The 144,179-nt window shown below is 39.6% G+C and overlaps 2 protein-coding genes across 2 annotated transcripts; one reads left to right on the top strand and one right to left on the bottom strand.

Moving 5' to 3' along the window:
- Nucleotides 1-40,965: 40,965 nt before the first annotated feature.
- Nucleotides 40,966-41,358, bottom strand: LOC131958325 (uncharacterized). The gene has a single exon (XM_059323291.1). It carries the CDS (start codon nucleotides 41,356-41,358, stop codon nucleotides 40,966-40,968), a length of 393 nt encoding a protein of 130 aa, XP_059179274.1.
- Nucleotides 41,359-68,023: 26,665 nt separating this feature from the next.
- Nucleotides 68,024-139,534, top strand: LOC131958324 (formin-J). Its single transcript, XM_059323290.1, has 15 exons — nucleotides 68,024-68,035; nucleotides 70,438-70,597; nucleotides 89,346-89,379; nucleotides 105,529-105,667; nucleotides 124,280-124,960; nucleotides 132,529-132,693; nucleotides 132,943-133,028; nucleotides 133,326-133,426; nucleotides 133,616-133,686; nucleotides 133,924-134,031; nucleotides 134,292-134,362; nucleotides 134,689-134,809; nucleotides 135,045-135,209; nucleotides 135,385-135,463; nucleotides 135,597-139,534. The coding sequence occupies exons 1-15, from the start codon at nucleotides 68,024-68,026 to the stop codon at nucleotides 139,334-139,336; spliced, it is 5,733 nt and encodes a 1,910-aa protein (XP_059179273.1). The 3' UTR covers nucleotides 139,337-139,534.
- The last annotated feature ends 4,645 nt before the right edge of the window (nucleotides 139,535-144,179 follow it).

Raw genomic sequence — 144,179 nt, 5'->3', positions numbered from 1 at the left:
CCAACTGACCATGGGAAAGTTGGAGACAGTTTGTTATGTATGCAAATCTCGGGCACGCCTTGCTTCTCATTCTCTTCTACATCACTGCCTTGTAATTGAATACACCTAGAATTATATGATTAACATATAGGATCAACCACAGACACTATTAGTATTTGATTTCATTCATATCTGGACACTTCTTTTATGTTTATATTTGTTTCTACTGCAAACTGTGTTTTTTTTTTAAATAGTAGAATAGCATAGCAATTTCATCTAAACTAGAATATATCTTTTTTATTGAGGAAAAGTATAGCTATTTCATCAATATCTTTTACATTGAGGAACAGAGTTTCTTCCAGGCATCTCTTCGGGGAGGGGGGGGGGGGGGCGAAGAAAGTCTACCGCCCCCCCCCCCCCCGAACGAAATGAAATTTATATAGAAAATATATACTTTTGGTCCGCCCCCCCCCCCCCCCCCCCCCGAAAATTTCAAGTGCCCACTCGGAGAAAAAAAAGGCTGGAAGAAACTCTGTTGAGGAATAGAGGAATAGCATAGCTATTTAATCCTAAATAAATGGATTGTAGTTTGGATGAAAATACGATGCTGTTCTTTCAACCTGTAGCTTTACGATAGTAGCTCCACCCCACCCCTCCCCGCCAACTTAACATTGCCGTACTAACTGTTCCAGGCCTAAGCCTAGCCAGGTAACACGATAAGTAGGGCGCCCATCTGGTAGACTGTAAACAACGAGACTGGACGAAACTTGGACGAAAATTTCGCTCAATAACGCTGGTCAGCTGATAAATGGTCAGTGTACTTGTCGCCAGTTGTACGGTCAGTGTATTTGGTCGTTACCGCCCCCAATTCGACCGATGACGCAAGCTGGTCGGGTCAAAAAATGGCCCAGGTGGTCATACCCCAGCCCGTTCCTACTCCTGCCCGCACCGTTTTGTCAACGTGTTTCTGCTATTGTGTAGATCACGTGACCTCAATCTATTATTGGTGCGACAATATGACTCCGGCTAAAATACGAGTCTACAAAGCTATTTTTAAAGTGGAGTCAAAGAGAGCCCGTTACAATAAGAAATAAAAAGCTTAAAGAATTTAAAAAAATTAAAAAAACTAAAATAAAGGATATATCAATAACAAGTTTGTGTTTGTATATAACAAATCACCCACACCAAACCATCCCCGACAAAAAAAAACAACAACCAAACTCAACACAACAGTCGAACGGTACTGATCTATCTTCAGTCACATTTTTTTTACCTTGTTCGTGTATCGAGACAGCACTAAACATTTGTTTTTCTGGCGTCCTGAAACACCACTGCATGTTTTAATGCTAACATGAATACATTCTAACACTTTAGCGCGTGAGTAAGCAGTCCCAACCAGGTCCCCGACCTGTCACAATTAGGTCTATGACCTTATGCTTATTCTTAAATGTTCTACATCCGGTAATATGATTTTTTTTTACAATTTGGGGTTAACCTTTTTTTGTATTGTCTACTTTATTGAATGTCGAAGGCTCTGAATATATCAGAATCTACCAGTTTAACTTGGACCGTCCAAGCCGAACATAGCTGTTGGCTGAATTTGAACCACCCCCCCCCCCACCACCAATCACAGGCAGGTGTGAAGCCGGTACACCGATACCATCACACAACTCACCTGAACCTCACCTCAAAGAACTTATCAGACTGAATAAATAAAACCTTTCGCTGCTCCGGTCGGGAAAACCCGATTGAAAAAAAAACAAATCTTTGCTGGCCATCCGTGGACGGGGGGAAAGGTCACGGCCTTGAACGATATCAGATGACCAGGTCACACGTTGACCTGGTCAGTGTAACACGCACATGTTGAACTTAGGCAGTGGTCGGGGGGGGGGGGGGGGCAGGCAGTGGTCAGGGAGGGCAGAAGATAAAATGGTGTTAAGTTTTTTTTTCCCGCGGGGATCAGAACACATCGATAGATCGATAGAATCAAGACGAGGTTAGTCGAGTTGGGTGCAAAAGTTGGATTATTGATATATGCACCGGGTTGGTAGGTGAAAGTTGGGTGTAGGGTTGGATTATTGATATATGCACCGGGTTGGTAAGTGAAAGTTGGGTGCATGGTTGGATTATTGATACATGCACCGGTTGGTAGTTGATAGTTGGGTGCAGGGTTGGATTATTGATATATGCACCGGTTGGTAGGTGAAAGTTGGGTGCAGGGTTGGATTATTGATATATGCACCGGGTTGGTAGGTGAAAGTTGGGTGTATGGTTGGATTATTGATATATGCACCGGGTTGGTAGGTGAAAGTTGGGTGTAGGGTTGGATTATTGATATATGCACCGGGTTGGTAGGTGAAAGTTGGGTGTATGGTTGGATTATTGATATATGCACCGGGTTGGTAGGTGAAAGTTGGGTGCGTGGTTGGATTATTGATATATGCACCGGGTTGGTAGTTGATAGTTGGGTGCAAAAGTTGGATTATTGATATATGCACCGGGTTGGTAGGTGAAAGTTGGGTGTAAAAGTTGGATTATTGATATATGCACCGGGTTGGTAGGTGAAAGTTGGGTGAAGGGTTGGATTATTGATATATGCACCGGGTTGGTAGGTGAAAGTTGGTTGCAGGGTTGGATTATTGATATATGCACCGGTTGGTAGGTGAAAGTTGGGTGCGTGGTTGGATTATTGATATATGCACCGGGTTGGTAAGTGAAAGTTGGGTGCAAAAGTTGGATTATTGATATATGCACCGGGCTGGTAGGTGAAAGTTGGGTGCAGGGTTGGATTATTGATATATGCACCGGGCTGCTAGGTATAAGTTGGGTACAAAAGTTGGGGTGATCACATTGGTGAGACATGCACAGGGTTGGTGACCTCAAGAACAGGGTTGGCGATATCACCTACATCTGAGGGCCACTCACTCTGTACAGTGACAAAAAATATTCCAAGGCCTAACTCTGTACAGTCACAATACATACAATATTTCAAGACCGATCACTCTGTACATAAAATATTTCAAGACCGATCACTCTGTAGGTAAGTTCACACACCAACATTACTTTATTTACACCGATCAAACAGACTAGTTAAGTATACAAGTTTCTATTTACATACTGTCTGCTATTTTATTATCTTAATTCCCGCAGTTACTGTAATCTTTTAAATCAACACCATTTTTTCTCTTTATTATTCAACAACTTTAAAACATAAGCAAAAATTGTAAAAAAAAAATTAAATAATTTCTTTAAATCACTGCTGTTGATTTAATTATAGGCAGACGACGAGTTTTCCGTTTAATTCTATTAACAAGTTTTTGAGCAGATTTGTTCATTTTTTAATTTCTCGTATATACGAAGTATAGAGAAAGTATTGTAATATCGTGCAATTAATCACTTGAAATTTCAACAATTTTCACCGTATTACACCTCAGTCCGTCATCACATCCGAAGTATAGAGGACTTATTTTAATCGGGCAAAAATTATCGATCTAGATTTATCAAAATTAAGAGGTTTTATGCGTAATCCATTCTGAAAAACTGGGCTTTGCAATCCTGTCCGTATGTCTGTGTGTCTGTCTGTGTGTCTGTCTGTCTGTGTGTGTGTAAACACGATTACTTGAGTACCGTTACAGCTAGGTTGATGAAATTTCATATATAAGTATTTTATCAAAATCGTAGATCCTTATCAACTTTTGAGCGATTTCCGATAACCGGAAGTGGTACTTTTCCTACTTTGAATTTTTCAAAAGCCTATAACTTGAGTACTATTTCAGATAGATAAATGAAATTTCACATGTGAGTAAAAGATCTAATTTTCTACCTTCTGTTAAATTTTGAGTAATTTCCGTTGACCGGAAGTAGTAATTTACGCTACTTCCGATTTCTCAAAAAACTAATGTAAATTTTCAAAGTACTAATAATATTGTGCACTATTATGCACTTTTTTATTTGGCGTTCACTTGGTGTGCAATTCTTTTGTCTACGAGATTTTATTCTATTTTTAAAACTTTAAGTATTGAAAATGGATTAAAAATCATGTCTATAGCCCGAGTTCCCATCCCCTGTTGTTTTATATAAGAATATTCGAGAAAGTTTTGGGGAGATCACTCCCGGTTTATTATTTTTTTTTATGCAAAACAATGTAAGTTATAATTGCTGCTATACTTGAAAACGTCAGGGAGAAATACTTGTCAACTGCAAGACGTGCCATGAATGTTTGTTTAAAACTTGACATTTTCCGACAGCGCCAAGTTTAGAAAAAAAAACTGACCGCAAAACTCAAAAGAAGTTGGAAATTCAATGAAGATTTTTGACATTTGGAAAAATGTCATTTTAAACTTCAAAAAGCCATGACTTCATTGCGTATCTGACATTTAACATGCAGGTTTGGCTGCACAGTTAAAATACTTTTTTTTAGTATTGTTTTGTTTCTTTGCTTTGATTCAAACTATTTGCTTACTCACTACCTTAAGAATTCATCCATCTTTTAAGTATCCCACCCCCTCTAAAGCGAATAAGCATTCGTATGTGTATGTGAGGTAAGACAATGATTACTCGGTAACACTTAACACTTAATGACAATAAACACAAAAACTTGATTACTTTAAAGCTTCAAGACTCCTTCTTTATGCATGCAACTCCTACTAATTACCCAAAAATAACACCAACATCTTGAGTATCAGCTATCTCGTCGACGAATTATTGGATTTTCCCCAGTTCTAAAAATAGTTGAAATGTTTCCATTTATTTAGTTCTCCGCCGCTTATTTCAAAAGCTCAACGAGTCATCTGTGTGTTGAAACAGGCCTTGAGCCGGATTACCGATATCCTTCCCCTAAACGTCGTCCCTCTAAAGAACAAAAGGGGTGCTGGGTCCCTGGGCTGTTTGACCGAGGGGGCGCTGAGGAAAACTTTGCACATTATGGTGTGAAGGGGGGATGAGTGTGAGGCGCGGGGATCGGTACGGCCCACGGAGGGATTGGTGGGGATTTACCGACGGAACGTTGAGGGAATTACGCGAGTCTCTGAACTCCCCGGCCCGTGTGTGTTTTTGGATCCCGGGGTTTGAAGGTTCTGGCTGGCCGGACGGGGAGACACAGCGACGACCAAGGCTATGGGGCAGGGGCGACGATTTGTGGGGATACCCCCATCTCAGTCTGACCGTCTCCTGGAGACTGGGATGAGAAATAAGTGAACAAAAGCAACCCCTCCATTCCGCTCCGCTCTGGGGAGACGCCCCTGTGTGTACCCCACTATCTATTTGAGTCAACTTGCTATAACCGCCCTTTAGTCATGTGAACCGTACCTTGTAAGAACTGCCCCTTGTGAGAACCGCCCTTTGTAAGAACCACCCCTTGTAAGAACCGCCCCTTATGAGAACCGCCCCTTGTGAAAACCGCCCTTTGTAAGAAACGCCTCTTTTCAGATCCGCCCTTTGCAAGAACCGCCCCTTGTAAGAACCGCCCCTTGTAAGAATCGCCCCTTGTGAGAACCGCCCTTTGTAAGAACCGCCCCTTGTGAGAACCGTCCCTTGTAAGGGTTACCCCTTGTGAGAACTGCCCCTTGTAAGTACTGCCCCTTGTAAACCGTCAGTCGTATTCCTGAGCTATACCCTCCACAGCTAGAGACACGCATCAGTAGTATTCATCAGCCGTACTCCCTAGCTAGACACACATTAGTCGAATTCTCTCAGCTATACTCCCAAGCTAGAGATACAATAGTCAAATGATCTCAACCATAATCCCCAGCGCCCCATTTCGAGCCCCCCCCCCCCCCCAACACCCAACTAGAACCCTTACGTATGCATGTTCTCTCATCCGTATTACCAGCGCCCCCTGCCGAGCGCCGTACGTAAGTTACGTTACATCAGCCGTACCCCTCCCCGCGCCAGCAATTAAATATTTACGTCCCATCAGCCACTTGAAATTCGCCTTGTTATTCGTGTATTACTCGTGTAGTATTCGTGAAGTATTCGTCCTATTATTGCCGTATTACGCCAACGCTCCAAGGCCAGAGTTCTGCCTGGTTAAGTTATAAGCATAACAGCCATCCATTTTAAGATCATTGGTTGTTTCAGCGTTCCTCCCCCCCCCCCTTAATTCGCATAACCAACACAGCGACCTACATGTGTATAAAGTTATATCTAAGGCAAGCAGCAAAACATGTTCATGCATGTTGGACAGACACGTTAGACCGACGTGTTGTATTGAGTTACCAGATCGAGTGTTTAGTGAGGCATCCGCTCTTGTGTTAGGCGAAACGTAAACTGCTGGGCAAAGTCATGATGTATTCTTGATAAGTTTTTTTTGGGGGGTGGGGGGAAGCATTTGTCACTGGAAATTGATTGGACACAGAATTTAAGACATATTTTAAGACATACAGTGTTCAAGACACATAATACAAAAAGAGATTATAAGTCACACATACTTAAGACACATGATATAGATTACTGTCTAAAATACAGATTACAAGCCACATATAATACAAGTCAGGCTACAAGACAGATACACTAAAATATACACAGGCTATAAAACATTGTCTAAAAAACATAATACTAGACACAATCTCTTTTCTTTTCAACATATAATAGATCCAGATTAAAGAATATATTGTAGACTATACACAGCAATAGACAGACTATAGAATAAAAATTTAACTCGCCCGTTTCTATCTATGACGACAAAAGCATTAGAGACAGAAGAAGCAAGTTATAATTTCTAGGCATCATTGGAGAATGATACAAATCAATTCATACTCGTATAACTAATACATATTTTAAACTTTTAAATTTTTTATCCTTAAATTATTATTATCCTTAAATTATTATAAATTATAAATAGATTTATATGCCATAAATAAACTGAAGTAAGAATGTTTTCAACTGTTTATGGCCCAAAATAAACCAGTTGCTCAATTCACTGTGGAGAAAAATCATTTAACGACTTGGGTCGAACAAATACTACGTGCAAGAAAACGACTTTATTTTCTAATTAGGCATATTTGTCGTTTGCATACAACAACAAGAAAAATCTGGCACGTCACGTCGAGGCGATAACGAGACTGCGCACAAGGCAGGGCAAATGTTTCTCGAGACCGAAACTCGCCGTGAAATGACCGGAAAGAATTTTAAACATTTGTTGATCGAGACTATTTTTACAAACACAGTGTTTGGTCGCTGAAAACGCTGCTTGAAATAGAGACGGCTAATATTTGATTCTTTTGGGAATATTTTGAGAGTTTTTTGCGTTTAAATGAATTTTCTAAATTTGTAATTAGTAACACAGGCTGGGTCAGGGCAGGCATATTTACTGCGACCCGTCCTCCCCCCTACCCCTAATCTTTTTTTTTTTAAATAATTCAAAAAATAAATAAAAATGTAAACAAAACAAACTAGAGCAGGGGAATTAATTACATGAAAAGTTTCCGGATTTAATCTGACCTAGTTACAAAAAACCCACCCCCCCTCCCTCTTTTAAAGGTTAAAATCCAGACAGTCATTTGCATAATGTATGCGCATGTACAAATAAGCATAGGATTAAGCTGAGTAAATGATACTTAATCTCGGATTAGGTTTGTTCTTTCTTGGTTTAAAATAAATTCTACTCAGAACACGACCGTCTAGATCCCCAGTCTCAGCGAGAGGGTTCAATTGTAAAATGTTGGACCTTGGTAAAAAAATTTTTTTAGTAAGGGCTAGGGTATAAGAAATTCAATAAGACAGTTAAACAAGCGTTTCATTTGGATGCAAGTGAAGATAAAATACGCGCGACAGACGATGGAATAACAAATTTAAACAGCGGAAAAATTATTTTTGTGAATCACTATCTTTTCCCGTTCGTGCCCAAGACACATGAGGCAGATGAAGTAGAGTTAATTTTTTTCAATGACCTCAGCGTACAAGGGGATAATGTGGAGAGCACTTTGCCCTGCCGCCTTTGTTTCCATAAGGTTAGGTACTCATCAGAGCTGGGTGGACTCAAGGACATTCTACTGATTTGAACTCGGATTCAAACTCGAGACTTTCGGGTTAGCAGTCTAGCTCTCTAATGCTAGGCCAATTTTTGTGAATAGGAACTGTTAAAATACTTTCTCCAAACACAATTTAACTTTCTAGTTAGGTCTTGATTTTGACTAAGGGTTGAAGGTAGTTGACAACAATAGAAAGGAAAATCAAGAGAACTAAACGTTTAAAAAAAGGCGGCAGTGACATCACAATAACACGGGATGACCTCACCAGAACACTGCGTGACGTCACCAGAACACACCCGCCATTTTTGTTTACACACGTCCCCTTTGTCTACCGAGTACTGGATCAGACTTTGTTTCCCGGGATTAAAATGGTGTCGTCTTACACTAGGCGAGCTCGCTGCTTGGGAAACAAAAAAAACACACTAAGTTCTCAAATATCGTGTTGAGAATCACGAATGGACTTGCTTGTTATGTAGGTGTAGTCAAGTCTCACGTGAGGTGGTGGTGGTGTTAGCACACAATGCTGTTGTAGCAGTCATACCGTTGTCTTACTGGGGTTAGTCTGCTTTCAAGAGATTTTTTTAGGCAACTCGATCCTGGGGTAGCGTTTCTAATCGTCGATAGTGGTAACCCAGTGGTGACCCTGTGGTAACTTGATGGTAACCCATCTTTCTTGAGTCATCACAAAGTCACGTATCCAGGGTTTTTCTTTGTGTACCTCTTTTTTTCCGCGACCTCGGTAATTCCATGCCTTGATATGCCGACACTGAGGTTAAAAAGTCATCTACAGTTTATTTTCATCTATCGTGATTAGTTTAGATGACCAGATTTGTTTATATTTTCAGACTTGAGTCTACAAACTTTTACATTTTTGTTAGACCTCCACTTCTAAAACATTTGATAGTCAACCCCCTCCATTCCGAAAGTATCTGGAATATTTTAGATTTCCGGTCCCAAAATGTTTTGCGAGATATTTGGGTTTCAAAACTAAAAATAAACATTGGTTATTTACTTCAAGTAATTAAGGATATTTAGAAAGTACTAGTACAACAAAACGTCATCCATGATCCTATCACTTGATTATAATAAACAATAAACCTTCGGCCCCTTAACTACTGCTACACCCAGCAGATTCACATAGTAAACCAATAAACCAGCAAACACAAAACTTACTTTACAGCCACTAAACATGGGAACCCGCCATCTAGAGTTATCCACTCTTTGTTTATGATTGGGGTTGAGCACAGATCACGCGGAAAAAAATTGTCACGTGTCCTTGTTATTAATAGAATGACTCTAGTTGCATCAGAACGGAAGATGAACATTTTTACATTAGTTGTCATTGTTTATAGTGTTTACTTTAAACCTATTTCATTTGAATCTGTAAAGTTCTAATTTTTTTATAATAAAGGGGGAAAAATCAGTTACCGTTATGGAGGTTAGATGCATTTATATGTATGGTCCACAAGTTATTGAAGATCTTAAGGGTAACATATATCGCACCAAAGGCATAGGGTTTAAGTTAAGGCGACGGCTGGTTTTAATATAGACGCGGGGGAACCACGAGTAGGAAATTTCATTAAAAGTTTCAGTTGTTTCCCTTTGTTCTATCTTACTCTATGTTCAAGTACACGAGAGCTTAATCCATTAGCGAGCTGTTCTGTGAGGGTTGTGGGGTTTGGAGGTACGGGTGATGGGGAGAGACAGTGATCAGTTAGGTGAGGGAGGAGGTGTCTCAAACATTTGTTTCATAGGGGATTGGGGGAGTGAGGGTGGACAGGAGAAGAGAGGAACTACCTCGATGAAACCTGTTCAAAAACTAAAATAACTCCAATTGAAACAAAACCATCACCATTATTGTCTCCCCTACATTGTAAAGTAATTTCAACATTTTAATTTATCGCTGGTAAAAATAAGATAACGCAATTAATACAATTTTGACGAAATAGTCACAGAAGCCTTTGAAAGCCATATTTTATAAAGCAATGGGCTTTAGTGGCTTTCGTTTCCATCAAATCCTAACTTAAACTAGCAGTAGATATACAAAATAAAATGGAATAATTTATTGAGGTTTGTTAAACAATCTTTTTAAATAGTCAGTCAAACAGACTACGATATCAGCTGCTGTAAGCCAACCTTTGATAAGTCAAACCGTGCACACTGTTTTAATGGCAAGCTAATGATTCAATTAATCCCCTTTGCTGTCACAAGCAACAGGATTTATCACCCATTGGCTCAATGCCGTATCTTCTAGCTAGTCCACTGTAAACAGTGCATAAGCCAGTTTCTATTTATCGGTTACTAACTACTTATCGACAACTCGTCTTTAAGACAAAGTCAAAGTTGAGAGTGATTTCCCCTGGGGTCACGCACGCTATTATTTATTACATTTTTTTAGAACTTGTTTCATAATAAAACAATTTTTGTGTTTTGGAATGTAAATCAACATAAAATTAAGCATGCACATAACATTGAACATTAAAGCAGTACTGAACAATCACATAACACTAAACATCAACATAACATTGAACATCAACATAACATTGAACACCCACATAACATGAAACATCCAAACAGGACTGAACAATCACATATCACTGAACATCAACATAACACTAAAATTAACATAACACTGAACATCAACATAACATTGAAATCCACATAACAGTGAACAATTATATAGCACTGAACATCAACATTACATTAACCATCCACATAACACTGAACATCCACATAACACTGAACATCCACATAACATCGAACATCAACATAACATTGAGCATCCAAATAATATTGAGCACCACGAGAAACATTGTTGAACACAGCTTAGAGATATCCGTGGTGTTCGATTTTAAATTTGGATTTAGGTTTAGCTAAAGGTTAGGACTGATGCTAGGATTTGAACAATGGAAAAAAACTGGCGTCCTCTTAAATTTAGCAACATCAAATGTGTGAATCTATTGGTACTTCTAACGGAAGAGTATTCAAATTTCCTGCATAAATGATTGTTAACAATACTTTAACTATATATATAACAAGATCAGCCTTAAAAAAAAGTATAGTTCCCGTGTGGAAATACCTAACTTGAAGGACAAAACCTTTACAACATCCCTCTTGTACCATGCAACAAACCTATTTTATAATACAACTCCTTGTTGACGTAACCTGGGTTAAAAAAATAAAAATAGATAATTACTAAGCCAATTCATTTGACAAAAATTATCAAAGCCTACTTGTGGGACGCGATGCGAGTCATACGTTACGCCTATTGGGATAATACGGCTCGAAATGAATTCAATATGCACCCTATTGCAGCGTTCATAGGGCGCTGAATAGAATTCAAAGCGAACCCTGATGTATGACTATTATATCCTTGGCAACATTCAATACATTGGGATTTGGTTCGGTTCTTTCTGAAGTGGGCGTTTCCTTCCTACAAGCGCCAGTTCCCATAGAACCAGACATGTTTGTGGTACGGCTATCCGAAATGTATTGAGACGAAGCAACTCGTGAGAGGTTCTAGAGAAGGAAGTTTTAGAGTTGTCGGTCTTGTTCTACAGTATAAGGCACTTAACTTTGAAACTAATAGCTGATGTTATGCTTTCGTTACTTTAATCCTAGATCGCACTTTACCCCTACTTGGCCGCCAGGATCAATGATGTGATTAGCCAATTAGCGTTTTGCTTTTAATAAAATGTCTTTATTTAATTAACCTTTCCGATTATTTTATTATTGCTGTATTTTGCTATTTATAAAGTGAACCGTAGCTATGTAGACATCGGCCCTCGAACATGGATAAAATGAAATGCATCTTGAAAATTTATTTCAGGATAGGGGCGTTTTTTAGTTATATCCTCAACCTCTTAGTCAGACAGCCCCCCCCCCCCCCACCTCTCCCACCCTTCCTGCTTCAATGTAAAAATTATATATTTTTTAATGAAAAGTTATTTTTGACGTCTCTATAACGTCATAGCCAAATGTGTGCCAGAACAATGTGGACTAAATGCACTAAAACAAATCAACAACACGAGAACGCGGTTGTTTTACTCTCATGGTCCCAGCCAGCTTAAACATGGAGGGGGTGGGGTGGGACAGGGATCACGATTTACGAGTTGTCGACCTTGGTTCCAGATCTGGCAGACGATCTCCCGATTGGTGCGATCGTGTCGATCGAGGTCAGAGGTCATCGATCACTTCACGAGGTCAGAGGTCATCGATCACTTCACGAGGTCAGAGCGTCATCGAATCCTGAAAGTGATCGTCTGCAACCACGGCAGCCATATTTTAACTGTCGGGTCGAGTTGAACGTCTGCTCCGTGTGCTGTCGGGTTGTGTGCTAAATATAACGTGTGAGCTAAATATAACGTGTGTGCTAAATATAACGTGTGTGCTAAATATAACGTGTGAGCTAAATATAACGTGTGTGCTAAATATAACGTGTGTGCTAAATATAACGTGTGTGCTAAATATAACGTGTGTGCTAAATAAAAAGTGTGTGCTAAATATAACGTGTGTGCTAAATATAACGTGTGTGCTAAATATAACGTGTGTGCTAAATAAAAAGTGTGTGCTAAATATAACGTGTGTGCTAAATAAAAAGTGTGTGCTAAATATAACGTGTGTGCTAAATATAACGTGTGTGCTAAATATAACGCCAAGGCGCAATTATCTAATTTGACCATGTAGCCATTTAATCTGCGTGCTAAGATTAATTAGTTTGCAAAATTATTATTTTTTTAGACTATGCAGTCTAAATTGTATGTGTCAGGTCAACTATGTGTACAGGAGGCTATGCGTACATGAATACGCCTCGCGTTTTAGAATCGCTTGTTTGTGTTTTAGCTGCTCCCTCGTCACTTCATAAACTAATCAGTGACCAACTTGACCAAATTGACCAACTTGACCAACCTGACCAACTTGACCAACTTGACCAACTTGACCAACTTGACCAACTTGACCAACTTGACCAACTTGACCAACTTGACCAACTTGACCAACTTGACCAACTTGACCAACTTGACCAACTTGACCAACTTGACCAACTTGACCAACTTGACCAACTTGACCAACTTGACCAACTTGACCAACTTGACCAACTTGACCAACTTGACCAAAGAACAATAGACAATGTAAACATAGATTTTCTCAAACTTCTCCGTTTGAGAACCACCACTGAACAATGTAAACTTCTTCATCCTTTTGCACTTGCGTTTGATTTTTTAAGGGCTAGTAGTTAAGTGTGGCCGAACCGACGGCAAAGCCTGTTACATGTTAAAGTAAAATAACGTTCGAGGGGGGGGGGGGGGGGAGGGGCAATAAATTTAGAGAGGCACATGCACAGAGAGGCACAGCATGTGCAGCAAAACCTAGTCAAGGTCACAAGTCACCAGAGGCGTGGCCAGGGTGAGACCCACGGGAGGTGACCGTAGCTCCTAACTTCAGTACTATATTAAATGTCTGGTTTATGGTGGGGAAGGTGGAAGTTGTGAAATAGGTGGTTCGGGCAAGAAGGGAGGGTGGTCTGGTAGTGGAGGGACAGTGTGCATCACATACCATCCATGAAAATAGTAACCCATCTCTTCAACAAATTAAGTTTAATATTCCACGAACATATGTGTTCCGGGACGCCTATACTCCAGAACATTTGTGTCGTGGGACGCCTCTGTTCCAGAACATTTTATCGTGACGCCTCTGGTACAAGAACATGTGTGTCCAATGTCGCCTCTGCTCTAGAACATTTGTTTCATGTGACGCCCCTGTTCCATAGGACAATGATGACCTACATCATCTCCAGACTCGTGGCCTTTGACCTCTCTTAAGTTGTATCATGTCAAGATGACCCTACAGCAGTGCCGTTCGTCACGTCCTTATTTCGCTGAATCACTTCACGCTAATTACCGACCAGACACACTTTTATACCGTGTTCTAAAATAACAAAGTACGACAAAAACTTGTTATCAATAATAAATAACGGAACATGATTTTATAGCAGCAGTATTGTTAGCATGCAGACGATATCTTGGCGCCATTTTATAACGTCTACGTCATTAAACTTGAGTGAAGGCGCCATCTTGAAGGCCGATGAGAGAATCAGGGGGTGATAACTCGCACTTTCTGTAGGAAGATTAGCACATCCAGTCCCTTGATGTCTGTGGGACAGTCGCCAGACAGGCGAATCGAGCCCTATATGACGGGTGGTTATGATAGGGAAAGTTTTGGGCTGCACTCTGGTTGTAAGTTTGTTCCACTTGAACCCCTCGATCAGTGCAAAAACATGTATTGTAATGCATGAAGTACTGCAACACATGCCGACATCGTTTTTTTTAACATGGTGCCCCAAATCAAGGGGCAGCGTGACCCAGACGGGGAGGTACTAACAGAGGAGACAAAATTTTACAACATTTGTGATGTATATTGTTGTGAACTGGGTGGCTGTAATAACACAGAATTGCCGAAGATTTTATTTTTGTACGTCGATGATCGAATACTTAACTGAAATACTGGAGCGCTATTTTAGTCTTATCCAAGCCTATCCTATCCCTCCCCCCCCCCCCCCCCCTCACTCCCATCTTTCATGTTTTGGATGACTAGAACATTTTTACTAAACAAAACCAATGTGTTTTAATTTTTTTTCAATGCATTTAACAGTTTTTTATACAAGTTTTGAAATGTTTGTTTTATTTTCTGTTTTTTTAGTAATTCTAAGTTTTTAAAATTAAAAAAAAAAGTAGGTCGAGATTTAAGTTTTTCAAAAACAATTAGCACTCCATTTTTTCGGCCAAATCGGCACCACACATCAGTAAAACTGTTTTGCTTTAAAACCTAATCCGTAGTTCGGTAGTTTGGGATCTTAACTCAAAGAGACATTTATCTGCCCCTTTTAACATCCCCGTCGAATGTTATACGTGAAAACATCGCTGACGTCCCCTTTTGTTACTGGATTTAGTCATCATTAAATTAAATTAAATGAATAATTAAAAATTATTTCAGATAAAAAATAAGATATTCTCACAGAGACAAATATAACTGGCAAATCGGTGCATTAGAAGTGGGTCAAATTTGAATGACAGAATTTGCCTTTAACAGACAGACAGGCAGTATACCTGAGCAAAACTTAATTTAAAAACTTGATCAAAATGTTTTTGCTGACGCTAACAAAAAACAAGGCCAAGGCCAGAAATGTCACGTGGTTTAATAAAAAAAAAGCCCACAACAAACGAGTGCTAGTTACAGATCTGACCTGCACTCAACTCATGAAAATAACTGTCAGCTCGAGCTGCCTACACTTTGTGGATGTCTTACTTGGAGTCAGTTGAAAGATCACAAAGCCTCACGCCAAGCGAACCCATGGTGCCGCCTGCTATCCAACCCTTTGCTGTCAGGGCTAAGTTCAGATCACAGCGAAAGTTCGAGAAGACGAACGGCTAGTTCACATAGGCCTATAGTGAGATTACAGATTTTTATGAGTTTTTTTTTACACCAGAGACCAGGGGGTTGGGGGGGGGGGGGGGGAAGGTGGAGCTGTCAATTCTTACGCAACGGAAAAAAAATTATTTATGTGCTTCTCTTTCCAAACCTACCCCCCTCCCCCCACATGGTTAGTTTTCGTTCAGCTCAAATTAAAGGGGGAATTTACTATTAATAATATCAAAATCTATAATATCTCATGGTTTTATGAATGCAATTTAACTACATTACAATTCAGCAAATCTGAATATATATATATATATATATATATATATATATATATATATATATATATATATATATATATATATATATATATACATATATATATATATATATATATATATATATATATATATATCTTATGCGATGTACTTTGTCAAGAAACTTTGAAAGAAACTAAAAACTCAATTACAGACCGGATTTGTCGCTCTTAAGTTTGCAATAGAGTGACTCATTCTCCTTACGTTACAACGTCACAGTGTTGCCAAGTACAGACAGGTTGAGAGAAAAAAAATCTCTTAGACAAATCACCCCCCGCAAAGGTGTAAAAAGTGTGAAAAGTGAATGGAGAAAAAATGTGATTACATGCTTTTGTTGCTGGGGTCTGAGATTAAGTTTATTTTAATGCCCGGAAGTGGTACGATAAAAAAGCAAAACAACACTAGGCTTATGTGCCGTAGGGTGCGTTTGTGAACTTGTTTGTAAATTGCTTTTCCATGACACCGTACAAACGGAAACAATAGCAACCGTCAGTGATACTGTTAACCCCTTTCTCCCCGGCTCAAAGTACGGAGATAGTATAGTTAAAGTTTATTGCACCCAAATAGATTAACCCTGTTTAATGGGCGCTTTGTCTTACTTGAAACACGCCAAGTAGAAATCGTATTGGGAAAATAATGGTCTTATCTTGGCGTGAAGCCACTGTTAGTTACCTAAACACCGTCTTACACCCTCCACACCCACCCACAGAAAAGTTATTTTTTGTGTGTTTTTCCTTCCATAACCCAAATAACTGACGTCCACTTTGAAGATTGTTTTTCAAATATCTTACTCGCATAGGCCATTACCAGGGTTGCTCTTCTCCGCGGAGTATGGGTGGGTGTTTGGCCTAGTGGACATCTAATACTGGGTGACCACAAATTGACCACAAATATGTTTGTAAGTTCAATTCGACCATAACAATTTGCTATAAGATTAAATTGACGACATGTATGTGGTGTAAGGGAGCCGGACGTTTTCGACACTTGTCCGAATTCGAAATATGCCCCAAAGCCATTCGGACATTTGTCGAATTCGGGCAAGTGTCCATTCGGGAAAAAGGCATTCGGGCAAGTGTCTTTCGGGAATTAGTCGTAGACCCGTGCTGTTAGATCAAATCGACCACATAGTTGTGGTGTAAGATACAACGCAATGGATGCACGAGCTATTTTATTTCTTTATTTCAACCAACATCTAACATTACAAATTACGGTCCTGTGACAAAGCTGAAACTTTGAAGGTACACTGGTCGTGGCTCATGACTCAGCTATAACTTGATACTTCCGACAGTCGTGCTGATATGATTCTGCGAATATTATCAACTCCAAGAGTCACGCTCCCATGACGCAGTTAAAACAAACGACACGTGTCTCGACGCAGCTAAAAGACCTGCACTTCCAAGAGTCGTGTTGCCATGACGCAGCTAAATTTCTGAAACAAACTCAAAGAGTCACGTTTCTACAAAGCACCAAAACCCTCAAAGCCCCTGAAAGTCACGCTGTCGTGACGCATCTCCAGCATACATTCCGTGATGTTTGGTCCCCTCACGTCAACGCCACAAAATCCCCGCCCCTTATCAGAGACCTCGCTAAACCCTCGCCTTTGATCAGCGACTAACTCTCGGATTAACAGAGCCTAGATCCTCCCGTTCTGTGAGGTAAAATTAAGCAATCAGGACAGCGTAGGGACATCCACGGGATTAACATAAGTATGGATTTATAGGTCGCCTTATCGATCTAATGTTTGGCCTTTGTTAGACGGGGACATTCCAGGCTCCACGCCCACACAACTAATCCCGTGCAAAGAGCCGTATCTCACCAGGCGAAGAGCTGTATCTCACCAACGGAGAGATATCTCGCTGCTGAATGCCCAAAAGTCTCGACGATTAGGACAAATGGTCTTTGATCGCCATCGTGTTGTAATATTGCTGTGTATGTTTAAAAAAAAAATAAACTTCACGAAAAGTAGAAATAACTTTAGCCCGTGGGAGACTTGATACATCTGTGATCTGTCAATTAAAAAAAAAATCTTTGGATACAAATGTAGTTGTGAAGAAGAAAGAACCTGTGTTGATGTATTTCTACAATGTTAGTAATAAGACACAGATCCACTAGTACATAGGACGCCGACCTATCAGGACATAGGACACCTACCTTCTAGTACATAAGACACAGATCCACTAGTACATAGGACGCCGACCTATCAGGACATAGGACACCTACCTTCTAGTACATAAGACACAGATCCACTAGGACACAGGACGCCGACCTATCAGGACATAGGACACAGATCTACCACGACATAGGACACAGATCCACTGGTACATAGGCTGTGGGCAAGAGCCTTTCCGGGAGATAAATCCTGAGTCAGTCTCATGTTCCTTAGATTTCGGGATTTCAGATGACAGCTTGTCTTTCGATGCTTGTGCATCTTAACCGTGTGCCCTACCCATCGCCAATTTTCTTCAGATGATGTCATCTTCATCAGATCCTTGGATCGCCCGATCACATACTTCTAGCGTTAATGTTCCTGTTTGGCCAAATTATTACTTACCTGCTGCCCGCGGCTTGTCTCATCAGCCTCACCAGGTTGTTACTGGGTGTGAATTTATATCTCTGACACGAGTTTTATTGCAGTTTTTACAGTGTAGAGTGAGAGATGTCCAACATTTAAAGGTTTCTTGCCTCAAGACTAGACAGCCTGATGTTGCAATATTCGTGTAACAACGGCAACAACAATAACAACAACAGAAACAGCAAGATATAACAAATATCAACAAGGCAAACACGAAATAGTTATGTATTAATAATATTAAACAGCGATACAAAAGCATTACTTTGGTCATTTAAACAAAGCAATCCTTAATTGCCGGATAATTTTATTGTTTTAAATATTCAAATATAAAAAGAATTGTAAAGTTGGTTATCACAAAAAAAAAACACCCAAAAATAGAGCTTCATACAGATAGAAGGCAGAGTATTGTAAGATAACAGACAGCTTGATACAGATAGGAAGCGGAATATTATAGGATAACAGACAGCAAAAATACAGCCTAATACATTTAAAGAGCGGAAAATTATAGGATAAGAGAGACAGAAAAAAGTCCACATCAAAACACGACAACCAGCCCCATCAAAACACGACAACCAGCCACATCAAAACACGACAACCAGCCACATCAAAACACGACAACCAGCCACATAAGAGCGCGACAACCAGCCCCATCAAAACACGACAACCAGCTCCATCAAAACACGACAACCAGCCCCATACCAAACACGACAACCAGCCCCATACCAAACACGACAACCAGCCCCATCAAAACACGACAACCAGCCACATCAAAACACGACAACCAGCCCCATACCAAACACGACAACCAGCCCCATACCAAACACGACAACCAGCCCCATCAAAACACGACAACCAGCCACATCAAAACACGACAACCAGCCACATCAAAACACGACAACCAGCCACATAAGAGCGCGACAACCAGCCCCATCAAAACACGACAACCAGCTCCATCAAAACACGACAACCAGCCCCATACCAAACACGACAACCAGCCCCATACCAAACACGACAACCAGCCCCATCAAAACACGACAACCAGCCACATCAAAACACGACAACCAGCCCCATACCAAACACGACAACCAGCCCCATACCAAACACGACAACCAGCCCCATCAAAACACGACAACCAGCCACATCAAAACACGACAACCAGCCACATCAAAACACGACAACCAGCCACATCAAAACACGACAACCAGCCCCATCAAAACACGACAACCAGCCCCATCAAAACACGACAACCAGCCCCATCAAAACACGACAACCAGCTCCATCAAAACACGACAACCAGCCCCATACCAAACACGACAACCAGCCCCATACCAAACACGACAACCAGCCCCATCGAAACACGACAACCAGCCCCATCAAAACACGACAACCAGCCCCATCAAAACACGACAACCAGCCCCATCAAAACACGACAACCAGCCCCATCAAAACACGACAACCAGCCCCATCAAAACACGACAACCAGCCCCATCAAAACACGACAACCAGCCCCATCAAAACACGACAACCAGCTCCATCAAAACACGACAACCAGCCACATACCAAACACGAAAACCAGCCCCATCAAAACACGACAACCAGCCACATCAAAACACGACAACCAGCCCAATCAAAACACGACAACCAGCCCCATCAAAACACGACAACCATCCCCATCAAAACACGACAACCAGCCCCATCAAAACACGACAACCAGCCCCATCAAAACACGACAACCAGCTCCATCAAAACACGACAACCAGCCCCATCAAAACACGACAACCAGCTCCATCAAAACACGACAACCAGCCCCATCAAAACACGACAACCAGCCCCATCAAAACACGACAACCAGCTCCATCAAAACACGACAACCAGCCCCATCAAAACACGACAACCAGCCCCATCAAAACACGACAACCAGCACCATCAAAACACATCAAAACACGACAACCAGCCCCATCAAAACACATCAAAACACGACAACCAGCCACATCAAAACACGACAACCAGCCCCATCAAAACACGACAACCAGCCACATCAAAACACGACAACCAGCCACATCAAAACACGACAACCAGCCCCATACCAAACACGACAACCAGCCCCATCAAAACACGACAACCAGCCCCATCAAAACACATCAAAACACGACAACCAGCCACATCAAAACACGACAACCAGCCCCATCAAAAATCGACAACCAGCCCCATCAAAACACGACAACCAGCCACATCAAAACACGACAACCAGCCACATCAAAACACGACAACCAGCCCCATCAAAACACATCAAAACACGACAACCAGCCCCATACCAAACACGACAACCAGCCCCATCAAAACACGACAACCAGCCCCATCAAAACACATCAAAACACGACAACCAGCCACATCAAAACACGACAACCAGCCCCATCAAAACACGACAACCAGCCCCATCAAAACACGACAACCAGCCCCATACCAAACACGACAACCAGCCCCATCAAAACACGACAACCAGCTCCATCAAAACACGACAACCAGCCACATCAAAACACGACAACCAGCCCCATCAAAACACATCAAAACACGACAACCAGCCCCATCAAAACACGACAACCAGCCCCATCAAAACACGACAACCAGCCACATCAAAACACGACAACCAGCCACATCAAAACACGACAACCAGCCCCATACCAAACACGACAACCAGCCCCATCAAAACACGACAACCAGCTCCATCAAAACACGACAACCAGCCCCATCAAAACACGACAACCAGCCCCATCAAAACACGACAACCAGCCCCATCAAAACACGACAACCAGCCACATACCAAACACGAAAACCAGCCCCATCAAAACACGACAACCAGCCACATCAAAACACGACAACCAGCCCCATTAAAACACGACAACCAGCCCCATACCAAACACGACAACCAGCCACATCAAAACACGACAACCAGCCCCATCAAAACACGACAACCAGCCCCATCAAAACACGACAACCAGCCCCATCAAAACACGACAACCAGCCCCATCAAAACACGACAACCAGCCCCATCAAAACACGACAACCAGCCCCATCAAAACACGACAACCAGCCCCATCAAAACACGACAACCAGCCCCATCAAAACACGACAACCAGCTCCATCAAAACACGACAACCAGCCCCATCAAAACACGACAACCAGCCCCATCAAAACACGACAACCAGCCCCATCAAAACACGACAACCAGCTCCATCAAAACACGACAACCAGCCACATCAAGACACGACAACCAGCCACATACCAAACACGACAACCAGCACCATCAAAACACGACAACCAGCCACATCAAAACACGACAACCAGCCACATAAGAGCGCGACAACCAGCCCCATCAAAACACATCAAAACACGACAACCAGCCACATCAAAACACATCAAAACACGACAACCAGCTCCATCAAAACACGACAACCAGCCCCATCAAAACACGACAACCAGCCCCATACCAAACACGACAACCAGCACCATCAAAACACGACAACCAGCCACATCAAAACACGACAACCAGCCCCATACAAAACACGATAACCAGCCACATCAAAACACGACAACCAGCTCCATCAAAACACGACAACCAGCCACATCAAAACACGACAACCAGCCACATCAAAACACGACAGCAGTCACATCAGAACACGACAACCAGCCCCATCAAAACACGACAACCAGCCACATCAAAACACGACAACCAGCTCCATCAAAGCACGACAACCAGCCACATCAAAACACGACAGCAGTCACATCAGAACACGACAACCAGCCACATACCAAACACGACAACCAGCCCCATCAAAACACGACAACCAGCCCCATACCAAACACGACAACCAGCCCCATACCAAACACGACAACCAGCCCCATCAAAACACGACAACCAGCCACATCAAAACACGACAGCCAGTCACATGAAAGATCGAATAGGGCGAATGATCACAGCACAAGTGGTTGTACGATGAAAGGACCAAAAGATCGAAATCTCACATCCTGTAGTCGATGTTTTTTTAAGGTTCTATTTTCAAAGTCAAGGTCTTTTTCCTAAACGCAGCAACTATTAGCTGTGTGATTTTGTACTTCAAAGACTTCCAAGGCCAAGTAGGATTTTTTAAGTCGGTTGTGTCTTTTATGCCAGGAAACTGCTTCTGTTCAGCGTCCGGCATATTCTGTGCTTGGTCTTGCCTTGTCCGGCATGTCCCGTGTCTACTTCGTCCGGCATGTTCCGTGTCTACTTTATCCGGAATATTCCGCGACTGATATGTACGGCATATTTCGTGACTGCTATGTCCGGTATATTTCGTGTCTACTTTATCTGGCATATTCCGTGTCTGCTATATCCGGCATATTCCGTTTCTGCTATGTCCGGCATTTTCCGTGTATGTCCGGCATATTCCGTGTATGTCCGGCATATTCCGTGTCTGCTATGTCCGGCATGTTCCGTGTCTGCTTTGACCGGCATATTCCGTGTCTGCTATGTCCGGCATGTTCCGTGTCTGCTATGTCCGGCATATTCCGTGTCTGCTATGTCCGGCATGTTCCGTGTCTGCTATGTCCGGCATGTTCCGTGTCTGCTATGTCCGGCATGTTCCGTGTCTGCTATGTCCGGCATGTTCCGTGTCTGCTATGTCCGGCATGTTCCGTGACTGCTTTGTCCGGCATGTTCCGTGTCTGCTATGTCCGGCATGTTCCGTGTCTGCTATGTCCGGCATATTCCGTGTCTGCTATGTCCGGCATGTTCCGTGACTGCTTTGACCGGCATATTCCGTGTCTGCTATGTCCGGCATATTCCGTGTCTGCTATGTCCGGCATGTTCCGTGTCTGCTATGTCCGGCATATTCCGTGTCTGCTATGTCCGGCATGTTCCGTGTTTGCTATGTCCGGCATATTCCGTGTATGTCCGGCATATTCCGTGTATGTCCGGCATGTTCCGTGTCTGCTATGTCCGGCATGTTCCGTGTCTGCTATGTCCGGCATGTTCCGTGTCTGCTATGTCCGGCATGTTCCGTGTCTGCTATGTCCGGCATGTTCCGTGTCTGCTATGTCCGGCATGTTCCGTGTCTGCTATGTCCGGCATGTTCCGTGTCTGCTATGTCCGGCATGTTCCGTGTCTGCTATGTCCGGCATGTTCCGTGTCTGCTATGTCCGGCATGTTCCGTGTCTGCTATGTCCGGCATGTTCCGTGTTTGCTATGTCCGGCATATTCCGTGTCTGCTATGTCCGGCATGTTCCGTGTCTGCTATGTCCGGCATGTTCCGTGTCTGCTATGTCCGGCATATTCCGTGTCTGCTATGTCCGGCATGTTCCGTGACTGCTTTGTCCGGCATGTTCCGTGACTGCTTTGTCCGGCATATTCCGTGTCTGCTATGTCCGGCATGTTCCGTGACTGCTTTGTCCGGCATATTCCGTGTCTGCTATGTCCGGCATGTTCCGTGTCTGCTATGTCCGGCATATTCCGTGTCTGCTATGTCCGGCATGTTCCGTGTCTGCTATGTCCGGCATGTTCCGTGACTGCTTTGACCGGCATGTTCCGTGTCTGCTATGTCCGGCATATTCCGTGTCTGCTATGTCCGGCATGTTCCGTGTCTGCTATGTCCGGCATATTCCGTGTCTGCTATGTCCGGCATATTCCGTGTCTGCTATGTCCGGCATGTTCCGTGTCTGCTATGTCCGGCATATTCCGTGTCTGCTATGTCCGGCATGTTCCGTGTCTGCTTTGACCGGCATATTCCGTGTTTGCTATGTCCGGCATGTTCCGTGACTGCTTTGTCCGGCATGTTCCGTGTCTGCTATGTCCGGCATGTTCCGTGTCTGCTATGTCCGGCATGTTCCGTGTCTGCTATGTCCGGCATGTTCCGTGACTGCTTTGACCGGCATATTCCGTGTCTGCTATGTCCGGCATATTCCGTGTCTGCTATGTCCGGCATGTTCCGTGTCTGCTATGTCCGGCATATTCCGTGTCTGCTATGTCCGGCATGTTCCGTGTTTGCTATGTCCGGCATATTCCGTGTCTGCTATGTCCGGCATGTTCCGTGTTTGCTATGTCCGGCATATTCCGTGTCTGCTATGTCCGGCATGTTCCGTGACTGCTTTGTCCGGCATGTTCCGTGTCTGCTATGTCCGGCATGTTCCGTGACTGCTTTGTCCGGCATGTTCCGTGTTTGCTATGTCCGGCATGTTCCGTGTCTGCTATGTCCGGCATATTCCGTGTCTGCTATGTCCGGCATATTCCGTGTCTGCTATATCCGGCATGTTCCGTGTCTGCTATGTCCGGCATATTCCGTGTCTGCTATGTCCGGCATATTCCGTGTCTGCTATGTCCGGCATATTCCGTGTCTGCTATATCCGGCATGTTCCGTGTCTGCTATGTCCGGCATATTCCGTGTCTGCTTTGACCGGCATATTCCGTGTCTGCTATGTCCGGCATATTCCGTGTCTGCTTTGACCGGCATATTCCGTGTCTGCTATATCCGGCATATTCCGTGTCTGCTATATCCGGCATGTTCCGTGTCTGCTTTGACCGGCATATTCCGTGTCTGCTATGTCCGGCATATTCCGTGTCTGCTTTGACCGGCATATTCCGTGTCTGCTATATCCGGCATGTTCCGTGTCTGCTATGTCCGGCATATTCCGTGTCTGCTATATCCGGCATATTCCGTGTCTGTCCGGCATGTTCCGTGTCTGCTATGTCCGGCATACCCGTGTGTCTGATCTGACTTTGATTGAAAATAAAAGTGCCTTAAAATGTCTTTAAGACGGTCTGTTCCTGTGGTTGGTTGATCAAGTGTAAAACGACTTGCTGCTCACTTAGAGAAAACAACACGTCATACCGTAGGCTATAACCCCCTCCCCCTCCCCAACCATAACAGACCGAAAGACAACAGAAGTACTGGTGGCGTCGGTACAACAGCAGACAACAGCAATACTGATGGCGTGGGTACAATAAAAGACAACAGCAATACTGATGGCGTCGGTACAACAAAAGACTACAGCAGAAATTTAACACCCAGAAGCTTGTAGTTGTATCGGTGGATGTAAGTGTTAGGAACAATCACCCCCAGCAGACTACAAAGCCCCGACTGCAGACGACAGGAGCCAGAGGTATTGACGGTGTTCGCGAGTTTTACGACCGCGATCAGAAATATCTGGTAATCTGAGAGTGGGCGCCCAGATAGCTCTGGGTGATCTGAGAGTGGGCGCCCAGATAGCTCTGGGTGATTTTGTTTGCTGCTGGCCTGTCAAGTGTAAACTTACGCCATTGGAAAGTCTCCAGCCAGGCTCCCGAACGTTCTTACCACTTTAAGCGTGTTAGTGCACGCATGATAGAACTTGATTCCATCACCCCCTCCCCCCTTTCTCCTGATTAAATGCGCCCGTCATTGACTGTTTTAAAAGTCGGCGAGGCGTGTAAAAGGTCTCGTGATTACCCCCCCCCCCCCCAGACTTGACATAAACACTGGGCGAAGTTTCCAGAAAGTGAGGTCATCAAAAGAAGAGTTCAATGGCTGTGTTAGTCAAATATCCATCATCTTTGTGGGTAGGTTCGAATCCCTGCGGCGCCTGATCGTTTCTGCGGATTAGCTGCAGGGGATTAAATTATAATCCGTCTAATTACAGATTAGGGTTATGTTTGTTTTTCATTATATTTCAGGGTTAACTATGTCTTAAAAATTCCTTGAAATTTGATAATTTTCGCTTGTCACCTTTGTTTGTAAGATTTCTCTACCACGCCAACCCTAATAGTGGAACGATTAGCTCTTCTCATGAACTTTGATTGTCGTTGTCATGAGCGAAGTAAAGTGGCGTAGCTTTGGGGGGGGGGGGGGGGGGGGGGGGGCGAAGGGGCGGCATACCTATCCCTTGACTCATTGAGAGTAAGAAAGTAGGGAACATTTTAAAGTTTGTTCCCGGCGCCCACATATAAAAGTACATACCAGTACATACCGGCACAGACGGAAGCAAACGATTCTTGGACAACTGTACTCTTGAAAGATTTGTAAAGGGAAAACCCAACCGTAAAGGATTCATCTACCTCCCCAACTAATCAGCGACTGCATGTTAAAGTAGTTGCTATAATCTTTAAAAAATTGTTTTTGTAAACATAATATACGAGCTAAACGTTGTAACTCTCTTTAAGATCTGTATACAATAGATTTTAAACCGTTTGTAATAGATTTCCAACAGTGTTTCTTTCTGACATTTATCTCCGGGGGGGGGGGGGGGGGGGGGAGGAGGGGGGGGGGGGGTTAAACCTTTTGGGGTGGGGAGGGGACACTGGTGAAAATATATATTTTTTATATAAATTCTATTTCGTTCAATCATGGCGCAAAATAAAACTCCTGTTCAGAAAACATTTGCGTAACAAAATCAAAGATGTTTTACAACAACCCCGTCATTTATTTTCTTACATAATTTGATTTTGAATTTTACATTTCTGTCATCTTAGTTTGTATATTTAATGTGTATTTTCATCTAATCTGTGTGTTGTTCCTCCCCCCCCCCCCCACTAAACAGCGCTGGGCCACGAGAGGGTGGACGTCAAGAAACAGGTGGTCGAGGTCCTCTCGGCCCTCTGTGTCTACTCACGTGAGGGCTACCAACGTGTCCTTGACATCCTTGACCATCACAAGGTAAGCACTTCCTGTTGTTTGTTAAAACTTCGGTACATTCGGGTCGCCCAGGCTATTCTCTGGTCGGCCTCTCCTCACTAGGTATTGTCCGAACATATTTTGTGTTGTTGACGTTATGCGTCAATGACAGCCTTTGAACTTTGTCGGCTTTCTGTTTTGATCCTAAGTTTTGTTATGTAATGAGCGTAATAAATGGGGGCAGTAAAGGTGGTTGAACACAACATAACTATTGTTGCCATGAGTTGAGGGCAGCAAGTCAGATGAACTTACCATTTCACGGTAATTTAATGTTAGTATTTAAAAAAACACGATGAAAAACGTAGACTTTGGAGCATTATATTAAATACTACTAATCTTAAGTTTAAAATAATTACAATCTACATACTTTATAATAAATATTTTTAGATGAATTATAAAAATTACTATGCGTATACAGCCTACACACATTACATTACATTTAATTAATCCTAAGTTAATTTGCACTCTCTAAATATTTAATACAAAAAAGTATTATCAAATATCATGCAAATATATATTTGTGACTTTTTTTTTCCTGTGACTTTTTTTCCTGTGACTTTTTTTCCTGTGACTTTTTTCTGTGTTTTTTTTCCTGTGTTTTTTTTCCTGTGACTTTTTTTCCTACAATCGTTTTTTTGGGGCATGTATAATTTTACCCGCAATTTTCGCTTGAATGGCAGCTGTATTTCAAGGCTTCATGGAACTTTTGGCTTTACCCGTCCTACTTTCGCTTTAAAAATAGTTTGTGGATTTTTCTTTTGAAGCTGGTTTCCCCCCCCCCCCCCCCAAAACGCGTGAAAAATCACTGTAAATGATGTTATACTTTCAGAGTATATCTTTTAGGGTTGACATTGTTTCATTCCATGAAAGGGCACTTGTTCATAACATAAGGGCCAGAGAAATAATTCCCTATTTTCTTGAAAAAAAAATGGAGCAAAGCAGATTGTGTAACGCTAAAGTCACTGTTACTAGGTTGTTGTATTTAAACATCCGTGTCACCAACGTCAGCTACTGGTTGCTGTTTAAAACATGTAGATGGATTCGACCTCTATACACGTAATTTAATTATGTGAACGTTTGACGTGTATGCGTTGTGTATTGAGGTCGAACGCTGGGGATTCCCCACGTTCAGATCACACGCCAAACCACGTGACTAAGAATGATTTTTTTTTTGCCGTTAGAGTTTCGGTGAAGAAAATACCCACACTAAAATACAATCTTCGGAGTTAGGGTTAAGTATTTAATATAGATTAGGCGAAGGTTAAAGGTTGGCTTTTAGACCTAGGCTTGTGTTTGGTATCGTTACAGAGATGTCCTTTTAATTTCAATATTCTCTTCATAGTTTTTCTGTATAACTGAAAGATGAATGGCTAGCTTTGTGCTCGGATGGTTAAACGCATAATTACGGTGATAATTCTTTTAGGCCTCGCCACACACTGACTGACCACAGAGATGACCAACGTCCATCCATCACACGGGGAATTTCAGCGCGACAAATAATGTGGTCAGTTAACGGAGCCCATTAACTGTTTGACGTCTGCTAATAAAAGTGTCTGGACAGCGCGCCAATTACAGGAGCGACACGACGTCTTGACATGCGCAGTGACAGCAGCGAGACGAGCGGTCATCCGGCTGGGATTTATGACCGTCGGCCGGTCAGCTGTCTGTGTCAATGACCTCGGTCACGTGATTTGACACAAGACCGCAAGAAATGTGGCCAAATATTTGAAGCCATTCGTTGTTTAACTTTGGGAATCAATAATAACAGGCAATCTAATGTTGGTTGAATGATGCCGTGAATTGACTCTATTCAACAGTACTTTACTTTTTTGGGTATATATCATTTTTTATGGTTTGTACGATATTTGCTCGACGGTTGGTTGGTTGGTTGGTATTTTAGTTGATAGTTAATGACTTACTTGATGGTTAATAGTTTGGTTGATGTTTTGCTTGGTTATTTAGTTGATAGTTGGTTATTTGGTTATCGATTTACTTGAAAGACAGAAATGTGTTCGATCACTAAAGGTTAAGTTGTAAACTCAAACAAAATGAAGCTCGCTGGTTTTGAAGGCATCTCATTATACGCTGGTTATGAAAGCATAATACGCTGGTTATGAAGGCATCTCATTATACTCTGGTTATGAAGGCATCTCATAATACGCTGGTTATGAAGGCATCTCATTATACGCTGGTTATGAAGGCATCTCATTATACGCTGGTTATATAGGCATGATACGCTGGTTATGAAGGCATCTCATTATACTCTGGTTATGAAGGCATCTCATAATACGCTGGTTGTGTAGGCATCTCATTATACACTGGTTATGAAGGCATCTCATTATACGCTGGTTATGAAGGCATCTCATTATACGCTGGTTATGAAAGCAACTCATTATACGCTGGTTATGAAGGCATGATACGCTGGTTATGAAGGCATCTCATTATACGCTGGTTATGAAGGCATCTCATTATACGCTGGTTATGAAGGCATCTCATTATACGCTGGTTAAGTAGACATCTCATTATACACTGGTTATGAAGGCATCTCATTATACGCTGGTTATGAAGGCATCTCATTATACGCTGGTTATGAAGGCAACTCATTATACGCTGGTTATGAAGGCATCTCATTATACGCTGGTTATGAAAGCATGATACGCTGGTTATGAGGCATCTCATTATACGATGGTTATGATGACATCTCATTATACGCTGGTTATGAAGGCATCTCATGATACGCTGGTTATGTAGGCATCTCATTATACGCTGGTTATGAAAGCAACTCATTATACGCTGGTTATGAAGGCATGATACGCTGGCTATGAAGGCATCTCATTATACGCTGGTTATGAAGGCATTATACGCTGGTTATGAAGGCATGATACGCTGGCTATGAAGGCATCTCATTATACGCTTGTTATGAAGGCATCTCATTATACGCTGGTTATGAAGGCAACTCATTATACGCTGGTTATGAAGGCATCTCATTATACGCTGGTTATGAAAGCAACTCATTATACGCTGGTTATGAAAGCATGATACGCTGGTTATGAAGGCATCTCATTATACTCTGGTTATAAAGGCATCTCATAATACGCTGGTTGTGTAGGCATCTCATTATACACTGGTTATGAAGGCATCTCATTATACGCTGGTTATGAAGGCATCTCATTATACGCTGGTTATGAAGGCAACTCATTATACGCTGGTTATGAAGGCATCTCATTATACGCTGGTTATGAAAGCAACTCATTATACGCTGGTTATGAAGGCATGATACGCTGGTTATGAAGGCATCTCATTATACGCTGGTTATGAAGGCATCTCATTATACGCTGGTTAAGTAGACATCTCATTATACACTGGTTATGAAGGCATCTCATTATACGCTGGTTATGAAGGCATCTCATTATACGCTGGTTATGAAGGCAACTCATTATACGCTGGTTATGAAGGCATCTCATTATACGCTGGTTATGAAAGCATGATACGCTGGTTATGAGGCATCTCATTATACGATGGTTATGATGACATCTCATTATACGCTGGTTATGAAGGCATCTCATGATACGCTGGTTATGAAGGCATCTCATTATACGCTGGTTATGAAAGCAACTCATTATACGCTGGTTATGAAGGCATGATACGCTGGCTATGAAGGCATCTCATTATACGCTGGTTATGAAGGCATTATACGCTGGTTATGAAGGCATGATACGCTGGCTATGAAGGCATCTCATTATACGCTGGTTATGAAGGCATCTCATTATACGCTGGTTATGTAGGCATCTCATTATACGCTGGTTATGAAGGCATGATACGCTGGCTATGAAGGCATCTCATTATACGCTGGTTATGAAGGCATCTTACTATACGCTGGTTATGTAGACATGATACGCTGGTTATGAATGCATCTTATTATACGCTGGTTATGAAGGCATCTCATTATACGCTGGTTATGAAAGCAACTCATTATACGCTGGTTATGAAAGCATGATACGCTGGTTATGAGGCATCTCATTATACGATGTTTATGATGACATCTCATTATACGATGGTTATGATGACATCTCATTATACGCTGGTTATGAAGGCATCTCATTATACGCTGGTTATGAAGGCATCTCATTATACGCTGGTTATGAAAGCAACTCATTATACGCTGGTTATGAAGGCATGATACGCTGGCTATGAAGGCATCTCATTATACGCTGGTTATGAAGGCATTATACGCTGGTTATGAAGGCATGATACGCTGGCTATGAAGGCATCTCATTATACGCTGGTTATGAAGGCATCTCATTATACGCTGGTTATGTAGGCATCTCATTATACGCTGGTTATGAAGGCATGATACGCTGGCTATGAAGGCATCTCATTATACGCTGGTTATGAAGGCATCTTACTATACGCTGGTTATGTAGACATGATACGCTGGTTATGAAGGCATCTTATTATACGCTGGTTATGAAGGGATCTCATTATACGCTGGTTATGTAGGCATGATACGCTGGTTATGTAGGCATGATACGCTGGTTATGTAGGCATCTCATTATACGCTGGTTATGTAGGCAGCTCATTATACGCTGGTTATGTAGGCATGATACGCTGGTTATGTAGGCATGATACGCTCGTTATGTAGGCATGATACGCTGGTTATGTAGGCATCTCATTATACGCTGGTTATGAAGGCTTTTCATTATACGCTGGTTATGTAGGCATGATACGCTGGTTATGTAGGCATGATACGCTGGTTATGAAGGGATCTCATTATACGCTGGTTATGTAGGCATGATACGCTGGTTATGTAGGCATGATACGCTGGTTATGTAGGCACGATACGCTGGTTATGTAGGCATCTCATTATACGCTGGTTATGAAGGCTTTTCATTATACGCTGGTTATGTAGGCATGATACGCTGGTTATGTAGGCATGATACGCTGGTTATGTAGGCATGATACGCTGGTTATGTAGGCATCTCATTATACGCTGGTTATGAAGGCATCTCATTAACCTGACCCCAATCAGCCCTGCACCAAAATTAACCCTCCCACCACGAACAAAAAAAAAAATATTCTCACACACGTCTCCCGTCAGTGTCACGATCTCCTGAGCGTCATCCATCATCCATCCAACACACTTGTCCACAGCAACATGACGGCCGACTTTGTCAGCCTGTCATACCTCGCCCAACCCCACACACCGGCTACTCGCTACCACGGTCACTGCTACCGTGTAGCCATGTGATGTATGGCTATTGGTAATGATACAAATGATCCGTTTTTTTTTGTTTATATGTGGCGGACAAAGAATTAATGAATAATGTTACACGGACTTAGTTGTAAAACTCGGGTTTGATGGGGGCTGTGTTGACGGTTAAAGATCATTTGTGGGTCTGATCTACTTTATGACTGTTTCAGGTGTGAGTTTAATGGCAACGGTTAAAGACCGGTCTCTCTTATAACCATGTGGTTTATGTATTTGGGTCGTAAAAACGACCTTGAGAAGTACCTGGAATATTTATTTTTAGATTAATGTTCCTTACTTGACACGAGATAGTTATAATTTTTGATGTCTTAGTTGAAATACGTGTGGAACACGGCTTAATTTGAGTAAAGCTAAATCGAATTTACCCACCTACCCACCTTCACCCACAAAAAAAAAACCTTATGTTAAAGCTTTAACTCATTAATCTAAAAAAATTCAATGATCTCAATGCACTATACTTTTTATTGAAATGAAAGTTTAGCCGTAAAGAATTATTGCAAAGTTCGCTTATTTTAGTTTTTAATAAAGTAAAACTTAAATATTCGAACGTATTCAATCAATTTATGAGGACGTGATGAAAATCAAGTATGATAAATATCGAATCAGACAAATATCGATTTCGGCGTACACAAAAAAAAATTAAACGCATCTGAACTCATCTGTTTGTGAACGAATATTTTTTTCAATGGGATACCAACTTATGAAAGGTAAAACGCAATTTTTTATGTATAGATGGATTAACAAATTGCCTGGAGTCAAACATTGATCAATGGTCCTTGGCGATTGTTCTGTGCACTATCTGAATGACATCAAGTTATGTCAAGATGGCAGATGATGATGACATATGACATGACACGTACCTGGGCTAGGATGGTCGTTTGGACCAGGTGTGAACTCAACAGCTTTATTTCATCCAGTGCTGAACTGTGATGTTCTTGTTCCCTGTGATCTCTCGAGAATTTCGGACACGTGTTCTTTCTACTTTTTGCCTACAGCCTCATCGTTTTTACAAGCTTTCATTTAGTTCGCAGAGTCTATTATTTGTTTGTGGGTTTGTGATAAATCTTGTAACTCAATTTTGACCCATTTCTAATGCAGCGATTTCATTCAAACTTTCCAGATACGTTTCACTTTGATAACAATACAAGTCTATCGATTTTTTAATTTAATTAGATGTTTAAAAAAAATCATAAAAAATTAATTAAACGATTTCAAAACTAAGGGGAGATAACAAAATTAAATAATTCGATAGGTTACTATATTCAATAATAAAATGGGAGATAACTAGACGCGATCACCCTAACAGTATGGTGAGCTGTGGGTCACGAGAATGTTTACAATCGTAAACATAAGTAAACTAGTTTTATTTTCCTATTTTCAATGCATTTTAAAATCTTGTTATAAAGGTTTTTTTTTTAATATTTGTTTTATACAGCAAGTGTTTTTCCGAGAATATTGTATGGGTGTCCGATGGGTCAGGTGATTAAGAGCAGGCGGGGGGGGGGGGGGGGGTGCAGGGTGTCGGAAAGATAATTCCTGTGATCTAAAGTGTTTACTTTATGGTTTTTTTTGTTGCTTAGAGCATTATCATCGTATATATGTGTGTGTTTATGTGAAAGAGAAAACAAAATGATTTGAGAGTGTGCGTGAGTGCGTCCGTGTAAAGTGTGAGTGTTTGTGCGTGTGTATGACAGAATGAAATAGGTGTAATTACACTACTTGTTACACAGGTGTTTGGTAATTAATTATTTAAACACTTAAATCGTGTTACCTATACTACACCAATTACGACTTGAAAGAAGTCACCACCTGCATCGTCAGAGATCAAAGACCACACGCCACACCTCGCACGCCGATTGGTTCCTGGTTGTCATGGAGATGCGAGCAAAACGTCGTTTTCGATTAGCCCTCAGCCACGAAACAAACAATTAAACTCTCACCTAACAATCTTGATCGAACGACCTCAATTAAATCAATTAAACGAGATATTTAAAATGACGTCACTACCGCTGCTCTATGCGCACTCCCCGCCTCCTGCATGCCACGTGACGCCACGCCATTATGTGACGTCATTCGTCAGTTTGGCAATCACCTGTATATAGAAAGTTGATCAGCTAGCGTCAATACAAAATATAATTCCTATTCCTTATGGATAAAAAATTATTTTAGATTAATAAGATACCTGGCAATATAGAATTTACCCTTACGACAACACTTTCACCTATATAAAATAATCACTTATCAATACAAAAAATAATTCCTAGTTCTTATCGATAACAAGTTAATTAAAAAGTCTAGTGACAATTTTAGCGCAATTTCCTTATGTTATCTAAAAATAGCTCTGTCGTAGCGTAAATCAAGAGCAGGGTTGGTAAAACCATTGGTTAGTTATTAAAACGTTTTTTATTTAAAAAAAATTTCAGTATTTTACATGTTTTATTTACAATAGAGTTACATGACTAAAAACCATTGCGCGCCTAGCTACTGAACGTGATGACGAAGCCATAGAACGTGATGGTGCCGCTATTGAACGTGATGACGCGTGTGGTGTGGTTGGAAAAAATGCCTACTAATTCGGTCCAAATTTTAATTAATTCAAAAATTTTTTTGTGACCGAACGAAATGATATTTTTGAAAACTTTCTTCGGCAATATTGTTCTAAATTATATCCGGAATCGATTGGTACATGTTTCAAGTCGCTAAGTGGTCTGGTTGCTGAGATATGGGCCAAAAACTGCATTTTTTCGAGGTTTTTTGGCTTTTCCGGGAAATCCATGAAAGAAACCCGGAATTTTTATGGCCTATGCTCATCCTCGTAACTTGCTTAACATAATCGCTTTTGGAACTAGTCATCGATATTGCTTCGTTGAGGAGGAGATACGACTTAAAGCTGCGGACACACATTCATACATTCATACATCCATCCATCCATCCATTCATCCATCCAGAAATGACGGGTTAATAAACGCAATTCTCCAGAATGGAAATTGCGCTAAAAAAATTGTTTTAGATTAATAAGATACCTGGAAATCTTTAAAATCGTTCCACATCCGAAATAGACTTTACCCTTAGGAAAACACCTTCACCTATATAAAATAATCACTTATCAATACAAAATGCGTGTTTACCAATACATAGGTATTTACCACTACGATATAGGTATTTACCATTAACAAAATTGGTTGTTACCTAAACGAAATAGATAATTACCACTACGAAGTAGGTATTTACCGATACGGAATAAGCAGTAAACAAGTTGTACTTTAACCCAATAGTCGCGCAATTTGACAGATTTTGCCCAGGTGTGTTGGATACTTTAACCATTTACCGACATTCAATAGCTAAACTTTAGCTGATCGTAGATCCGATTCAATGAAAACCTCAACGTTTTGTTCAAAGTCAACAACTACTTGACTTGTGTGGCCTTTGACTGTAGCAGATATATGTTTTTTGTATGACTTGAATCAATTGATCCTGTTGGAACAAGTCGATAGGTGATCGATTATTATTTAAACAGTTTATTTTTGGGTTGTTTGTTTTTTATGCTGCGATTTACAGACTAAAAATAGTGTTATGTCTTCTAAATTTAGATGTTTAGTATAGGGTGGGGGGTTGAAGCATAAGTAATGCGTACACTAATGAAGGTGGAGTATATTGTGACTATTATGTGTAGGGTTGGGAAAGGTATGTCAAGGTCGATGTTTTATGGTTTAGTGTACTGGTTGTTAGTTGCAACAAAATGTCTTGTGAGCAGAGGCGTAGCGACCCTTCCCGGCGCCCGGGGACAAACTTCCAATTTGGCGCCTCGCCCCACCCATATATTTTTTTTATATTTATAATGCAAAACTGCAGCTAAAATGAGCTTTTAATTTTAAAAAAAAACCATTTTGGCGCCCCCTAGGGTCGGCACCCTGGGACATGTGTACCCCCCCCCCCCCCGCCCCCTCCTCGCTACGCCTCTGCTTGTGAGTGTTGCGGCGACGGTTGTAATGGGTTGCTGTTTGAGCGTTTGGTGGTAGTGACGTTATGCGATTGGGACGTCTAAGTTTGGGACGTTTGGTGCATGGGACTTATGGTGTTTGTGACGTCTAATTTCGGGACGTATGCTACTTGGGCTATCCAAGGCTTATGATGTCTGTGTTTGGTATGCTTGCTGTTTGAAAACGTAATCGAGTACGTGGACCAAAATAATCCTTGGAATTTTTCACTGAGGATGTATAGTTTAAAATTGTATACAAATGCACAAAAGGGTGATAGAAGTAAAAAAAATCAACAATATTGATGTCAGAACTCGGATTTCTTACCATGTGTTTTGGTTATAAAACTTTGATACGTGTACCGAGGGCAGCTGAGGTCAAGCAACTAGCCATTAAAACATTCACCTGATGAGATACCTCCCTGCCCTCCCCCGCACTGCCCAGCGGGTCGACTGTAATGGATTGTTTCAACCCACACCATGGCCAGAGGGGGTCCAAAGTCACGTGATGCCCATATGTTGATGTTAACCCCATTCGCTGGTTAATTACCTGAGAAAAAACTCGAAAACGGCGGAAGTCGTTGCCACGGGCGTCATGACCTTGGGAGAAGTCAACCGTTTCCGGTGGTTGAAATCAAAGCCCCTGATTGGTTGAAAATGTAATTTAAAAAATAAGGTTAAAATACTTAAGGTGTCGTTAATTGCTAGTTAGTTAAAATGTATAACAAAGTAGCAGAAATGTCAAAATTGCTTGCATCTTTTTTGCTCGAGGATACGAAATGAAATAAATAAACCGGGAGTGATCTCCCCTAAACTTTCTCGAGTAATGTTATATAACACTACAGGGGATGGCAACTCGGGATATAGATATGATTTTTAATCATTTTTTTAAATTACTTAAACTTTTTATAATGCATATAATAGTGCGGAATATTATTATTACTTTATAAGTTCACATGCGTCTTTTGAGAAATCGGAAATAGCGTAAATTACTACTTCAAGTCAACGTAAATTACTCAAAATTTAAAAGAAGGCAGAAAATTAGATCTTTTACTTATATTTGAAATTTCGTTTATCTATCTGAAATAGTACTCAAGTTATAGGCTTTTGAAAAACTAAAAGTAGAATAAGTCCCACTTACGTTGATCGGAAATCGCTGAAAAGTTGACACAGAACTACACATTTAATATAATACTTATATATGAAACTTCATCTACCTAGCTGTAACGATACTTAAGTTATCGTGTTTACAGACATACACACAGACATACGGACAGAATTGTAAAACACAGTTTTTTTCCGACTCGAAGAAACATAAAACGTCGAAATTTTGATAAATCTGGATTTAAATTTTTTGCCCGATTAAAATAAGTCCCCTTTACTCCGTATATGATCAAGTACTGAGGTGTATAACGATGAAAACTGTCAAAATTTCATGTGATTGTTGTGCACGATTACAAAACTTCCTCTATACTCTGTATACGAGAAAGTAAAAACGACACACCGTATATAGATCTACATCGTCACGACAACCTAAAAACAATTGTAAATAAAAAACCTGTATATTTTTTTTTACCAAGTCCCAGTTTAAGTGTGCTTGTCCCTACAAGGACGAAAGTGTAAATTCAAGGATTCGAGTACCAAGACAAGACACCTCAACATGATGTTAAGTATAGACAGTGCGGACATGATATTTATGGCATGGGCGGTCATCTCTACGTCTAAGTTTTCTGAGAATATGTCCCTATTTAGAGCCAATGATTTAAGGTTTGGTTTTCGCATATATATATATATATATATATATATATATATATATATATATATATATATATATATATATATATATATATATATATATATATATATATATTCAGAAAGCAAAGTTAATTTAATTTTTTACAATTTTTAGCATTAAAATATATGAAGTAACTTAAAGTAACTTGAAGTAACTTGAAGTAACTTGAAGTAACTTGAAGTAACTTGACTTATTTCTTTGTGGAGCCTGGAGAGCATAGGGCTACAGCCACACCTCTTTACCGGACTCTGTTTTGGGCGGCTCTCTTTATTTGAGCCCACGTAAGCCCGGCAGCTCTTGCCTCTTCTTCTGCTGTTCTTCTCTTGGATTGTTTTAGCCACCCCCTCCCCCTTTCCACTTGGATGGCGTCAGGGTTTCTCTCATTAAAATAGTCTTAAACTAGTTTTTTTTTGTCCCACTCATTGTGGTGTAAAACATCGAGATTTGTCAAAATTATGATTTCGATTTTAAGCACGATTACAGTACTTTCTAAATACTCCGGGTACAAGAAAGTAAAAATAGCCTGGCCCCAAAGAAAAAAAAAATATCTGCCACCCCAGTACAAGCTTGTTAACCTAATTTGAACACTAAATGGTACCCTAAATGCGTTACTGCATGTAGCAGGTCCATGCCCCACTCTCCAAATGCCCCCCCCCCCCCCCCTCTAGAAATATCTTCTTGAAAAAGAGTGTCACATAGGCCTGAAGACATGACATGACAATCTATTGTACTGACACTGACACCCATTTTGCCACCTCTCCTGTCACATCTTGAAATATCTCAAAAAGAAGAAGAAGCTATTCTTTTACGATCGAAAGACAAAACGTCGAGATCTCAGCATTTTAACAGCTAACTTTTATGTTTACTCGCCATAAAACTGCAAAAATGCACCAGATTTTGGATACTCTTCTAGTGATTTATATATTTATTACGGAAAATAAAACAATACTAAAAGTGCCCGGATCACGCGTTAATCTTTTCGCTGCCGTATTTCGTCAAACTTTCCTATTTTACCGGAGACAAATGGCCTTTGTCATCACCTGGGCTAAAAAAAAACTCGTCAATCAAAAAATTAGCATTTTATTTGATTTCACCCGCCATTGTACGCCATCCCCACCCCTGTCCCCCGTGCCCAAGAAATTGCGTTCAGTCGATGAAAATTTTAGATTGTATGCGCGATAACCCAGAAAATGTGTTCCGTCAAGGAAAATTTAGATTCTGTACAGGATAAAATTGAAAATTAACGGCTTTAAAAGGTGCTGTATGAATATGATTTCATTTTTTTATGCGCCTTGCAATTTTTTATTGCTTGCTTTTCGCGGTGGGTGGCATATGACCTAAGATCTCATCTGATGAAAATATATTTGCATGAAACTTTTCAGAAAACGCAAAATTAAAATTTTTAGGTTTTAAACGGTCATTAATCCTGATGTATTTTTAAACGTCGATAATTCATCTTGTTGAGTTGAGGAATATACAATAGTACAGGGGGGGGGGGGGGGGTTGGTTAGAGCGACACCTGTGACCACAACGCCCACTTCATTCAAGGCCATCCGTCCCATGGCCATTCTCCCCCATGGCCACCCGCCCCATGGCCACTCTCCACCATGGCCACTCCCCCATGTCCACTCTCCCCCATGGCCACCCGCCTAATGGCCGATCTCCCCATGGCCACCCGCCCCATGGCCACTCTCCCCCATGGCCAACCGCCTAATGGCCGATCTCCCCATGGCCACCCGCCCCATGGCCACTCTCCCCCATGGCCACTCCCCCCATGGCCACTCTCCCCCATGGCCACTCTCCCCCATGGCCACTCTCCCCCATGGTCACCCGCCTAATGGCCAATCTCCCCATGGCCACTCTCCCCCATGGCCACCCGCCTAATGGCCAATCTCCCCATGGCCACCCGCCCCATGGCCACTCCCCCATGGCCACTCTCCCCCATGGCCACCCGCCTAATGGCCAATCTCCCCATGGCCACCCGCCCCATGGCCACTCTCCCCCATGGCCACCCGCCTAATGGCCAATCTCCCCATGGCCACCCGCCCCATGGCCACCCCCCCATGGCCACCCGCCTAATGGCCAATCTCCCCATGGCCACCCGCCCCATGGCCACTCCCCCCATGGCCACTCTCCCCCATGGCCACTCTCCGCCATGGCCACTCTCCCCCATGGCCACTCCCCCCATGGCCACTCCCCCCATGGCCACTCTCCCCCATGGCCACTCTCCCCCATGGCCACTCTCACCCATGGCCACTCTCCCCCATGGCCACTCCCCCCATGGCCACTCCCTCCATGGCCACTCCCCCCATGGCCACTCCCCCCATGGCCACTCCCCCCATGGCCACTCTCCCCCATGGCCACTCCCCCCATGGCCTGGCCACTCTCCCCGATGGCCACTCTCCCCCATGGCCACTTTCCCCCATGGCCACCCGCTAAATGGCCAATCTCCCCATGGCCACTCTCCCCCATGGCCACTTTCCCCCATGGCCACCCGCCTAATGGCCAATCTCCCCATGGCCACTCTCCCCCATGGCCACTCCCCCATGGCCACTCTCCCCCATGGCCACCCGCCTAATGGCCAATCTCCCCATGGCCACCCGCTCCATGGCCACTCCCCCCATGGCCACTCTCCCCGATGGCCACTCTCCCCCATGGCCACTTTCCCCCATGGCCACTCTCCCCCATGGCCACTCCCCCCATGGCCACTTTCCCCCATGGCCACTCTCCCCCATGGCCACTTTCCCCCATGGCCACTCTCCCCCATGGCCAATCTCCCCCATGGCCACCCGCCTAATGGCCAATCTCCCCATGGCCACCCGCCCCATGGCCACTCCCCCATGGCCACTCTCCCCCATGGCCACCCGCCTAATGGCCAATCTCCCCATGGCCACTCCCCCCATGGCCACTTTCCCCCATGGCCACTCTCCCCCATGGCCACTTTCCCCCATGGCCACTCTCCCCCATGGCCACTCTCCCCCATGGCCACCCGCCTAATGGCCAATCTCCCCATGGCCACCCGCCCCATGGCCACTCTCCCCCATGGCCACCCGCCTAATGGCCAATCTCCCCATGGCCACCCGCCCCATGGCCACTCCCCCATGGCCACTCTCCCCCATGGCCACCCGCCTAATGGCCAATCTCCCCATGGCCATCCGCCCCATGGCAACTCTCCCCCATGGCCACTCCCCCCATTGCCACTTTCCCCCATGGCCACTCTCCCCCATGGCCACTCCCCCCATGGCCACTCTCCCCGATGGCCACTCTCCCCCATGGCCACTTTCCCCCATGGCCACTCTCACCCATGGCCACTCTCCCCCATGGCCACTTTCCCCCATGGCCACTCTCCCCCATGGCCACTCTCCCCCATGGCCACTCTCCCCCATGGCCACTCTCCCCCATGGCCACTTTCCCCCATGGCCACTCCCCCCCCCCCCCCCCCCCAAGGCCACTCTCCCCCATGGCCAATCTCTCCAAGGCCACCCGCTCCTAACCGTGTCGGGTAGTTACGTCTTTATTTTCGGGTCAGGAATAATTCGTTGCAAAAGCGGTCGTTAAAGCTTCAGTGATTAACCCAATTAAAGACAATCACGTGACGCCCGCCTGTTGTGTACCGCCACGCCAGGTAGAGTTGTGTCCCCCTGTTGGTTACCACGGCCGAGGTCAGGGTCGCGGACGTTCACGAAGGGGGGGGGGGGGGGGGGGTGTGACGCCAATAATATTTGGGGTAACGAGGGCCAAAACCATGCCTCGGTCCCACGTGTTTTGGCGTGTGTACGTCATCAGATTGTATTGAGTTGTCGCCCCTGATTAGGTCCAGGCAAACAGACAACAGCTGGATTTGATCAAGGGCTGAGGGCGGTAACTATGTTTTGATGAGTAATGAAAACGAGGCAAACATTAACGTTGCCGGAGTAAGTAACGAAATTGATTAACAGACGTTTAATTTCAAAGACGTTATGGATGGAGGATAAAAATAGCAGCAGGAAACAGACGTGACCAATGATCAGCTGAAATTCAAATACTTGAAAAGTAGAAGAAAATAAAAAAAAATTAATTAGGCATTGGCTATGATGTCACAGGAGGTTACACCCACTGTCGTGTCACTCATCATCGCCTGTGGTAACACACCAACTGTCATGTCACTCATCGCATGTAATGGCACGGTGACACACTCACTCCTGTCCCTCATGTAAAAATTGTATGTGCCCTTTCAGACCAGGTAAAGTAGAGTGAGTGAAGTTGTGGGTGTATGTTACATACTAGTATTCGGTTATGTGACGTCTATGGAATCTTCTTTAAAATAGGGTTGTTAGGTTGCTAGTGGTAAACTATAACCTATATAACTTGCTAATGTCGACCCTAATTCTATCCCTGACGAAAATACCAACACAAGTTGTCAAGTACATATAAAAATTCCCCTTTCAGAACTAACGAACCATATGGTATATTTGGTAGAGTTTATATTCTTCTTGACATTGGCCAATGAAGGGATGGTGTGGTCAGCACGATGCCCAGCCGCTTTTTCTTCATTTAACATTATTTAATCACCATCAAATCTGTAGACACAGGGGCGTCCTGTAAATTCAAGGCCGGACGGCGATCCGAACTCTAGACTTCCGGGGTAGCAGTCGAGCGCTCTATCTCCCGGCCACGCTGTGACACACCCTAGTCCCATCCGTAGCCTAACTTTTATCTCTCGAACTCCAAACCTGATGTTACAATACAACAAACAAATGAACACATTTATTTTTGGTCGAGTCCAATATCGGGAACTGGTTAGAGGAATAATCTCAAAACTAAACTGTTGAGAGAAATACTCTCAAAACTAAACTGTTGAGAGAAATACTCTCAAAACTAAACTGGTGATAAAGACACTCCAAAATTTAACATGCTTCATGTGACTTCCCCCCTCCCAGCATAGGTCAAGTGACTTGACTTGACTTAGTCCTCTTTGCTCCTTATGGAGCATAGGGCCTCCACCATTTCCTTCCATTTCTTCCTATCCTCGGCTATTAATTTTGACATCTCCCAAGACATCCCTGTTGGCTTCAGTTCTTCAAGAAGACTCCGCCTCCAGGTCTGTCTTGGGCGCCCTCTCTTCCGCTTTCCCTGGGGGTTCCACTCAAGCGCTTTTACAAAAGTAAACCTAAATCAGAATATAAAAACACGAACATTTGGGATATCTTTGCACCGTTCACTGAATCAAACTGATCACCATTCACTTGTGTGAACCATCAGAAAAAAAGAGCCATTATTTAATTTAAAAAAAACAACTATTACCATATAGTGTTTTGGCAGACATGTGTTTTGGTCCAGGGACTCACAAAAATACTTAAGTGACCTCAGGATCAGTAGTGGTTTAGCCGCGGGCTGTTTATGTCACGTGATACGCACAAGGTCACAAATAAATGACTCCATTGTTTTTATACGTACCAACAGAGCGTGACCAGGAAAATAAACTTGACCCCGGCCTCGGTAGAACCAATCAGGTACCGACCAGAGGCGTAGCGACCCCTCCCGGCGCCCGGGGCGAACTTTCAGTTCGGCGCCCCCCCCCCCCATCTATATATATATATATATATATATATATATATATATATATATATATATATATATATATATATATATATATATATATATATATATATATATATATATATATATATATATATATATATATACATATATATATATACATATATATATATACATATATATGGCTGTGTGTGTATGTGTGTGCGACAGTCCCGAAAAAAATTAATAATTACGCTGTATGATTGTCGACGACAATATCGTTCCCTAAAACTTTCCTCGGCCCCAATTAAATTCCCCTTAAGATGCATTATCCTTTAATGATAATAGCTGACGCCCATCGCGTTCAGTAGGAGACTGGATTATTAGGGTTCGATCTTCATAAAAATCAAGTGAGTTGACGAAGTGTTGCTCACGCCTATGTTCCTTAGGAAACCGAAACGAAAAAGAAGAAGAAAATAATCAAAAGAGTTTAGAACAGTAGATTCCATCGAACCTTTGAGGTTCGGTAATTCAGTCTCAGGGCTTCCGCGGAGGTCAAGACACACACCCGACTCATAGGATTCACGATCGGAATTTGTAAGTGTGGACGATAAAACTATTAAGGAGGGTTCGGTGATTGCGCTTATGAAACTGATGGGGTTCGGTACGTCCAAAAAGTTAAGAACCACTGCTTTAGAGTGTATTTTGTAGTAAATGCAAACTTATTAATCTACTTTTCGTCGTGTCTTTAGAAAATTTCGATAATAGTAGGCCTATATTACATTTTTGAATTATCAGTTAGGTTGAACAAAGTAATAATCAGTACAATATACTAATTTTCTTTTCTCTTAAAATCTTGGTAAATAGTGTCGTTTTCCACCACCCGCTACGACAGACTGCTATTTTACTGATCGGATAGCGATACAAGAATCCATGATATTTATTTCTCTTTAATGAAGTGATCCAGGCAAGATGTAATGCAATCAAGTAAAACTATCTGATCTCTCACGATAGAGAGAATCGTAAGAATCTTACAAAGAACTAGTCGCGTTATTACTTAGCAAAACTAAGTAATGAAATCGTACATTAAGTGTTAATACAATTGATTTCTTTTCTAAGTGTTAAAAGAGTTATCTAGTAACCGATCCAGTACAAGTCCTGCAATTTTTGTTGGTGAAAAAGCGTCCCACCATCTTGGACAAAAATGGTAAAGCGGATTTTAAACGTCACTAACTCTTTTTTTATGTTACACAATCGTGAATTACGCTTTAGTTAAATGGGTTTCTTTTCTGAGTGATATCGGTTATTACTTCCTTAATCCGATGTGATTTTTTTCCGATTTTAGTCTTCGAAAAAGCGCCCCCCCCCCCCCCCCCCCCACATCTAGGAAAGCTGGAAAGCGGTTTTTCCGGTCAGTGTTTCTTAAGGGTATACGTTTTACAGTTACACAGTAAAGGTAGAAAACAGTTAAAGCAGTATGCAAACGCTCTTATTCTTTAAATTCTTTACTTTGACTGTTTATAATTCAAAACTGCAGCATAAAATGAGCTTTTAAATTTTTTTTCTACCCCTTTTGGCGCCCCCCTAGGGTCGGCGCCCGGGGCGGCCGCCCTCCCCGCCCTCCCCTAGCTACGCCTCTGGTACCGACCGGACCACGTGGGTACCAGCAGTTAATGTACGCTGAATCATACTTCAATAAACAAAGAACTAATGACACCGAAATGTTTTTTTAATGAACGCATTGTTTTGTTGGGAGTTATGCGGAGAGTTTGCACTTTGAACTTTTGATTGACGTCTATGTAAACAAGGGGGAGTGGCTTTGATGTCCTTTTTAAGGACGTTTTGAAAACATTTTTGAACACTTTTCCGGCATTAATTAAACAAAATCGTGTGCTTTAATTAATTAATCATTTTTAACTTGACGTAGTTTAATATGCGCTAAACATCCTCAAAAACTCGAATTAACTTTGCTCAAAATGGACATTTTAATGGCGAATTATAATACGGAATTTAAATTTCGAATTTTTTTGGGTTTGTTTTTTAGTCCTTGACCTTGAATGTCAGGCAGGTGTGTCGTCTGATGAAGGACCACTGGTCACGTGACAGGATGCGGACATCAGTTCCGTCAACAAACGGCAACTTCCTCCTGCCACATCATCTTCTGAAGTCTTCGCTGAAGATTTCTTACTTTGTTTACAGATGTCTTCATTTGTTTACCGATGTCTTCCTTTGTTTATGGGGTGATTTTCAACGATGTATCGATTTGTTTGTTTTGGATGTCAGACACATTTAGATAATGGGTTTGTACTTTGCGATGATGTGTCACTAGGGGAGGGATGGGTGGGGGCGTTCAGAAAGTGTGACGACACAGTTTTGCATCTTAATACTGAATGAGCTCGGTTAATATTTTAGAAAGAAACTGCCCAATTACACGTAGATCAACTGCTTTAGGAGTTCACGCAGATTAAAAGGGAAGGTCGTCTGTAAATGGTGAATTTTTTTTACCCGATTTTCACCCTCTGCCAAAAGAGTTATCTTTTTTTTTAAATTTTAATATTGATTTTTTTTAATGACATACATCTCGTCAGTGGCACATCACATATCACAAACACGTCACTCGCGTCACTCATGACATACGTCACACGAACCACACGTAATACGGCTCGCTGTCGCACACGTCAAACTTTCCTCTCCCCTCCACCTTAGTCCTTACGTTCGTGACGCAATTTATTGACGTCATCTAAGCCTACTCTCGTTCATTCATAGCGAGTGGTAATGGTAGCTGTGAACTAGAAAATAAAGGTAAATAGTTCTTCTAGGTTACATGAAGGGCTGTGGGACTTGGTGGGTGAATATGTCTTCGGTCAGTCTTCTTCGTCCTCGTTAATTTTATATTTTGGAAGGGATTTTCTCCAGCACAATTAAGTATTACGTGTCAACTTGTTAAGCGCCATTTAGGCCATTAACTCCGATTTCAGTCTTTTCTTTTTTTGGATTTGCTTCCATAGCCTTTGTCAAACCAAGAATAAACTACAAGGCAGCAGTAGTTTGATTTTGGAGCCGTCTGAAAACGCGATCGCTTTCTCTATTGTAATCGTTTCCTTTGCAATCTGTTCTTATATAGAGAACAACCAGTATGTGTTCAGGTCCTATGTAATTAGGAAAACCATGTAATCAAAATAACGAGATTCTATGTAGTCAAGCCAACAAGGTCCTATGTAATCAGATTTTATTGTTCTTATGTAATGAGACCATCCATGTTCAATGTATTCAAGCTATTTAGGTCATATTTTTAAACTAACCAGGTCCTAATTAATCTGACCAACCAGGTCTTACGTAATCAGACGAACTATGGCCTATGTAATATGACCCACCCATGTAATATGTAATCAGAAACCAGATCTTTGACCAGAGCTGTAAAACTTAGCTACAGCCTGTCAACACAACGTCACACAACCAGGTACCATGAAACGATATTTTCTTGGAAAAACTTGTCAGATACAAAACATTTTAAAAAAAACTCAAACTTGAATATGAAACAGGGTTACGTTGGTTCATGTTTTGCTACAGAAAAGATAAAGGTAGCAGTATGTGTGCGTATTTTTGTATGTGTGTGTTGTGTTGATTTGTGTGTGTGTTTTGGTGTGTGTGTGGGTGTGTGTCGATGCCAGCCCAGCAACTGTGGAATTTTTAGAAGCAGCAGAGGACCACAAGAGAGGATCTGTGTTATCTTGTCATCATCACTCTTATGCTTGTGATCCCCCACCCAAATTTGTGATCCCCCACCCCAATGACAACACTCGACCAAACCGGGGTAGTAACATGGGGATTATCACCCCCCCCCCCCCCCACACACACCACCCCCTCCCCAGGATAGTAACATCGTTAGGCACATGTTTTAAAATGAAACCAAAATCTATCGTATCATTTCACGGAGTTCCTAAAACCGGTCCAAAAAAAAAAAAACGTTGACGTGCTTGGATTTCTTGGGAGGGGGGGGGGGGGGAAGAGATAGAATAATTTTCTTGAAAATTGATGTCACGGTTTTTTTTTTTATATTTTCGGATAAAAAAAATCCCAGGTATTATATGTCTCTATTTTTGATTAACAAATGATGAAAAAAAAACACACACCTGTCTTTGGCAGGTGTAAATTGAGGATGTATGACTTGATGGCACCAGGTGTAAAGTCAGGACATATGACTTAAGGGCACCATGTTTAAAATCAAGATGTTTGTCATGTATCTAAATCACTAAAAAAGGAAATATTGTATTTGTGTGCTGGTATCATAAGCAGCTTAATGTACACTTCGTATCTATCATAATCTCCTGTATGTCTTCCTTCCAGTAGGTGCTGAACTCAATGGTGAGGTAGTAAAAAAAATCTAAATGTGTTTTTAACACAATACCTGCGAGGGTTCGATCCCCGGACCGTGGTGTTATGTTCAGCAGACCTTCATGTAGAACAAACATAGACGAAATTGTTCCCATAATTCCAAGATGACCTTGACCTCATGGACTAGGCCGTAAAACGTTTAGTGGTACTCAAGTAGAGAGGGATAGTTATAGGAGTGGGCTGTGGGCTTGGGGGATTGAACTTGACCGATAAGTGGGTCGACCTGGGTCTGAGGACCTGGCATGGGTCGATTGGGGATTGGGCTGGGTAAATTGTGGATTGGTGTCACACGATGGTGGATTGGTGTCTGAATCGTGGATTGGTGTCACGATGGTGGATTGGTGTGACAATGGTGGATTGCTTTGATGATGGTGGATTGGACTGACGATGGTGGATTGATATATTCAGGTCCATTCCTATTTTTTACATGTTAAAAATGCCCCTTTTGTAGTCTGCCCTGCGTATAATTTTTAAACTAACAAGAAAAAAGTCTGAACATTCATAATCGTTTTTTGAACACATATTCCAAAATATAAATAACCTCAAACTGTGGTATCTAAATCTCATATCCAAAGGTCCACCCCTTCAAACATATCGTATACATACCAACACCCTCCCAAACCCTGGTTTCCGGTAGCCGGGGTGAAGCCGTAAATCATCCACTATCTATAGGCAGGTACAGACCTCGGCTGGTCCAATGACAGGACTACAGGCTTGAGACCAGTAAATCATGTCCACTTCCCCACCGGTAGCGCTAAACCAACACCATTTTTATTAGCTAGCCGGCACGTAAGGTAGGGTTCTAGTGACTAGGGCTAGATTCAATCGCTGGTTTTATAAGGGGCTGATGTGAACATGAGAGAATGGAAGAAAATTTTAGAACCGTTGATTAGACCACCAGGCTGAGAGCATGCCTGATACTCGACCACTTAGATACCACTGAAACTAAAACTAGACCATATGAAGACCGCTGCTAGACCACATAACAACCACTACCAACAACTATTAGAAAACATGAAGACGCCATCAATTACTAGAATACATAACTAACTCTACCAACATACCAACATAACGATCACTCACTACAAAAGCACATCAGGACCACTACAAGACAATATAACGACCACTGAAACCTAGACTAGACTATTTGAAAACCGCTGCTAGACCACATAACGACAATTGCTATACAACAGATATAACATTAGATAACTAATATTTTATGATACACGAAGCTGTGACTACATTCTAATTTATTATCATTAAAAATAGGCATAATTAAAAACAGATTTTAGGATAAAAATAACATTTTCAGTGAAATAAGGGCTTCTAAGTCATTGTATAACATATTATATAACACGTAACTTTATAGGAAATTCCCTTTCCTTCAGGAAGGAAATTAGTCATAATCAATTTTTTCGGCTTTTTTTCTTCTTGGTTTACCTTTTGCTAAACTTGACAGCATATTTTTGCTTCCTTCATTGCCATGTTGGCCTAAGGCAGATCCATATTTGATGGGGAGGGGTGGGGGGGATGGGGGGTGGATAGTGGGGGTTGGAAAGGGAGATGAATGAATTGGGAAGGGGGGGGGGTCCAGCTCCATCTTCGTGTTTGATAACAGAGTATCGTATACACCCCCCTTATACCAACCCTGGTAGTGACCAAAATACCCCCCCCCCCCCTCTTTAACATATATTACAATTTAATGGACCTTCACTCATCTTTCCAAATTGTCTCCCGTCAGCTATTAATTGACAATCCATTTTATTGGCAATAAAGGACAAATGATTTAAGCCCGTTCCATAAATCCATTAAGTTTAAATTGGGGGCGTGACAGGCTAATCTCCCCCTCCCCCCGCGGGCGGTCATTCAAACAAATAGAGTCCTTGCAAACACGTGACCTAAATCACGTGATTCCTACGCCCGCCGCCACAGTGGTGTACATCAGACGTAAACACAATCAGCTGTTCGCCAGCGCTGGACGTGTTCACCAACGCTGGACGCGTTCACTGTATGTAAAGAATCGCGCCGCGGAAAAGGAAAAATATGTTAAAAAACTTGAACTCTTAGGAATTGAAGATCCTTATACAGTTATTGACAGTTTCGTGGATAATATAAATATGTGGCCGAAATTTCTAAATAAAAATACTGTTAGTAATACCGTTTAAGTAGACGAAGCTGATCAAATGCAGTAATATATTATAGGTTATCTACTGTAGCAAACGTGAGACCACTTAACTCCTACAAAACCCACACTACAACGGCTAATATAATCCATGGGTAATAACCAATCTGGGTAGCATGTTATACAATTTAAGACCCTTATAATCCAGCAGGGAAGTAATCAGACACATTAATACTGACATTCAACCCTCATGATGGCTGCCCCCACCTGTATCTAGCCCACAATAAAACCTAAGAGGAGTCTGCCCTGCCCTCCCCTGAAAATGTCTCACCTCCGTGATACCCAGCCCCACAGAGATAGTATTTCTTATATAATTTTGACCCTCAGGGCCCAGCAGGGAGAACAAAGGGGAAAGTCCCACTGCTCTCCTTCAACATTTCTCACCTCGATGTCATGTTATGTCATTTATAGCACACATGGCTTATCAGGGGAAAGCATTAAGGCATTAAGAATCTTAACTCTGGACAGCTACACACTAGTATACTAGCTACACACTAGGTGCCTACTGTAAACTACTAGACTGTAGGCCCTATGTAGACCTGCAATTGTATCAATTGTAGACTGGGTCCATTGTTATTATTCTAAACCATCTCACTTATAATGTTTCTAGCTTGATTTGTTTCTTTTATAAACAGTGGATTTAAAAAAAAATTAGCCTAATCATTAACCAAATAATAATAATGTGGTTATTTGTTGTTGGCTGGTATGATCTAGATTGTACTACTAGGCTACAAAAACTTAGTAGACCAATTACTAGATATGAATTTGAATTTAATTAAACTCAGTCCAGTATCAGATACATATTGCTGTAAAAAGACAACAAAGTAGGTAGGCCTTAGTAATTTATTAAAGCCTTCTACTACAATAATATCAACTACATACTTGTATAAAGTTTTTACAATTTAATTTAAGTAGCAGATTCTAGATCTAAGTCTAGTCATACAATCTTATTTCAATTTCAGAAAATTTCGTTTGCTAAAAAAATGATTAGATAATAGAGCGAGATTTTAGATCTTAGAGACAATTAAATGCTTTATTAGGCCTATTATGACTACTTTTGATTTATTATGGGTGTATTTTGAATCAAATGTAGATCTAAAGTAATTAAATTTAAGTAAAGAAGTAGATTCTAGATTCTATGTCTACCCAGCGGAGCCAGGTATTAGGCCTACTATTAGATCTTATTATTCTTATTAGGCCTATTACTCTTGACTTTGTCTTATACTATTAGTATTTGTGAAGGTCGAGCATATTTGTTTTATTAATAGTTAGGCCCTATCTTTTATAATTAAAATGAAGTTTATTATTTTACTGTCCTTACCTGAAACAAAGTATCGAGAACTGCATTTGATCAGATTCGGCTACTTTAACTCTAAACGCAAACAGTATTACTAACAGTATTTTTATTTAGAAATTTTGTCCACATATTTATTTATACGAAACTGTCAATAACAGTATAAGGATCTTCAATTCCTAAGAGTTCAAGTTTTTTAACGTATTTTTCCTTTTCCGCGGGTGCGGTTCTTTACATACAGTGAACGCGTCCAGCGCTGGTGAACACGTCCAGCGCTGGCGAACAGCTGATTGTGTTTACGTCTGGTGTACACCACTGTGGCGGCGGGCGTAGGTATCACGAACGGACGTGACGTCATATGAAAGGACTCTATAGTCATAAAACTCCATTTATTTTGTTTCATTTTATTTTCTTATCGTTTACTGATCACACTTTTTGTGACTTTTATTACCTGCTAAGAGCGTGTGTGAGTGTCAGTGTGTGTGTATGTGTGTCTGTCTTGTGTTGACACTGGCATGTCCAGTATTCGGCAAATGTATTTAACCTTTAACCTTAGCAACCATGGGTGCAACAAAGAGTTCTCAAAGGGGTCGTCCACGAATGACGTCACTCGACCAAAAAGGTGGGTGGATGTGGGCTTAGACTTTTTTGACGAAGTGTTAGATGGGAAAGTGTGTGTGTGTGTGTGTGTGTGAGTGTGCGTGTGTGGAGGGGGGGGGGGAAAGAGGTTTCAAGACACGGAATGTATATGTTGTATTTCACGCTGATAAAATAATGTATAATATATTGCTTTTTGTTAGAGTTTTTGGTTAATAAAGGAGGAGTTAGGGGGAATAAGGTCAGATGTGAAAATAAAGTATCGCCCGTACACCGTAACGGGGGGTGGGGGGGGGGGGGGGAGTTTAGTGCGTCCGATATCCGACCATAAAAAATTCGCTAATTGAATGTCTAGATTAACCATAGGTGGATGTGAAACTTCCGTCATTTTAATGGAGTGGGGAGGGGGTAGAGTTCTGGATTTTTCTGACGATTCATAAAGTGTGAGGTAAAATAGACCAAAACTGGCGTGGGGTCGTGAATGAACGACCCCCCTCTCCCCCCCCCCCCCCCCCCCAGTACTATACGCACACACAGCAACAGAAGATTTTATTTAAATCCCTTAAATCACAGAACATTGAGTGGTTGTCTGACCTTGGCGAAAACTAGCAGACGCAACCCAACACTCGCGCCATTAATTAACCAATTAAAAATTTAAATCTCAGACAGTTCTATGTCGTCTGCGAGCTTCAGACTTTCAGCTTTGTTGCCGTCTGCTAAGCTTCAAACTTTCATCTTTGTTGTCGTCTGCCAGCTGCAGACTTTCAGCTTTGTCGTCTGCTAAGCTTCAAAATTTCAGCTTTGTTGTCGTCTGCTAGCTTCAAACTTTCAGCTTTGTTGTCGTTTTGTTGTTTTTCACCTGCTCTTAACTTTGTCTCCAAATTTTAAATTAAAAAAAAAACTTGTGTTAATTCCCCCCCCCCCCCCCCCACCCCCAATGACTTAAAATACTTTTAAAGAAATCGGATGACTCATGAAAGGTATCCCCCACCCCTAGACCTCCACCCGCATTGTACCTGGTATGTAGTCCCGCCCATGAAGACACACATCCAACCCCTGTCTCTAGTGTTTGCACAGCCTCTTAACCCCCATGTTACTCCGCCTTGTACCTTAAACTAACCCGGGAACAAAGTGAACACACCACACTGTAAACTGTCGCTTTAGTGAAAGGTCAAACCAAATCGAGGTTTGTCTTCCATGTCAATTATAAACTGGAATGACTCTAGAGTTTCTCAGACCAGACATTTGTCCAAATTTAAAAAAAATGTAAATTTAGTTTACCGAGAATAATGTGGAAGATGTTTGTCTCGATGTTCTACCTAAAGTTTTGCTGTCTTCAAGTGGACGTTGTTAAATAGAGACAAGAGATCTGATTGGATGATGGGAAAGTACTCACAGAGCCGATAGATCCGATTGGCTGTTGGGTGCCAGTGCTCACAGAACCGAGAGATCTGATTGGCTGCATGAGGCATTGCTCACGTTCTATTGACGTTGACCAAATATTTCAATTTTTATCAACCTCTCGGCCCTCCCAAACTTTGCTCATTAAAAACTAATTAACGTAACGCCCATTTAGCTTCCGCTTAAATCAAAGTAGTCATGTTCTAATTGGAAAATATTTAAGTGTGTTTTAAACAAAGTACCTATAGCAATCTTTCAAAAACAGCTTAATAGCTTTAGTGGCGTAATAAGGCTCGTTTTAGTATATATATATATATATATATATATATATATATATATATATATATATATATATATATATATATATATATATATATATATATATATATATATATATATATATATATATATCTATATATAAATATCTATATCTATCTATATATATATATATATATATATATATATATATAGATAGATATATATATATATATATAGATAGATATATATATACACACACTTTGCGGATAATCCCAGTGTCAGCCGCAAGGTACCAGTCCAATCCTAAATCCCTACTTATCGTCCAGTAACCTAGCGTCCAAGTTGTTATCTACACGATAATCTACTTAACCACGGGCACACTCTGTGGTCCGTGTAAACCGACCGTGTCCACTTTCTGAGGTCAATATTTGACCACGGACCGGACAGTTCTGTCTGATAATGTTGTGATCTATTTATGGCGATTTGTTGTGGATTATGTGTGTGCATTACGCTGAGTAAATCTATATTGGTTATAGATCGACAATACTGTGATGGAATATGAGAAGCTGATTTTAAAATAGTTTGGAGTTCTTTAAAATATCTAAAATATTACAAGAAAACCAAACACATTTAAAAATTTCCCCTTCTTTCAAATAATTTTATTTCATTTTTTAATGATCGCAAACACTCTTCTTTAATACAAGAAGAACTCAAAGAATTTTATAAAATCTGACTGGAATACCATGCTTATGTTGCCAGTGGATTTTTTTTACTTTAGTAACAGTTTACAGGTGATCGGTCAGTGAGCTGTGATCGTTTTCTAGGCTGACAACCGCACATGAAATGACATCCACGCCCAAAATGACAACCGCACATGAAATGACACCCACGCCCAAAATGACAACCGTACATGAAATGACACCCACGCCCGAAATGACAACCGCACATGAAATGACATCCACGACTGAAATGACAACCGCACATGAAATGACATCCACGCCTGAAATGACAACCGTACATGAAATAACATCCACGCCTGAAATGACAACCGTACATGAAATGGCACCCACGCCTGAAATGACAACCGTACATGAAATGACATCCATCCAAGCTTAATGTCCAATCTTCAATCCTTTACTGAATCACATGTCGATTGATTGATGCCCTCCAATCTTTGGACGTGTCAATAAGTAATGGTGACCAGCAATAATATGATAAGTGTCTAATGAAGACAACCCACTGCTCTGACACCCGTCCTCTGGGTGGACACATGTTCTCTGGGTGTAGATCCGCCCCTGGGTAGACACCCGTCCCCTGGGTAGACACCCGTCCCCTGGGTGTAGATCCGCCCCTGGGTGTAGATCCGCCCCTGTGTAGACACCCGTCCCCTGGGTAGACACCTCTCCCCTTGTGTTAGGTCCGCCTCTGGGTGTAGGTGCGCCCCTGGGTAGATACCTACCTCAGTACAGCTGCAACGAAAGCACACCGAGATGACGCACCAACCGTCCACTTTTCACAAGGTCGCCACAAGTGCCGAAACTCCAGGGGATAACGAACCCAGGCCTCTATGGGTCGAGTGCCGACAATCGTGTTCACGTGAATCTGCTACAGTTGACGACATACCCCCCCCCCCCCTCCGCTCTGTGTTTTCTACAAGGGCATCAATTCTATGTCGACCTTCGTCGGATGTTATAAAACATTATATGACCGTACACATATGACAACACATGATTAGTGATGACAGGAGACCTTCGCCAGATGATATAAAACTTCATATGATGACAGTACACATATGTCCACACATATGATTAGACACAACCAGATCACGACGGCTATTTTTAGTAACATCACAATGTGACATGACTGGGTGCTCACGCGCACATTATTTCAACAGCCAATGACCTTGACCGTTGCAGATTCAAACGATGACGCACTTGATACGTCGTATCTCTACCCTAACCTTATCCTTAGACCTGAACTTTAACCTCATAACTGACCGAATTTTCGCCCTCGTATCCTGATCCTAACCAAAAAAAGCAAACAGAAATACCAAGAAATAAAAAAAAACACTGGTACGACATTGAATTGCACAATCGGATTAGAAAGAAAGAAAAAACGTAAGCGAATGTCTTCGTTGGTTTTTGAAGTAATTAAAAAAGTAATGTTACCCTTTTCGAATATGGCAGTCCAAGCGGCTGATGAAGTAGAGTTCACCTGTTTCTGTGACCTCGGTGTATGAAGGGACAGTGTGGTCAACACTATGAACAGCAAATTTACTTTCCCAAACTTCAATTAGGTACCCATCAGAGTTTATTGGATTCTGTTAATTATAATTAGTGAAGTGTGAAAAAAAGTTTAAACATGTAGAGAACCCAGACCAAGTTATAGACCTATCTGTTGTGACCGTATCACGTGACTAAATGGCGGCCATCGTCTTCCCTTACGTCCGCCTAGACGGCAGGTGCTAGCACTGATGGTTGGTTCCTATACTCGGTTCCTTGTGTGTGACCTTTCAACCGTTTAGCTAAATCCAGACCGAACCGGCTCTTACCGGCTGGTTACATCACTGTAACATCAAAACAAGGGTCGACAACTCCTGACATGACAGATTCACTGACAGGTAACTCCTGAATATTTTACATAGAAATGTTATAATTACTTTCGTGTTTTTTTTTTCTGAAAAAAGAACTTTACAATTTTTCCGTCATAATAATTAATAGCAGCTCTAATTAACGCTGCAGGCTGAAGTCAGTAATTAACATAATGTTTCATTCATCTGAAGTTAAATAGGCCTACAGTTTTTTTTTTCTTTGTTACATATCATGTTGCCTTAATATGACCTTACCTGCAGTGCGTGCTTTTCCATTACCGTACCAGGCATATTTCTTCATTAATTAAAATTGCTCTAAATATCTTGATTATTTCCGCCTTGGGTCGGGGGGGGGGGGGGGGGGGGAAGACTTCTCAATTTTTAACATGTATTTTGCTTTAAATTTTAAAAACTTTTATTCTTCCATTAAAAAAGAGGCGTGACTATTGAAATTCATAAAAAAATATATTATTTAGTTAATAAATTTTGTGATCTTTACACTGTACACCGCCATGTTTGTTTACAATTTTCGCCAAGTTCCTTTTTTCACTATCTGGACCAGAAATAATAAAAAAAAACCCAGCCAAAACTGAATCCGTCATATAATAGACCCTAATCCCACCTCCCACCCCCACCCCATCCCACACAGGATTACCACAAAACCCTGATGTAAACATGTTTTTCATCCATCCAAATATCCCCCACCCCCACCCCCCAACTTGCTCCTACCACCAGCAGTGCTAGCACATCAGCCGGCACTACCAGCAAGAGATAACATCGACGACTGCACGGTCTAGCTAATCTCGTATAGCTGGCGACACGGTCTAGCTAATCTCGTCCTTAGACATCCCCTTTCATGTGGGGAATAATTAATTGTCACTTCAAATCGACTGGTGCCGTACACAGTGGTAGATATAGAAGACGTTTTTTTTTCTTTTGCAGATGTTGGGGAGGGGAGGGGTGGAGGGGTGGAGAGGTACGATTGACGCAACTATGTTGGAACTTTTTTTGTGACATGAAATTTTATGGACAAATTATTATGCTTGGGCTCTTTTGCACTAGCTTGTTGTGTGTGTATGTAGGCCTATGTGTGTCTTTATATATATATATATATATATATATATATATATATATATATATATATATATATATATATATATATATATATATATATATATATATATATATATATATATATATATATATATATATATATATATATATATATGTTTGCGTATATGTATATGTATGTGTATGTGTATATTTAAATTCGACTGTGTCTGTGTATGTCTGTGCATGTGTGTATATCTGTGTGTCAATGTGTGTATATGTGTGTTTGTATGTGTATGTATGTGTTTGGATGTGTGTGTCTGTGTGTATGTGTTTATGCATGTGTGTATGTATCGGTGTGTGTGTGTATATATGTGTGTGTGTGTGGGTGTTTGACATGATGGAATATGATTGGCCCTGATGAAAGACCACGGTACTATAACGAGGGAGTTTATTTCTACATACACCGCATCTAAGTATAGATTAAATGACAGGCGGTGTGGTGCCAAAATAAAACTTACAGGAATTCCCGTGTACGTGTAAGTGTGTGTGTTTGTGTGTTTGTACGTGTATGAGAGAGATCAACAGATATTTCTTGATCCAAAAACATGTCACATCTTGAATTAATTAAGCACTCGCGTTCTGAATCAAGTTTTTATATAGCCACGGGACTTTCCCTTTTATATCTTTTTATGAACATCTTCTACAATTAACCAGAAAATTTACCATTTGGAGTAGTTGGGGTAAAATTCCGGTGTCTCGAAATAGTAAGTAAACAACAAAAAATATATACACATGAAAATGCAATTGTTTAAACGCATTTTTAACGGCAAAAGACTGTTTATGCTATTGGGGATTCTAAAAATAACAACTCAGTATTTTATTTTTATACATGCTAAAAAACGTATTTCTTTTTTTTTTTTTACACTTTTACAAACGGGGAAAACCCGTCCAGATTCGCCGTCACGTGACCTCATCTGTTGCTGTTTGCCAACTGTTATGTTGATGTTGTTTGTCGCATGATGTTCTGATGATGTTGGAGCGGCGCAACATTACCAACAGGAGATTTTTTTGCAGGGGGGACAACCTAACGCGGTAACGTCACTTCCCGTACATCGCGTGTGTTTTTCGTGACTTTTGAGCGACCCGGGAGTTGTCGCCCTTTGTTTGCTGCCCCCAGCAAGATGGCCGACCTCATCATGGGAGACAATCGGTGAGAAAATTTGGAAACTACGCTCTGACGGGCGCGGGAAATCTGAACGGCTCTCACGGAGTTATCGTTCCTAGAATAGGAGTGGTGGTGAGGTGAGGTGCAGGGGGTGGGGGGGGGGGGGGGGGTGACATGTCCAAAATTACAGGAATAAAAATAACCTGAAGTCGGTAGTTATATTTATATTTCCCAACTTCATTTATGATTTCTCAAATAAAAGTGCATTTAAAGTGACGAATGTTTACAAATATTATAAGAGGCATTTAACACGCGTATAGAGTTAGTATACCGTAAACATCTGTTTGTGTTTATTTTATTTTTTATTTTTAGAGCAAATAATTTTTTTGTCACGTTGGGGGAGTCTAATTAATAAGCCTAAAGATTCAAATTTAGAGAATAAATATGGCACAAATTATTTTCTGCATTAAAGAAATCCTAGAAAATAGAACAAACATATTTTCTAGCTATAATAGTAGACGCGTTCAACGATCAAGAATTGTTTTCAATTAGTTTAGTGTCTTATTTTTGCCTTGACTCATTGGACTTATTCTCTTGAGTAGCAACGGCCTCAGCTTCACCTCTCCACCATACTCTTTATGCCAGCTCTTATTTTTAGTGAAATTGAAAAGTTCATTACCATAAAGTAAAGTCTTCTATTCAAGCCAAATCAAAGTTCGTCAGTTTTTTTACTTTCTCGTATATACGAAGTATATAGAAAGTCTTGTAATCGTGCAAAAAAAAAAAAAAAAAATCGAGATTTTTGCAAATCTCGACGTTTTAGGGCTCGCTAAGTCGGAAAAACATAGTTTTGAAATCTTGTCCGCATGTCTGTGTGTGTGTCTGTGTGTCTGTGTGTCTGTGTGTGTAAACACGATAACTTGAGTACCGTTACAGCTAGGTTGATGAAATTTCATATATAAGTATTATATCAAAATCGTAGATCCGTATCAGCTTTTGAGCGATTTCCGATAACCGGAAGTGGAACTTTTTCTACTTTGATAGATAAATGAAATTTCATATATAAGTAAAAGATATAATACTCTGCTTTCAATAAAATTTTGAGTAATTTCCGTTGACCGGAAGTAGTAATTTACGCTATTTCCAATTTGTCGAAAAACGCATGTGAATTTATAAAGTACTAATAATATTCCGCACTATTATGCACATTTCATTTGGCGTTCACTTGGTGTGCAATTTTTTTTTTCTAGGAGATATTATTCTATTTTAAAAAGTTTAAGTATGTAAAATGGATTAAAAATCATGTCTATATCCCACTTTGCCATCCTCTGTTGTTTCATATAAGCATATTCGAGAAAGTTTAGGGGAGATCACTCCCGGTTTATTTCTACAAAAAAAAAACAATGGTCGAACGTTTGTTGCAGCATATAGTCGCGTATTAATGTAGGCCTGTCTAGAATTTGTGTGTATATCTGATACATTTTTAAAAATGTAAGCCTGCCTGCACTTTAAATTTCTAAAAGTAGGCCCACCTACACTTCCTGTGTAAATGTGATACATTTTCTAATTGAAGCTTGTGTACACTTTCTGTTTAATTTGATATCCACCTACAGTTAAAAGAACTGCAAACGTTGAGAAGAGCCCCACCCACAACTTGTTTGTGAACGCACCTGTCTATCGGCAGATGTGTTGAATAGATTAGTGATGTGGTCAAATCAAAGACCTTTCTACAAAGTATAAGACAATTTTGATTTACGTAGTTTTGAAAACTTCAAACAGATGTCAGCTTTAATGTTGTATACACGGATGCTCCACAATACTCCCCGCCCCTTCCGCCCCCCCCCCCCCCCATGAAAGTTAAAACTATCTTCCCCCACCCATTGTTGGTTTACTAGTTTTATCTTTTATGAACATACTTTAATAGCTTGACTTATTAAAGCAACATACTTTAAGTTTACAAGAAATAAAATGATCAAAATATATCCACAAAAAAATAAACCCCTCCCATACTCAGGCAAATAGAAAGGTGTGTAAAAAACAAACGGATTATCCATGTGGATTAGCCTTGCTGATAACCATATGAAAGTGGATAAGCCCTACAGGAAAGATTTTGTTATGTTGTAACAAGTGGAATAGCTATTCAATCCCCAATCTATTTGTAAATCCCTCGTTTTATGATAGACTTAAATTCCTCGTTTTATGATAGACTTAAATCCCTCGCCTCGTGATAAACAAATCCCTTCTCGTATGATTAACTTCACCGATACAGCTCTGGAGTATGGATAAGTTTAAGTAATTTATAATGGCTGCCTAATACCACGTGACTTTAAAGTTATCCTTTCGGACATGGCAATCCACCTGGCGGATAAAGTAGAGTTCACAATTTTCTGTGGTCGGCACTACGCCTAACTGACTAACTTAGGTCAGGTACCCATTAGAGCTGCGTGGACTCAGGGACATCCTGCGGACTGGAGCCCGGGATCCGAACTCGTGACTTTCACATTAGCAGTCGTGAGCTCTATACCACCCAAGCATAAACTATGTGACGCGATTACAACCAAACTTTCATTGGTAAATTTATTTTTATTTGAATACGTGTCCGGTGATATATTTATCACGAAATGTATAGCATGCAGTATAAAACGTATAGTATTAGTGAGCTTAGCAAATATTAGAATAGTACGTGCATATTCCCTACTGCAATTGTGAGTCATGAAAGCCTTTTATCTCTCTTTGAGTGACTGCCTATTAAGTCAATGCCCAGGTATATTAAATACTCAATGTCCACATGAAGGGAAGTGACCCAGTGGCCAATTGGCCAAATGTCCGGTTAAACGCTATTGGATAATGACATCAATGTCACGTGACTGGCTCTAAGAACTTGACCTGCCGGAAGTACTTTAAATCGGTACTAGACAAGTACTTTAATTCAGTCCTAGACAAGTACTTTAATTCAGTCCTAGAAAAGTACTTTAATTCAGTACTAGACAAGTACTTTAATTCAGTCCTAGACAAGTACTTTAATTCAGTACTAGACAAGTACTTTAATTCAGTCCTAGACAAGTACTTTAATTCAGTCCTAGAAAAGTACTTTAATTCAGTACTAGACAAGTACTTTAATTCAGTCCTAGACAAGTACTTTAATTCAGTACTAGACAAGTACTTTAATTCAGTCCTAGACAAGTACTTTAATTCAGTACTAGACAAGTACTTTAATTCAGTACTAGACAAGTACTTTAATTCAGTCCTAGACAAGTACTTTAATTCAGTCCTAGACAAGTACTTTAATTCAGTACTAGACAAGTACTTTAATTCAGTCCTAGAAAAGTACTTTAATTCAGTACTAGACAAGTACTTTAATTCAGTACTAGAAAAGTACTTTAATTCAGTACTAGACAAGTACTTTAATTCAGTCCTAGACATGTACTTTAATTCAGTCCTAGACAAGTACTTTAATTCAGTACTAGACAAGTACTTTAATTCAGTACTAGACAAGTACTTTAATTCAGTACTAGAAAAGTACTTTAATTCAGTCCTAGAAAAGTACTTTAATTTAGTACTAGACAAGTACTTTAATTCAGTCCTAGACAAGTACTTTAATTCAGTCCTAGACAAGTACTTTAATTCAGTACTAGACAAGTACTTTAATTCAGTCCTAGAAAAGTACTTTAATTCAGTACTAGACAAGTACTTTAATTCAGTACTAGAAAAGTACTTTAATTCAGTACTAGACAAGTACTTTAATTCAGTACCATTAGAACACAGTAACATCCAATCCATTTTAACATAAGTAGCTCCCACTTTGTGAACTCTGATAAAAAACATCCCCCCCCCTCTCGCACTACAAAATTAAATCATATTCAACAAACCGCTTAAAACCGTAAGTTTAGATGGCGATTGTAGACGTCCTAACCACTCACCCTCTTCACCCCCACCCCACAGACCATTAATCCACAACCCTTTGTCCCCATAGGTCAATACTCCGCCCCCCCCCCCCCCCCCCAAATCTTGTCAACGAGATAAATTTCCAGTCAATGAATACGCTCCTGGCATGAATGGCGGTGCAGAGTGTGGGATACTCGTCGCCTAGACCAACTTGAGACCAGGTCAATCCGACAACAAAGCGCCCCCCCCCCCCCCCACCCCCTGCCCACAGTTCAGCCCGACTCAAGCAGGTATTAGACGGTGTGGCGGTGTGGTATAACCTGCCCACATATGAGCCGGGCTCAAGCAGGTATTAGACGGTGTGGCGGTGTGGTATAACCTGCCCACATATGAGCCGGGCTCAAGCAGGTATTAGACGGTGTGGCGGTGTGGTATAACCGCACGTACACCCGGGCATGGTGCTGCCCTTTGGGTCGTTGCCGTGTCCTCTGTATAGCGAAATAAAACGATGCCGGTATAACGTATTCGAAAAAATTAATTAGAAACCCCAAGATATATCCATGATTAAATTATAGTTTAAGATTATAAAATAATATCTCTTGGGTTATTTCTGATGCTTTGGGACTGGTTTACCGTTAAGTAGATGTATGTTAGTGGCCAGATCAAACCGCGAGTCTCGAACGTAGGTTAAACAAACTTCTTTGATCATTTGTTCAGTTTTATGTGGCATATCTGTCGATGGAAATAGTCGCATCTACATGTCCCATCATGTCAGCATGACTTTCACAAAAATTCACATCATGTCAGTAGGATTTGTCACATAGTCACATCTTGTCAGTAGGGCATGTCACATGTCAGCAGGACATGTCACATCATGTCATCAGGACATGTCACATAATGTCATCAGAACATGAAACATAATACCAGTTCCTATTATGTCATAAAACATGTACGGACCGAGCTAAGTTTCCTGAAATTCTAGAACGACCTTGTGTCTACATGGGTACACACACGTATACACACACACACATACATACACACATCACTGAGTGGCAAATGCACCTTGCATCTACATGCATACACACACACACACACACATACAGACACACACATCAGTACATCACTGAGTGACGAGTGCACCTTGTGTCAACATGCATACACACACACACACACAGATACACAAACACACACCACTAAGTGACGAGCCAGGACCTCATTAAAAAAACTAATCTCCAACATTTACATTGAAACTATCCCCCGCATAGCTGTAGGGACCAATCGAAGGTAAAACAAAGAAAACCTGCACATTTTAACGGGAAATCCCACACCTCCCACCCCCTCCCTACCCGACATCAAAAAACTTCGACCTCTGTTATACAAAGACGAATGACGTCATTAAATTTCAATGTCTTGTCACGGTGACGGTTTTATTTGAAACCTCGGTATATTTTTTTAATCTAGTATCGTCATCTGAGTGGATTATCTCCCTGGAACGTGTTCTGTTATCTCCCTTAGCCCGAGGCGCCAAGCTAGCGCCCGATAGACTCATTGATCTATTTATAACCCCACCCATATCTTCATCCACTGGATTAGTTTTTATGATCCACCCGGTCCGTATCACGAATCTTTCAATTAGACCATGGGGTATCTGTCATCGCATCTCATCCACCAGTCTTATCCAGTTTGACGTAAACAAATTCTTGACAAATACTTGAGGATATGAACATTTTTTTCCCCAAATGTCCCAGAATAAACTTTGTTCTTCTATTTGAAACTAACTTGTGATTTCTATGGAGTTATTCACGTGAAGTATGGTTTAATTGTATCCTGAAATAATGTTATCTATAAAAAAATATACGTGAAATTATAACAAAATTATATGTTATGTTATAACGACTTTCTCAGGTGCTGTTAAAACCGGAACTTAGATATAGGAGACTTTAATCCATTGCTATAAAAAATTTGTATTCATCCATTAAAAGGCTTTTCTTCTGATAATAGGCCTACAATTTCTTAACCTTCTACAGCGCATGATAGTCTAGAGGTCATTAGATGGTTGGATAAATGTACATACCAAATACCGAGAACTAACGTTAGTTAACAGACTTGATGAAGGATTGTATCTACATTATCTAGAGCTGTTTTAAACAAATGCACACATACCCGTTAGGCTATTGTTGGACATTTGTACAAATGTTATGTAATTCCTCTAAGTTCAAACAACTACTTCCGGGTTACTAGTACTTGTGAAGTTGTTGGAAGTACACTAAGAAAGTTGTTATAAGTACCGTGGTACTAGTGGGATGAGGTTTTAGAGATCCGTTTAGGCACATTTTAAGAAACGTTCTAGCATTTAGATCCGTTTTCAATAGTACTGTCAGATTTTAAAAAAGGATACTTGGAATTATAAGATTTAGAAACTTTCAACTATTTAAAGATTAGAAACTTTTACAATTATTAAAAATTTAAATATTTAAAATAAAAAAGAAGGAATAGATTAATGGCGATTTTTTCTTCTTATTCCTTTACCCCCCCCCCCCCCCCCAACCCCCTGGGGAGCAAAGGGCAGCAGTCACACCTCTCCACCGGACTCTGTTTTTGGCAGCTCCTATTTACATACGCCCATGTAAGCCTGGCAGCTCTTATTTCTGCTACTTTAGTAAACTAAACGGTTAATGTCCGCTTACAGAGTTATGTGATTACAATATAAACAAAAATAAAACTTGAGCCAAAAAGTAATAAAACAAACCAAATAACTGACATATTTTAGCTCTTAGAAATGAGTCGAATATTAAAATTTGTCCCCTCAAAAACAAGACAGCACAAATGTGATTTGTAGCCCCGTTTATTACTGGTTCTATTGAAATTAGCTTGTCAAAAGTGAATACGAGGCTCGTCAAGAATTTAAGAAATTACCATAAACACGGTTGAAAACGTGACGTAGTGTACATATTTTATGTTCCACGTGACGTAGTGTACATACTTTATGTTCCTGCATATGAAAGGATTGACGTCTTTATCCAGCACCAGTGCCAAAAACTCCGATAAATCGGTGACGTGGTCAGCAGTTTTATTTCCATTCACCTACACAATTTGTATCATTCCTCGACTTATCTTGTACAACTGGGATAGGCCATACCTATGTGTTTATTTTTTTAACCCGCAAAGATAACTCTTGACTTACTGGACTTAGTCCCCTTTACTCCTTGTAGAGACTAGAGCCTAAACCATTATCTCCCATTTTGTGATGCCAATGATGTGTACAGAAAGTTTGCTGATATTGTGACGCAACAAACTACCTCCCCCACCCCACCCTTTGACTCCACATGGACAGTCACATACACAGACTTATGTGTAAACAAACACTGTTTGAATAACTTAGCTTCACATATACACTGTAACAGTCAAGCCAGATTAGCCAGTAATATACTCCGTTAATATAACTGTTAAGCTAGATCAGCTAGCAACATATTTAGTTAATATAATATTCGAACTAAAATGTGTTAATATAACTATCAAGCTAGATTAATCTGTAATGAATTAGTTAATCATCCCCCAACATTATTTTTACAGACACAATAGCGTGATATTGTAAGTATCAGAAAAGGCAAGTCGTAGTGTTACCACTAGTTTTTTTGGTTTAACTATTTCATTTTCCTTTTTAAGTACACATTGGCTTCATGTACTGATGAAGACATTGTACCGAAACGTTTTTTTAATAACACAATATGAGAGATATCATTAACGGAAATAAAACGTTTTTATTCACACTATCTTAGAGATGGTATGGACGGATACTAAAACATATCGCCCGTGAGCCCAAATTGGGCTTTCAAAAAATAATTTAGCAGCCAACAGGAAGTAACTATGACATCCATTTCTCTTATTGTAAGACCGTATAGCTTTAGACGTGAGACCAGTGGCGTAGCGAGGTCGGGTGTCACCCGGTGCGGCACTTAATGGTGTCACCCCCCCCCCCCCCAGAGGCGTTGCGACCCTTCCCGGGGACAAACTTTCATGTTTTTGTTTTGCACCCCCCCCCCCCCCCTCAAACTTTCGATTTGCAACCCCCGGCAAGTTTTTGATTTGCACCCCCTCCTCAAACTTTCGATTTGCCCCCCCCCCCTCAAGTTTTTGATTTGCACCCCCCCCCTCAAACTTTCGATTTGCACCCCCCCCTCAAGTTTTTCTCTATATCTTTTGCTATTTTTTGCCTTAGTGTCACCCCCCTAAATGGTGTCACCCGGTGCGGTCCGCACCCCCCGCCCCCCCCCCCTCGCTACGCCCCTGCGTGAGACCATTGGGTATTATCGTGATTCATGTTAGACTTCGGTCTCTTCATGAGCTGTTGGAGACTCTGGTCCTTACACCCCATGAATCGTGTGCGACTTACCCCACCCCCACCCCTCGCCATACAGAAAAGAGTAGCCCCCCCTTTCCCCCCCCCCCCCTCCCCCCCATTGAGAAAAGAGTAGCGTTCCGTACTCCGTGTAGGGTAGAAAAACATCTGTTTCCAAGATGGCTGGATCGGATAACACCGTTCTGTGTCTCGCGCCAGGTTAATGTTTATAAGAAACTATGTAAAAAATATTTCTCATTTATTTTAGATGTGAAGCGGGATGGTGGGGGGGGGGGGTGGGGGGGGCCTTTGAGGGGGGGGGGCTATAATGTGTCGTGTTTAACACCCCTATAGAGTTACCCAGGGGACATAATTTCATGCTTGTCCGGGGTCTATTTGTCTCCCCGTGGGTCCCCGTGTACCTGATAACTCTGACCAGAGCGGGCTGAGCATACAATCACGTGATCACCGTGGCCAAGGGAAGACGACCCCGCCTGGACCAGAATCGTACCCGCGATCTCCCAAACGACCAGATTTTATTGCCAGTCTTCAAAGACAAACATGACCCAGATAGCTTTAGGGTCCTAATTCAAAAGAAATGTTACAAGACATTAAACCATACACTATACTTTAAAAAAGTTCTCAACTGCCGTGTGAATACATAAGCGAAGTAAAATCACGACTTTTCGGTGTTTAGACGAGCCGCTATAAAATCTTTTAGAAGTAAGAATTTCAATAAATTAGAAAATTTTACGATTTGCTAAGTTCAATAAGACATTTTTTAATGTTTAACTCGAGTCCTTCATGTAAATTATTGAAATAGTAGAATTTTAAACATAAAAATTATTTTGTCTATAAAGTTCAATAACTCCATTTTTAATGTTAACTTATGTCCTTTACGTCAATTATTAAAATAGAATTTAAAACATAAATATTATTTTGTCTATAATAATTCTTATTTTTAGAAAACATAACAAGTGCGTCTGTGTCGGAAACTTAAATAAACGCCCCTTTAAGCAGTTAGCGTTACTTCCCCTGAATAAAATAGCGTTGATATTTTCTGCACGTGTTTCTCTGTGTTTAACATGCTGTTCCGGTTTTCCGGCTACGAACGGCAATTGATCATTCTACATCTGCGCTGCACATGTGTTGACGCAGCGACCGCGGCGCCCAATTTTATGCTAATTAGTCTAATTGTGAATATTTGCAATGCTCGTTTGGGTGAATAAATTAGTCCACTTGCTAAAGTTTTTCGAGATTTTTCCAGACATTTTTTGTCAAAACGTACTTATCTCCCTTAAGTGATGACGTCAATTTGACGTCGCGGATCTTCGTTTCTCTCCCCCCTCCTCCCCCTTATACAAGCTTTCCAAAAATGACAAAAATAGTAAATATAATCTAGATTAAAAAAAATTCATAAAAAACGTTTTAATAACAAGCTTTTATGTAATGATGCACTAAAAAGTAGAAAATAAATTATAGACTACTATTTAAATAACTATAAAGAAAAGCGTGGGTCACTTTAGTATCTATTGGATATCTTTACTAATGTTAAGGAAGACACCCACGCTTTTCTTTATAGTTATTTAAATAGTAGTCTATAATTTATTTTCTACTTTTTAGTGCATCATTACATAAAAGCTTGTTATTAAAACGTTTTTTATGAATTTTTTTTCAGTACTTTACATGTTTTATTTACAATAGAGTTACATGACTAAAAACCATTGCGCGCCTACTGAACATCACGTTCAGTAGGCGCGCAATGGTTTTTGAACGCAGCCATTACGTGATGGCGCAGCTATTGAAGGTGATGACGCGTGTGGTGTGGTTGGCTAGACATGCCTACTAATTCGGTCCAAATTTTTATTAATTCATAAAAAATTAATTAGGCATCCAATTAAGTCAAATTTAGTTTCAGATTGCATTGTCTTCATGTCTTGACCCACGTGCCAACTGTGAATCGTATCGGTCAAGTAGAACTGTCCGAATTTTCACTCCTGCGTTTCCGTCTAGACAGACTGACGACAGAGGAAGTGAGTTAAATAAAAGCTTGTAAAAAAAAAAGATATGTATGTTGCGTGAGTGTTGGGGTGTTACAGAGGACTTAGAGGGGATGGGGGGGGGGGGGGGGGGGAGTTCAAAGTCCATATCCAGGGTGATGAATAGAAATTGAAACGTTTTTCTTAACTCAGCTTCGCGTTTGTTTGTTTGGATGTTTGTTGTTAAAATTGACATCGAAAATTAGCCCACTTCTGATTGCTCTAGAGACCTGAAATTTGGCATGCATGCTACTTTCGCCTAACAATTTCAGATGCAATCATAAAAACTAGCAATTAGTGACCGTAATTAGCTTAATTTAATTACGCCCCAAGGACCATAAAATTGAGGACATGATTTCTAAAGATACCGACAAGACTGCAGTCCTATTGACACAGTTACTTCGGCCCCAATCGATGTGAGCGCGCTGGCCGTGATCGTATAGTGGTTAGTACTTCGCGTTGTGGCCGCGACAACCCAGGTTCGAATCCTGGTCGCTCAAGATTTTTAGTCCGTGTATTTATAAACACTTTTTTAAAAACCACGTTTTTCATGTGTAGCAACGGACTAAAAAGGAGAAAATAAAATACTTAAAAAAAAACTTTTTAAAAAACCACGTTTTTCTTGTGGACTAAAAAGTAGAAAATAACTATTTACATACATTTGATGACAAAAAACGTGGGTCGGGCAGATGGGTCGGGAAATTTGATGGTGAACGTACCCACGTTTTTTGTCATCAAATGTATGTAAATAGTTATTTTCTACTTTTTAGTCCACAAGAAAAACGTGGTTTTTTAAAAAGTTTTTTTTTAAGTATTTTATTTTTTTTCTGGTTTCGAAAACGTGAGTGAATGAATACTAACGGAGTGCTCATGATCTAAACACAAAAGTTTAAGCAAACAAAAAAAAAAAACCCACCAGCACTAAAACCACCTCACCGGTCACACGTTATTGACAAGTTTTTAAAGGGGGGGGGGGGGGGTTGTCTAGGTGGAAGAGTGGTAGGTAGAGACCACGTGACAGCCTCGTGGCGCCTAGTCGCGAGACTTGTCCGAGGCTAGGTTTACTTCTTGTGTTGTGGAGGCGGTTAGGTTTAGGTTTAACCACACATCTACGTCAGACAGGGGTACACCAAGGTTTGTTTGACCCCCCCCCCCCCCCACCCTAGCTTACATGTTTCTACTGAAGATAAGTCGACCTGACCTCACCTCTATCTAAAACTAAAGTTGTGTTAGCCAACTCCCACTTTTCTATACTTTGACTTAAAGATTGGGTACTGCTCGTCGTCCTGTAGGTGTACTCTAGACGGACTCGACTGACCCCTGGGGATGGTATGTTTGTACTCAAGTCGGGGTCGTTTGACCCTGTGGGCTTTATGTTAATAGTTCGAGCCCCAAGCTTATATGTATGCTGTAGAAAGTTTGGCTGAACCCCGTGGTTTGTGAACCTCTGATTGACTGAACCCTGTAGTTGACTGAGTCCCATTGGTTGGCTGAACCCCGTAGTTCGTAAGCCCCGCGGTTGACTGAACCCCTTATTAGTCTGAATCTCTTGGTTGGCTGAACCCCGAGGTTGGCTGAAGGAGTTCACGAAGCTTCGTCCAGCCACTTCGTGTTTGGGATCCGAACCCGCGCCTCATGTCCGCAAGGAAGAAACACCATGTCACCACGTTTATGTTTTAGGCCGTAAATAAACTTTATAATTCTCTAATGTTTACCCCATCCCTTCCCCCGCCCTCTCTCTCACCAACAGAGCACCAAAAAGAAGAAGTACCGATTCACCTACATTCTCGATGAGATTCGAACCAGCGACGACAGGTCTTACAAGACGAACCTTCTCGAGTTCATCAACTGCCTGATACTCTACTCGGACCAGCCGGAACAACGGGTCCGGATACGGAACGAACTTTACGGTAAATATTTTTTTTAAACGTCGTCACAATTACAACTTTTTTTTTTATGACTCGGTTGTTGTTTATAGTACTCTGGTTGCCATGTTTGGTTTAGGTGGATCAGTAAAAAGACATCATAATCATTACATCCCTCATTAGCTTACACACCTTTATGGTGTGATTATATAACGTGACTAAGATGCTCTTTTACATCTTCAAATAATTCAGAATCTCATTACTGTTATAACACCATCACCATTCCTATAACACTAGCGACATTCATATAACACTACTGACATTAATATAACACTACCACCGCTGATATATACATATATATATATATATATATATATATATATATATATATATATATATATATATATATATATATATATATATATAAAACTAGCTCAACCATGTAACGCTGAAACTCTATATCAATATGCACCGATGTAAAACAAAAAAATGGAATAAAAATGCTCCAAAAACCCATGCTTAATTCTTAAAAGGAAATTATTTTCCAATTTAAAAAAAAAAAGTGCAATAAAAAAAGTTTTCATTGATCTTTGGCGGGATCAAAGTTTGCAGAAAGTGACGTCACACATCGTCGAACCTTCACCGCCACTTTCGTCACAAATCGTCACGGAATCGTCACGGAATCGTCACGGAATCTGTTTACCAGTTTTTAGACTTCTTTACCAAACACTCGAAAGCCTTAGAATTTTCAACCAGTCGCAGCAAGAGAAAGTCCTATGTACCGTTAAGCCCATCTGGTGTTAGGTGATCTATTTATAGCAACAGTTTCCGGACTCGAAATTTAATCTGCCGTCACTTGAGTCGACGGTTGAGATTGTTTTTGTCACAAAGTTAATCTCGTTAATCCTTGAGTGTCTACCCCTTGCACTTATCACGCTAATCCTCATTGCCGGTGTTGTTGTGTGGGGTGGAACACTTCATGGGGCGGTGAGTTGACCAGCCTAGCACCCGCACGCCCCACCCTTAGATAAAAAAAAAATCCCGGCAATCTTATCGGCGCTGAGTGAAATGTTTACAATAAGGCGGATGTGATTGGACGATGACGCGTAACATTCAGAGGCGTAGCTAGGGGAGGGCGGGGAGGGCGGCCGCCCCGGGCGCCGACCCTAGGGGGGCGCCAAAAGGGGTAGAAAAAAATTAAAAGCTCATTTTTAGCTGCAGCTATGAATTATAAACAGTCAAAGTAAAGAAATTTAACGGCTGAGAGCCTTTGCATACTGATTTAACTGTTTTCTACCTTGATTGTGTAACTGTAAAACGTATATCTTTAAGAAACAGTGACCGGAAAATCCGCTTTCCTTGATAAGGAGGGGGGGGGGGAGGGGGGCGCTTTTTCGAAGACTAAAATCGGAAAAATTCACACCGGATTAAGGAATAAATAACCAATATCACTCAGAAAAGATACCCATTGTACTAAACGTATTTTACGATTTTGTAACATCAAAAAAAGAGTTAGTGACGTTTAAAATCCGCTCTACCTATTTGTCCAAGATAGTGAGGCCCTTTTTCACCAACAAAAATCGCAGGATTTGAACTGGATCGGCTGCTAGATAACTCTTTTAACATTAGAAAAGAAATCAATTGTATTAACACTTAATGTACGATTTCACTACCCAGTTTTGCTAAGTAATAATGCGACTAGTTCTTTGTACGATTCTTACGATTTTCTCAACTTGATCGTGAGAGATCAGATAATTTTACTTGATTGCATTACATCTTGCCTGGATCACTGCATTAAAGAGAACTGAATATCACGGATTCTTGTATAGCTATCCGATCAGTAAAATAGCAGACTGTCGGAGCGGGTGGATGGGAAGCGACACTCTTTGCCAAAATTTTAAGAGAGAAGAAAATGAGTAAATTGTACTGATTATTACTTTGTTCAACCTAACTTATAATTCAAAATTGTAATATAGGCCTACTATTATCGAAATTGTTCTAAAGATACAATCAAAAGTAGACCAACTAAGGCTTGCACCTTCTACAAAATACACTCTAAAGCAGTGGTTCTTACTTTTTTGGAAAACCGAACCCAACCAGTTTCATATGCGTAATCACCGAACCCCTCTTAATAGTTGTATCGTCCACAATGACAAAATCCGATCATGATTCATATAAGTCGGCTGTGTGTCTTGACCTTCGCGGAAGCTTTGAGACTGAATTACCGAACCTCTCGGGTTCGATGGAGCCCACTGTTCTAAGCTCTTTTTATTTTCTACTTCTTTCGTTTTGGCATGTTAAGGGGAATTTAATTGGCGTCCAGTGAAATTTTAGGGAACGACAATCAGCGTAATTTTTGATTTTTTTCCAGACTGTCGCACACACATACACACACACACATATATATATATATATATATATATATATATATATATATATATATATATATATATATATATATATATGGGAGGGCGCCAAACTGAAAGTTCGCCCCGGGCGCCGGGAGGGGTCGCTACGCCTCTGGTAACATTACGTGAAGTACGTCACAGACCTTGCGTACGTCACACTTCACATCACAGCGCTAGTGAACACATTGTTTCGCTCCTGTGTTAGATTAAGTACATGTCGATTAGCCGTACCCACGTGTGTGATTATCTAACAGATAATACACAATACTATAAGCCAGGGGTTCCCAACCTTTTTTTACTCTAGAGCACATTCTAAAATATCGGTAGGGTGGCGGGCACCACCTATTTTAAATCGACAAACTCCTTCCAAACCCTTCCCGTCACTCGGGGACAAAACTTTCGATTTGCACCCCCCCCCTTCAAACTTTCGATTTGCACCCCCCCCCCCCCTCAAATTTTCGATGTGCACCCCCCCCCCTCAAACTTTCGATTTCCATCCCCTTCAACCTTTTCAATAATGTTTATGAAAAAAATTCTGTCTCTGTCGAATAGTGAGAGGCGGGCACATACGAATCGTTCGGCGGGCGCCATGGCGCCCGCGGGCACGGGGTCGGGAACCCCTGCTATAAGCCAAACCCTTAACTTAAGGCCTAAACTTAAGCCCAGTTGCAAATACAACGCTTAATCTTACCGTAACCCAAAGCTTAACTTTAAACTTAAGGATTATACTTTTTTGCGATATATACGTGGTTATGGTTTAAGGATATGAACGTAGATTTGTGTTCAAGTTACCCAAGGAGTGTATTTTTTCAAGCTACTAACTAAAAAGGAATTTGTCAAAAATATGAGAGTTACGCTCTACTGTTTTAGCCGTTTATTATAGTAGAGCTAGGGGCGTACCTGTGATATTTGCTGCTTGATGCGATCTTTTGCCGTTGGTGCCCGCGTTATCGTCGAAACAAAATATGGCAGCAAATCTGATGCCCTTTGCCGAAAACATATTTCCCCGATGCCAAGTGCAGCCCACACAAATCCGCACCCACCCGTACAAATCTTGCTACGCCCTGGCTATGGTTAAGACTAGGTCTAGTGTTGACAAAAATTAATTATAATGAGCCTAACGCCCAACCTTCTGACTCACGTGATTTAAATAAAAAAGTACGACTGTAGCCATTTTAAACACTGATTTAGAGCGCTGTTGTTATTTTAAATACAAATGTGACAAAGTGAAGCGTGAATCAATTTTTCATACTTTGTCTACAAGGATGTATCACTAACAACGGCGGTAGGAAGAGCTTAATTAACGCTCCATGACGCCGCCTAATTGTCTGTTTAAAATCAACAACCTGTTACTGAGGTGAAACTCGTTCATCATCAACAACAAGACGTCAGTTGACACTATGACGTCAGTCACAGTACACCAATAGACCCCCACCCCCTCCTGCTACGACACCCTACCCCACCCGCCCCACCATCGTAGATACTCCGCACCTAACACGGATTCACCCAGATACACAACACACAACACACCATTCAACACCGCCACAACACACCATTCAACACCGCCACAACACACCATTCAACACCGCCACAACACACCATTCAACACCGCCACAACACACCATTCAACACCGCCACAACACACCATTCAACACCGCCACAACACACCATTCAACACCGCCACAACACATCATTCAACACCACACACCATTCAACACCGCCACAACACACCATTCAACACCGCCACAACACACCATTCAACACCGCCACAACACATCATTCAACACCGCCACAACACACCATTCAACACCGCCACAACACACCATTCAACACCGCAACAACACACCATTCAACACCGCCACAACACACCATTCAACACCGCCACAACACACCATTCTACACCGCCACAACACACCATTCAACACCACAACAACTTACCATTCAACACCGCCACAACACACAATTCAACACCGCCACAACACACCATTCAACACCACCACAACACACCAATCAACACCGCCACAACACACCATTCAACACCGCAACAACACACCATTCAACACCGCCACAACACACCATTCAACATAAGCAACAACACACCATTCAACACCGCCACAACACACCATTCAACACCGCAACAACACACCATTCAACACCGCAACAACACACCATTCAACACCACCACAACACACCATTCAACACCGCCACAACACGCTTGTTTTACACGGGGATTTGTTTACGTGTGTGAAATGTATCGTAGGACTTGGATCAGAATAGAAAGTCAAACACAAAAACATGTGAAACATGAGAATCAAAGACAGGGTAGGTGGAAGTGGGGGGGGGGGGGGGGGCTGAGTCATAGGTGTTAGACTTCACAGTTAAAGCATATTCAAGATCTTAGTCTTATAGGACGGAGAGTATTGAAGAAGACATTTTAAAAGGAGCGTAGTGATGAACGGAAAAAATTCAAATAAATAAACAGTGACTGATATATTTTAAAAGTTATATTTAATGCCCACCTTGTCAAGGGTAATGTTGACTTGCTGTACATCAAGTTAACTGATCATGTTGTTCGCTCCCTGAGGCCTTGTGTGCATGTACTATGTCTTGAGAATTTTACAGACATTGTATTTTTCGTAGTTCATTAGTGCGCATATTTGTTTTCGTTAGGCTTCTGTCACGTGGTCTTGTAGTACCATCCCAGGCCTCTTGTCCAATAAATATGGATACTCTTAGGACTCCAGCCACCCCATCCCACTATCACATATGCTACATACCTCAAGGATTCAAACCCTAAACCAGGTCATTACGTGAGGAAGTCATCAGCTCGACCACAACAGCTGTTCTTCACATAGCTTGTAAATACCCTTGACCTTTTCGGGCCCTGGAATCTAACAGACATAAAAAGCAGACCCCTCCAGGTCATGTTCCAACGGACGCTTCAGTTTGTGATGTTCCTTCAGATTTTAAAGAAATATTTACTTATATGTAATCTACTTAAGTTTCAAACTTTCAAACAAAAAAAAACTGTTCTGTTGGATAGATAAGGAAGAAACAAAGCCGAAAAATGGGTCTAGTTGGTGTATAGTGATTGTTGACTTGGATGGGCGGGTTCGAAACCAATTTGGGATTTCGATACGTCTTGAGCAAGATCATCTGTCTGTGACAATACTGGTTAGTTGTTATATATGGACACGTGACACTATGGTGACACGACGGTTAAACCTTGCCAAATCTTGTGATACTGTCCTGTGACACGATCACACATCGCTCAAAACACGGTACTGGACTCTACCCAATCAACCACTTGATGAACTATTTCCCAATGATGATTCCCCGCCTTACCTCTCAGCCCCTCTCAGCCCCTCTCACCCCCTCGGTATGACCACAAAGTTATCTACAGCCATTATCCCATTCATCTGTTGGCCCACCAGCCACTCCCCAGCCACTCCCCCCCCCCCCCCCCCCCCAAAATGGCCACTTCAACCCTTGAAGCGCCCCTTGTGAAGCTTAACACGCACAAGAAAAGATTAGAGCCCCGTGGTGGAGCAGAGGGTCGTTCTTCGATAACTGGACAATAGGAGAATTTGGTTCATGGACCTGTTGGACGCATTCAGAAATAGCACACAGGTGTCGGTCAAATATGACGTCACGCAGGTTTCAGCACCGTGTCTACTTGACATACATCTTCACAAAAACACAGACACCCGTCTTCTCTAAACTTTCCACACATAAACCCAGACACCCACCTTCCCTAAACTTTACACACACAAACCCAGACACCCACCTTCCCTAAACTTTACACACACACACCCAGACACACACTTTCCCTAAACTTTACACAAACAAACCCATACACCCAACTTCCCTAAACTTTCCACACACGTCGCACAACAGCACTGCACACCAATCACTCACCGCACCACGCACCATTTAGCACCACACAGCGCACCGACTGCACACCGCACCGCGCACCGTCTAACCTCGGCCGGTGTGAACGCACATCTGCCCAAGGTAACTATGTTGAGGCACGGCTAATCCGATGAAGAGTCTATGTTTGCCTATTGTGTGGCAGGAGGGCTGGGTGTAGGCAAGTCATCGCGTTAGACAAACTCGAGCTGTTTTGTTAGGGGTCGGGGTGGTGGTGGTGGGGGGGGGGGGGGGGGGGGGGGGTTCTTGGCCGACAGGTCACCCCAGGTCACACACTGGTCGCCTCGTGAAACTGTTAGTTGCGTCAATCACAGTGACGTGCTTTGGGGGGTGGGGGGGGGGGTGTAAGGTTACCTGTGGGGTGTGATTGTGGGTGGATGGGGGGGAATTCAGATACATTGAAGAATGAAAGATTTCGTAACAAGGCTTTTGTGTTTGTGTGTGGCGTATGGAAAACCCCTGGATGGGGGCAGGGGTGAGGGTAGGAGATGTGAGAGAATCAATTTGGACGTTATAGTCCCTATAAATATAAATCTTGAAGATGGGTGTGGGGGGGGGGGGGGGCTTGGAGGCAAATGAAATTAAATACAATCGAAAGTAGATCACGAACAAAAGTTTATTACAATGAATGAGTGTTAAAAATATCATACGCAGTTAAAACAAGGTTAAATTGTATGTACATATTTTAATTGAGCTTCATTTTCTAATACCAAAACCTGCTGAGTCACCTAACTATGAATTTGATATATCTAAATTATCTATTAAATAAGATCTTTAAGTACCCCGCCCACCCCGCCCACCCCTATCTGGACGTCAGGCGTCGTCAGGTGTCATATCAACACTCGCAACATTAAAACAAACACCCATCAACGATTAAGTTAAAAAATGTGGCCCATCTTTAAATCCGACCAGTTCAAAAAGGCGAGACAGTCTCACATACAGGTGAGACAGTTTTAATCAAGACACATGCCACCAAAAGATGCGTCACACCGCCCCCACGCCCTCCCCCCTGAAATGTATCCAATTAATTTCTTTTCTTAACATAGCCACGTCAAACCCAACATCCAAATTTTCAACCTTTAATTAACACCAGTCATTACATCCAGTCATTAAATTCTCTCCGTGTAATCCTAAAACACATTTTAATTACATCGATGCCCCACTCAACCCTTGTCTTTTCTCACATGTTAGCTCAGCCGATTTGTGTACCCAGCACGTGTATTGAACAAGCGAACACTCATGGTAAAGATTCTCTACTTTAAAAAAAAAGTCTAAGAACTCTAATTAAGAACTTTATTTGAAATCTCCAGCTGGTTCGATAGTAGTTCTGCCTAATTGTGTATGGCACTGCAGGTTCGAATCCAGGGCCCTTCATCCGCACTGTGTGTTAAACCCAAATGAGTTAATATGCTGAACTGTGTTGGGAACATACCCAGTTTTTATATTTACTGCTACACAACGTGAGACAACACACAACAATAGAGGCAGCATTATAAAGGACTATCACAGAGGGGACACAACAATAACAGTAGAACTATAAAAAAAGGCATCACAGTTGTGACAATAAAGAAAGTTTTACATTGAAGACACCGCGATAGTCTTTTCTTCTTCTTCTTCTTCTTCTTCGTTCTTAATTGTGAATATGGTGGAGGATTCAGACAACAAGTCCAACTTCGTGGACAAACCGGACTGTGGTCTCCAGTTTGTCAGGTGCCCCATATAATTTTTCCCTGAGTGGGGTGGGCTGGGGCCAGTGTCTGTCTCGTGCCTGGCTATACAAAGTACATTCCTGGATTACGTGCTCCGTGTTTTCCGGGGCCTTGCCACAAGGGCACATTTCGCTACACCCAACCTTCAGTTTTCTGTGCATGTGTTGATTTAGTCTGTTGTGGCCTGTTCTAAGTCGAAAGATTATGTATTGTTGTTTTCGTGTTAAATTATAATAGCCGTCGTCTTTAATGTAGTGAGGGTGTCTGACAGACCACATTTGCGTTTGTTTGTTTTTTATTATTCTTTTTATTTCTTTTGGGTGCAGCGAAATTTCCGGTTGTGGATTCTTTCCCCCAATTTTTGCCAGGATTGTCTTTTGAACCGACACAATAAAAGACACAGGAAGAAAGGTATCAAAACCAGGTCAGAACAGCTGAGTTTATAAAAATGTGTGTTACGAATCGGCACGCGGCATGACGTTGGTTTATCACGCCCGTGTTGAAAGCAAACAAACGTCACGTGATATATAAAAATAGAACTCTTCAGCGGTTCCTAAAATATGGTACGCTTCCACTTTAGGGTGCACAGCTGGGGTAGGTGTAAATGCACAATTTTTAAACAATGGATGCGGGGGACATTACAGATTGGGAACCTCTGTACTAGGACCGAGTAAAAATGAGTAATCCTGGAGGTATAAAGCATTCAACGATTACCTTTTTTTTTTACACTTATCTTGTCTTCTGTAAAGTAAATAGAATGGGACTAATAAATATTTTAAATGCCGTCTCATCCCCACAGTAAAACATGAGACAAAGTTTAGAAACAAGATTACAGATCTTAAGTAATCTGCTTGGCCGTATTCCAACATATCTACAACGATTCTCACTCTAGTAAACGCTGGCTGTTGTTGAAGATTTTGACTATTCGAAGCCTAATACGACTTCCACGAAACTTTACTACAACCTACAACCTACAACCTACTTCCTACACTAGTACCTACGCCTAACCTGGCGTCACCTAGACGTAATTACCCTCTAAGACTAATCACCGGAACCTACTCGCTAATTAAGTCAATGGCACGATCAAGCCTGAGTACTCGGTAAACCATGAAACGACGTGGTACGCACGATCATACATTCGACACAGTCTTCAGCTTTTCCGACCATCTAGGTCTTAAAGCGTGTTAAACAGTCTTTGTTTTATACTGCTAGTTTTCCGAACATCCAGGTCTTAAAGCGTGTTGACACAGTCTTTGTTTTATACTGCTAGTTTTCCGAACATCCAAGTCTTAAAGCGTGTTACACAGTCTTTGTTTTATACTGCTAGTTTTCCGAACATCCAGGTCTTAAAGCGTGTTGACACAGTCTTTGTTTTATACTGCTAGTTTTCCGAACATCCAAGTCTTAAAGCGTGTTACACAGTCTTTGTTTTATACTGCTAGTTTTCCGAACATCCAGGTCTTAAAGCGTGTTGACACAGTCTTTGTTTTATACTGCTAGTTTTCCGAACATCCAAGTCTTAAAGCGTGTTACACAGTCTTTGTTTTATACTGCTAGTTTTCCGAACATCCAGGTCTTAAAGCGTGTTGACACAGTCTTTGTTTTATACTGCTAGTTTTCCGAACATCCAGGTCTTAAAGCGTGATATACAGTCTTTGTTTTATACTGCTAGTTTTCCGAACATCCAGGTCTTAAAGCGTGATATACAGTCTTTGTTTTATACTGCTAGTTTTCCGAACATCCAGGTCTTAAAGCGTGATATACAGTCTTTGTTTTATACTGCTAGTTTTCCGAACATCCAGGTCTTAAAGCGTGATATACAGTCTTTGTTTTATACTGCTAGTTTTCCGAACATCCAGGTCTTAAAGCGTGTTGAACACAGTCTTTGTTTTATACTGCTAGTGTCTTCACACATCTGTTTTAGCAGGTGCGCATATAAATATTTATTTCTCTTTCAATCGGGAGTTTTTAACGTTTTATCGAATATACCAAATATAAAATCATTTACGGACAGTCTTTCTTTCAAGCATATCTCCGAGGGCAGGTGCACTACCCCTCCACCACCCCCACTCCACCACATCCAGGAGCATGTTAACTTCCAGATCTTCATTCGGACGAAAAAGAAAAACAAATAGGCCTATGTAATTTATACAGAAAATATATTTATGTAACAAATAACCGCCTCTATACGGAAACTTTAACCAGCCCCACTCGGAAATTTGAAGTGACCCTCCCGAGAAAAATATCAGAAAGAAACCCTGTTTACGATTATATACTCTTATCTATCAAGTTTTTCCTATAAAAGACAGGTGTTCTTTTAAATATATAAATACATTTAAAAAATTTAAAAAAAAAAAAAAAAAAAAAAAAAAAAAATATATATATATATATATATATATATATATATATATATATATATATATATATATATATATATATATATATATATATATATATATATATATATATATACATATATATACATATAATATATTTACACATATGCATGTATGTATGTATTTCTGCCTCTACATTGACCCACGGATACTAATTATTGTAGACGTAGAACGGCAATGTTTACTTAGTTTTGTAAAGTTTAAAACGCCTGCCAGCAGTTAGATCTAGTATGGACTAGAACTTTCTCAAGCCGCGAATCATTCGTCCGATTAAGACTTGTCACATAGCTATTTAACGGTGACTCATCCCATGTGACGTTTTCTGCCACTTCTAAACCCGTCTTTCTGGGGCGCTGACGTCACGCTGTTTACGTAACGTCGTTTTTTATTAATGCTCCGCGGAGTGGTTCTAGAATAAGTCAACTCTTCGTGCAGAAATATCTTGTCTAATTAATTCAGTAATCAGTAATTTATGGGTAACGAGAAAATTTAATTAAAAAATAATGGGAGATAACTCATATCAGATGACACGGTTATGTTGAATTAGTGCCACAATCTGCAAGCTGATCATATTTAGTGCAGTCGTGTCAATATTTGAGAACCTTTGAAGCTTTCATTTCTTTTTTTAACCCACCGCCTACTTAAGACTAGATGTAACTAAATGTTAGATTTGTATGTGATAAGATTGGGAAGAGAAAGGGGAGAGAAACGTGTCTATACGGGGAGGTAATTCTGGATCCATTGAAAAAAAAAAATATCCACCTACTCTGAAGTTTGCGCTTTGACGTAAGGAACCCACACAGCTGAGCTAACAGACTGCACACACACACACACACTCGAACACACACACACACACACACACACACACTTACACACACAAGTGTAGACTATCAGTAACATTAAGTTTAGACTAACAAACACGATGTATTTACTTAACTATTGAACACAAAAAAAAAATCGTTTTTTATGCCTTATCATATTTCGCCCAATGTATTAAGTAAATAAAACCTTGACACATCGTCACCCTGCCCTGTTAAGATACTATCTTTTACAGACCAAGTGGGCTGAAACTTTCTTCAATGGTCTCACACATTTGATAACACAGCATATTGCATTTCATCTCACCCATCTCAATGGGTTATAGGTAACTAATGTTATGTGAATCACCAAGTGAATCGTTAGACATTTCGCCGATAGCTAATTTCTTCCAGGTATCGCTTGTCATTGCATCCCGCAAAAAAAAAAAAAAAAAAAAAAAAAAAAAATTATAAATAGGTCAGCGAAAGAAAGTTTAATTCAACCCTTCCCTGTAAATGATCTTTTAAAAAAAAATCCAATAAAAATTTTCAAACCGCATTCGAAGAAACGCGAATAGAAAGAACATTTTTGCGGTTTCCCGAACAAATAGTTGGACGCACGGGATTGGTCTCCGCGCTTCAAAACTCGCCAATCCCATACTTTGTTACATTTAAATATTCACTCGATACTTTGGTCCACATTTTGCTGTCCTTGTATTTTAGTACAGCTGGTGGGGAAAAAATGTTTTTTTAGAGAAAAAAAAAATTATGAAAATTTAAAAGACCGGAAATAAAATAATTCCTCACAAATCTGAATGAGTCTTTTGCGTCCCCCCCCACCCCCACCCCATAAGGTAAAGGTCACGATTGTACAACAGCCAGCGTATGCTAGGAAGGTGAACATGTTGTATAAAATAATTCTAACTGGTTCCTTGATACAGCGTTTTACCCCAACTTTCAACTAATCGTTAGATTTTTTAAAAATTACAATTTAATTAATTCTAGTCTAACAATACGAGTGTAAACAGAAAAAAATTAAATAAAAATTTGAAATGGTTAATATCATTAAAATAGTTTATTGGTTAAAATTTCTAAGCACGAATCTGTTAAGTTGTACCGTGTCGGTTTCTATCTGGGCAGTGTGCCACCAATCACCTCACCTGGTGATTGCCTCGTCAACTATAGCGCCGCCCCCCACCCCTCACCACTAAACTTGCACCAGGGTGAGTCTATGTGGTGCTCCAGTAATTCATAAAGATTCGTCTCAGTTGTCGTTATCAAGTCACCTTGTTATTGCAACCTTACTTACAGAGGTCACTGGACCTTCTTGCTTCTGTACACTGTGCCTCTGTAGGTCACTGGACCTACTTGCTTCTATACAGGGTGACTGCAAAACTGTAGGTCACTGGACCTTCTTGCTTCAGTATACCGTGACTCTGTAGGTCACTGGACCTTCTTGCTTCTATACAGAGTGACACTGTAGGTCAAAGGATCTTCTTGCTTATATACAGGGAGACAGCAGAACTGTAGGTTACTGGACCTGTTAGTGACCTAGCATCTCACCTCGCCACATCCGCCAATCCTCTGTAGGTCACTGGAACTTCTTCTATCCCCAAATCTTCTGCAGTATTTGACTTGTCACTTTTAGGTCACTAGACCTCCAAGCTACTTACAATCACGATCTCTGCCCGGAGATTAGGGCAACGGCATTGCGATCCTTTCAAAGCGTGAAAAAAATCACTGCATACATAATGTGGTTGTCTATTCAAACGGTGCCGTGCCTTGGGTACGGGGAGCGTTACTGCGCATACAATTTATCAGGTCGGTCTTTTGATATGATCAGCGCAGCGTGACTGACGGAACACTGGCTGTAAAGAGATGAATAAAAGGACCAGGACTCTTATTATCTCCCTTTACACGTGTAAGGGACGTAATGCAGATTGGTTTATAGTTTTTTTTTTGCATACATTAAAAAGGGCGGATCAAAGGTCATTAATAATTTTATTCTAAACATTTATGGTGAATCGGAGTTTAAAAATTATCCAACGAAAGCCGGTTGTTGGTGTGTGGGGTACACTTAGAGATTGGTTTATGACAGGGGACTACTTGAAATGATCTTAAAATAACTTCGAAAGTTCACTGTTTACTTAAAGTTCTAAACGTATTTTATTGGATTAAGTCAGTGCCCTATCTTTAATAAGAACTCGTTCAAATTAAGAGCACGGGTATTTTGATGCGCTAGTCAGTTATACGTTTGTTAATTCACATAGCATAAGAAACTGGGTGCCGGAAATTTAAAAAAAATAATTGACAAAACCTGAAAACTCAAGTTTGCGTTTCGGCCGTTGTAAATATAATGGAATTTTTTTCCTGGATGAAATTGCATTATTTTAACAAAGCTCAAAATACCGCAACAAAAGATTAATTATAAAATGAAGGATGGTTTTTTTTTCTTTAGAAATGGCCAACAAGATTTACCTAAATCACTCTCTCCTCCGACTGTCGTCACCCTCTCCTCCGACTGTCGTCACCCTCTCCTCCGACTGTCGTCACCCTCTCCTCCGACTGTCGTCACCCTCTCCTCCGACTGTCGTCACCCTCTCCTCCGACTGTCGTCACCCTCTCCTCCGACTGTCGTCACCCTCCCCTCCGACTGTCGTCACCCTCCCCTCCGACTGTCGTCACCCTCCCCTCCGACTGTCGTCACCCTCCCCTCCGACTGTCGTCACCCTCTCCTCCGACTGTCATCACCCTCCCTCCGATGGTCACTACCCTTCCCCCCCGACTGTCATCACCCTCTACGGCCACCCCCCTTCCCTCCGACTATCATCACCATCCCTTCGGAGGGGCACTACATGAGTGGTTGTGATGGTGGGGGGGTGTGACGGTGGTGGTTGTGACGGTCATGTACCCAAGGATGGTTGTTTACTTCAACCAATCATGCGAGACGTTCAGGTAAATAGTAACAGCACTCTTGTCGACTCGGTTTTCATGGAACTCTGGTTCTTGTGAATAGGTCATGTGATCATCTCACCACCTTTGGGATGGTTGTTAGGTCATGTGGTAATGTCACCATCTTTGGCATTGCTTTAGGTCATGTGATGTCACCATCTTTAGGATTATCGGTCAAATTCCTCAGCGTCATGTACTTAAGAAAAAACTAAAAGGTAAATGATATCTTAGCCATCTTAAGAAAATGCAGCCCAATGCTAATTAGATTTACGCGCAATTAAGCATCTTTAGGACATAGGCCCGCAGTCAAGGACTAATTAGATTGTTTGAAAAGATAAAAACCTTCAGAAACCATCTTTAAATTCTCACCAGCCCGTAAGAGAATGTAACCATCTGAAGTGATTAGCGAACGTCCTAGACGTCAGAGCAACATGGATTGCGAGGCTTCTATTGAGAAGCAGCAATGACGAATCTGTTCATATATCGCGGTGAAATGGATGACCCGTACATAGAGATCTTGTCACCCGTACAAGTGACCCGCACATATACAGAATCAGTCAACCGTGGAAGTGGCGGACAGAAATAGAACTCTTTTAGTTCCACTTCTATTCAAAGTCGACTGGAGGAAATTTAAACCTCAAAAACAAAATTCTTTTAGTACAATCTGCTGGTGGTCGCATGTTGATGTATGGTGTTGCAGCTGTTGTTGTTGTAGTTGTTTTGGTGGTGTTGGCGTAGAAAATGTTCAGACTTTTGGCAATAGACACTACAGTATAGACGTGTTGGTAAAATGTGTGGGGGTGTGTTATAGGTTCACTGTATGCTGTATACATGAAGTGTCTGTATGTATGTGTTATATGTTCACTCTATGCATCATGAAGTGTCTGTTTGTATGTGTTATATGTTCACTCTATGCATCATGAAGTGTCTGTATGTATGTGTTATATGTTCACTCTATGCATCATGAAGTGTCTGTATGTGTGTGATATAGGTTCACTGTATGCAATATGAAGTGTCCATATGTGTTTGTTATATGTTTATTATATGCAAGATGAAGTGTTTGTATGTGTTTGTTATAGGTTTAATATATGCAACATGAAGTGTCTATATGTGTTTGTTATAGGTTCACTGTATGCATCATGAAGTGTCTGTATGTGTGTGTCCACTCTATGTCGCAACACGATTGAACATACTTTTGTGTTTGCATGTTTGATTTGAAATATCCGCTGTTGATATTACCGTAAAATGATGTTATTTCAACTGGTCTAATTCGTGTCTATCCCCCTCCCCACACACACACCAAATTATTCCTATCAAATAATACAAAATACTACTAGTAGTTAGCTAGCTTATAGTTTTAGAAGTCTTATTATTTTAACTTGCAGGTAAATGTAATAATTAAAAGTATTTTTATATCTCGATTATGTTGATTGCTTGTGTCTGGATCTCGATACTTTATTACCACCCTCTAATTTTATAGTGTCTTGTCAAATTTTGACACTGTCTTAAAATTTTGACACTTTCTTCAATCGGTGACACTGTCTCATATGTCGACATTGTCTGGAATATTGACACAGTTTTTCAAATGTCGCTAATTTAAAAGTTAACGAAATGTGTCGATCATGTTAACAAAACGTGTCCAGCATATTTTAGTGTACTAAATCCGGAGTGCAGTTTCGACTGGGCCCTATTTTAAAACGTTATGAGACAACTCAAACTGGATGAACAGGTAAGGTGTACAGGTAAGGTGTACAGGTAAGGTGTACAGGTAGGAGGCCGACCCATCCTCTGTAGCAGTTTTTGAAAGTAACAACAATTCTTCGCTCCATTAAGGAGCGGCTTGGTTAGATCCCCACGACCTAGAGGGCTATTTAGATAAATACTTTCACTCCTACACATTTTTTATTTACCCTACACATATTTATTTCCCTTACCACCCCCTATCATTTTTAATTCGTACCAACTCAAAGCTTTCATATCACCCTCAAACATTCTTACCCCCCCCCCCCCCTCATTCCTTCACATCCCCACCCAATCTTTCTGGTCTTTTATCGTTTAAGTTTGAAAACCAATAGGTGTTTAGTCAACGAAAATAAATTATCCGACTTTTCAGAGACAAAAATACTTCTCTATCGCATTTTAACTGTCGTATCTTTCACTAAGTGATATACACACAAGTATACACTACTTCCCCGCCCTTCGTTATGCTCCCCACTCTAGTTAGGAAATTAGGCTGATCTAACTATCGAAATATTACATAATTTTATGGCTCGCTGTCTCTTTTTAATATCTGATGTATCAGGTAGGGTGGACTTATAGGCCATTAGCCATTGAGGTTTCTGGTACCTTGAAATGTACTTTTCCTTCTTTCCGGAAATTAATTGAGTGCCATGTATTTAAAAACGCAGAAGTAGACATTTTTATAAACATTATTAAGAATTATGGGAGAAGTAAAATAATTAGGAGAAAGGAAAACTTGAGTAATCATATATAAGATAAAAATACACAAATGTTGGCAAATCTATTTATGTTGGTGTATTAATGTATTGGTAAACAACTTTCGGCAAAGCAATGAGGATAAATATAGTTGTTTTATGTTAAATAATTAGTTGCATTCGTTACTTCCCATTTATGACAAAACAATTTAATTAAGGGGAAAAAACTTTACTTTATTCTCTGAATGTTTTTAAATTTCAGGATAAAATGTATTAGTAATAAAATAAAAATTAAAGTAAATGCTTATTATTATGCAAAAAACATGTATAACAAAACCGTACAGATTTTCGTACCTTATTTCAATACTTCTTAAAATTTAGAATTATCATTAGACTTAACTTTATAGAAAAAACATTTAACTGTAAAACATATGTAATTTGTAGACTTCTGAAACCTTCCTTCATAGCTCACTTTTTTTTCCCTCCTTTCCCGTTTGACAAATTTCTCAGTAGTATTTTTATTTTAAAAGCGCAACAAATAAAATGGCCGGAGTTCACAAGATCACAACTGGGCTCAAAGGCTTTGTAGTGTTCAAGCATCCACATCAGTCTTTGGGAGTGTTGTATTCAACAATGTTGGGAGTTTTACAGAAAATGCCTAGTAACGCTGGATACCGTAAACATACGGAACAAATTATTAATGAACGTTTAAGTTTAGTTAAATCAGAATCAGATGTATCAAAACTAGAAAGTAAAATCAACTGTGGACAGATTGAAGAAGTTATCAAACAGGCTGAAAGTGAGTTATCCTTAGCTCGTAAAATGCTGATTTGGAAACCATGGCAACCTCTTGTTGGTCAAGCTCCACCAAACCCAAGGAATGGCCTCTGCCATAGATATTATAACATTAATACTTTTAATACTTGTTTATATATACTGCTAGTGTTTTTTCAGTCAGGTTACAAATGATGTTTCTAGAAAATTAGTTATTATAAGTTGTTAGAAAAATAAATTTGAGTATTTTTGAGTTATAGTAATATGTATTGAAAGTGATGAATGATTAAAATTCTCTTAAAAAGATTTTTTAAAAATAATTTCTTTAAACAAGTTTGAAAATGATCTAAAACAGAAATAATTGCAAGTAGTAGACTACCATGTCATCCCGAGGTTACAGCACATCTGTCGAGAAGTAAAGACGAAGCACGTTCCTGCACATCCGACACTCATTTGCATAGTACAACTAGAAATATTGCATTGCTTACCTAAACAATCACATTCTCTCAATCATTCCATTCTTTTTTTTATCGTTCATTTTGTCATAGAACGCACAGCTAGAGTAAGAATGGGCGTGGCTCCAACAGCTTTTGTATTTTTAATGGTGGGATTCGCAGAGAATAAAAAGTAAAATTTTTAGCAACAATACATAGGTCTAGTGACGCAGACAGGACGTTGTTTCCTAATTACCGGGAGATGATGGTGGAAAAAAAATTGTAAGGAGCGTCTTACTAAGACCTTGTAAGAAAGTTATCTGATGACGTAGTGCTCGAAGTTCGACAAATCCGTAGCCACGCTCTGTGGGCCTTGGCGCTCCGCCTGTCACGTGCATTGAAACATCACGATGTTTGAGTGACGGTTTAGCAATCACGTTAATTAAAACATCAGGATGTTGTACTGACCCTCCGCCTGTCACGTGGTTTGATTAAAACATCACGATGTTTCAGTGACTGTTCAGCTGTAATAAAAAAAACATGGCGACGGATTAGAGAAACAAAAGGCCGCTGGCTGAAAACTGCAGTGGCGGATTTTGTAATTAAGAAAAGACATCCACTTCACAAATGACGAGGTTTTCAGTAGTTATCTAAAAAGCGAAACCTAGCACTCTATTGAAGGCCTCGGCCTTTTACAACTTCTTAAATATTGGCAATACATCGTATTTCGCACTTCACCCAGAGTCAGAGTTTCTTCTCACCCCCCCCCCCCCCGAACGAAATGGAATTGATATAGAAATTATATACTTTTACCAGTGTCCGCCCACCCCCTCTCTTCCCGGAAAATTTAGTCCCCCTCCCTGAAGAAAAAAAGTCTGAAAGAAACACTGCCCAGAGTATCATTAGATATTCAACTAAACTTTAAATTCTAACTTCAAACTTTTCATTTGTTTTTCAGGCCTACGTCTTGGTGAAGTTCTATCGTCACTTCGGTGAGTAATTTTTTTTTAGACAAAACTCTTTTCTCACACATCCCCGTGGTGGGGTGTGTGAGAAAACTTCAATCACACACCCCTGTGTGAGAAAACTTCACTCACACATCCCTGTGTGAGAAAACTTCACTCACACATCCTTGTGTGAGAAAACTTCACTCACACATCCTTGTGTGAGAAAACTTCACTCACACACCCCTATGCTGGGGTGTATGAGAAAACTTTACTCACACATCCCTGTGTGAGAAAACGTCACTCACACATCCCTGTGCTGGGGTGTGTAGGCTACTTGCACTTTTTTTCTTCTTTTTTTTTGTGCATATTGCGAGTTTTGTTACATGAATGTTCTCTTTAATTTAAAATTTCAACACGCTAAAAATAGTAATTAATCTTACCAATATTAGGTGTATGGATTATTTTTATTTTATTTTTATTTTATTTACAATTTTCTATATAAAAAGTTTTAAGATGCAAAGTAACTGAAATTTAATGTAAATACTTAATTTTTAAAATGCAGCAGTATGACGTCAAAATGTCTCCCCCCCCTCTCCCCCGTCACACGCAGTCACTCCCTACTTCCCTACCCCATGAGGGGAGTGACGATGTGTGATGGACCTCACCCCTCTAGAAATAACGACTCCTCACGTACTAGTCCACGCCGTGTTTAGATCCTGGTTCACCCCGTGTCCTCACTTGAAGAAGTTCTAAAATTTGTCTCCCTCAAAGTCCGCTTACCTCCCCTCCCCAGATCGTCTTTAAAACATGTTGACCTTACCGTGGTCTCGTACCCAGAATACCAATAAAACAGCCTTGATATCGTCCTTCTACTGTACACATTAGTACCCATTGTGTTTCCTACGTCATCCAAGCCAGGATGTTTTAGTCACCAATCCAAAATCACGTTGAAAATATCAAAACTTACAACACAAGCTAATAACTAAAGTCACTGATCCAAAATGGCGTCTATGAGTACATGACACTCAAACCAATTTATGAAGTCAACAAACTAAAAGAACCTTTTTAAAAATAACGTCATTCATACCAATAGAAATCACAATAAAGTACTATCATTTATACTAATACAAACCATTTTAAAATAATGTCTTAAATAATGTCAGTCATAAAAAAACAAATCACTATCTTCTCTCACAGATTTTCACAACTAGCTCAGATCAGGTAACCATACACCCCATTAATATAACACAAATGCACACTGTACATACATTAACGTGTTAAAATATATTTCTTCTTACTTCCAATATTTGCAAATGTATTTAGTCAATTAAAATACTCAACCAAAATTGATTTTTTTTCTGAACATGGAAGAAATTGGATTCAGATTCGTGATGTATGTTGTACAGTAGGGATCATGTCACACGTTTAAAGTTTGATGTGATGATATGACATACAGTAGAAGATATGTTTATATAGTTATTGTATGTTTGATAATTCGTTTAAAGATCTATAGCACGACATACTGTCCACATGAGCGCGGTATTGTGCATGTATGTGCTTTATGTAGAGGTTTGTGGAGTGGGTATTTGGGGCGTCATATAGAAACCCGAAACCTCTTAACCGAATAGGGTGATTGTATAACTTGACTGTATAACTTGACTCTATAACGTGGCTCTATTACGTGACTCTATAACGTGACTCTATAACGTGACTCTATAACGTGACTCTATAACGTAACTCTGTAGCGTGGGTCTAAAACGTGACTGTATAACGTGACAGTATAACGTGACTGTATAACGTGGCCCTATAACGTGACTGCATAACGTGACACTATTACGATACTCTGTAGCGTGACTGTATAACGTGACTCTATAACGTGACTCTATAACGTGACAGTGTAACGTGGCTCTATAACGTGACTGTAGAGTAACTATAACGTGGCTCTATAACGTGACAGTATAACGTGGCTCTATAACGTGGCTCTATAACGTGACTTTATAACATAAGTGTAGAGTGGCTCTTTAACGTGACTCTATAACGTGACTGTAGCGTGGCTCTATTACGTGACTGTATAATGTGACTGTATAACGTGGCTCTATAACGTAACTCTATAACGTGACTAACGTAACTCTGTAGCGTGACTCTATAACGTGACTGTATACCGTGGCTCTATAACGTGACACTACAACGTGGCTGTATAACGTGAAACCGTAGATTGACCCCTTGTCCAACACCACACTAAACGTGACCAGAATATAATTCCACCGAGGGGACATAATAAGGTGTCAACAGAAAGTTCAGAATGAAACGATTGGTTCTGGACATTAAGTGGACACGTTGTTAAGTTTCCGCCCTAAATCACGCCCTCCATTGTTTGTGGTGGTCGAGTTGGTTTGGGGGGGGGGGGGGGGGAATCAGAGTCGAACAATGGATAGGGGGTTAGACTGGTAGTACTGTGGATGCTGAACTAGTTTTATCTTTCATTGACAAAGTTTTGGATGTTTTTATAAGAGCCATATAGTATGATATAGTTCGCTATACTTTGTTGATGTTATTTCGGTACAGAGGTCGTTTGCTGGGAAAATGGACGCCAAACTTTTCTAATCTATAATTCGAATGTTTTCTGAGAATATGTACCAGTATTCCTAAAGTTTAGTTTTTGTGTGTTTTTAAAATGAAAAGACGTGGAACTGTTCCAATCATTGGTTGAAGGAATATCAAGACTTTGTCTGTAGGAACTTTTGCCTGATATTTGAATTGGCATGGCGAATGATTCGAGAGATGCGCAGGTTGATGTATTGAGGTAACAAACTTGTGTGCTGTTTGTATTGAACTCATAGTAAAAGATGAAGTCGTAAGTCCATTAACTGTGTTTCTGTCATTGGTAAAGTTAGCTAATGTTCTATATCTTGGCCCACATAAAACTTACGATGACGGATAGAATAGAAAGTGAGTTTTGGACGATAATAAAGTGACCCACGTTTTCTTTATAGTTATTTAAATAGTAGTGTATTATTATATATTCAAAGAAAATCATTCATTTTCTCCTTTTTTAGTGCATTATTACATAAAAGCTTGTTATGAAAACGCTTTTAATGTTTTTTTTTTTACTGTGCAGATGAATTAATCGTTTTTCTTCTATTATTCTATCTGTTGACGAATCTGATTTTCTTGAAAGACATTCGCTTCCCTAACATGTTTCGCCTGTATTGATAATCGCGTACAACTATTATCTTAGATAATACGAGATTTGTTTAGTCTACAAAAAGTTCAAAATACACATTGGAAGCCAATTCATATTTTCTGATCAATTGAAAATACTTCAATATAGCCCGTCAGTTTTCCTCAAGTATGATTGAACTAAAATCCCTCTGCAGACACCAGGCAATACACTTCCGTGCAACGTACCAGCTGACAGTTCACTCGCTTCCACGTGACGTCACCAACGGACTTTGATCATATCTAAGTTCAATTTTTTGGGGCGCATTTCCCCCCCCCCCCCAGTTCATCAAATTTTTGGGGCGCATCCCCTCAGTTCATCACATTTTCCCGTCGTGTTTTTGTTTTCCACTGTCGTCTGTTGAGCGATGTTTATCTCCCGTCCTGATTTATATCGAGCAACATCTTGCACCGGTTGTTTATATTTGGTGGTCCTCTCTTCGTTTTGACTATTTTTTTAAACGCTTTAGGGATGTTTCAGATAGACCAAACCCAAAAAATCGATAAGAAAATTATCCGGAAGTAAAAATTTTGTGAGTTTTTTTTATCAACTAGAGCAGAATGATGATGGGTTGATAAAATATGTACACCTTATGTACACATTCAACTGGTGTTTTACCCACGGTACCTTATGTACATATTCAGCTGGTGTTGTGTAGGCTACAATAACAGTATTTTATGTACACATTCAACTTCTGTACACACCTGCCATATGCAAACATTAAAAGCGTGATGTACACAAATAGCTGATATACGTACACACTCAACATATGCTATAAGTAACGTTTTCACACTTTTCTTGTACATAATGTATGTTTAGTTCATTTCAAGTTGCATGTGTATAGTGGGGTTCTGTTTAAGTTTGTGTCGTTGTTTCTGGTTTAAACACCTCACATTATGGTGATTGTATCGCCAGCAGTTGCAGGTAATATATTCTAGAAGGTTGTCGTGTAACCTGTAGTGGCGGCAACATTTGCAGGTAATATATTCTAGAAGGTTGTCGTGTAGCCTATAGTGTCGGCAACAGTTGCAGGTAATATATTCTAGAAGGTTGTCGTGTAGCCTGTAGTGGCGGCAACATTTGCAGGTAATATATTCTAGAAGGTTGTCGTGTAACCTGTAGTGGCGGCAACATTTGCATATCACACAGCAGAGAGTGGCGCCAATACATGCAATGACAAGTCAGCCGGTTAATTGTTGAGTCATTAATTTATGCCACGAGCCAATCAATAATTTCTCGTGCGGTGGTGCGGTGGTTTTTATTTCCTTTCGGTTTTTAGCCACACCTGTAAGTTGTTTCTGTGTAATCGATCACAGCTCGGTAGATATCTGAACAAATACACGGATGTCAATCATATCACGGTGCCGATTGAACTGTATCGATACATAGCGATATCATTTGGGCCAGTGACATAATGAAACAGATTTTTTTTATTGAACACTGACGTATTAAAGTGACAGATGGTCGAGGGGGGGGGGGGGGGCATTTGGACATGAATAATCAAATAAACATTAGTGTATCAAAAGTATGATTTTTTTGTTATATATAAATGTCATTTAAATATAAATCGACAGAGATATTTTTAATAATTATAGAAATGTTTTTGAAAAGCATTTTTTTTTGTGTTCAGATTATGCTATTTAAAGTAGCAGTTGAATGGGAAATTCGTACAAATTAGCCTTTCCATTGACAAACAAAAGTCAGGGTATTTTTCTTTAGAAAAATATATTAGCAAATTAGGTTCTTCCTAACGATATAAAGAGATCGTGCTTATATGTATTGCCGGCGACCAGGTGTGTTAAGCAGGTATTCTCACCTTGATTTGAACTCTGGACGTTGCTATGAGAAAAACAAACAAAATGGCGAACAATCGTGATCTCGTTGTATAAGTCATGTGACTTTTTTTTCCATCCGACAGATGTTAACATCCGAACAGATCAACTTCCGCTTCTATTTTAAGAACAGCTGAACAACACCATTAACCAGCACCAGTGACTAGTGTTATACTTCCTACTACGCTAATGTATGGTTCCAGAAGAAAATAAAAAACATTGGGGTCAAAGTTCATCTTACAGCAGATTTGATTGGCGTTTAATGTAGGTTTGATGTTTAAGTACATAAGTAAAAATTTCGATGTAAACATCAGCCTCCACATGTATAGAATCAATGTTTCACTACATAAGTAACATAAACATCGTTGTAAACATAAGCCTACAAGTGTAGGTTTGATGTTTCACCACATAAGTAACAATTTATTGTAAACATCAGCCCCCACATGTATAGAGTCAAATGGCGCTGTCATCAGCTGCAAGCTGTAGGTCTGTGTACACTTAATGTCAGAGCTGGAGTCAAGCTAGGGAGCTGGATTTGGAAGCAGTAGCTGGAGCCGTTGTTGCTACCCGGAGACTTATTTCTAGTCGCAGCCGTTGTTTCTACCCGGAGATATGGTTTCCATCTTGAGCTGCGTCTTCCAGCTTGACCCCAGCTTTACGTACTCCCCTCCCCTCATTGGTTTAGTTATAGTCTAGTTGGCAAAAAAGCGCCCCTCCCCCCCCCCCCATTTGAAAAAGTCGGGGGAGCTTTTTACCATTCACTTTCCCGTAACAATTTTTATGTTGGTGTTACACAGTCAATGAAAAAAAAAAACAAATAAGCCCGTAAAACCAAGTAACTGTCTATTTTCTTAACCTCGACTGTGTATAATTTAGTAATGCAGCTCAAAATTAGCTTTTTATTTTTATTTTCTAACCCATTCGGCGCCCACTTTAGGTCGGCGCCCGGGGCGGCCGCCCCACTCACTCTCCCCTCGCTACGGCCCTACGCTAGAGACCAAAAAACATTTCAAACATCCGGTTTTGTAACAGGTGTTGAAGTCATCCGAAGTAACTTTAGTCAGTACAAAAGTCAAAGTTACCATCATCGTTGTTCTTATCTTCTCCCCCCCCCCCCCATACTCCCGTATCCTGTGAAGCTTATCTTGTCACTAGTTGCATACAGTAAAAAAAAAAAAACTTATTACCAGCACAAAACATGACGTAAATCCATGCAAACCCACCAAACAGGTTTGTGTTCATAAATTCAAATTTTCAACCCTATTTTTTCAAAAAATAAAAAATAAAATAAACGTGTCTCCTTTCTGAAAAGATTTCCCTCAGGTGTGAAGCCAAATGTACAAACTGCATTCAAGCTTTGAGACCGGTTATATTCAACATTATGTGTAGCTATGAAAGGAGGTGGGGGCGGGAGATGGGGGGGTGGTCTTTTTTACATCACGTTAGGTCCACGTGCCTCTAAATTTAGAAGTGAAAACATGGCTGCGTTGATATAAGTACAATTTGTTGACTAGGAAAAGTTAATTTGAATGCTTTACTACCTACGAGCTTAGCTTTGAGTAGTGGTGGTGGTGGTGGGGGGGGGGGGAGTGTTAAATTTGATGTAATGCTGTACTACCTACGAGCTTAGCTTATTGTTGGGTAGTCCATGTTGAGTAGTGGTGGGGGGAGGGGGGAAGAAAGTGCTAAATTTGATTTAATGCCGTACTACCTACGAGCTTAGCTTATTGTTGTGCAGTCCATGTTGAGTAGTGGTGGGGGGGGGGGGGGGATTAGCGAGTCAAAGAGCTCTTGCACTTGCAACGTAAACATCGGGTTCGTGGGTCATTACGTCACAGCAACAACACACACATATTTGACTTTAACAACATATCGCAATAAAACAGCTCAGGTTGAAAAACGGTTCTCAAGTTACTTGATCAGAACATCAATCGAAGTTTCAATCGGACTTGTAATGTGGATTCTACGTGATCACAGAGACACGTTCACTCTACTTCATCTATCCGCCAGATCGTCAAGTACCAAGACGATAGTTTACTTGTATATAGTTTAACTCAGTGATACAGATACCACGTTAGACAACATGAGAACAGCTTTAGTTTTAATGCAAGACATTTCGTAAGCAATAAAAATCTACATTTTTATATTTCGCTGTCCGACCCCCACCCCTTTTCCTACCTACCCCCTACCACCCGTCCCCACAAAAAGATGTTTTTTCCTGATCTCTTCATCGACGCAACACGACATGACATAGAAAAGCTGTATATTAATGTATTTTCCTTCCTGCACCACACTGCAGCATTACATATGTAATCGGTGCTAGAGCCTTACATATGTAATCGGTGCTAAAGCCTTACATCTGTAATCGGTGCTGGGCTTTCGTGGGATGAACGCGGATGAAGCTCGTACGCCTAAGCCTCGCCAATCGCACCATCGCTGTTAGAAGTGTGGTTTTCTAGATTTTAGTAGCATCTTAAACGTCAATGTCATTAACATATCTGTCATCAACTAGTGTAAAAAAATCTAGACGTAATACAGAAGATGTGCACTAGATATGCAGTAGTGTAAATATAACCCCCTGCATTTCATTTGTTTCAAAACTTGGATATCACCGAAACACGTTAATCCTGATGATTTTTGTTTTTTGAAAGGTAAAAGAGCCAAATAGGTACAAAAGACTTGGGAATATTGTAGATTAAATGACAGTTGTGATTATTAGGTGAAGTTATTTATTTTTAGCAGTTTTCATGATGAAGCAGATTGTCATCTATAGCCTTAGAGGTTGTTTATGGAATGGTGGGTTGATGTGAGTTATAATCGTGGGTTGATGTGACTTAAGCTGTGGTGGTGGGTTGATGTGACTTTAGCTGTAGTCGTGGGTTGATGTGACTTTAGCTGTGGTCGTGGGTTGATGTGACGTTAGCTATAGTCGTGGGTTGATGTGACGTTAGCTATAGTCGTGGGTTGATGTGACTTTAGCTGTGGTCGTGGATTGATGTGACTTTAGCTGTAGTCGTGGGTTGATGTGACTTTAGCTGTGGTCGTGGGTTGATGTGACTTTAGCTATAGTCGTGGGTTGATGTGACTTAAGCTGTGGTGGTGGGTTGATGTGACTTTAGCTATAGTCGTGGGTTGATGTAACTTTAGCTGTGGTCGTGGGTTGATGTGACTTTATCTGTGGTGGTGGGTTGATGTGGCTTTAACTGTGGTTGTGGGTTGATGTGGCTTTAATCGTGGGTTGATGTAACTTTAGCTGTGGTTGTGGGTTGATGTGACTTTAGCTGTGGTGGTGGGTTGATGTGACTTTAGCTGTGGTGGTGGGTTGATGTGATTTTAGCTATAGTCGTGGGTTGATGTGACTTTAGCTGTAGTTGTGGGTTGATGTGACTTTAACTGTGGTTGTGGGTTGATGTGGCTTTAATCGTGGGTTGATGTAACTTTAGCTGTGGTTGTGGGTTGATGTGACTTTAGCTGTGGTGGTGGGTTGATGTGACTTTAGCTGTGGTGGTGGGTTGATGTGATTTTAGCTATAGTCGTGGGTTGATGTGACTTTAGCTGTGGTCGTGGGTTGATGTGACTTTAGCTGTGGTCATGGGTTGATGTGACCAGCTATAGTCGTGGGTTGATGTGACTTTAGCTGTGGTCGTTGGTTGATGTGACTTTAGCTGTGGTTGTGGGTTGATGTGACGTTAGCTATAGTCGTGGGTTGAGGTGACTTTAGCTATAGTCGTGGGTTGATGTGACTTTAGCTGTGGTCGTGGGTTGATGTGACTTTAGCTATAGTCGTGGGTTGATGTGGCTTTAGCTGTGGTCGTGGGTTGATGTGACTTTAGCTATAGTCGTGGGTTGATGTGGCTTTAGCTGTGGTCGTGGGTTGATGTGACTTAAGCTGTGGTGGTGGGTTGATGTGACTTTACTTTACTTATCCAATAACAGGTATTGAAACCTAAATGTACAATGACTTTAAAGCTTAAAAAAATAATTCCTTCTTCCTGCATCATTTTTGCAGTTGTAAATGTCCGTGTGACTGATAAGCCGAGTGATATATTAATGTTACGCAAGAAATAAGTTTATCCGTACTGACTTAAGAGAACTCGAAAACCCATTAATATTGAGAACTAAAACATGTTCGATATCATTGCTTTTATACCTCTGTTGAACTGGCCAATCCTGTGCCGGGTCAGGTAATTAATTAAGACAGTCTATATTGGTCAGATAGAAATAATTACAAGCATGATAAGATCACTGCGCTAAAGGGGACACAGACAATGAAAACATTTTGAATAGAATACAACTAAGACAGAGGTTTGGTTCTAACTTAACTCGAGGCACTTTTGTGTTAAGTTTAAAAAAAAATATTTGTCTACTGTTGTTTTTTTAAGAGATTAAAGAAAATTTAGTGTAACAATTTTAGAAATGGGTGTTTTTATACTTTTCTTTTTAAATAAAGTTCCAATTGATTTAGAACACCCCCTCCTTCCCCGATTAAAATTGTAATCTAGTAAAATCAGATTCGTGTATGCTTTGCTTTATTTAAGTAGAAGCGCTGGTTGTTGTTAAAAAAGAAAATTGGGTTGGCATGAAATTATTCGTGATTTGCTTTAGGCCTAGAGCCCTTCGACACTGCAATGATCGCGACTTCGTCTCTTACCTGTCGTCAACGAGGGGGGGGGGGAGGGGGGGTGCAGAGGACGAGGGCTTGCCTGCTAGCAGTCTTCGGACGAGGTGCTTCATTTTCTGGCCCCAATGTTTACGGTGGGGGAGGGGTGGGGGTAACGGTGAAGGGGGTAGAAGAAGTAGGGCGTACGGTAAACGGTGACTGATGATTCATTCTTTTTACCTGTGTGTGTCGCCAGGGCTCTCGCAGTTTAAGTGGTAGATTCTAGGATACATCGCCAAGTTAACGGACTAACCTACCTGGTATCGTTCGAGTTGGTTAGTTTCTGATTATTACAATTAAACTGATCTTTTGATATTGATAATATTTTAAATGAATGCCGTGGTGATAATTAATTATAAATTTGTAAAGAATTAAAACTTAGGTTCGGTTATAATTATAATAAACTCGATACTTTACCGGCTGTTGCAAATATCTATAAAGTTAATTAATTAATAATCTTAAAGCTGGTTGATTTCTTACCTATTGTGATTTTTTAACTTAAATTCTTTATTACGGTACAACGTGTATCGACTAAATGCCGCATTCAATCTTTAAAAAAAATATTTCGTTTCATTAAAAAAAAATCGCACGTGAAATCGCATGTTAATGCTTACTTGTTACGATACGTAAAGGTATTACAAAGTAAACTGGTTATATCAGGTTTAGTCTTGTAAACTTGACACACCTAAATAAGCGAGTCATATCAAGACACATGTTGTATCGTGAACACTGGGCCGAGTAAATTCGACAAATCTAGAAACATCTCGTAATAAGTGAACTTGTCACTCGTGAGAGATTTTGTCAATTTTGGAAAATTCGACAGCTAAAGTTAATTTGTTGGTTTAGGTAGAATTCTAAATTTGTTGATTCCGGTTGATATGTAATATGTAAGTGTATGTAAATGTGTTAGTGAGGTAAATGTTCATTGTAGTAAAATAGATATTTGCAATTCTAAGTAGATCTAGATCTAGAGCGCCAGGTGTTAGATACGAGACTGTCTTGTAGGCGCTGTTCAACAACTTCACACGGCTAAACTTCAACTTAATTTACGGATTTAACGTACAACGTGTTAACTGTGTTAAACCACAATCGAGTTAACTGTGTTAAACCACCAGCGAGTTAACTGTGTTAAACCACCAGCGAGTTAACTGTGTTAAACCACCAGCGAGTTAACTGGGTTAAACTGGATTTAAAGTTTGTACCTGCTTGTTTTATTCACGGATTACATCTGGATTAGGATTATCGATACACGAGTTATTTCAAATTACTGGGATTAATTAATCTTACCAAGGTAAGGAACTCATAGCATACTTTAATTATTATTTTTATAAATTTAAGCAACAACATATGCTGAATTCATGCCTGAATTTTGCCGGCATAGTTAACATTTAGTTAGAATTAGTTTAACTTTATTACTTGTTAAGTTAACCTGTTTAGTAGTTTATTCTAACGTTATTCCTAACGTGAACTGGTTTAGTGGTTTAGACTGACACGGTTATTATTTTTACGGCCACTATCGTCACAGCCTAGGGCTAGGATTACTCGTGCGTGTTAGGTTTATGGTCCAGGGTAATTACTTTCCTTTCATTGTAAAAAAGGCCCTTGGAGAAGGTCGTTATCGGAAGCAGAAGTGGGTCGAAGGTGGGTTCGAATCCTTCTGACCACGACTGTTCTGGGTGTACCGTCACCACTTCAACAAGTCAAAGCTCAATACTGCCTACCTGTTTAAATACTACTTACCTAATCCTTACCTGATAAGTCTTATCTTAGGCTGGCTTTGTTTACAGAATGCCTAGCATGATTCATGGCTACAGTGTACGGCCAACTGTGCTACCTCATTCATCGGCTACCAAAGTGTGCCGTTGAATGGCTATTCAAAGTTCGCTACATCGATACTATTATTCAAATGTCATTACATAGCTAAAACCATTCAAATGTCATTACATCGCTTCCTCCATTCAAATGTCATTACATCACTACCTCCATTCAAATGTCATCACAGCGCTACAACTTATCCAAACGCCATTATACAGTTACAAATGCTCAAATGTCATATTACCACCATTGTTCAAATGTCATTATAAAGCTGATACTATTCAATTATCTTTTAACTCCTGGCATATTCGCTCTCAGCAAACACCTGCCGTAACTTCGTGAGCAACATATGTTATACACAAACCTAACAGCCCCTAACCCCCCCCCCCATGTAACATAATGCGATCGATAATAAAGCATCATTTACAGGTGTCTGTATCACCTGTTGCACGTGAGTTGAGTGTGAGTACTGTACCTGGGCGTGTGCTTGTGTTTTCTTCTGCTGGATACGAACAGTGGGTTTTTTTCTCTCGTACACGGGAAATATGAGTGTCATTCTTAATGGGCAGTCAAGGTGATGGTCATATGATGTTAAGGTGAGGGTCAGAGGATGTGTGTCAATGGTCAGTTAAGGTGAAGGTCGAAGGATGAGTCTCATTCTTGATGGTCATCGTGACATATCTTTGAAACTGAGTTCCAATCATGTATAGTTTCACCAGATTGTGTGTATTACATGACGTATACTATTGTATACCGTTTACGTAACCTATATCATATCGTACGTATATCGTATTTTATCTGTGTATATAACAATATATCACATATATAACATATCTGTCAACTATTCATAGTTGATTGTATATAAAACATCTGTATATATTTCCCACACGACAGTTTATTACTGTTTACGTTATACTACCGTTTATCATTATACCTGTATATATTGCCATATAACATAATTCCTGTTTATTTGACAGTATATCAAAATACCTGTATATTTACCTGAAGAAGTCCACTTGCAAAATCTGCTAAGTCACTTCTGACTGATTTTGAGTAAATCGACTTTAAAACTTTTTTTTTTTGTTAACTAACCTTATGATTTTTTTTTTATATTTTACTGTTATGAAATTTATTTTATATAATACCCTTTTGAACAAAAATTAGTATACAGCTTTAATTGCCACTTAATTAAGAAGGCTAGAAGAATAACTCTTTTTTTTCAAAAAGTGGACTTAGCAAGTTTTGAAAAAGTACTCCTAATAATACATGTATAAGGTCAATGATTTTGGATGTGTCCTTATATCCCTCTAAATCCCTGCACCAAACTGCATGTTACCTGTATATACAGGTATGGGCCTATATAGTTGTGATACACCTGTAGTTTGGCTGGTGTATCATTGATCACCCTGTACCTGTCAGATCACTGCAGTCTAGTGTTGTTATACCTCAAACTTAAGCAGGTTAGGTCTAATCTACAGTCTACTGACCGAGTTTTCATTATAAAGGTGGGCTGTGTGTTTAATCCCATTTGTGGTTTACCAATAAGCTTTTCGGGTACGGTAAATCATTAATAAATTGTTTATTACCAGAGTTCGTTTATGTGTATGAACTAACTACCGAAACGTAAAAATGTAAAACTTTGCATTAAAACCCATCTTTATACAATACTGATCATTTTAAATAATTAAAAACAAACAATATCAAAACAACCGGGTCTTTACAAATTCTGTTGTCTTTTTTCTAAACTTCGATGTTGAAACGTAACTCTCTAGTTTAAAAACTTCTTGCCGTAAAGGTCAATCTTTTACTTATCACCGTGTTTATCGATAGGCCTACTTTGATTTCAATCGATACTCAAATTAGCGAAATCAAGTTGTTACGCAACATCTTCACTCTTAAGTTTACTGTATTTAGACATGTCTGTTTTTTTTTTTAATTGTATTTGTACGCTAGGGCCTATAAGGCTTAACTAGAAACTATTGTATTAAACCTGAAGTATTGTAACCAATCAGAAAACTCGACACAAAGTGATTTGCGTTTTATCCAATTGGATTACATCTTAGAGAAGATTTTAAAAACCCGCATTCAAAGAAATGAAACCTGTACAGAAAGGTGTGAATACAGGTGCGAAAAGTGAGTCTGATCACGTGGAACCAACTCTATAGGACAGGTGGGGAGGTTCACATTTCTATCCAACCATCGCCCGTTTCAGCCTACTACAGGTAGATTCGAGAAAATTCGGGAGGGGGGGGGGGGGGGTTTAAAGGTGAGGGGGGCGTTTTTGTCAGAAGATATAAATTCACTTTTAAACTTGTAATGCGACAGGCCCTGGTAATTTATTTTGCAATCTGGGTTTGGCGATTTGCCAGATTTCATCAACCCCTGCTGCTGTCGTTTCGTGTCTGTGAAAGGCCCGCCGATTAACTAGACTTCGTTTATACAACATTACCCTCGTAAACTGTCTGTTACCTATACATACTTTCAACTTTCCCTTGGTGAATATTGCTCAAGTAAAACTGAATTCTGAATCATTTTTTCCTAAGTAATTAAATCAACTTCCGACAGTCGTTACAAAGGAAAATTTAAGACATTGTAGAACTCGCAATAAATCTTTTAAATTTTGGTTTGGTTCTCTTTTTAAAAAATCTGATCATGTATGTGCTATGCTGACGACATTGGCTGCGTATTTTGTATGACGTATGACTTTTTAACATTTGGGAAGAAATTACACATACACTAAGATACATCGATCGAATCCATATCAAGTTTAGCCACACACAGACTATAAAACTTGTCAGGGTAGGAGTAAAAAAAATGATTATGTTAAAGGGCGTTTTTAGTTCAAATGTGGGCACCAAATATTTGGTCTGCTAGCGATGATATTAAAAAATCCAGAAGTGTATTTTCAATCCAGATAGATAAACAATTTACAGAAAAACGCAAATATTAAAATTTATCAAAATATTTTTCTTGTAAAAACTGTACAGAAAATTGTATTAGCTAATAATGGAAAACGTGTTAATAAAAACCGATATGGACAATTAATTATATTAATAAGAAAGACGTTAATGAACTAGCTGTTAACATTAAGCAATAACCAGAGCCCTCATTGAGATACGTTATATTGATCTTGTCATTTAGATTGCATTGCTGTGGCTAATCAAGTGTTAATTAATTGATCGTTCAAACTCCGTACCTATCCTCTGTCGTCTAATTAATATCGTTATTTAACCCTGCAAGCTATAAATAGCATCATTGGCATGTGGTTGGCGCCAAAACGAGACTGCGAATGTTTGGACGAGAAACGGGCTGTGAATATATTAAGCGTTAAAGATATGCGACTGTCACATCCAAGTAGACACGACGGCTACACGATAGATTAACTCATTTATTAGGTCTGTTATTCCAATCTGTGACGCTTACACACGCCGTGTGTGTGTAGTGAAACAAGCGCTGGTGTAGAGGGCACCTCTAGAGGTGTAAGTTATGTAAGACTCATGTAAGCCATATGTAATCGTTCAGATAAAATACAGTTTTTTTGTTACATCATGATTAAGGTTGAGAATCTGTGTTTGTGGCTTGTGTGAAGTGTTACAAAATAATGAGTGTGGTTGAAAGTAACTTTAAAAATAATTTTATTATGTAAGTCATCATTGTACGTGTGTATTAATGGAAATAATACATCACCATGGGAAAAATAATATAAATGCGTCTTCGCACCATCAGACAACCACTTAGATCTAGAGACTACTTAAGTGTCTATAGCAAGTTAACCAGATCCAGAGTTTCTTTCAGATTTTGTTCTCCCGGGGGAGGGGGGCACTTGAAATGTTCGGGGGAAGGGACGACTATTAAAAAACGGACACTAGTAAAAATATATAATTTCTATACACATCCCCCCTCCCCTCGAAGAGATGCTTTAATGAAACATTGACGAAATCTAGAGAAAACAATCACACAAAAAAAAACGAAAATGAATTTTGAAAAACAACTTTATAAACCATGTTTTAACAATCAACTACTTTTGAGTCTAAATATACTGGTTGTTTAACTTAAATTGGAGAGACAGACAAGTTTGTTGAGCCAGTGACACACAAGCCAGAGTTCTGGGAACGAATCTCGGCAGCTCTAACTTTTTAAAAATCTTTACGTATGGCATTATATCTGGCAATGTATTAGATATAGTGGCATTAGGTATAGCAAGTGGCATTAGATAGGGCAAGTGGTATTAGGTATAGTGGAATAAGGTATAGCAAGTGGCATCTGGAATAGCAAGTGGCATTAGATAGGGAAAGTTTGAATCAGAAATAGCAAATGACATTATGTATAGCAAGCAGGGGTGAAAAAATCCCGGTAGGTCCCTAGGTAAGGAATCCCGATTGGCCCACATGAAAGGTGCAGTAGTGGGCTTATTAGTGCTTTGATGTTAAAAGAAATAATTTATCACATGAAATTCCATCAAGTTGAGGATGATCATCAGGCTTTGATGGGGGAAAGGCACACAAAATTTTAGTCTGGGGTTGATTAAAATGTCCGGGCCTTTTGTACAGTGACACTACACATAGTAAGGGGCACTAGATATAGCAAGTGACATTAGACATAGCAAGTGGCTTATTGGCGGGAAATGTTCTCGTCTGCTATGGCTGACCAAACGTCTGATGTTGCAGGTCCCAGCAAGATCGCCATTTGGAGGTCCAGCTTCAGGTCTTTGACGAGAGTCTGACGTCAGACGAGGTCACACTTCCGGCAACACGAGGGCTAGATCTTGGTAGCACGCTCGACGTGTTCCACGCGGTACACAGACAGGTATGTGTGTTCATTAAACTAATTGGTCATTAGTTACCTTCATACAGATAGGTATGTGTGTTCATTAAACTAATTGGTCATTAGTTACCTTCATATAGTAAGGTATTTCGGTTCATTAAACGAATTGATAATTTAGTTACCTTAATACAGAAAGGTATGCTGGTAGCAGTGGTATATTTAACTTTTAATTTAGTTACCTACGTGCAAGCAAGTAATTCCGGCGTTTGATTTCGTGGTAATCAAAGAAATGTATTCAATTTTATTTAACTTACCGTCTTAATTCTTAATTTAACGTCAGCATTCGTTAAAAAAATCGCAGTTTGCGCTGGCTATGTTTTAAAACATTTAAGTAGTATTCTAAAAACTGTTAGAAGAGATCAACAAAACGGCGATTCTTATACATTTCAAGGTGTTAAAGTTGGTTGCTTTTATGTTCTAAATCTTTGTGTTACATTTTTCATAAATCTTGGGTCAAATTCTATTATTTTCCATTAAAACATTGGTTGTTACTTCTCATAGCAAATGGAAGTATTTCTTGAGTCCCATAGCCTTGAAGAAACATGTTCAAAACACAATCTTCAGATCAATCTGGCCTATTCTATCAAGTCACTGAACGTAAAGTGATCAATTTATTGATCATTGATTTAGATGACCTGATTAGCCGGTAGATGCGGGCAACCACAGTTTTAACGACTGCGTTAAAATATTTTATATCCCCCATAACTCAACATTATGTCTTCATTGTTAAGTAGCCCACGTACACCCGTCCGCCTTCTCCCCTCCACCACCACCCCCCCCCCCCCCTGCCCTCCACGACAAAATTGTCCACTTCGTGAAATAAAGGTCAGAAATCCTCCCATTGTAGTCATTGTTATACGGCGTCTGATTCCTGTCCGATAGATAGACTCGGTGTATGAATTCAAATCGATTGAACGCGACGGGCTATCCGGCAACACGGGAAGTCGACGAATGGCAGCTGTTGCCAGATTTACGCTGAATCGAGCGGCCAAACTGGAGTGGGTACTTCCTATTGTTTTCGATGGGATTGTCCTTAGAGCCCCTTTTGTTGGGTTCTGAGAGTAGGCGGTAAAAACAATTTGTGAACATAACCGTGGCAGGCCTGGTCAAATTGCATTTGACAAAAAAAGATAATTAAAATTTATGAACTTGAACGAGGTGGATTATTTTGTCATCATCGTTTTATACAAAAATTTAAATATTTGTAATTATAATAGAATTAACACAAATTTTAAAAATGTAAATTGCAGTTTGGTTGTTCATTATTTTTGTACCAAGGGTATTTGCTTTTAGAATTATATAAATGAAAATATAGCTTTACTTTTCAATTCGAGAACATTGCTAGTATTTAGTATGATATAAAAATAAAACAATTTTATCATTTGAAAAAAAGAAGAACCGTAATATTATTTTATCAGTTCTTTCATTTTAACCAAAATCTTATGGCTATCATAATTTACCGTTTTACAGCAGGTGTATAGTTGATATAGAAATTGTATCAACATACAACACTAGAGATATCTCCGTAGCTTATCTCATACACCTTCAAACAGCAAGCTACTGTTGAAAAAAAAAACAACAATATTTTAACTTGACAAAGTGTATTTGAACAACAGATATATGGTTCTCATATTTCTCTTTCATACTTAAAAAAAATATTTCCGATATACTTTTTAAAAAAGCTCAGCTAAGTGGAGTGAGTTTTTGCAGACGATCCCAACGAACTCTCCCCTATGGGAGTTAATTTACTTAAATAATCCCTACTTTTTAGACAGCAGCTATTTTTGAAATTAATGAACCCAAGCTTTTATCCTAATTCAGGATCAATCCCTCCACCCCATTTACATAGAGGGGTCTAGATCATTCTCACCTTGACCGGTACTAACACATTCGCCCACCTGTAGAGTCCCCCTCCCCACCCCCCCCCCCCACCACCACCACCACGATACAATTGTCACCCCCAACACACAGCTCGTGTGTTGAATGACACTTTCCACGAGCCGAAGTCTGAGGTTTAAAAATCTTTAATAGCGTCGCTCCTCACATGGTACACGTAAGGCAATCTTGTGTAGGAATGTGGGGATTGTGCACCCCAATCACTGCTAGTTGGTGTCAAATTAAACAAAGTATGACGCAAAGCCTTTTTTTAAAACATGAAACGATTTGATACATGCTAGTGAATGTAAACTTACCCAGCTAACAAGATAAAAGGAAAGGGGGGAGGGGGGAGTGTTATTCAACCGTCATTGTTTTTTTTTCCTCAAGGATTCTCAATCAAGTTCACACGTACGCTTTTTCGCGTGTTGCGTTTAAAGTTTCACTTGTGTGCTAATTCAAAAAAATCAACTGTAGTAACGAACGAATATTTTTAGACGCTAGCACTTACCTATCTCTAGGTAAAGTGGCAAGCGCGTTTGTTAACATTGCTGATTGTAGTAATGTGGCATTGAAACAAAATTTTAAAATATATTTTGATAGTGAAAGAGTTAGTTTTTCTGTTGTTATTATTATAGTTGAATTCATATTTTAAAAAATGTTAAATTCAATAACTATGCACTATTGCTTTCAAATATTTTTTGTTATTTTTATTTACCTAATAAATGGTTATAAATATTATACTTGTTTCTCAAACTTGATTTATTTGAACTTTTTTATTCATTTAAGAAATTTAGCTGCTAGTTGTTTCCCTTTGGGTGTTTATCCCACTTTTTAAAAATGTGAAATATTAAATGATCAGCTTCATAAATTAATTATTTTTTTCAAACGTTTTCTCTCACTGTTAACAAGGTTATTATACTCTGATTTTTGTAATAATAATACATATTTCTGATAATAATATTATTATTATTCGATGTTATACTTTGATTTTTGTAATAGTAATACACATTTTTGATAAAAATAGTATTAGTGAATGTAGTGGCTTTTCCAAATGTATATAATTCTAATATAGTAATTTTGGCGTGGCTGGAGATTTTTTAAAGTTGTAAATGGCGTAATAAGATTTCTAACGAAACACTGAGATAAAACGTAATTTACGGGGTACTTAAGAAAAAAGTTGAGAGACCTTGGACGGACGGTGTGCATCAGTGGGTGTTACTTACACAGTGACGGTAAATTTTGGCTTGCGTCTGCTTACCTGGCATGTTGATCTTTATATAAAAAAAAAATTTGCCAACCTGGGTGCGCTCGCCCACACGAAACGTTCACCCCCACAGTTAAAACTATTGTCAAAGTATACAGCAATTGAACGTTACGGTTACTTAAACATACCCATAAAGCAAGTAGCGATATGCGCAAACAAGGTTTTATTTTAGGGTTGGGGAAGAGTTCAAACACACAGATTAAGGCCTTGAAAGTGATGACAGTGTAGGTTGGTTTTTTTTTTTAATTGGAGTGGCACTTCAGGGCAAAAGAAATATTTGAAAACTTTAAAATTAAAATAATTGTTTTACGCGTGAATGAATATTTGGATATAGATTAGTAACAGGATAAGCTGTGTCTATTTTTCAAATAAATTTTGGGATGGGGTGGGGAAGGAGGTGGGGTTGAAGATGGAAGGGGCGGGGGGGGGGGGGAGGGGTAAAAATCAGACATCCTGTAGTTCTAAAATTGTTACAAAACTGTATAGTCGTGCCGAGTCATCGCTATGTAAAAAAAATATATCGTGTATGCTAATCGATAAGTAAGTGAAGTTCCCTTTCGTACCTAGTCCATTCAGAGGCGTAGCTAGGTGGGGCTTTTTCACCAGCATGAATAACTATAGCCTATACATAAATTGGAGGGGGGGGAGGCGTAAAACTGATAGGTCGCCCCGGGCGCTGAATGGGTCGCAACGTCTCTGCGGTCCACATGGCAAGTAAAGTAGAGTTTACCTGTTGCGATGACCTCGACATACGACTGGGGCGTGTGTTCGGTGACTCAGGTACCCATTAGAGCTGAGATGACACTGGGTCATTCTACGGACTTGAACCCGGATTCGAGACTTTCGGGTTAGCAGTCGTATGTACTACCATTCGACCACATCGTTTTATAATCGATGTAGCCTACCCAGTTTATGGCGTGAGTTATCGCCATTGCCATTCCGTTCCTTTTTTTTTCTAACAAAAAACAAAAAACAACAACCCGGAAAATCTCAAGATGTGTTTATTTATAGAGTTGCCTTGTCAAGTCCTGCGAGGGATTAACTCCATCTAATTATCATAAATTATCATACGTTAACAAGGGAAGTTGGCAGGAAGAAACACTGTTGTTTTGTTTACATTGTTTCTGGGTGTGGTAGGCCATACAAGACCGCCAGATTTATGAGCAGGCGGGTGATAGCTCGGCAGACGACTTGTCTCAATGTCTGCTGGTGTGACGAAGGCCAGATTTACTGAGTGGGGGGGGGGGGGGGGTTTACATCGATTTTTGTTTTGTTTTTGTTGACGTTAACAGCATCGATCTCTAGTTACGCCATCGTATCAAAGCTAGCATTCTCTGCCTTAGGTTTACCTGTCTTATACTTAGCTGCCCAATCGTAGCTACCTCAGTGAGTTACCATTTCTTTAGCTACCCCACCTTATTTTACCCAATTTTTTAGCTACCCTAGCAGTTTCTTCTACATCTTAAATGTAAAATATATTAGTAGTATATTAGGTCACTTTTGGACCGCATGGGTGAGCAGGATGCGGATGCGGATGCGGATGCGGAACAAAGGGTATATAGGAAAATACTCCCCCAGCCTGGTACAATGACATATAGCAAAATACTCACCCACCTGGGTAAGTGGGTGAGCAGCCTGGTACAACGAGATATAGTAAAATACTCCCTGGGGGAGGTGGAGGTACATCCTCATATAGTAAAATACTCACCCATCTGGGTGAAGTTGGGTGAGCAGGTGGCGCAGCCTGGTACAATGAGATATAGTAAAATACTCACCCACCTGGGTGAGGGTGGGTGAGGGTGGGTGAACAGCCTGGTACAACGAGATATAGTAAAATACTCACCCACCCTAGGGTGGGGGATGCGGATGCGGAGTAGGTCAGTAGGTCACCTTTTGGTGACCTTGTGACGTAATCATTGACCTTGTGACGTAATTAGTGACTTTGTGACGTCATCATTGACCTAGTTACGTAATTTTAATGCGTTTTTTAATGAGTTTTAATGAGTTTTTAAAATTTTAATTAGTTTTTATTAACGAGTTACGTAATTTTAATGTATTTTTTAATTAATTTGATTTTAATTACTTTGTTTATATTGTGTAATTTTAAATTTTTATTGAGTAGTTACGTGATTGGATTTTAATTTTTTAAATTTTTAAATTTTTTTAAATTTTTAAATTTTGTAATTTTAATTATTTTAATTAGTTTAATTATTATTAACTTATTTTAATTAGTTTAATTATTATTAACGAGTTACGTAATTGGAGTTTAATTTTTTTAAATTTTTAAATTTTTTAAATTATTATTTTTTAATTTTAAATTTTATATTTGTTTATTTGTTTACTTGTTGTTTAATTTAATTACTTTGTTTATAGTGTGTAATTTTTATTAACGAGTTACGTAATTGGATTTTAATTTTTTAAATTTTTTCAAATTTTTAAATTTTTTTTTTTAAAATTATTAATTTAATTTGCTTATTTGTTTACTTTTTAATTATTTTTTATTTTGTTTATTTTTAATTTTATTTTATTTTATAATTAGTTAAATTATTATTAACTAGATACGTAATTTGATTTTAATTACTTTGTTTAATTTATTTATTTGATATATTTCTTTTCTTTGTTGTTTAATTTGTTGGTTTGTTTATTTGATTGTATGTCTGTTTTTAAATTCTCCCCTACAACGAGCGTGTACTAGAACAGTCTTTGTATACCAGCCTTTAACCAGACATGTAACACCTGTTACGTATCGACCCGCCCGCGAAGTTTTCTCACCGCTGCCCGTTTTAATGGGAATGTATTGATCGCAGCCGCTGGCCCATCACACCTAATTAAATTTCTGTTATGCTTCACCGAGTTTCCCCCGCTCGGTTGACAGCTGTGCAACAGCTGTTGTGCGACAGCTGGTGGTGTAATTAGGTTGACCAACCGGACATTACCTTGTTGGTTTTCTAGTACGCGTATGCTACACGTATACACACACACACACACACACACACACACTAAAATTAGAACAAAAGTCTTCTTATATTTTATTTGTTTATTAACGTTTTTCCAATTCATCAAAGGCTTTTAAAATTTCATCCTGTATTTTTTTTTTTTTAAATTATTATTTTTAAATTTTATTTTTAATTGTTGTTTACTTGTTGTTTAATTTAATTACTTTGTATAATTTATTTGTTTGAAATTCATTTTAATTAGTTTGCTTTTAATTTCTTTGTTGTACGCCGTTTGAAATAAAAGACTAACACTAGCGTGTACTAGAAAGTGTCAGTGTGTATAACATCCATTTAACCACAGCTGTTACTTATTAGCGACAGCTTGTACTTATCGATCCGCCCGTGAGCCTCCCCGGCGCTCCCCGTGGTTGCTTAATAGCGGACTCACTGAAGCGATCACAACAGGTAATTAATCGAAACCATTAAGTCCCTCTCCGCGTTAAGTGTGGCGACAGCTGGTGCTGTAATTAGTCACGGCTCTCGGCTTTTTTTCATTAGACTACAGCTGTACATGAACTATGTTCACATATCGTACACCCGGTCATTCTTTGATCAAATAAAAAAATTTTGTTTCCACATGTCCTGCGAACCGTCCCTTGCTATGTATGAAAGATTAATGGTTGTAACTATGCGCTTATAGCGAGGGTCAGCGAAAACAAAAATATATTTAAGGGTCGGAATTTTCTTTCAACCACCGTTAAGTCAGGTTTTGAGACGAAACGAAGTCTCGGTAGGTTCGTGTTTTTTAATGGGCGACAGGGCGACTTGATGCGTTGGTACGTAGGTATGCGGGGTTAAGGTTCTATAACTCTATATATTTAAATACGTTTTTTTATTCAAATGAGTTTACTCCCCCTAACGTAAGTACATGTAAAGAGGGATTTCCTATAGATCTGTAATGAATTAGGCCTTTTTTGACTATGACTTGTTGCCCAGGTGTTGACATGATACGCTTTTTTTTTTTTTGAGATATACATACACACACACACACACACACACACACCACCACCACCACCACCACCACACACACACACACACACACACACACACACACCACCACCACCACCACCACACACACACACACACACACACACATGCGCGCGCGCGAAATTCATACTAGGTCGGTAATGGTGGAGAGAACTTATAGGTATACATTATCATGGCGACAACAAAAGCGACTCTTATTTTATTTACATGAAAGCGTGTTTTCCAAAAAGTGTCACCATGCCATTGTCATTTTCGCAGCGGGGTTTATTTTAAGTGTACCCCGTGCACGGTTGTTTACATTTTAAAAGACGTGTCGCGTGTCTTCCCCTTACGGCTTCCCTAATAGAGAAACGAGAGGAAAGACAACTGTTCTAAAATTAGAACAGACTTGTCTACACACACGAGTATCGTCCCTCGTGAAAAAAATTCGCGTCAGATTCCTTAACTAAACAGTCAATTTGCTTTAACAAGTTAAAAAATAATTTAGGAAGACAAGGGTTAACAACATTAGACGCTACCGTTTTTTGTTTCCTGTGACGACAAGGCACATTACACTTTTGTATTTTATGTCTCAAGTAGAGGGTGGGATATTTTTTCTTTGTAAGCGTGTTGTAAACAATGGGTAGAGGAAGCGATTACTAGGTAAGAGGGGAGAGAACGTGACGTACATCGCGATATTTGAAAACAGGGCGATGTTTAACCTCAACCAAAAAAGACAATGAACCTAGAAGGAAGACGAATATATATCTTAGTCTTGCAGCAGATTACCATCCCATGTTCGCTTTAGTAGGCCTATTTCAGTTTTCAGCAAACTTCTTTTTGACTTGAACTTCGTTAATTTTTAAGAAAGTTTACTTATACATAATACATTACGTCTAATGACAATTTTTTATTTTTACCACTCAATGTATTTTCTTTTTCTATATCTTACATTGTCATCTTAATTTTTGATCACCTTAGTAAAAATTTGCTTAAGATTATAAACTTCAAGGTTTAAAAAACAACAACGTTATAGTACGTCGTGTCAAATGACACACCGTTTAAAATGTCTACATTTAAAGTTCACCAAAATAATGACGTAAAATCTAAATATGATATGACGTTAGCATACATATCATTCAACCTAATCACTCTAAAGTACAAATCAATAATTTTTATTGATTAAGGGGCTGGGTGAGTTATTTTTATCACTATTCGCCCTTCCCCTTCCCTTTGTCCGCAACCCCGTTCCCCTTCTCCCATCCAACCTTGCGTCATCACACTAACCTCAATACCAACCGTTAGATAAACAGACCGTACTACTACTACTACCCGCACTATACCTATTCCATTTAAGAGACAAAGGCTGTATGACAATCCTACAGACAAATATTTATTCAACTAATATCACAACCCCCTAGAAACCACTCCAACAGACTGGGATACATAACTTGTAGACACCACTCCTCGTTGAATATCTCTTGCACCCTACCTACATCGACAACTTTGTCCGCCGCCCTCGCCCCCGTCCCTAGTATGAACTCGGTTACCAACAATTTCAAAACATGCATGTTCCGAGTTCAAAACCAACCTTCACCGACACTACTATGAACTCGGCCCCTAACACTTCCAAAACATGCCTGTACTAACTTTGAAACCACCATCGGTGAAAACTTCACCGACCTTAGTATGGACTCTACACCTACCGATTCCAAAACATGCATGTTCCAAGTTCAAAACCAACCTTCACCGACACTAGTATGAACTCGGCTACCAACAATTCCAAAACATGCATGTTCCGAGTTCAAAACCAACCTTCACCGACACTAGTATGAACTCGGCTACCAACAATTCCCAAACATGCATGTAACAACTTTCCAACCTGCCTCAGTGCTAACAAAATTCCCCGACCCTAGTATGAACTCGACTGCCATCAATTCCTAAACATCCATGTACCAACTTTGTAACCTACCTCGGTGAAAACTTCACCGACCTTAGTTTAACTCTACCTAACAATTCCAATGATGCATATACGAACTTTGTAACCTGCCTCGGTGAAAACACCCCCGTCCCTAGTCTGAACTCGGTTACCAACAATTTCAAAACATGCATGTTTTGGAATTGTTGGTAGCCGAGTTCATACTAGTGTCGGTGAAGGTTGGTTTTGAACTTGGAACATGCATGTTTTGGAATCGGTAGGTGTAGAGTCCATACTAAGGTCGGTGAAGTTTTCACCGATGGTGGTTTCAAAGTTAGTACAGGCATGTTTTGGAAGTGTTAGGGGCCGAGTTCATAGTAGTGTCGGTGAAGGTTGGTTTTGAACTCGGAACATGCATGTTTTGAAATTGTTGGTAACCGAGTTCATACTAGGGACGGGGGCGAGGGCGGCGGACAAAGTTGTCGATGTAGGTAGGGTGCAAGAGATATTCAACGAGGAGTGGTGTCTACAAGTTATGTATCCCAGTCTGTTGGAGTGGTTTCTAGGGGGTTGTGATATTAGTTGAATAAATATTTGTCTGTAGGATTGTCATACAGCCTTTGTCTCTTAAATGGAATAGGTATAGTGCGGGTAGTAGTAGTAGTACGGTCTGTTTATCTAACGGTTGGTATTGAGGTTAGTGTGATGACGCAAGGTTGGATGGGAGAAGGGGAACGGGGTTGCGGACAAAGGGAAGGGGAAGGGCGAATAGTGATAAAAATAACTCACCCAGCCCCTTAATCAATAAAAATTATTGATTTGTACTTTAGAGTGATTAGGTTGAATGATATGTATGCTAACGTCATATCATATTTAGATTTTACGTCATTATTTTGGTGAACTTTAAATGTAGACATTTTAAACGGTGTGTCATTTGACACGACGTACTATAACGTTGTTGTTTTTTAAACCTTGAAGTTTATAATCTTAAGCAAATTTTTACTAAGGTGATCAAAAATTAAGATGACAATGTAAGATATAGAAAAAGAAAATACATTGAGTGGTAAAAATAAAAAATTGTCATTAGACGTAATGTATTATGTATAAGTAAACTTTCTTAAAAATTAACGAAGTTCAAGTCAAAAAGAAGTTTGCTGAAAACTGAAATAGGCCTACTAAAGCGAACATGGGAAGGTAATCTGCTGCAAGACTAAGATATATATTCGTCTTCCTTCTAGGTTCATTGTCTTTTTTGGTTGAGGTTAAACATCGCCCTGTTTTCAAATATCGCGATGTACGTCACGTTCTCTCCCCTCTTACCTAGTAATCGCTTCCTCTACCCATTGTTTACAACACGCTTACAAAGAAAAAATATCCCACCCTCTACTTGAGACATAAAATACAAAAGTGTAATGTGCCTTGTCGTCACAGGAAACAAAAAACGGTAGCGTCTAATGTTGTTAACCCTTGTCTTCCTAAATTATTTTTTAACTTGTTAAAGCAAATTGACTGTTTAGTTAAGGAATCTGACGCGAATTTTTTTCACGAGGGACGATACTCGTGTGTGTAGACAAGTCTGTTCTAATTTTAGAACAGTTGTCTTTCCTCTCGTTTCTCTATTAGGGAAGCCGTAAGGGGAAGACACGCGACACGTCTTTTAAAATGTAAACAACCGTACACGGGGTACACTTAAAATAAACCCCGCTGCGAAAATGACAATGGCATGGTGACACTTTTTGGAAAACACGCTTTCATGTAAATAAAATAAGAGTCGCTTTTGTTGTCGCCATGATAATGTATACCTATAAGTTCTCTCCACCATTACCGACCTAGTATGAATTTCGCGCGCGCGCATGTGTGTGTGTGTGTGTGTGTGTGTGTGGTGGTGGTGGTGGTGGTGGTGTGTGTGTGTGTGTGTGTGTGTGTGTGTGTGGTGGTGGTGGTGGTGGTGGTGTGTGTGTGTGTGTGTGTGTGTGTATGTATATCTCAAAAAAAAAAAAAAAAAAGCGTATCATGTCAACACCTGGGCAACAAGTCATAGTCAAAAAAGGCCTAATTCATTACAGATCTATAGGAAATCCCTCTTTACATGTACTTACGTTAGGGGGAGTAAACTCATTTGAATAAAAAAACGTATTTAAATATATAGAGTTATAGAACCTTAACCCCGCATACCTACGTACCAACGCATCAAGTCGCCCTGTCGCCCATTAAAAAACACGAACCTACCGAGACTTCGTTTCGTCTCAAAACCTGACTTAACGGTGGTTGAAAGAAAATTCCGACCCTTAAATATATTTTTGTTTTCGCTGACCCTCGCTATAAGCGCATAGTTACAACCATTAATCTTTCATACATAGCAAGGGACGGTTCGCAGGACATGTGGAAACAAAATTTTTTTATTTGATCAAAGAATGACCGGGTGTACGATATGTGAACATAGTTCATGTACAGCTGTAGTCTAATGAAAAAAAGCCGAGAGCCGTGACTAATTACAGCACCAGCTGTCGCCACACTTAACGCGGAGAGGGACTTAATGGTTTCGATTAATTACCTGTTGTGATCGCTTCAGTGAGTCCGCTATTAAGCAACCACGGGGAGCGCCGGGGAGGCTCACGGGCGGATCGATAAGTACAAGCTGTCGCTAATAAGTAACAGCTGTGGTTAAATGGATGTTATACACACTGACACTTTCTAGTACACGCTAGTGTTAGTCTTTTATTTCAAACGGCGTACAACAAAGAAATTAAAAGCAAACTAATTAAAATGAATTTCAAACAAATAAATTATACAAAGTAATTAAATTAAACAACAAGTAAACAACAATTAAAAATAAAATTTAAAAATAATAATTTAAAAAAAAAAAAATACAGGATGAAATTTTAAAAGCCTTTGATGAATTGGAAAAACGTTAATAAACAAATAAAATATAAGAAGACTTTTGTTCTAATTTTAGTGTGTGTGTGTGTGTGTGTGTGTATACGTGTAGCATACGCGTACTAGAAAACCAACAAGGTAATGTCCGGTTGGTCAACCTAATTACACCACCAGCTGTCGCACAACAGCTGTTGCACAGCTGTCAACCGAGCGGGGGAAACTCGGTGAAGCATAACAGAAATTTAATTAGGTGTGATGGGCCAGCGGCTGCGATCAATACATTCCCATTAAAACGGGCAGCGGTGAGAAAACTTCGCGGGCGGGTCGATACGTAACAGGTGTTACATGTCTGGTTAAAGGCTGGTATACAAAGACTGTTCTAGTACACGCTCGTTGTAGGGGAGAATTTAAAAACAGACATACAATCAAATAAACAAACCAACAAATTAAACAATAAAGAAAAGAAATATATCAAATAAATAAATTAAACAAAGTAATTAAAATCAAATTACGTATCTAGTTAATAATAATTTAACTAATTATAAAATAAAATAAAATTAAAAATAAACAAAATAAAAAATAATTAAAAAGTAAACAAATAAGCAAATTAAATTAATAATTTTAAAAAAAAAAATTTAAAAATTTGAAAAAATTTAAAAAATTAAAATCCAATTACGTAACTCGTTAATAAAAATTACACACTATAAACAAAGTAATTAAATTAAACAACAAGTAAACAAATAAACAAATATAAAATTTAAAATTAAAAAATAATAATTTAAAAAATTTAAAAATTTAAAAAAATTAAACTCCAATTACGTAACTCGTTAATAATAATTAAACTAATTAAAATAAGTTAATAATAATTAAACTAATTAAAATAATTAAAATTACAAAATTTAAAAATTTAAAAAAATTTAAAAATTTAAAAAATTAAAATCCAATCACGTAACTACTCAATAAAAATTTAAAATTACACAATATAAACAAAGTAATTAAAATCAAATTAATTAAAAAATACATTAAAATTACGTAACTCGTTAATAAAAACTAATTAAAATTTTAAAAACTCATTAAAACTCATTAAAAAACGCATTAAAATTACGTAACTAGGTCAATGATGACGTCACAAAGTCACTAATTACGTCACAAGGTCAATGATTACGTCACAAGGTCACCAAAAGGTGACCTACTGACCTACTCCGCATCCGCATCCCCCACCCTAGGGTGGGTGAGTATTTTACTATATCTCGTTGTACCAGGCTGTTCACCCACCCTCACCCACCCTCACCCAGGTGGGTGAGTATTTTACTATATCTCATTGTACCAGGCTGCGCCACCTGCTCACCCAACTTCACCCAGATGGGTGAGTATTTTACTATATGAGGATGTACCTCCACCTCCCCCAGGGAGTATTTTACTATATCTCGTTGTACCAGGCTGCTCACCCACTTACCCAGGTGGGTGAGTATTTTGCTATATGTCATTGTACCAGGCTGGGGGAGTATTTTCCTATATACCCTTTGTTCCGCATCCGCATCCGCATCCGCATCCTGCTCACCCATGCGGTCCAAAAGTGACCTAATATACTACTTATATTACCCATATTCTTTCACAATTTCAAATTTAAACTTTTTTTTCAAGACCCACAAATTAATTTTGTTTCAATTACAAATCATACTTAACTATCGTTGACAATTAACCAAACTAGCTTAATTATGGATGAGGTAACAGTGATTTGCTGTTCAGGGTTCGAGGCCTGCTAACAACATGTTGTTTTTTTTTTAAATACGAGCGGGATCAACATTTTCTCAATGGAAGAAACGAAACAAAACTTCAAAAACCAGATGGCGTCAAAATAGTTTTTTAAAAATATTCCTGACATAACAAGTTTTGGGATGAAAGGTTAAGAGTTTATAAAAGTTTCAACTTGACTCTTATCTGTGTGAAAGTGGCGGTTATAAATTGACAGCTGTTTGACGTTACGGCTCTTAGATAGCAGACGACGCGACGGCAACCAACGTACGTTAAACCATCGCTGTGATGCCGTTTTAAACTATCGTCTACACAAGGGCGACTACTCTGTTTGAAAAATGTGCTGAAAATAGTTCCGTTAACAAAACGTGTTTGGTGGAGAGAGTATGTTTATTTTTTAACCGAATCCTATATGACGATTTGTTTGATTTCGTTAACGGCCGAAGTCGATGTCACGTAGTAATGACGTCAGTAAAAGTATGTGGGTTCTGGGCTACGTTGCGAAAACAAAATCGTCACACGTGATGAGATTTGACGCATCGTTTTAAATGTTTGTTTCGGTATTTCCTGTTGCCTGTTTTTAAATTTTAGCTTCTGGTTAGACTTGTTTGCAGACTATAACAGTAATAGTTAATTTAGTTGAGAAGAAAAAATAATACAATTTAAAGTCATATTTTACTCTTATTGCATTGTATAATTAGTATTGTGTGGGGTATACCGTGGTGTGTGGAAGACCATAATGACGTATACAGTATGGGAAATATGTATACAATGGTGTGTGGAAGATGGGTATACATCATCGTTTGCGGGATAGGTATACTGTGCTGGGGAAGGGTATACAGTATTGTGTGTGAGATATTGTGTGGAAAAGATGTATACACGATCATGTGCGGGATATGTATACTGTGTGGAAAACTGGTAAACATTAGCGTGTTGGGGATAGATACACATTGTGGGAATCGGTTTATACGGTCGCGTGCTAGTCAGGTTTACACTGTCGTGTCGACACGGACATAAACCCTGGCATATTTACACACCGGCCCAGTGTCAGCTTAAAGGTGGACCTGCCCGTTGTTCGTGGGACCTTAAGCCGCAGGTTAATGTCAGAGCTTATGACCTTACCTTAATCCGTTGGCCCGACAGCTAGTGTTGTACAACTGCACAACGCCAACACGTGGGGACTATCACGACTGAAAACTACAGCAACAGGTCGCTTGGTCATGAATGTGCTACATCTGTAGCTTGTACATTAATGGCTACAACTGTAGCTTGATCATGAATGTGCTACATCTGTAGCTTGTACATTAATGGCTACATCGGTCGCTTGATCGTGAATGTGCTACATCTGTAGCTTGTATATTAATGGCTACATCTGTAGCTTGATCATGAATGTGCTACATCGGTCGCTTGACTATGAATGTGCTACATCGGTCGCTTGATCGTGAATGTGCTACATCCATGAATGTGCTACATCCATAAATGTGCTACATCCATGAATGTGCTACATCCATGAATGTGCTACATCCATAAATGTGCTACATCCATGAATGTGCTACATCCATGAATGTGCTACATCTTAATATGTGGAGTGGGTGGGGCTGTTATAACTTTGCCTAAGCTCGGTCAAACACGATTTGGTCCGGAATTAATTAACTGCGCGGGAATTAATTAAGCTAACGACCTTTAACAAGAGCAAGTCACGAACTAATGTGACCCAGTTAGTGATAGGTATCGAGTAAGCTGATGCTTACTTTTTACTTGACTTAAGCTTACCTAGCCGGTGAAATAGAATGAGACTTGTTTCACATAGTCAACTAATTATTAATTAACATACATTAATTTCGGATAATTAACATACATATAATGGGGAAATTTTAGTAGGAATCCGGGATACTGTAATACTCACATAAGAGTTCGGAGACATCGTTGTAAACATTTCGACAAAAATGACATTTTCTCTCTTTTAGTGTGAGGACTTCAGGACCTCGTTTGATTGATGTCCTTTAGTAGGACATCTTCGTTATTGTCCTTTGCTGGGGTAGTAGGACATCTTCGTTATTGTCCTTTGCTGAAATATTTAGTAACAACTTTTAATTGTTGTCCTTCGCTTGATTTTGCAATATGACCTCTCCGTTGTTGACCTTTTCAACGTCCTACACTGATTGATGTCATTTACTGAGTTAGTAGGACATTTTCTTTGATGTCCTCTGCTGAGTGATTTAATAACAAATTTTCAATGTTATCCTTCACTTAATTGTTTATTATGACCTCTAGACTGTTGTCCTTGTTGTGCATGATGACTCTTAGTAAACGGAGTCGAGAGAACTTCAATCCCCCTTATTTTTAATTATCTAAATCTTGTTTCATTTGATATAATGATACACAAGTTCATTATCTGCTGAATTCCTTTTTTACTTTCTCGTATATACGAAGTATAGAGAAAGTATTGTAATCGTGCACAAAAATCACTTGAAATTTTAACAATTTTCACCGTATTACACCTCAGTCCTTCATCACATCCGAAGTATAGAGGACTTATTTTAATCGGGCAAAAATTATCAATCCAGATGTATCAAAATTAAGAGGTTTTGTGCGTAATCCAGTCTGAAAAACTGGGCTTTGCAACTCTGTCCGTATGTCTGTGTGTGTGTGTGTCTGTGTGTCTGTCCGTGTGTAAACACGATTACTTGAGTACCGTTACAGCTAGGTTGATGAAATTTCATATATAAGTAGTTTATCAAAATCGTAGATCCGTATCAACTTTTGAGCGATTTCCGAGAACCGGAAGTGGTACTTTTTCTACTTTGAATTTTTAAAAAGCCTATAACTTGAGTATTATTTCACATAGATAAATGAAATTTCACACATAAGTTAAAGATCTAATTCTCTACCTTCTGTTAAATTTTGAGTAATTTCCATTGACCGGAAGTAGTAATTTACGCTACTTCCGATTTCTCAAAAAACTAATGTAAATTTTTAAAGTACTAATAATATTGCGCACTATTAAACACTCTTTTATTTAGCGTTCACTTGGTGTGCAATTCATTTGTCTACGAGATTTTATTCTATTTTTAAAACTTTAAGTATTTAAAATTGATTAAAAATCATGTCTATAGCCCGAGTTCCCATCCCCTGTTGTTTTTTATAAGAATATTCGAGAAAGTTTAGGGGAGATCACTCCCGGTTTATTTCCCTACGTTTTATAACTCGGTAATCTATTTTTAGATCGTGTCCATTTTTAGTACCTAGCTTACGTAAGTGACAAAAAGAAATACGTCAATCGGGAAAATGACTTGGATGAAAAATAGATTGAATAATCTCCTCTTAATTTGTATGCAATAGATTAGAGAGTGTGTTTGAAATAGATTAGAAAGTATGTATGAATAATTAGACTGTGACACACATAGTGTAGTGATTTATTACGGGGTTGTTTTTTTTTGGGGGGGGGGGGGGGTTGGGGGGGGGGGCAACTTCATTTGTTAAAGATTGAAAAAAAGTCTAGTTTTGTTTTATGTTATATACGTTATACTTGTCGACATTTATTTTTGTATCGCTCCATTAATTTTTTAAAAAATCAATTCATGCCTTTTGACAATTTTCTTGTAGCAACGTGTCAGAGTTTCCGGAACTCAGGCGAGCTACTACAGGTAGTCGTAGGTCGCAGACTTGTGACAACGCGTCGGTCGGTGTGTTTGTTATGGGGGGGGGGGGGGGGGGGGAGAGGGAGACGACACACACCTATAACCTAAACCAATACTCCCCGGATGATTAGATAGGTGATGGTTAAATTACAGCCGGGGCGCCCTGGGTTCGAGAGTTCACTTCTCTAGCCGGACTGTGTGGGGATCAAACGTGAAGCCATTTGGGGGCAGAGGCTACAATTTCAGCGGTGTGATGTTAGATTGTTAAACCGCGCCGTGTCAGACTGAACCGTTTGAAAAGTGTCCCGTTTGTTTGCACTCAAAGAAACGAAACAATTAATTAAAACGTTAACAAGGTTAACGGTGTGGATGTTAATTCTATGAAGTTTAAATAAGTCTCAACTTTCAAACACACTGTAAAAATAGTTGTTGTAATTGTATTCTGATTCTTTTTTTCTTGTGTTAATGTTCTTTTGTGCAGAGGGTAAAGAAACTATTTGTTTTAATATTTAACGTGCAAATAGCAAAGTTTTATCCACACTCTAGAAAAGTAAACTTTGGAGTATTCACAAAGAAGTTTTTTTTTTAAACTCGTAAGACGTAAATCATAAAGGCACCAATATTGAGCTAAATAGGACATAAGCGAGGTTCGACTAAACGACACCCGCCATCACTGAACATAATACAGACAATCCAATCGTAGAATCTGAGTGGCTTTTTATTCTGACAAACACATAAACGAGCACACACGCCAAACAATTTTTAAAAAAATCAAATATTAACAAATAGCTGTAAAATGTGGAGCAAAACCGATTGAGTTTTTTTTTTTTTTTAAATTGATCCAGCAGAGTAAAGTCCCTTTGTAAGAGTTCCTTCCCTTTGTATGTTTACAAGCTACAGAATCAACGACTCCTTCCTACTTGTATTTTTGTTTTTAGCTCTCTGACTCAAGTACATGCCACATACTGTGATGGGGTGGGGTGGTTGAAGGTGGGTTGGACGGGCGGGTTGGGTAAATGTGGGTTGGAGCAGATTTTGTTGAACCGTCTAACTGCCAACCTGCAGTAAATCTGTAGATAATTAGCATATTCCTGTCTTGTATGAACAAAGATCGTGTCTTATTTTTGCATGTCTGAACAAGGTTGAGTCTAGACAGACAACTGTAAAAGCTGATACGGATTAAGGTTTAATATATCAACTCAAATTAAAAATCCTTAAAAAAAACGTTTTTTTTTAATAAAACAAAAAAAAAAGGTGTTGTTTTTTTTTTGTTGTAACCTCAACCTACTTTTTTTTTAGGTTCTTGAAAGCCAGCAAGAGTTACCGTTCCTGACAGTGCTCCAACATTTGCTGAAGATCGACGCAAGCAATGAGCGTCTCAGCGAAACAATATGGAACACCGTGGAAAAACTCGTCGCCCAGGCAACGGGGGTGGAGTCTGAGAAGGACGCCCAGAAACTCGTAACCTCCGTCCTCCGCCGCAGCGAGGGTCGAGACAGGAGCACATCCGGTTCCAGAACTCGCCGGGAATCGACTCCGGCCTCGGATAATGAGAGTCGCAGCTTGCAGAAAGTTGACGAGTCTTCAGAGGTGACGAGTTCGCCACCCCCCGCACCCCCAGCGCCACCTATCGGAATGATGCCTGGAGCACCACCGCCACCTCCGCCGCCACCCATGGGCGGAGGTCCCCCGCCACCCCCTCCCCCGCCTTTTGGGCAAGCCACTGGACAAGATCCTCTACCTAACATTCCAAAACCGCGGGCTAAAATGAGGACGCTGAATTGGCAAAAAATCCCCATCACCAACGTTATAGGGAAACCCAATCTTTGGACCCAAGTGGGCAAACTCTCCAAGGATTATAACATGGACTACCAGAAAATGGATGAACTTTTTAGCGTTAATCCCGAGAGCAGCCCAAAAAGACTTGGTCAGTCTTCTGATGGACAGCCGGACAACAAGAAAAAACGCGAGAGCTCTGAGGTAAGAATCACGTGACTAATCTTCCTTTACAACAAACGTGACTTTCATTAAACTACGCAACTCCTTAAATAATCTTACATTACAAAAAAAAAAACAAAAAAAAAAAAAACTAAATTATTTTCGTTTAAATCGAAGCATAGCCCGGATTACCGGAAACCTCCGTTCTAAAATGAATGTAAACATGTATGAAACAACCCCGTTTCTCCTCTCCATAAGCCATCAAATCAGTCATGTTAACCACGGCCCACACACACCAGGAATCTCAGATAGAAAATACATACAGTGCTTTGTTGTCAAATTGGCGTACACACAGAACCCCATGACGTCTTGCGTGTCTCGCGAATTCTTTTTTTGTCTGGCAATTTTAAAGTCTATTTTGTATTGGCTGAACACGCCTATCTTGCAAGGCTATGTTCAAGGCTTATTTTTTACTGATCCTTCAAATAGCTGTGTTGTTAAAGAAAAAAAAAATTTTAATTGAATATTGATTGACTGCTTACAGAAGTATTCTATCGTGAATTGTTTTAATGCCACTTAATTAATCACTCCAATCAAGTTTTAATTGCATTTTAAACATCTTAGCGGGATTTTGATAAACAATGACAGCAAAACAATAGCGTTTTAGCGAAGCTTAGTTGGTTTTAATTAGTCATTAACTAAAGCTGAAGACTTTTCAGTACTTGTAGAATTGCCGATGGGTAATAACAGTAAAATAAATGTTTGCTTGTTTTTTTTTTTCTACGGGTATATCAGTTACTTGAGTTATGGTTGGTGTTAGAGTCACGGCAAGGTCAGGATTAAATTAAGGCCGTGGTCAGGTTTAGGGTTATGATAACAGATAAGTGAACCAATTTTTTTTTTATAAAAGATAAATAGGATGCGACACAGCCGTCACATATCTTAGTGCCGTTATTTCACAACGAATCACAATAGGTAAAATATGTTCAGTGTTTCTTCCAGACTTTTTTCTCCGGGGGGGGGGGGGGGGGGCACTTGAAATTTTCGGGGGAGGGGGGGGGCGGTAAACTTTCTTCGGGGGGCGGACACTGTTAAAAGTATATATTTTCTATATAAATTATATAAATTTCATTTCGTTCGGGGGGGGGGGGGAGGGGGCGGTAAAAAAATTTTCGGGGGGGGGGGGGGAGGGGCTTTGCTCCCCGAAGAGATGCCTGGAAGAAACTCTGAATATGTTGCCTTTAAATTCGTGATGAACTCAGCAACTTATCTGCACCAAATGAACCACCCTCCTCCCCCGCCTACCACCCCCCCCCCACACACACACACACCCCGCAGCGTCTTCATGTCCTGGGAGGTCTCGATCATGTCTCCTTACACAAAAACCAAATTTACCGTCACGTGATAAACACAATCCGGACGTACGTCACATTATCCACCCCTCCCCTCCCACCCACCTACCAGATCGCTATCCCCACACACGAAAAAAAAATTGTCCCTGATTGCTATCCACACATAAAATTGTACCTGACTGCTATCCCCACAATTATTGTTTTTAACCATGATGCGGCATACCTTAAGCCAGTTACATATGTAGCAGAAGATCCACCAGCCCAATCTCGTCGGTTCATCAAGATCACCCCTACTCTATCGCTGGACTAGGTCGTTAAACTATTGGAACACCCATTTCCTTCGTAATGTATTCCCTGATCTCACCGCGATTAACATGATACCTATATTTTTAAATTGGTGTTATCCGCATCGGCAAGAAACATCCAGGTTTATCTTACACAAATTTTTTTTTTAAGGTTCAACGATTAACCGGTTATTGAACTTGTACTAAGTGTACTCAAATTTCACTTTTTATTTATTTAAAGCAAGGTCTTTTTTTTCCTAGCAATCTGGGCGTAAATTTCGCGGTTTGGTTTTTATTTTAGTAGTGACGTTACGTACTTGTGGGGTCGAGTTAGGTTAGGTTTGCCTGTCGTCCCTCCTGGGTCATAGACCGCTGACAAGAGCTTTCCAGGAGTCTCTGTCCTGGGCTAGTCTCTCCAACTGTCCCCAGGTGTATCCAATCTTCTTGGTGTCTTCTTCCAGGTCACGTCTCCAGGTCTTTTTTGGTCTGTCTCTACTCCTCCTGCCCTGTGGATTCCAGGTGAGGGCCTGTCTTGTTATGCTGGATACAGGCTTACTGAGTGTGTGGCCAATCCATTTCCATTTTCTCTGGAGAATCTCTACTTCAGCTGGCAGTTGATTATATGGGGACGAGTGCTCTTACTACTTTGACTATGAGATACGTCGGTGAAAGGAGGGGGTGGGGTGGTAAACAGTTCCTTTTAGAACCTCTAAACGATTTTAATAGACCTCATTTTAAACTGCTGGATTATAGGTTTCATACACCTATATGGGCGGAGTGTGAGTGACAAACTAAAACGCTAAACACGAGGATAAATTAACTCTTTTTTGGATACTTATATTTGATCAAAATCTCCAAAGATATATATATATATATATATATATATATATATATATATATATATATATATATATATATATATATATATATATATCAAGACTAAACTAAAGAAAAATACTTGTATTGTAAATTGCCAATTCACACCATAATTCGAAATTCTTTGACTTTAGAACGACAAACATTTCGTTAATCTTATTTCTCAAACGTGAATGTAGCGCCTATCCTTACACTAAAGTTTGAAACATCTCTATAATGAACTGAGGCTTAAGCCAAAAAAAAATATAAAGTGGAGAATTACTACTTGCTAATCTGCTTGTATTCAGCCTTTTTCACATATATCAATCGTATAGAAGGAAATATTTTTTTCATAGCGTGGGGGAGGGCTTCATACAGCCAGATACTTGAGTATTATATCCGTTAATACCCAGGTCCCAGATTGTTGGCTAGCTAGAATAGTGTGTCTACCCTACAGTGAATAGGGGGCGCAGAAAAATAAAGAAACCCTTTAGAAGACCGTGGGGTCTCGGTGAATGGTGGACGGAGACTGCTAGATCTAGATGCAATCATAAAAGGTGGAAAGTAGGTCAAGCGCCAGTAACCTAAAGATCGGATATGATTGGACAATTACAACCACGTGGGGTACCTTTTTGTTGTGAAAAATTAAACGTAGGCGGGCCACACTTAAAATAGTAGGCCAATACCTTTGATAATTAGTTTTATATAAAGTGCATTATAGGCTTGCCAGTGAAAAGTTAAATATAGTTGACTTTATGCTTGTAACGGCTTATTAAAAGTGTCGTAGGGGTTCGCGTGGTTAGGGTTTTGTTGGTTTGTTTGTCTGTTTGGTTTATGTTATTGTCACGCACCTACAAGATTTTTTATATTTTGTTTATACCTTTGCTATCCACTGGCTAGTTGTGTGCTTGTTTCTTCACACTATAGTGTCATTAGAAAACACATATAATGAGCTGTAATATGTAACCTAAATAAGATACAACAATACACAGCAGATAGCGCTATAAATAAGTCTGAGACCGTTTATGGTTATATGGTATAACCCAAAACTTTACAAAGTGTTGGTTGTCTGTTCTCTATCTATGTGTTAATAAGTTGAATTGGGTGTTGGTAACGGGTTATATATCTAAAATATTTTTGTCTCAGTCATATTTTTGCTACCTGAAACGTCAGACTAATACTATATTAGTTTTTTTTTTACCACAGTAAAGTCGTTTTCAGTCCTGATCTTGTTTAAGGTCCCACTGGGACATAGGACACCGACAAGGACCATTCAGGCTACTTGTCCCTTGTTTTTAAATTTAGATTAACGTGTAGACACTTCCCCCAGCATGAGTTACCCAACTTGCCAGTATAGACAATAAAATACTAACGAACACGATTGGCTGTGGCCGTGTGTAGTGAACACGAAGGGAATGTGCGAGAATGAATGTCAAGTTCTAGCTCCACAGCAGACGGGAGCATTTCATAAAGGTCAAAAAACCCGTGTCTCGCGACACTAGACGACCTAAATAACACTCGGAGGGCTTGTGCTTTCAGCACCAAGGTGATAAAACCGTGAATGTCTACTTTCAGTAAGGACCAAACAGAGTTATCCGAAAAACCATAGTTGTCCCCCTTTCCACTGCAAGACTTACTTACTTCCCTTGGTTTAAAAACTATAACCGCTTTTCCCTCCCGCAGTAGCATGCTCATCTAAACAATGTTCAAAATCTAATCAATTATTTCGTTTTTTTTGCATGCCAAAAGCTGTCAGACTATTTATTCCATTATAACGAATTAACCAGAAAATTATTTTTTTGTTGGTTTGGCGAATTTTTTCTACACGGCAATTACAAAACGCAGGTGGGCAGATTTAAAAATAGACACCTGGATCTGTTATCCGCTTGGAAGAGAAGTGGGAATGTAGTTATATAACAATAAACCCCGCCATTCTTCACTTCATAACAATACGTGAAGCGAATACAACACCTGTGTTCTGGCTACTTATCATTGGATGTGTAGTTTGTTTTATTTCGTCAAATAGCTGGAGATTCTCGTGTCCGAAGTTTAAAATAAAATTACTTTTCTGTAACTTGCGTTACATTTTTATTTTATTTTTTATAATCTTGGCCGCGTGCGACGGTGTGGAACTGGATGACAGGTCGTGGGCAGTCATGCATGGATGACTCTCCAAAGATCGAATATCCAAACGTTGCAAGGGTTGTCTGCCGCTACTTTACATCCTCTCATTCAAGCCACGGTTACGTGCCCCTGAAATACCCCTACGGCACCCGTTTGGGGCGGACTTTTGATTGCCACTGCAGATCTAGATGGGGGTTGTTATATTTTAAACCAAACAGCCGGTGATTTCTGCGCTGCTGCGATTGTATTCCAGAGCTCTGGATGTTTGCGTTTTGCTAACAGCGTGTGGAGATTCTCTAACTACAGGTGTGGGTGAAAATTTAACCACAGGTAGGAAACAGCAACAAGGCACTTTATTTTTTTTGTCGCATAGCGAGGTAAATATAAATGTAAAGCGTGATTAATAATTACTTAAAATTTAATTTGCGATGAAGTGCATCGTTAATCCATGTAATGTGGTTGTCACTCAAGAGATACCACAATAGATTTAAAGCAATTTTTCAAAAAATCATTTATGTGGAATATGTTTCTTCAACCAATAGAATACTACATCCGGTTTTAAAGCTGAACATGTTTAGCCTAATTATAAATTGCTAAACGTGTATGTGGAATTTAAAATCAAAACATGAATTCTGTTAGTATCGATGATATGTAAAAGCTGGCTGACACAAGCTTTTTCAAATGCAGTCCATCAGCAACAGTTTCTCCGTCTTGTAGCGATGTGGGTTAAAGTTATATTTAAATTGTCACTGCATCAAGTCCAGTGTTTCTTCCAGACTTTTTTCTCCGGGGGGGCACTTGAAATCTTCGGGGGGGCGGTAAACTTTCTTCGGGGGGGCGGACACTGTTAAAAGTATATATTTTCTATATAAATTTTATATATTTCATTTCGTTCGGGGGGGCGGTAAAAATTTTTCGGGGGGGCTTAGCCCCCCCGAAGAGATGCCTGAAAGAAACTCTGATCAAGTCGGTAGGTCAAACACAAGGTCACGTGTCCTAAAGGACACTGCGATGAGTCAACGCATGTTAATATGTAAATGAGATGTGACGCAACTGAAACGTCCTAGGGCTATCAAAGTGTTCCTTTTTTTAACACGCTTGTACTTCGCTACAATATTTTTAACACACTCTTACTTCGCTACAGTATTTCAATCGGGAAAAATATCAGACTACGCCAGTGTGTTATAATTTTAAGACCTTTACTATACAACTGATGGTCAGGTTCACCTAAACGTTCATGATAAAAATTAACAGGCCCTTCACATACATTTTGCCACATACATTTTTGTCACCTACATTTTTTGTCACCTACATTTTTTGTCACCTACATTTTTGCCACATGCATTTTGTCACATACATTTTTTTCCACATACATTTTGCCACACACATTTTGTCACATACATTTTTTTCCCCACATACACGCTTTCTGAGACTTAAAATGTATATGAGGAGGCTCATCCGCATACAACTCTCACCATGGTCGGTGTCGGGGGTCATTTTACAAAGCAGTCACTCTTAGGGCTTATTAGGCCCCACAAGTAAATTACTTTTTAAAACAAACCACACATCACAGTCAGCGTATGTAGAAACAACTTTCAAGCTTTGTCGCTTGCTGTTTGATAGTTCCCGGTTCCGTGGGACATCCCTGAGTCCACTCAGCCATAATGGGTACCTGACTTAATTTAGTAAGTTACATAACCTGAGCATTGTACTGAATACATACTCCTCTTTTCATGGTACACAACAGAGAAAATATTTCTATACTCTATCGCCGTGTCTGAAAATAAAAGTAGTCCTTTAGTGGGTCATATAACATACGAAAGTAGGCTAATAAGGTGGTACACATTCACGGGGAGAGACCTTACAAATGACAATATGAAACTGAAAGTCAGCGTTCATTAGTGCAACAGAATCCAACATGGTACAGCTGTACAGCGTTGGCAAGGCGTATACTCACGAAGAGCAAATAAAACGGTCATACTAAGTACCGGCAAGTGTTCATTTATCGGGTACAGGATGACATAATGTTAGCCAGCACAGCCCCTTTAACAAATATTCATTTCACAACTACGTAAAGTGATATGTGTACTCCGTTATAAAATCTTAAATCTTGTTTCGTTAGAGGCAGAACTGGTTCTTACAGTTACCCCAAATCAATTAGTAGTCGTTAAAGTTGTACGTTAAAATCTAATTAATAATTTCAAAATAATTCACCATCATTGCTTAATTAGTGTGAATAATTAGAACAAATAGATATACCTAACTTTATGGCAACTGCAATGAAAAACGGCGCCAAAATCTTGTGTTACCGCTGAATATCAAGGTAGAAAAACTTCTCAGGTCTAATTGTGTACTAACTCTAACAGTAGATACAAAATAATAATTAAAGAGCTGAATTTTGATACACAACAGCAGTGATTGAACCAAGTTGGATAACTGGATTAGCTTACCTCCCTTTAAATGTGCCGATTTTTTTTTCTTATATTTCAGTTTGGCCTCTACTTTATAGTGGCCTCCCTTGTCTTGTTTACGATAGCGGCAAAGCCGTGTTGTGCTGCTTGCACAATAAAACACACATTACAACAATTTACATTTGCAAATCTAATGTTGACAGTGTGAATAACGACACTTTATGTGTCTGCTTGTCACATTTTAAAAAATTAGCTTTAATTAATGGAGACTGACACTATAAACTATTTTCCCGCCGATTTATTTGTTTAGCATACAAAATGAATTCGTTTGTTTGTACTGTAACTATCAGTATCACTATGTGACTTTTTAGTTTAGTATTGACCCTACAAATATAATATTAATATAGGACCTAGATCTCTACAGTATACATTATCCACACATACAGAATGAGAATACAGACAGGTCATATAATTTCTAATCATATCAATTATTAAAAATAGTACATATTTCTTAAGTTACTAACAGTTAACAGTTTTGAAAATGCATAGAAACAATTATCATATTATGTATTTAATCTTTACAGATAAACATCATTGACGGAAAGAGAAGCATGAATGTCAACATTGTGCTGAAGCAGTTTCGCATGTCGCATGAAGAGATCGTGCAGCTGATCAGAGATGGCCAAAGTGATAAGTTTGGGGCGGAGAAGCTCCGCAGTCTTTTAAACATGTTGCCTTCACAAGAAGAGGTGAGTGTTGTCATTGGCTTTCCACTAGCATCCACTTGTGTAGCCTACATATTCTTTTTTTCTGTGTCTATGTGAGACATAATCATGTAGAATCCTGGTCTGGTATGGTTAGCAACTTTAAAATTAAAAAATCTGATTATACTTTACACTTGTTTTTTTAACTGTGATAAATAATTGAACTATCTTCATCTTGAATAAATGCTTTTGAAATTTAGCAATGGGAAATATTTTTACTTTACTCCGTTTCAGATTGACGCCATCAATTCTTTTGATGGAGACAGAAGCAAACTTGGAAATGCTGAGAAATTTTTTATAACACTAATGGGCCTTCCAAAGTAAGTCAGTTACTTGGATTTTTGTTTATCAGAATTGTTGCACTAAACAAGTACACCATATCAAACAACTTTAGGCATCTAGCCTTTACAAAACGATAAGCTTAAATATTTTTCTAATAAAATGTGTAGTACTGAGAAGGTTGTTATTGAATGTTTAAATCAATGTTTTAACCAAAATTCAATCAGTAGGGAATTATTATTTGAAAGAGAAACACACTTTAGATATGCTTAATTACAATGTAATTGTTTCTGTTAATGTGATTTCCATTTAAATAGAGAGTGTTTATTCTTTTACAGCTACCGCATGCGTATTGAAGGATTGTTGATCAAAGAAGAGTTTAACACACACATGGAGTGGATTAGACCAGCTATAGAGGCCATTATACAAGCAGCTGGAGGTGAGTGCTTAACCCTGGCAATACAATGTTATCATTTTATTGCTTCAAATTGTATTTATCCTGGCAATTTAATATTATACTTTTATTGCTTACACATTTTATTTTGAATAAAGAGTTTAAAAATAAAGGGAAAAATTAATGTTATTAAAATTTTAAATCTAATAAAAAATATAAAATGTTCTCTTCCAGATATTCAGGACAATGAATCTCTCAAAGAACTTATTTTCCTCATTTTAATTTCTGGCAACTACCTCAATTCAGTAAGCATTGGTTATTGTTTATTTAATTTTACCCTATACATCAGTCCGCGTCAACCAAGTTAGAAATGGTTATTAATAGTTTGAAGTTTTTATTTTTTGTAACGTAATTTAAAGCAATTACCATAAGTCAGTAAGAACTTATCATGAATAATTTCTGTTTGAAAGTTGGTTTGAGTTTTAAATTTGTCTAAGATAATTTGGACAATAAAATAATGTTCTATAACAAAACTTTAACAGGGAAATTATGCTGGGAATGCAGCTGGTTTCAGACTTTCGTCTCTACTGAAACTGACGGAACTCCGGGCCAACAAGCCTGGTGTCAACTTAATGCATTACGTAGCTCAGGTAAATTGTCATTTTATACCTGTTATAGACATAAATATTGCAGCTACCTTTATTTTTTTAAAATATTTTATCCTTACCACAAGTTTTCAAAACAAGTGTATGAGTTTGTGAGAATTATATTAAGTTGTATTTTCAACTGTTATTCAACATATGTATTGCTTTTTTAAAATATTTTTTAATGTGTGAAATAAATGTTTCTATTTTATGTGAGAAATAAATGTTTTCGGCATAAATTTTTAATGAATTTGTCAACTATTTAGGAAGCAGCTGAGAAAAACCCAAAGCTCCTCAGGTTTCCAAGTGAAATGAAATTCTTAAAAGATGCATCACAGTGAGTCTCAGTCTTTGTTTTGTGGGTATATTATGTCGATGTATATTTATGTATATTTTTTTATATTTTTTCTGTATATTTATTCGACAAGTTTGCTTTAAGTTTGTTCTGTATATATTTTCTGTATGTTTATATTTATTCTGTGTGGTTTGTCTGGGTTTTTGTTTCTGTATGTTTGTTTGTTTATTTTGTGTATTTATAATTTGAAGCAGTTTTTTAATTCTATTTCGGCCAAAGTTAGAAGACATTTTTTTTATTAAAACAATAGCAATGTTCTAATTAGATTATTAAAAATTATTCATTAACATATTTTTTTAACTTGTCAGGGTATCTGTGGAGTCTCTAGTGACAGATGTGAGTAATATAGCAAACAAGGTGAGGGCCATCACAGAACAGATATGTTTGGCTGGCAAAGACTTTCAGCAGCAGATGAGCAGTTTCCTCAAGGTAAGTCTTTATTCTGTCTTTCTTCTTCTATGTTCTTAATTGAATTTTTGTCTGAGGATTTAAACAACAAGTCCAACTTCGACTTTGCTGTGGTCTCCAGATCTGCATGTACCCCATCCATCTGGCAGTCTAAACTCACTTTTAAAAAAAAAAAATTAAATTTAAATACAGAAAATATCAATGTTTTGAAAATTTAATTGTGTGTTTAAGCATTGTAAAATTTATTTTCAATCAGGAGGCGAATGTTGAGGTCAATGAACTTGAAGAAGATCTGAAAGAAATTGAACATATTCGAACTGAAATGGCAACATATTTCTGTGAAGACCTAAAAACTTTCAAAATAGAAGAGTGCTGTGCAATTCTTCAGACATTCTGTGATAAGTTAAAGAAAGCTTACGAGGTGGGTGTCTCCATGATTTTAACTACTTTTATAACCATAAATTAACATATGAACTCTACTTTATCCGCCCAATGGATCACTAGATCTAAAGAGGAACTTTACTTTTAGTTTTTTAAATTAAAATTAAATTGTCTCAATACTTTGATTTTAATTTATGTTTATTCTATGTCTTTAGGAAAATGTTCAGAGGCAATTAATGGAAGTTAAGGCAGAACAACGAAGAAGTATGAGTGGAGATCCTCGCAGAAACTCAGGTGAGTGCTTAACTAAAGAAAATTATCCATTTAATTAAATTTTCAAAAATATGTAGTGATCAGAATAAAACTCTCAATAAATTAAAATTTTAAATATTAAAAAATAACAATAAAATTTTTAAAATTTTTCTAGGTGCCGCTGAAGCTGATCATCAATTGATAAGGTCTCCAACCGGAGAAAAAGGTGCCAACATATTTGATCAACTTCTTGCAGATGTACGCAATGGTTACGCAGCCAGTAACTTCAGTGACGGGAACTTCTCTATAACCAAAAGGACAAAAGTCAGCCTGGCCCCACAAGATGCATTGAACATTATCAACGATGCAGACATGAACGGGGACCCAGGGAGCTCTTTTGTTCGGGCTGGACATGGAAGAGTTAGTCAGCGAAGACGGCGTGGTGATGGTTCAGCTCACAGTCCTAATGGGCCATCTCCTACACCAGATTCAGCGCGTACCAGCGTCTCTTTGGATGAGATTTTATTAGAGTCTGATGCTTCCATTGATAATAAGCCAAAACCTGAAACTACGTTTGAGCGCTATGCTAGCCTTCGCCGGCGACGGATGGAGCGGAAAGCCAAGAGGCCGTCGACGTTAGACATTTTAGGGGCAGATCGAGAGCGAGCAACGTCACCGTCTCCACTGTCAGCGACAAGTACACCAGGGAGTGACAATGTCACTATGCGGCTGGGGTCTACGTCTACTGGCAGACCAAAATCTGAGCATGTGACTCCTGAGCCAAAACATCAACCCATGCAGCGCAGCAGAAGTTTCGCAGAGCAGAAGAGAAAGGACGAGGACACTGACGATCTTATAAACAGACTTAAACAAAAATTAGCTAAAAAAGATGGTAGGTTGACGCCTACTTTAACGGAAGATGCCGATGATGCAAAAGACGCGACACCACCCTCCAGGAACAGCACGAGGTGGAGGAATGGGATCGTTGTGTCTGAGACCAACTCCCCACTGGAACCCATCACAGAGAAGAATCCAACACTGGAGGACTTCACCTCGGAGGCCCAGACAAAGGCCATCCAGAGGACGCGGGAGAAAATGTCCAACAGGTTCAAGAGTGACTTAAACCCCAAGGAGGTGAACAAAGTTCTGGAGAACATGCAGAACTATTCTGCTGAAGATGAGTCCCCCAAACCGGGGAGATCTATGGATGATTCAGATCTGGGGTCTCACGTATCAACGTCTGTGCGGCTCAAGATGAGCCAAGGTATGGGGACTGATATAGACCAGTTACTTAAAACTATAGAAAACTCAGGCAGACAGATAGATGCGATTGGTGTCATTGGGCCAATGCAGCGAACCACAGACACTTCAAGTGAAAATAACACGCCCGCACAACGAAATGTCGCTGTTGTGGCGCATGTCACAGCATCCAACACACCCACTGGTAACATAAAAGATCATGAAAAAGCTAAAAGAGAAATGCGGAAAAAGAGATCCCAACTTTCAATGGATGATGTGAAAGCTGCGATTAGAACCCTTGATCCTAAAAGTGGGAAAAATGTTGAAAATAACAATAATTTATCTGTGAATAATAAAAACACAGTTTCTGTCTCGCCCACAAAAACGCCCCCCACGCCACGGAAAGATGGTGTGATGGCAGATAAGAGCAGCACTGAACTCTCTAGAAGTGACAGTGCCAATAATAAAGAACTAAGCAAAGCTGCCAAAATGACAGGGAAAAAGAAATTCCGTGACGCGCGTTTCGGAGCTTCAAATTCTTCAAATAACAATATAAGGCCTCGAAGTAATGTGGAAGCTGACAGTGTGGTAAAAGCCTTAAAAGAAATGAACAAAAACAATATGAGCCGGTCAAAGTCATTTGACGAGCGTGTACATGAGAAAGAATTCAGCACTGTTATACGTAACAGTGGTAGTGCACCTGATACAATGTTGGAGAAGCAGGCTGTCATAAGAAACAGTACGAGTCGACTCTCACTCGATGGTCGACGTAATGGACTTTATATTCCTGGTGAAGGAAGTGATAATGAAGATAGCAGCTCTAAGAATAAATCAGCTGCTTCTTCAACTGATACACTTTTAAATAACAATGAGCCACCAGTTGAACAAAATACACAGCAAACTATTTTGAACAAACAAAGATTATCATCTGCGCCAGTGAATTCAGTTGTTTCTGATACAGGAGTCCCACCATTACGTCGGTCATATAGTTTGTTGGATAGAAGTAAGCATATGGACGAAGATAGCGATGATCCGAATGCTTCTATAGCAAAATGGAGATTGAAGAGAGAAAGACAAAGGAGGAGTTTGTACGATAATGTGTTGGATGGTGGCAGTGAATCCACCAACAGATCCAGCACAACAAGCAGTAACGACAAGGACGAGGGATTTGAGTCTGGGTCAGGCACAATGTCCCAGAGAACCTCCATGAGCAGCACCCTCGAGTCTGAGATCTCTGCCCAGAGGTCTGATAGTCTCAAATCAAAGAGTGAGGCAGACCAGGCTGGGGTGAATTCCAGACTTGTGGAGGAGGCTGATCGAAAAGTCCGCACAGAGAACTGGACGGAACAAGTTGTTCTAGGCAGTAACGTGCCTGAAGTGAAGGGTGACAGCAAGTCTGTTTCACCTCAGACTGTTGCTGTGTCTCCTGCTAAATCAACTGAAAAGAAGAACAGCAAACAAGATGCACCTGCTAAACCCAAACCCATCCCCAGTTACATGATGCCAACCTCTCGCTCATCTCAGCGTCCAGCCTCCACAACCCCTGAATCTCCATTCAGGCGTGACACCCCCAACAGGACCTCAGTCATTGAAAGGTCAGTGACCCCAACTCTCAAGCGTGAAACAACTGTCAGGGCGTCAATGAGGGCGGAGTCTGCAACATCAGGTTTCCAGAGAGGAACAGCAGCTCGTACATCTATCCGAGGTCCACGTACCTCAATGCAGTTGTCGGCTGGGAACTCTGTGACTCTTTCCCCATCAGCAGCTTCTAGCAGGCCTAGGGCAGATTCAAATACTAGCATATCTTCAAGGGTTAGTTCAGTGTCTACAGCAAGTGCAGCAAATAAACAAAAGCCTGCAGCTAAGCCAGCCGTTCCTTGCCACACAACTACATCCCACAACATTACCCCCCAGCAGTCTAAAACAAGAACTACAACTACCCCAACTACTCCGAGTTCCAGATCATCCATTGCAAGCAATTCATCGCTAAGACCCACAACCCCGGCTGATAGAACTAAAGCACCAGTTACAACGACCCCTTCATCATCCAGCCCATTCTCCAGATCCCAGTCCATGCGTGTCAACTCGCGTGCCTCCATGGGACCTGAAACGCGACGGGTAACTCCCACCAGTGACGTCCGGCGCAGCATGACCCCACTGTCACACGAAGTCAGGCAGAGCATCACACCACTGCCACATGAAACAAAACGCAGTACGACCCCACTTCCTGGTGACACCAATTCCAGAACGACCCCGGTCCTACCTGAACGACCCCACAGCACAATCCCCTTCTCACAATCTTCCAGAACATCCACCCGCAGATCTTCATTCATGGCACCCACTGCTGCTTCCAAAGCCAAGGCAGATGAACTATCAGCTAAAACCTCAACAACTAAAACACCATCCACACTTACCCGACACGCAAGCTTACGTATGCCAAAGAAACCGCCCACCACCAGCTTGACATCACAGGGTCCCAGCGGTCGCAAATCCCCAGCGCTATCTGGGTCTCAGCTGCATCTTAAACAAGAACACTACCAGTCTCTGTCTGTGCTTTGCGAGGCTGGGGACGAGGAAGTAGAAGAAGAGAAACCTGTTGTGAAGAAATCACCGTCAATACTCAAGAGAATAACAAGTAAGGTGACCCCAGCAAAGACACAGAGTAAAAAGAAATAAAGTTAGAATTAATCTTAGCTAGATTGGTTTAAAAATTGTAATTCTGGTGCTAAAAATTTTTATCTGCACAATGTAAACACATTATAAAATGTTTCACTTTACAAAATTGTCATGACACAAATATAAGTGTCTTGATGTAAAATGTGTCACAAAATAAAAATGTGTTACAGCACAAAACGTGAGCACGACACGAAAGGGGTCACACCTCTAAATGTGAGTGTCACAAGATAAAATGTGTCACAACATAAAATTTGTCACACCTCTAAATGTGAGCACCATGACACAAAATGTGTCACAATTCAAAATGTGCGTGTCACAAATTATGTTTTTGCCTGTACTTGCCATCGCAATACTCTGAATAATTCTGAGTTCTATTTATAGCAACTGTAATAACACAATACTAGTAATATCCATATCTGTAAGAATTTTTCAAAAATTTTCTGTTGAGATTTAAGAACAAAACTTTGCAAGGGGGGGGGGGGGGGGGATTTAAATTTTATTTATTATATTTAATACTGAAATGATTTCTTTATAAATCTGATTTTAGCATACAATTTAAATATTCTTTTCTTGCAAAAGTGTGTTCTTGTTTTGGAAAAAAGGCCTAATGCAGAATTTTTAAAAATCAGTTTGGTCTAAATGCTAAGTTTATATTAAAAGTATATGGAAAACTTGACCACCACTCAGGCCTCTAGATTGGCCTTTCCACTTTTGGGGAAGGTTTAACGTGACCTAAACCCATGCTGTCATTTATTTGCAGAATAAATGCAACTGGTAATTTATTTTAAAAATTGTTGTTATTGCTAATTAAATGAACAAGTTGAGGACAGAATTTCATTTATTTTCATAAACAAATGTTTTACATAATGCTGCAGAAATATTTATCAATGTTGAAATCATTGTTATCACCACATGTTACATTGTGATGGGAACATTTTTTATTAAAATTTAGGTTTAGTTTTCATCGATTTTTTTTAAATACACCATTTCAAAACAAAGTGAATTTTGAACATTAATATGTATTGGATAAGTGGCATTGTATTTGTGTCATTATTTACTTGTTATGTTCTCCTAACTTGATAAAGACATTTTTACCTATGTAGTTTAGTATTGTAATAAGAGATCTTTAATTTTGGAGATCAGAATAGAAAATACTTATTTACCAAGACACTATTTTAACAAAATTAGCATAGTTTACAACTTAGTTTTAATTTATACATGTTTTTGTAGCTTTTGACAATGTTCACCAATTTTGGCAAACAAATAAACAGGATGTATCTTTTAAACAAAACTTGTTTGAAAGAGGCCAGTTTTAACGTGATTAAAATGTGTTTACTTTTATTTATTTATTGATGTGTTGCATATTTGAATGTTGTAATCTATGAAAATCGTATTTTATAATTTATCTGACTAAAGATGCTTACATTTTATGTTATAAAGTAAGTGGTTTGTTTGTTTTTTAATATATTTTTTATAAAACTTACTTTAAAAAAAACGTGAATATATTTTACAATTTCATGCAGGAATATCCTATGTTTGTTTCACCTTTGTGTTTAAACTGTCCGAAGTATAGCCAAATTGTTTTATCACGGGGATCAAACTCAATGTGCGCTGTAAATAAAAACGTCTCTCTTCTCATGTCTAACCTCGTCTTTCACAAAATGTACATTCCAAAAAGACTTATGTGTTACCATGCAAACCCTGATGGAAAACTTGTGCCTTAGTTTGAGCTGTATTTTGTTGGTTTAATTAAACCAGAAAGTGCAATGAAGAAATTATATAATTAATGACAGCAAAAAAAAAAGGCAAAACTGAAAAAAAAACAGCTGTTACATGTTTGTTTTTTTTATAAATTATTTTGTGTACAATTTTATATCTATAAGTTCTGTAAAATTAAAATATCTTTCATTCATGAACATTTCTTCACACTGTCCTTTCTCCAGGTTTACATAAATATATATGTAGCCTATTGCCTAGAGGAGAAAAAACAAACCAAATAAATTATAACCAACTCCCTTGTCTATAACGACTTCTTTCTTCAAATTACATTTCCATTTAGAGAAATCTTTAATTTTTAAACTATGTTGAAGTTATTTTAACCTGTAAAATGTTTTGACTATGCAACCACTAAGTTAATACTTTATGCTTTAATTTTGTCATTGGCACATCTTCGACTACGGTGGTAGTTCCCACAATACCACATAAATAATTGTGTTTAAAGTTAAAAGCACAAATCAATGCAAACAGCATAGCTAGAATAATATTATTACTATATTTCTTATCGATGTACAAATATTGTCTTTTTTTTGACAAGCAGTTCTATGATTGCTCTTTAGTGTTAGCTAGTAAGTGTAGCTGACAACATGGGAGATAACCCATCATTGTAAGCAATTGATATGACAACATGGGAAGTAACCCATCATTGTAAGCAATTGATATGACAACATGGGAAGTAATTCATCACAACTATAACTAGTAGTTGTACATTCACAGCCACTAAAGCATACCAGAACTTTAGCTAGTGAGGCAGCGTGGATGTAATAGATTCAATGCACATGGTTTACTATAGCTCCTCATGGTGCCTATACAACCGGGATCAAAGTCTTAGAAGCATGGGCTTTAATTGACAATAATTCTTCTTCCACAGTTAAATATTATTTAAAATCACAAATTTTTCACTTTTGTATTTATATAAGGATAAAAAATGATTAATACCAATTGCTAAAAATGCTAATGTACTTGCACATCTTATAAGATATGCACAATCCAGCTATCATGTTTAATAAATGTATGTAATTTTTTTTTGTAAATACTGTTGGTTAAGGTTCAATTAGAGTACATTTTAATATACTGGCTTTTTATTATAAAAATTTATGGATACAGCTTAATCATTATTTATTGAAAACAACAAGTGGTTCTTAAAAGCATTCATTTAGCCCATGACATTTTATGCTTTAATCTACTAGAAAAACAAAATTAGGAATCAACAAAAAAAAGGATGTGGATTAAGATTTTTACAAAGAAAAGCATGGAGTATGACAACTAATATATCTTTAGTATAATTAATATTAGAACAATAATTAAATTACATTAACAAATTGGACAAAGAGACTATGCTTATTTGATGTATTTCGTAAATTAAAATATATGTTAAAATAATGCTGATTTTTTAAGATATATTTTGAATACAAACATTGTGCAGTTGACTTTGCTAGTTCTTTTCATTATTTAAAAGTAATACAAAATACATCTAAAATATAAAGAACTTACAATGTAAATAACACAAGTATAAAAAAATCTGTTATTTTTTCATGTCCCAAGTGCCTTTGAAATGATTTAGGGGCAGCAGCACAAGCATTCAGAAAACTGAGCAACTGATTTTTTGATTTTAAAACCTAATTTAATTCTGTTTGTTTGTTTTATGGCCTACCTCATTAGAAGCTGCCCTCTCTTCTCTACTCAACAAGGAAAGACAATTGCCAATTTTCAATTTCCTGCATTATTTCCCTTATGTTGAATCACAGTTTATTTGTTTGTAAAGTTTATGCAAAATGTTTTCTGATGCAATTTTTTCTCAAAAAGTGTAAATATGAATAAATATAATCTATATACTATTTAAATATATACATATTTATAAAAATGAATATCAATAAAATAGTGTTCTTTTTTACAAATTTAACATGTCTTATAGGTTATTATTTCGCATGAATGGAATTGTGTGAAAGGTGCCTGAAATGCAAACAAGTCTATAAATTATAAACAATTCTATATCTATAGGCCTATTCTTTTAAGGAGGGGAGAGCCTGGACAGTGAATACATTGATAGATTTGGCAAAAGCATTTACTAAACTTCTCTTTGAAACGAATGATAGAAATGTTTTCTTTTGAAGAAAAGTTTTGAAAAAACATTTTAAAAAGTAAATTGTTACCAAAATTGAAAAGGTAGAAAAATAACCAATAAAAACATGTTTCCTTCTTGTAGAAATCCCCTAATTTTTTTGGTGTCTTCCTATAAAAACCCAAAAATGTTGGTGTCTTCCTGTAAAACAACGTGTGAATTTGGTGCCCATACCAGACACACTGACCAAATAAAAGGTATCAGAACTGAGGATAAGAAGCTAATTATTTAGGCAGATTGATGCAACTCTTCTATTGATGCTGTGTAGATATAAGGTGATGCTGTGTTTTTTATATGGGCGATGCTGGGCTTTTCTGAAAGTCTTTTCTACTAGCACAGGAGTCGGCAATCCTTTGATACGCAAGAGCCAAAAGTTACAATTTATAAAATTTCCCAGTTTTTAAAGAGCCACAACATTTTTATTTCAATATTTTATTATTTGATTAGGATTAGGTAAATAAATGTGATTTGTTATTTGAAATAAATAGTTTTAAATATGAAAGAATATTTATTCATATAAAAACATAGACATGTTTCGCCAGAGTAATAAAATTAGTAATCAAATAATATAATTCTAGGACCCCGGGAAGGGTCGCTACGCCTCTGGGGGGTGACCCCATTAAGTGCCGCACCGGGTGACACCCGACCTCGCTACGCCACTGTCTAGGACTATCTCAATCCACTTTAGAAGCTGTTAATATTTTGTTTTAATTTTTCTTTACGGACATCACCGGCTCAGGAGGTTCTCCCAATTATCCGGCAGGCCTCAACACGGCAAACGCCGGCTAACTGGCTTGGATATCGGTTTGATTAACTTGTATCGTTCGCTTCTGTCCTATGATTCTCACCAGACTTATCTTCCACCCCACTGAACGAAGGGTAAACTCATACCCCACCGTCCAGTGAAAACGAACTAACATAACTATTAATAATTGTGCAAGGCGC

The sequence above is a fragment of the Physella acuta genome, unplaced genomic scaffold (assembly GCF_028476545.2).
Source record: "Physella acuta isolate Inbredline_101_S28 unplaced genomic scaffold, ASM2847654v3 ptg001317l, whole genome shotgun sequence".
NCBI classification, from domain to species: Eukaryota; Metazoa; Mollusca; class Gastropoda; family Physidae; genus Physella; species Physella acuta.
This window is presented reverse-complemented; position numbering and strand designations above follow the sequence as displayed.

Bases quoted from the DNA above. Each gene is read 5' to 3' on its own strand.
- LOC131958325 (XM_059323291.1), bottom strand. From the start codon at position 41,358: ATGGGGGAGAGTGGCCATGGGGGAGAGTGGCCATGGGGGAGAGTGGCC.
- LOC131958324 (XM_059323290.1), top strand. The intron at 105,668-124,279 runs GTATGTGTGTTC...CTTTTTTTTTAG, and splicing joins TCCACGCGGTACACAGACAG to GTTCTTGAAAGCCAGCAAGA. The intron at 132,694-132,942 runs GTGAGTGTTGTC...ACTCCGTTTCAG, and splicing joins TGTTGCCTTCACAAGAAGAG to ATTGACGCCATCAATTCTTT.